The sequence below is a fragment of the Microchirus variegatus genome (assembly GCF_963457635.1).
Source record: "Microchirus variegatus genome assembly, chromosome: 6".
NCBI lineage: Eukaryota > Metazoa > Chordata > Actinopteri > Pleuronectiformes > Soleidae > Microchirus > Microchirus variegatus.
The window spans coordinates 16666002-16810180 of NC_139807.1; the positions used below are offsets into that span (position 1 = coordinate 16666002).

Sequence of the window (144179 nt, forward strand, 5' to 3'; positions counted from 1 at the left end):
GTCCATCTATCAACTTTGGCCCTCGAGACAGATTCTCCATATTCAATTTGTATTTGTTCCATCAGGTTTCCATTTGGAAACTGATTGACTCACTGCCTCCCCGTCCACCATAATCACCAAATAATTTACCTTGTTATCTAGAGGCTGATAATGGAAATGAAAATAAATCTCAATCTCAACTTTGTTAGGCCAGACCATTACAATCCATTGTTTGTGTTTCTTTTGTATGGAACAAGAAAGGAAAAAGGAAGGAAAATAGCCTTTTGTGGGATTTGTTTATGTCATTGCTTTTGTATTTTCCGCAGTCTTTATCTCCAACTGGCTTCACACACCAAAGGCCAGTCATTTATTTAAAATAACCCAGAGCATTATTGTAAATGGCATAGATGAGACCGGTTATGATGTCCTAGATGATCACAGTCCATTGCCTGCATACTTCAGGTGGAATACATAGTACGCGATTGACATTAACTCACCGCTACTCCAAATGGACCGAGGTAAACACATATACGTGATTGCAGCACAAAAGCCTTGCGTCACAACATGATGGATGTTATGCCATCAAAGCTCTTTCTGATGACAGATTTGCTCCAACAGTTTCGTCTAACAGTGCTACAGGTTTGACAGTGTTGAGATGCAGGCACGATAGCAGTAGTAATAAAAAAAAAGTGAGCATCAGAATCGCACTATGAGCAGTCAAGCTTCAGTGAACACGTTTTAGGAAACGTTAGATCTGCCACTGACATGCTTCCTCTCAAACGTAGTGTCTCCGACTGTACATGCTGTGGAATTTCATTTTCAGCCATGAAAAGTTTCACTGGTATGTAATACTTTTTTTGATTGGATGGAGAAATCCACACCATCGCTGTGGATTTATTACAATTTCCTGTATTAGAAGTGCAGTTTCATCACATTTTTAGCATATTCATATGCCAGACAGTTACACATTCATGTGAGACATGCATGGACATGATGGATGCCATTATAAAACATTGCTACAGATCATTAATTTCTCTCCCCTCTTCAATAGAAAATGTTCTATTTCCATACAAATATGTTCTCCAGCTGTCGTCCTTACTCTGTGACCTGTTTTGTTTGAATCCAGCAGTAAACACATGTTGGTTTAACACCTTTAACGAACAAGTGTTGTTGTTGTCCTCACCTCTCTACTGTAAACATCTTGTGCAGAGAAGAATCCTGTTAAAGAACAATCGGGGTCAGTTATCTCTTCAGCTCCTTTAAGCTCATCTGTCTCTGTACAAACAAAATGCTACTTGGAAATAATATAAACAGCAAGTGTATGTTTTTGAAAGCGTTCCACTTTACAATGTATTTATAATGTTCTGAGGCTTATTACAAGGCTGGCTGTTTATTACCTGAGTTTACTCATTCATTTAAACATGCATTTTTAATTACGCCTTGTTTCAAGCAACACTGCAAGTTAATAGCACTGCGCCATAATTAATACATGATGAGTTTGTAGACAACCACACACATACACGCAGGCGCTTCATTTCTCCTCATGCTTTACTCTCATTTGCACTAAAAGACATATATAAATTTGAATCAGCAGAAACACAGAGAATTGGAAAACAGAAAGGGCAAAATCAATTCCAATCAGCAGGACCCTGACCTAATGCTAACTATCAGGTACTGAGTCACTTGCAGTAAGTGAGGCCGAAACACATTACAGTGGAAATAAACAACATTTTCAATTTGGCTTTAAAGAGGTCTATGGAGTTTTCTTCCACGGTCTCAGCAAAAAACTAATGGAAAAGAATACAGTCAGAATATAGTCCGCGTAAGTCCCGCTATACCTGATGACATTCAGTTTTAACACATTGTATATCCCACAACAACATCCGATATACAGGAGGAGGAGGAGGTTAGCCCAAATATTAGGTCTTATCTCGTAATAGCTGTACACTGAGGTCGCCTCGGAGGAAAGATTAAACATAAGCAGCGTGAGCAGCTCTTTGGACTGCGGGAGCAGCGGCATAATGAGAATTCCAACGCAAACACTGACGAGACATTAGAACCCTGCGCAGACAGAATGAGGAACAAATAAACCATCAGGTTAGGGAAATGTTTGCTATCGTCAATGTTTGCTTCAGTGTTTGATGGAGAGTGAAGAGAAGCACATTTACAGACATCTGCCATTCCAATCCACTGAGTTAATTTGTAAAGACGATATTCTATGAAAGGTTTCATCAACAAAGCATTACCATATATATAGTATGTGTACTCTGGAAACACACCATACAAATGATGTTTGGATAAAACTATTTTGCAATAAGTAATTATTATGAAAACGCTGTTAAGTGAACTTTCAATTGATGGCTAACGTATTAGTGACAATCTACAGAGACAGCCTTTTGTTTCCTTCCAACCCTTTGCAGTATACAGTATTATTTGCCTGCATCATTATTGAACATGTTTTATTGTAACTCCGGCACTCAGTACTTTGTTGTGTTGGAGAAAGTTCATGATCTTGTTTTAATCAGACGTGTTTAACAAAAAAAAAGAAAAACATGATCTTTAATCTAAAAAGCTTTTGTTGCCTAGAGACGGGAGTGTGAATGTGAAGCCGGGCCTCATCCACAGGCTTTGACAAAAACTTGTCAGATGTGCATTAAAAGCAGGAGGATGGTGATCAAAATATAAATATCCTGCCTCACTGAGTGTGTGTATGTGTGTATGTGTGTATGTGTGTGTGTGTGTGTGTGTGTGCACTAAAACCAGAGGGCGACAGTCAAATAAAACGAAGCACTGATTCTTTGTAAAATGGTACACTGACTGGTCAACAATAAAAGTTCATAGCAACAGCGGAGGAGCATCAGCGTGCACTCGCTAACACTTCCGAGCGATACATAAAACTTCTTATTTGCAGTTGTTGGAGCAGCTCGAGCGCTTCAACGTCATGTTTCAAACTTTGCAGAAGGACAAAAACAATTAAATAACAGTGGAATCTGTCAAGAGAATTAACTGTCCTCCCACTTTTTGCATTAAGAGATTAGGAAGTGGCTCGTCTTCCTTGCATGGAATGGCATCTGCTGCTGAGTGAAGGGCACTTATTATGAAAAATGTGTTGTCTTCATCTACCAGTTCATGAGACGCCCACACACACATCCATTTGTGTTCTTCAGTGTTGTTATTGAGGCTGATTATCTTTTGTTTTAAGACAAAGCGAGGATGTGTCTATATCTGTGTGCACGTACGCCATGAAATGTGATAGCGTGCGACACAGAGAATTAACTTAAAAGGACTCTGGTGCTACAATTTTATGAATTAATCTAAGATGTGTTAATCCTGTCATCTGACCAACAGGGGGCAGAAAACTTAAATTTACAATAGTCTCAACATTATTATGACTTCATGCACATCAGGCAGACATGGACAACAATAGCATTTATCTGAAGATGAAGAAAACTTAAATTTGTAGTTCTTGATTGGGCATGACACTAAAACAGTGATCCAAAAGGCCTTTGTTAAGCTGAAGTGTTGAGAATTGAGTTGTTTAAACCTTCATATCATGTATTTTATTGAATGTACAATGAATATCAGCAATGTTAATTTGGTCATAAAATTAAACAATAACCACTGCACCTACAGTGGCGAATGTACACTTAATTCCAAAGCCACTGAAAGTCTTCAGCTGTATTAAAGGTTCCAATGGGCTTGACTCGTAGGTACTGTTTTAATTCATCAATCACGAAGGCAAGAGAAAGTCGTATGAAGGGTTTGCACATTTATTTCCACTTGCCGTACATCCAGGTTACATTCCTGTTCACATGTATCCAAGCCTGTCTCGGATCACCGATGCATTGAAATATTCCTTTGATGTTCCAGGTTGTGAATGACGATCAATAGGTTCAAACAGTAAAACACCAAACTTAGTACAGCTAAAATGGACACATGCCCTAACCTGCTAGATATTCTCTGTACATATCTCCCGATGCCCCTTTGTATCATAGCCGGCAAAGATGTCAAAGTGTCCATGGTACCTTTTATCTAAAGAACAAAATTAACAACAAAGGGCTGCAAGGCCACGCATATTTAATCAGGCTTAAGGCTAACAGTTGACATTAACTAGCTGTTTACAAATCACACCATAACAAGTAATCCTGCACCAACCACCTGAACCAACCACAAACTAAACCTAACCCCACATTGGCTCCTACAGTACCATAATGAAAAAGGCAAGTACGATACAAGTGATTGCACGTAGACGGTGCAGTGAATATACTGTAGATATCTCTCTAAACAATTCTCTGCTGCTGACGTGGCTACGAGTCCTACGTGGCAGGAGAGAGACATCTGTCCAGATACATTTTTCATGAAGAAGCACTCCTTGTGGACATATTAACCCCCTCCTATAATGTGTGAAACACTGAAGGCAATCAGTGAAACGAAGCTTAACCATCAGTGAGAAATGAGGTGAGGGTGCAGACTGTGGTCCTGCACGTTTCAGACGCTCTGTGCCTGCAGTTGCTGCTGCAACATCCAGACTGTGTGCATGATTTCATACGTATCCCCGTGTCCTTTGATCACTGCCTCTTTTTAACTAGGTCCATTCCTAACAAAGTGTTTTACTTTATCTCCCCCCCCCCAACCCCAGTGTGTAAAAGCACAGCTGGGTCTTTCCATTTGTTATTCTCATCTTTTCATGCTTCACACTTAATGGTTTCATTACACTTAAGTGAAGACACAATTTTTTGGGAAAGGCTGCGTTATATTTCCTCACAGGCCACTTTTATTTTTGTTCAGGCTCGACTTCTGTTACTAAATAACCTTGTTATGTTAAATGGAGCAACAGTCGTTCTATCCCGGATGAAACTGCAATGTGACAGTGTCTTATATTGTCACTCGGTCTTTGTCTTTGTCTTCAAAGACATGTCAGCACTGTATCCAACTGTGGTTTAACCCTGAGATTTGTTTTTGCTGCCATGTAAACTGACAGGTGATGTTTTTTTTTTCTTCTTTTTACTGACATAAATCCTTGTCTTTTTAGATTTTATGTCGTTTTTACACATCTAAGTGTAATTGAGGATCTTTCAGTGTAAGGCCAAAAGTCCCTTTTCCACTACATTGTACCGCCTTGGCTCGACTCTGCATGGTCTGGTTGGTTTTCCATTACAATATAGTACGTGGGCGGGGTCATCATCACAGCACAGAAAAACAGAAATGACTTCGTTATATAAGAGACACACACAAACGAGTGACTAGTGACCTTTAAAGTAGTTGTTTTCGATGTGCTGAATCAGTTAATTAGAAGATTTGTTAGTACTTCCTCTATCCGCCTGACACAGTCACTGAACTGAAATACAGCGGCAGGGTTTGTAGTGAGGCTCGCGTCTAATGATCACAGGCTTTCAGCAGTGCTGTCGCTAAGTGCATTCCTCTGTTAAATGATGAGATTTTAGACTTTTCCTTGCTAAATGTTGGAGATTAACCCACATTTTCAGGATTGTTAAGTCTTTTGTTCGCTTTGATTCTTGTGCCTCTTCCTGCGATGGCGCTCTGACAAAATCGGTGGCCGGCAGTCTGGCGATGTCACGCATAGTATCAGCTCAGCTTGCTTAGAACATTGCCTGAGCAGATACTAAAAAAGGTACTATCGCTAATGAAAAAGTAGCACGAGTGGAAACATGCCATTAGAGTACTACAGAAAAAAATCAAACTCTGGGGTTTGTCACCTGCCTTAAAAAAAAAGTGAAATAGTATTACATTTGTTACTAATTTTCATCAGTCCTGTAACACATGTTGTGCCACAGGTTCTCATCCACATCAAAATGAACTCTGGGGAAAAAGCTTGGGGCATGTTGAATCCAGGCCTCTCAGTAATGAATTGGTGTCAGTGGATCTCATTATCCTGAAACTTAAACGATGTGAACCTGGGATATCGTTCCTCAGTTTCCATAGAACTATAAGTGGAAAACCACAGTTGAGATAACTGTCACACATTGAACAGACACTACAATGTGCAAGTTGTATTTTTAAAATGTCACTACATTCATCTTTCTGTGAGGTTTTACCCCCAAGCTTCTCTTGGGGGTAAAACAAAAACAGACAAGCTTTAACATTTGCACTGCTGGTTAGACTTTTCAAGACATCACAATAGTCTCTGAGGACGTTTGATCAAGTAAAATTCTTTCTGCATTTGAAGTGTTCAACTAACTCCTACAGTTCCTGTGTGTGGCCGGGTGAGGCTGGTGTTTAAAATCACTGAAGTGAAAATGCCCATTCTAAGAGATCTGTCCATTGATTTTATGCTCCATAAAACATTTATCACTCTTATGAAATATCCTGAAATTTTGGTAATAGACATTAGGGGTTCCTTGTTATTGGCAACACTGATGTGTCAGAATAGAAATCCATAAACCTCTCTTGACAGCACATTAAAGTGGACACGTCCCCATGACTGATTAGACATCCGGCTGACAGATACCCAGTGATTGTTTACTGTGGCGGACCCTGGCAACGACTTGGTGTTTATTGCTGTCTGGTCCAGCAGTATTTCAACATTGTATCTTACTCCTTGGAGATGTCAACAAGCAGGTTTGCAGCAATCACACAGCAACACGTCGGCCGCGCTAGTTTGTGGCTTAACTGCAGCAGCTCTGCCGCGTCTGTCACGTCTTTGAAGTGATGACTTCACTTGCAGTTATGTTGCATTTGACAAAGAAAATAATGAACGTCAGTCTGCTAACTATTAGGAGTAATTATCCATCACACGTTGATGACAAACGTTCTCACTAAATTCCCTTCAGGTTTGTTCGCACTCTTGGAGGAATAGAAACTGTTGTTTACCATGTTGATATTGCAGAAGGGGAAGGCATATAAAACATTCACTTGAGTAACATTTGTACTTTGTGTATTTTTTATTTCATACAAGATCTTTGCATATCAGTGGATCAGCTCCTTTTTTTAAAGTCCCGTATTCATTATTCAACAGACAGCTATTTTTGCTCCTTGAATTTTAAAGTCCTTAACAGGGAAGATGCCTTTTGCCTCAGGTGCAGCTTCAGTCTTTGCTCTCTCTCATTTCTGCACCTCATTATTCATTCAAATCACAGCAGCACAACAGGTGAGTTACTGACAATAGCTCAAGAAGGAAACCACAAATAAACAGCGACGCTGGTGACATCCTCTCCACCAGGACTCCTTATATCGGAAAGAATTACTGTCAAACCCACCGCGCTTTGCTTTCCCCTCGCTGCATTTTTTCTGTGATGTGCGAGAATTTTATGCTTTCAATGACCCATGATTTACACTATATCAAAAACAAGGTTGGGCTCAGCACACAGAAAGAACAACATTACTTCCACCTTTTCTACTGTTTCACTGGCCGAAGATGACTTAAATGGTTCTGCGATGACAGTTGCATTTGTTATATTTGGAGAAATTTTGATGCGACAGTGCAGTGTGTGTGTGTGTGTGTGTGTGTGTGTGTGTGTGTGTGTGTGTGTGTGTGTGTGTGTGTGTGTGTGTGTGTGTGTGTGTGTGTGTGTGTGTGTGTGTGTGTGTGTGTGTCACTTCTACTTGAGCTGGAGATAATAAAAAAAGAGAAAAATCTAACAGCAATTCAGCAAGGCATCATCTGACTTGTGCATAGATAGGGAGAATGTACTCGTTTTGAGTGTGGTGCTTGGGTTTGATCCATTTTTCTGAGAGCGTATATGGCATAAAGGTTGGCTGTGGGTGAGCTGGGTTGTCTTGGACAGTCTCGTGTCTCTTCATTTTCTATAACTCGCATGGACCCAATCAGGTCCTGATGATGTCATGTCTCTGCATCATTAATACTGAAAGGTCATTTTCCCTACTTGCGGTCATGTCCATCACATGGTGGGTTCAATTTTCAATTTACCACAAGACTGCCTGGCCAGTCTCTCTCATTTATGTGGGGGGAGAGAGACTACCTAAGAGTGCTGTAAAATTCTTCTGGAAATGAGCTTCTTTTATTGTTTCCTGCAGAGCCCCTTGAATGAAGGAGCAGCATAATGTACCATCCGCTGCCCACTTCAGTCGCATGTCATTTTCAGTTAATATAGCTTTTGTTTCAGGCTTGCAACACAGCAATTCTGGATGGATTCTATTGTTATATTTTTACATTTCTTGCACCACATTTCATGCCCCACCACATACATCAGCACTGCAGAAGATCCAGGCTTCAATAACGATTTAGTCACCAGTGTATTGTTTTAATTCCCATATATAGGTTTGCCCTAGGCTGTCTCATGAGTTCTAAAACCTCAAAAAGATGTCTTACTCTTTACCTGCCCAAACCCCTCAATGCATTTTTCCATTTCCATGAAACTTTCACTTAAAATAAAACGGGTCCTTGCTTTACGACATTTTATTCAGCACATGCCGGAGATGTCCCCAGAACCCGCTTTTAAATCAATAAAGCGATCCATAATGTACAGAGTGATAAGCTTTCTTCAGCTATTTCAGCAGCGGTGATATTTCAGCGGTAGTTTGCCATGCCATATTTTTTGAAACACATATCTGTATTATGTTTGGTATAAACGCTCTGAAAGGTGTCTGAACCTGTGACTCATTACTGCTATAAAATGCTTCATGTTTGATTTCGTGGCTTCCTTCACATTCTTCATTCTGTCCTTTCAGCCTGAATCCCACACGGTTCTAGGAATTAGGCCACTAGCTCCTGGGGGAATTTTGCTATAAAACAAGGTTTCTGGACTAGCTCTGAGACTGGTACTGGGACTGACAAGTGTGTATTGCGCGTTGGTCTGCTGGTAATTGCTTTTCAGTCAGTAATCATTGAATGTGTAATAATGGTCATGAACACACTATTGTCTCCCCATCTGTGAAACACATGCAGATTGAAACAGAGGTAATATGGGCACAAAAAGAGCTGCCAGGAGAGCACAAACAGACAAGCATATGCACATGGTGTAAAGTTGTCAGCAGCATTGTCCTTCCAAAATGTTAACATCACCTCACTGAGTGGAAATCTTGCTCTGTGACATTACATGCTTGACTTTGAAGACTCCTCTCGGAATAAACACAAAGCTTGAGATTATAGATAGGTCTTCAATCGCAGGTTATTCAGTGGTTGTATAAAACCATGGATGTATAATATGAACTGGATAGAGCACCACCCCCTCTGCCTTGAAGACAATTTTTACATGGTGGCCACTGTGGGTACTGCAACAGGAAACCCCATAAAAGCACAAAAGCACAAAAAGCAATTTTCCCATTGACCGCAATAGTAAAAGAGACGCCTGTAAAAGTGTCCACAGGACACCTCGAGACATGGACACAGGCTTTTATAGATCTTTATATGGTAGTGACACTACTGCGCATGCTCTATGGGCCCCATAACCCGGAAATAAACGAAGTCAAAAAACTTTTTGGCATATGCGCTGGGTGAGCAGCTTCATAGGAATGAACGGAAGCAAGGGGCGGTGCTCTATCCAGTTCATATAATACATCCATGTATAAAACAAGCAGAAGCAGTAGCTCAGCTACTTCCTGCCCATTCTGAAGCCAAAGAGCTACCACACAGACGGTTCTACGGCAGAACAGAAGGCACTAGTCTGACGCTATAATCTAGACCAGTAGGTGGAGCCCAGCAGACTGCCAACAAGAGAATTATCTCCAACTATCTTCTCAATGGTTCAATCAGATGGCATGACTGCCCTCTGGAACTGTCACATGACTGCCCAAACACCTCACCGTAAACACATTTTGCTATGTCCTCCCAAGGGAATGTTTGTCCATTCACCGTGTTTCTTTTCATCTCAGCAACAAAGTCAGTGAATGATAATCATTAGTGTTGCTATTCTGTTGCTCCTCCACCCCTCGGGTGTTACCGTGGAAGAGTGGTGCCTGCATTGCACCACGCTCCATACGACTTGGGGAAGGTACAACGTCTTGCTCGGGAAGGGAGAGCCTGTAGATGACATCACACAGCTCCATGGACAGCTGTCAGGATGACTCAGGTGAAGTTGCTGTGTTCCTTATGTCAGGGAACAAAATCCTCCTGCAGTGAGGCAGCTTCCAGTTCAGTCAACATCAAAGTATGAGTAACTCATATTACAGGAAGCTACAAGGTAAACAACAGATGATGAAATGAAAAAACAAAGCTCACCTGTGGCTGTGATCGCAGGTGTTTCTGTTATCGGCAGAGTGGACATTGTGTTTCCAGAACCACAAAGAAGAAAGCTCAGAAAAAAAAACCATACAATGTTAAATGTATACTCATATCTGGTGTTATCTGGACAAAATGTGCTGTATTTTGATTGTGGAGCAACAACATTCTGCAAAATATGTATTCACCGTCGTTTTCTTTCTGGTACCACACACGAGAGATTTGCATTTGCTCAATTATATATTCAGTGTGCGACAAACATGTGCACTTTCTGCTAATGAGATGGAATTATTTATAGCATGCTGTGCTCTTATCATTTGTTGGGCCCAACAGGTACACAAAGATGAAGTTCAAGGACACCCAAACTTGTCCTCCCAGCAAGCTGTTTCGCGGCTAAACATTCATCATTCAAGCACAAAATTGCACCACATCGAATCATTCACTCTGTCACAGAGCATTAATTGGATAAACAAATCTTTGCTGCACTGTGTATGTGGCAGGCACCTCTGCTCTCGATGTAAATGACATTACACACAAGATAGTTCAGTTGCATTTCTCTTTTTGCAGGAATTTGATATCCTGGCACAACCCTCCGTTTTTGCCATGGTCAAAACTCTAAGGAGAAAACAATTACTTTGTAAATTAATTATTGCACAAAATATATTCAGGAGCATCTTTCAGAGGATAATTATATTATGATGCCTTCATTAAAGACCTCAATAAGTACATAGTGCATTTGTGAGCTCATTCTCATCAGGACTGTAATTCATGCTGCTCTGGCAGTGCTTCATCTACTCCAGCCAACTGTGTGTAAGCCGTGCTCTTGCAGAACAAAACACCAATGTTGTTTGTAACGTTCTCTATGGAAACAAGTGTGAATTGCAAATGACTCTTCTGTGCACAAAGCACTTTCCTTTCTCTGTATGAATATTACCCATCTGATTTGCACGCTGTTGTGATATTTGATGATGTTTTCTGTTAATTCTGTCATAACATGAGACCGCTGTTTAAAGTGTGTCTGTTGTGTGTGTGTTTTTGTATAAGGAGGAAAAAAAGGGGGGGGGGGCTGGCCTCTTCACCTGGCCTCTTCAGATATAATCTATTTATGGCTTTCACACGTCATTATGCCCAAATCAAAATAACAGCCTCTTGTGTTTATCAAATGTCAGAGTGTTATCAGTTACAGCTGGAACAAGCCATATGTGGCACTTATAAATACATATATATATATATACATACAGTGGATTTCCTCGACCTTGAAAGTATTTGTGACATTGCTCACCCTCTCTAGCCATCTCAATAACGTTTCATTTCAAACACCAATGCAGCTGCAGAGGGATGTTTATTATGTATCAATAAAATATGAGAAGCCAACTTAGCAGCAAAGCCTGCTCGCTGTGTGTTTGCCTGCTGTGTCAGCTGACTGTGGAGCACTGGCTTTCTCTGTTACATCGATGTGTTAATCCAATGTTTGGACTCATAAAACACATGGTCTTATAGTCCAGATACATACGTTGAATGCAGCCATAAATATTTACAGCTATTTCATTTTGAAAGGGAAGTAATTGGGCCATACTAAAGCAACAAAGCCAACAGACCAGGTCATTTTAAAAATGTGGAGAAAGTGGGACAACACCTGACACTCTGACATCGACATAAATTTGGTTTCAGTTCAAAAAAGGCTTTGAAAAAAAAAGCTATCTATCTTTTACAAAGCATGTCACGTCCTGTCAGGCTGCGTTAAGAAAAATAAAATTACAGTCACATATGATTAGAACCCTGACTATAAATCAAATAATGGATAAAAACGTAAGATGTATATTAAATCCATTCTTGGTGGCCGAAAAAATATGTTGTATAATGAGCTGCAAGGATTGACGATTGTGTTTTTGTCATTAAAATGTTTATTGCGTGAGATGTTCGACACACAAGCAATAAAGACGAGTCAGAAGGGACGTTATAGATGGCCTACATTGGAATTGTGCCAAGTCAAAATTCTGTTGTAGGTATGTCAAAATGGTATAGTATGTAGTGTATGTCATTAATTGTAGTTTTTATGTTAAAGATATCATCAAATGTATTTTGATTATAGATATATTGATATTTTATTCTGCCTTATCAAAATATAATAACAAACATGGGTAACATTGTGTCATTGAGACAAGTCCAAATGAAGTCACAATTCTAATTCATAATTTGTATTTTATAATGTTGCGTCCAGATAGTAAAAATTGTCATAAATATCAAAACGGCTTGCCATAAAACTCCCTCTGTTTGGCCTTCTCCCACAATGATTTGAAAGCAGTGGAAGCAGTAATTAATCCATATATGGACACACAGTGTGAGCCACGCCCTAAACGCCTCCTGGTTTTGCGGGGCCTGCTGTGTCCTGTGGTCGCCCTGCCCCGCTGCCAGGAAGTTCAGGAACTCGGTCACCGCCCCAGCCCCAGCCCCCCTCCAGCCCTCCGCTTCACCCATTGTTGGGCAACAGCCTGCGACATCGAAACAATCTTGACCGAAACTTCACAGGTAACACAAAGCTAGACGTCGATTAAGACACTGGAGTATTCAAATTTAGCTGTAGTTGTCAACACACAGGAAGTGTTTTGTACGTCCGGGAGTTAGGAGCACAACTTCACTGAATCAGTGAGGGGGAGGAAGAGGGAGGAAAACTTTTGAAGCAAGGAATTCCGTAATTCTCATTCCTCCATTTTGAACTTTTAAACTCCAGTTTCTCTAGTGGACTGTTGTCGGTAAGTTTGTTACGGTTCATGTTGACTACACTTTAGATAGAAAATATCAGCCGCTACTCCGCGTAAGAGACGGTTCTTTATCGATAAGTCAAAGTTTTTCGGAGCATCGGCGCAGGCTAACAGCGCTAACGTTGCTGTTTGTTGTGGCGGTTAGCATTAGCGTTAGCAAGGTGCAGTGTACGGGACACGGAGCGTTAGCAGGTAACGTAGCGTTCGTTAAGCTAAGTTGGCTCATCTGTTGATTGCCTTTTGAAAGAAATAAACTGGCCAAATCATTTGAATTGTGAACACCGGGTGCTAAACTCTACATATCCGTACCAGCTTGTTGTTACCGGCTGAATTAATGTTGCTTCAGCTGTGTAAATATATACTAACTCAGGTAAAGTTAGCTTCAACAGGTGAAACGCCCCACAAACGTTGCTTGTTAGCAGCTAGCCGAGGTGTTGGACCCACCCTATCTCACAAGTATTAATGGCAACACAAGTCCTTGATATTTTATCAGTTTTCGACTTGGGTTATCATAATACAGTCTGTTTCGCTGATCCCTCTTGGACCAATTATTCAAGTCTGCTTCGATGGAATCTGAAATGTCAATTTAATCCAGTTTACACGCACGTATCTATCACCTGTAGTCCTCAACTATACAGCAGGTAGCTTTGGTTTCATTTGCCATTGCAGAGAGTTGTTTCTGCTTTTGAAACTTTGTAGCCACACCCAGAGTGAGGAAGTAAACGTGATTTCACCCAGCGATGACGCAGATATTTGGGTTAATCCACAGACTGTAGCTGTATTTATGATTGTTTTAGGTACACGTCTTCTCAGCTAGCATGGGTTAGCACAGGATAATGTGATTATCTCTCCGTGAAGAGCCCCTGACTTCAAATGTAGACGTCCAGACCTCAGCCAGTTGCAGTGTTTGGTATTATATCACAGATGTCTCATATTTGATGGCCTTCCTCATATCTTGACATTTTAGTATTCCTGTGTGTCAAATTATGTTATGTATTGTTGTATATAGGTATAGAAATTTTTTTTTTTACAGAAATGCTAGTATATATTGCAATATAGTTTTCTTCATGTTAGTATAATAGATATATAATATATTATTTATTGATGGTAATGTTTATGTAGTGTGAGACACGACACACAATTGCTTTGGCTCAGATTTGTTAAACGTTTCTCTGCTTAGCAAACCTTATTTTCTTGAACCCAAATAAGTTTTATATCACAATTAATTGGTTTCTTCAACTTTAACATATGATCAGAATTTTATATTAAATTGTTTGGCATTTTATCATGACCATGATGATGCTGACTGATTTGAACTTGTGTTTTTGGCCATACAGCTGAACCCTAGTTATAACTATCTAACTCCAGTATTTCATTTTTTAAATTAAAAAGTAAAATGTGTCATAGATTATAAACAGTATTGCATATCCTCCCAGTAAAGTTGTATATACGGTAGCCATTGTAGTCATGCTTTAAGGCTGTTTTGTTTTCCCCCTCCGTTTCAGCCTTTTTGACAACAGTCAAGGCCAAAAGCTAGCTTAAGTATTGTTCTCATAATACAAATGACCAGCTTTTCCGTTTTAGGCCCTGAGCCCTCTGGGCTTGCTGATTATCCCTGCCCCTCCATGTTTGATAGCTAATCAATGGAGCTGCAGTCACTGACTGAAGAGACAAATCGAAATTGGGCCTCAGTGTTAGTGTGATCTGGATTTGGCAGACATTCTCTGAGAGTTGAAGCATTGTGGACTGTAATATTTGGACTGTTGCACAAACCTTTGGTGGCTAGTCTGAAAATCACAACAGAAGATTGATTGAAGCAATTTTTTACAGTCTGTATCTTCTGCAGTAGATTTTCTTTTTGGCATTGCAGAAAGCAATCCTTTTATAACATACAACCACAATCATCTCATTTGGCAACAGACATCCAGCTTGTTTTGGTATTTTTTTATTTGATGCAGAATTAATGGTGTGTTATCATTGCATTTGAAAGTATGAGTCATCTGTCATCTGCCAATTATGTATGTTTAACTTTTTGTTCCTTCACTTTGTGAACTTTTTGCCTCTAGAATTCCAGACACCATGACAACCATCAATACACCCAACATCAACTTTAAATGGGACCCAAAGAGTCTAGAGATCCGTACTCTGGCTGTGGAAAGGCTGCTGGAGCCCCTTGTCACCCAGGTAATAGAAATGCAGATGGGCACAAATCCTTTGATAAGAAATTGTCTTTAAGCCTACTGCGGTCATATATTCATGAAAGTGCTATATTCTTGTGTTGGTTAATTATATTCACATTTTGCTTACTACATGTATGATCCTTAAGCAGCCGTTACTGGCCACATTGAGTAATTTTATATCCCTGCCATGCATAGGTTACTACTTTGGTGAACTCCAGCAACAAAGGACCATCAAACAAGAAAAAGGGACGCTCCAAGAAGGCTCATGTTTTGGCTGCATCAGTAGAGACCGCTACGGAGAACTTCCTGGAGAAAGGAGAAAAGATTGCAAAGGAAAGCCAGTTCCTCAAGGATGAGCTGACTGCTGCTGTGGAAGATGTCCGTAAGCAAGGTATACTGAACATACTTATTGCAGCATTGCTTGGTTTCTGTCTTGAACACAGTCATTCCTAAGATAGGATAGATGATAAATAAATTATAGGCCACGTGTACATATCATCTGCTCCAGTGGCAGACTTGGAATACGAATATGCTTTGAGCCTTATAGTTTTCCTTTTGCAATTGGTTTTCAGGGACATCATTAATAGACTTTTAATTTCAAGTATTTTAAGCCGTTCACGTTCACTCCAGTTTGTACAATGTCATCACCTTGGCCTCTGAGAGCATTTCAAACATGCTCTCCTTCAAAAATGCAGGCGTTCTTGTATCTCAGTTTTGGGTTGCACATAAGGTATGTGGACTGAATGACTATAAACCGTGCTCTTTTTTTCTAACCCTCAATCTCTTCTAAGTTTTTTTGTCTGGTGCAGATCAGATCACAATGAGGCTTCATAAGACCAATACATATCAAATGCAGGGAATAAGAAAGAAAGCCAATGATGAGTCTGCCTGAAATAAAGCCTCAAGGAACACACGGCTGAGTCCACTGCCGATTCTGATATGTCTGTGAAAGGCTTGTATGAGCCAATTTATCAGCTAACCAATAATTAGGTTGTGCTCTATTATTAATGAAATGTAGGTCAAGCTGAACGCAATGAATATTTCAGCAACAAACTTGTGGTAATGATGGCATGATGAATCTTTAGGTTCCATGTAATGTTTGTTATTTGCAGTGAGGTTGGCCTTTTCAGCCCCGGAAAACATCCATCTGTTTGGCTGCCTGCCCATCTATCTATCTTGTGCTCTCCTATATATAGAGAGACATGTACTTACAATATGAAAATACAATACAAAAGACAATAGTCGGATGTCATCTTTGTTATGTTTGTTCTAAGGACAAAATCAGCTAATGTACAAAGATTAAATTGTTCTGACCCATGTGAGTAATTAAATGTAATTTTTGGTCAGTTTTGATAGTTTAACACATTTCGATTGACATTTCTCAGCTGTAAAGACCAGTCTCACTATGATTTACATGTTTTTTTGCTCTACTTAGAATGTACAATTTTGTGGATCTCTGTGCCACACTGTCGAGCATATTAGTTTGAAGCTTCTGATGTTGCTGATGACAAAATCACAAGTGAATCATCAAACACCTGGAGGCTTGTCTTGTCTTTGTACGGAGTATGATGATAGTAGAGATGGCATTCTGTTTAAAAGGTTATCTGCTTGGCTGCTTAGTGGATTACCGGCTTATTGCGTATCAAAATTATCTATCATACGTATACGTTTTTGTTTCCTTTTGTTATTAAGCTGCTTCAAATTCTTGTTGTTTCCATGGAGATCAGAATAGGAATGTGAAGTGTATCATGAAAGTATAAAGAGGAAACAAGGTGCAAAGATGTCACAGATGATGTCAAATGTATTTAAATGGCTATATCCACCTGCCTTCAGGGACTCAACCCACACACAGTCCATTTCCAATTCAATTTCATGCCTCCTGCAAGTTTCAAACAGTAATCCACCATCAAATCATTGGCCAATGAAATTACCATTTGTCTTGTGTGATAACAGGTTCCATCATCTAACAGCCACACTTGCAAGTCTCAATTATTCCCCTCTGCTCTGGATATCTGACTCTCTTTTGACACAGTAGCACACCATTGAGACCAGGGAGCTATGACTTGAGAGTGGCTGTTATCACCTTGTGAAGCAACATCTGTGTCACTGTGTCTCTTCTCCCCAGATGCCCAGCGAGTTATACTATGTCCCTTGCTCGATTACTGTTCTGAGTAGTTGGGAGGTAGATGACATGTCACTAGATAGCTTGTGCAGTGCTCAGTGCCCAGGAATGTTACTGTCGTTGTGGCTGTCACTGGGCTGGAATTCAGTGACTGTTGTTAGCTGGTGCCTAGGTCTGGCTGTCGGCTATGCCATGCTGCTCAGTGGAGCGTGCCTAGACTGATAATATGGCCATTGAGAAGAGTAACACCCTCCCTTCCCCGTTGGATTTGAGAAAACATTTTCTAACCAGCTGTGGCTTACCAACCACTTAAACAAGGAGATAATTTACTAACAAGGATGATTATGTATACAGGGCATAATAGAATATGCTAGTGGACCACTTCCTATATTTTATTTGAAATGTAATTTTAATTGGGTCTTTTTAGTTTTAATTCTAGTTTTTGCTGCAATTAGTTTAGTCATTAGTCAAAACATTTTTCACATAATATACATCACATGGATAGATGTGTCCTACCCTTCCAAAGACTTTACTTACACAGACATTACTATTTGCTTTGTCCTTGTGCTCTCCTTTTTACCCTTCCCCCTGTAACGTGTCTGCTGTTCAGTTATTTTGAAGGCTTATTGTGTGTGATACATTTAATCATTTCATCTTGCACTTGGTGGGCTGCAGGTAAGTATTAGATGGATGGAGGTTTATTAAAGGAGCACTGATCACTATCTGCCCCTGAAAATGGCCTTATCGATTTTGTTTGAAGGGGGAATTACACCTCAAAAGTGTGGACTGTGTCTGAGGTCTGTGTTGTCAATCATTTCCAACAACAACCTTAGATCTCTGTTTGATGCAACATGGTCATAGTCTCAGTGAGATCTTTGTTATAAAGATTTTTTCAACCAAACACTGTGACATTGATTGTTCACTCTTCAGTCAGTCAATTCTTCATTTAATTTCCCTGTGAACAATTGTAATATAGTATATTCCTTTTGTATGATTTTGATTTTGTTGTTTTATGCTTTGTATACTTTTGTCTTACTTGATGCCCTGTTTTGTTTTACAGCTGAAACTATGACTCCACATAAACAAAGATAACATTACTGATATTTGAGATGATCAGTGACTGCTGCCCTAAACACCAAGTTCTAAATAGTGATTAACAATATGGGTTATTGATACAATACAAAATAATATTTGCCATATCTGAAATGATGGCAAAATAGGTGAGATAGTTTTTTCATGTTGATCAAAATTTATCATGATATATATATTTTGGTGATACTGCATTTTAAAAGAGCATCCTGACTAAAGCCCGAAGAAACCACGATATGTAGCTACAGGGGTTTTGGGCTTCAACGATATTCTTTTGTTGACAAAAATTCATAACTTGTTCTCCTGGGTCCCCTGGATCAACACCAACACCTGTTAAATTCTTAATTCAACAACTGTTACAACTCAGCTTCTCAAACCTTGGAGAAGTTGAAATAGGTAAAACTGCGAGTTTCCAAATGTGAAAAAATAACTAAGTTATGTTCACACAAACTAAACAATTTCCAACAATTTATAGCCTCATCTTCTTGCATTAAAATGTTTTAGCTGTATGAAAACTTTATTTTGAGTTGCATAAAACATTAAGTGATAAGGGCAGAAATGAAATGATGGGAATCAAAATCCCAGACTGAAATGAATCTGAGGTGTCACAGATATAGTTTTCTCTTGTTCAGTCTGTTTTAGGAACTCAAAGCGTAGCCAGAAAACAGTGCACTGGCTTATTTCCACTGGCCTGCACCACAGTAGAGCATGCATTATCTTAAACCACTTTCTACTGGTCCAAAAACCACCAACACCCACTAACATCTGACTTTTGCCTGAAAGAGTAATGATAAAATTGTCAATAACTCCCGGGTAAAATAACTCTGGAACAGAAACGGAACTACTACAGCTCCAAGTGTGATTATTGGCGATGGAAACATATTGTTCAGTTGAAAAGTTCAAAAGTCAAATTTAACTATTATAGCATTGATACTGGTCTCCATGTTGCTTACTTCTGTTGAATTAGTTTCAGATGTATTATTGACATCTTGCATCACTTAACGGTTGAAAAAAAGACAAATTCCTGTTGGCAATGTGAAATGCATCATCACCTTTTACATAGTGGCTTTACTTGCGTTTTAAACATTGTATATGCATTTCACATTGCCAACAGGAATATGTCTTTTTTTCAACCATTAAGTGATGCAAGATGTCAAAAATACATCGGAAACTAATTCCACCTTTTGCATAGTGGCTTTACTTGCGTTTTAAACATTGTTCAAAAGAATTATTGGCGCTAGAGTACACAAATGCTTTGACCTCATTTTAGATAAATGGATCGAGCTCACCATACACTCCGCAGCTGATGGAATTAAAGTGTTTGCAACAGCAACATGGTTAAAACAAGAATAACAAAGGTCACAAGACCATGTGTAATGTGTGAACATGACTAAAATTACATTTAGTTGTTAATGGCGTTTAGTTGTGAATTAAGTGTTTTGGTGACTCTGGTGTTATGAAGCCCAATTTATACTCCTGCGTAAAGTGCTCTGCGTAGGTTACGCAGAGCCCTCTCCAATTGCACACAATATTTAAAAAGTGTCCGTCACTCCGTCAAGGGACAACGGAGACGGCAAGAGCTGTGATTGGTCCTCAGGACAGGCTGAGCGAAGCTGCTCTGTGCAGGCTCACAGTGCGCACAGAGCGTCCACAGACGTGGGCTGATCACCACCGACAACGTCGCTGCCAAACTATAAATACATCATATCTGAATACACATGGCACATGTTTAGACTCTAAATGGCTAATTTCTCGCCTCAAATTATCTTAGAACTGCGTTCCGTGACACAGAAAAGTGAGAAACGGCCACTGTTTCAACAACAACAGTCTTCTCTCTCGGACGCCATTGCTCACTGTAGCCAGAAGCACAACAACCTTGCGCAGCGACCCCTGCTGATCGTCCGGGAAATTGCAGCGCGTATCCGCCACCACGACGCAGAAGTATGAAGGCTCTCGAGGGGTCTCTGTGGTTACGCAGTCGAAGAAGTATTATGTGGCCTTTAGTCCACAGGCATTTCAGTGTGTAAGAGTTGGTTTGCTTGACAATGCGTTATCCAGTGTTGGCCTCTACATCTCTGAATTTGTTCCTGATAATCAGAACAGGATACCATGTTTAGGGTCAAGGAGTCTGGAGTCAGTCCCAGCACACATGAGAGTCAAACAGGCAGCACACCTGCTTTCTAAGCAGTTCTTTTTAGGCAGTGCAGCAAAATGAAGGAGCTTTGCTCTATACATGATTATCATAAAAAAGACAGTACTAAGCACAATGGTAAAAACTGGCTTAGAATGAATGAGTGGTACATTAATTCTAAGTTTTTTTTCCCGACGCACACCATTTTTATAGAAGTAAATTGCTCCTTTTGGTGCTGGTCATCTTTTATTTTTTCCTGTCTGCATCTTCTATGGAACTGTACTCATTTTTTTGGGGTTTGTAACCGTGCTGATGAGGCATTCATTTCCATCTCATCCAATTGTTGGATTTTGATTGTGCTTCCACTGAAATAAACTGGTGACCGAATTAATGTCTTGTTCATAATGTCAGCCTACAAAGTCCATTTGTGTGCCCAGTCAACTGTGCAGGAGCAGCTAATGTAGGACAAAGCATGGTGCTGGACAAAACCAGACAGTGAGCCTTTTGTTATGGCCTTGACCTCTTTTTTTCTGTTAGAGCACTGTGTGTGTGTCTCTGCTGCTCTGTTTTCTAGCAGAAATGATCACTGGACACTGAAGAGGTGTGGGTGTCTGTGTGTGTCTCTGCTGCTCTGTGTGACATGTTTTGACTCATGCCACAAAAGCTAGGCTGGGAAAATGTGGCTAACTGTCACACCTCTCCCGAATACTCCTCCTCATTTCAAGTGAAGACTTGTAATGTTATAAACTTGTCGTCATGAATGGGTTGACTCCTCTCAGAAATCTGCTCTTGGCCTCAGTAACCCACTGCTACTACGACATATAACTGCTGCATCTACTGTAGATCCTTTTTACACTTCGAATACTAAAATGTTATCGTTTCTAGTGCTGGGCGGTATGAACAAAAAATAATTTCACGATAAACACCGCTTTCATGCATTAGTGAGTCATCAGTGACAGAGGGGCAGGTGAATGTGCGTGTGTGCTCGTATTGAGTGAGTGTTCGCGCAAGAGAGAGGGCGTGGCGGAGTTGTGTGCGTGTGAGTCGGTTAACGTATATACATGCATTCTTGGCGCTCTAATATGTGTTTTCTGTTAAGGTGGCGTTGTAAATAGCTCATTGCTGCAATTGCTACCACAGTTACTTATTCAGCTATGCCCTTAGCGTGTGTGGTGCAACAGTGAAAAGGGTCCCCGTCAAACAGTGTTTTGCTGCACCGTGTTCTGTTTTTAATCTTGTGATACACAAAAAATTCTCATCATAAAACAATCTATACCAGGCGGTTTTCGTTATGAACTTGTATATTTCCCAGCACTACTAGTAACTGTCATTCAACACATTCATTTTCCTGTTGGGGAGGCATGTGTTTAGGTAATTATACACAAAGGTTCAATAATAAGAAAGAAAATGTCTCCGTTTGAGATTTTTAAATGGATTAGATTTTGTTTTGAAATTTTGAGTGACATTTCATTGGAAGTTTCAATTTTAACCTTTGAGTTTTTTTTCTTCTTACTTAGGTGACTCAATGCGCCAAGCTTCTGGAGAATTTGCAGAAGACCCTTGCTCTTCTGTGAAGAGGGGCAATATGGTTCGTGCTGCTAGAGCCCTTCTGTCAGCAGTCACACATCTGTTGGTGCTGGCAGACATGTCTGATGTCTACAAACTTCTACTGCAACTGAAATTGGTGAGATAATTGGATTTTATGCATTTTTATGCATATTGTGTATAACAGCATTACTTCGGCGACCTTGAGTGTCTTGAAAGGTGCCTTTATTGCATTATTATTATTATTATTATTATTATTATTATTATTTATAAGCAATTATAACAGAAATTGTTTTTTTCTTCTAATTTAAAAAACCCCACAAATATGTCTTTTATATTGGAGGGAAAACTCAGACAAAATTATACTATAGATAAATGAGTTGTCAAATGCTCAGAAAGATTAAGGTAATACAAGTTTTGCAAACGAGTAACCTTTTAACCACATTATCTTTTTTTTTTGTCTCAAGAACAAAATGATTTTTCAACCGATTAAGTAGTACTTACATTTTCCATCTGCCTTGTTTAGGTGGAGGACAGTCTGGTGAAAGTGCGTAATGCAGGAACAGAGCAGGACCTGGGAATCCAATACAAGGCCTTGAAACCAGAAGTGGACAAGCTGAATATGATGGCTGCTAAGAGACAGCAGGTAAGGAGCAGTTTCACTAAAGCGACCTGATATTTGACTGTTGAAGCAGAGGAGTCTCTCAGTGCCTTTTCATGCACGATAAAGTTGAGCTATGGTTGAGCTCCATTCAGTTGAACTACTGCCCTTGTTCGAGTATACAAGCACTAGTGGGGAGTTGATGTATTGTCTGCCACCTCTCTGTGGATTGTTAGTATTCGGCAGATTTGAGTTTAGCATGGTGAGTCTTCCTACCGTTCTTAACTTAAAAATACCAATTTTTTCTAAGCTTCTAGTACATAAGGGTTGCCACCTTTCAGAAATAAAAATAAGGGACGGCCCACCGCGGCTCCTCTGGGCCATGACCACCACGGACCCGACTAATCTAGGACATCTAGGTGCGTGTGTTGTAAGGGTGTCAGGGTTTTTTTCTAGGAAAATTTCACTATGGATATTAAATGGCGAGGTAACCTGTGGCAACCCTATAGTCCATAAAGTCTTCTCACCAGTCCAAGAAATGTACCAGTTTAAACCCACAAATGTTTAGTTACTAATTTTATACACTACTGTAACAAGCTATGTACCCGTAGATTATAAACTAAATAAAATTTTGACATTTAGCATGCACAGTGTCTAAACGATCAATAAAACACAATTACAACGTTGTAAATAAATGAAAATTAATAGGTTCTGCTGACCCGAGCTTCTACCCTAGCTAGGGTTTTATGTCCTTACATATGTACAGTTGCTACAATACATCTTTGTGGTATAAATTAATCAGACCACTGCTCGCCAGTGTTTATTTATATGCAACACCAGTGACCTTGACCTAAGTATGAACTGAAGGTCACAGTGACAGTACAATATACATTATCTGAAGAATGCACATTGCGATTTTAATGAAATGCACTTAATAAGCATTTGTATGTTTCAATTCCTTATGTCGTCACCACATACATTTTGAGTCACGACAGACAAGGATGTAAAAACTGCAGCTTGACTGGTTGGCAAATGCACGTTCCCACCTGAAGTCAAATTATATCAAGAAAGTTTTACAATGACAAGAAATTTTGAATTCAGTGAGTACAAGGTGAATACATGAACAGCTTTTAAATAACACTAGTCTAGACAATTCTTGTTCCCTTCTTTGGAAAACTTGCCAAATTGATCTCTGATTTTCTTTTAGCAAATGACTTGTAATTGCTTTTTTATGGATGGAAAAGTGTGTTTAACCCAAAGTGAATGCTGGAGGTAATGGGGCTTAAAGACATTTTTCTTTGTGCACATCTCAATCAGTTATGGAGTACTGGGTCTATTCCATTTGGAGGAGAGGTTTAATTTTTTTGTATCCAACATTAATTGAAAATGCCAATGATCACCAGCTCTTTTTGTCCCTTATATGAAGATGTAATTGCAATATATTGCAGAGGTCCGAATAGAAACAGACTTATTTGCAAAGGCATATTATAATGACCTTATCATGACTATTGTGTTACCACAGGGGCAGAATTATATCTGATTCATCCAGAACAAACTATTTCACACTTGGTGTCTCCACAAGGGCACGACAGGCCCATTTTGTAATTAAAATACATTTTGACTGCTCCCCCTGTAGGTTATCCGTTTCACCCTTTTCTTCTCTTTTAATCTCATTCTGTTAGGAACTAAAAGATGTCCACCACAAGGACCAAATGGCGGCTGCTCGCGGAGTGCTACAGAGGAACATCCCAATGCTGTACACAGCATCCCGTGCCTGCCTCCAGCACCCTGATGTGGCTGCCTACAAGGCTAACCGTGACCTGATCTACAAGCAGCTGCAGCATGCAGTTTCAGGAATCTCCAATGCTGCCCAGGCCACTGCCACTGAGGACTCAGCACTCAGTCAGCCAGCTGGAGGTGGAGAGCTGGCCTACGCGCTCAACAATTTTGATGTAAGTCAAAGGAGTATTTCACAAGTGGCTGTGAATTCAGTTATATGCCAATATTGACATGAAATGACATCAGGATAAAAGCAGGATTTAACATTAAGGTAATAACCTTGTGCTGCCTGCAGTGAAGAATGCAAATCCTTTTTTTCCCCCTCCACTGCCATTCGCTTCATTCAGACTTTTCAGCACTTCTTTTATTTCATAAAATTCTTCATATTAGGCTGAGTTTGTATTGATTAGATATTAAGCAATTAGCTGTGTGTGTATGTACTGATGCAGTGCTTGAAACTCACAGCAGTGTTTTCCATTAACTACCTATAGACCGTGGCGGCCTGCCAGTTTAATTTGTCCTGCTGTTTTTCAGTATGAGCAGAAAACGTTCAACACTTCTCAAAATGAAAATGTTTTTGCTTCAATTTATAGCTGAGCCCAACTCTCTCTTTCCACTTGCATTAATACATTAATTGTAACTGGATATGGCATCGTTAGTCTGGCCATTGGGAGCACAGGAGAAATTGTACCATGTGTGTTAACATGAGAACAATCAAAAAAGATCCATTCATTGCAGCTAGATGCAAGTTGCAGGAACACAGATTTCCACTATAACTGTGTGCATTTTGCAGTGAGCAGGCACTTCTCAGTTGATAAGCAGATCCCCACATAAAGTATGTGTGACCCCTTAAGCCCAATTTATACTCCTGCGTAAAGTGCTCTACGTAGGTCACGCAGAGTCCTCTGCATCAACGGAGAGCCTGTCAGAGAGCATCTGCGTCTTCGACTACACAAAATATTTTTTAAGTGTCCGTCACTCCGTCAAGGGACAACGGAGGCGGCAAGGGCTGCGATTGGTCCTCAGGACAGGCCGAGCTAACGCTGCTCTGTGCTGGCCACTCACAGTGCGCACCAATCGTCCACAGAGGCGGAGCTGATCACCACCGACATCATCGCTGCCAAACTATAAATATGACGTATTTGAATACACACAGCACATGTTTAGACTCTAAATTTTTCACCTCAAATTATCTTAAAACTGTGTTCCGTGACACAGAAAAGTGAGAAACGGCCACTGTTTCAACAACAACAGTCTTTCTCTCTCTGTAGCCAGAAGCACAACAACCTTGCTCAGCGACCCCTACTGATCGTCCGCCACACTCCCACAGTTGCTGATAAGAGCAGACATTTTTGTCAGATGTAAAGTGTTGGATGTCGTTGGAGACATAGTAACCCGCACATACATATGAGCTTTTTTACTATTTGTGTAACATGTTTATGCCATGTTCCACTGTGTTTTGTGACCAATCTTTTCCATTTCTTCTATGATTTTTAGTAGCAAATGAGATATTTTACATAATGTACTCGTCAGTTGGTGAGCATTTATTTTCAAGAAGTCCTGCCTGTTTTGGAGAATAGTTGTATGTGAAAGAGAAGAAACTCTGTGCTTAAACATTGCTCACTTCTTATGTCTGGTGTTGACATTTTTGTATTCCAAAAGGAACTTCTGCTTGACTGCCACTCCACTAGAGAAATGCAAATCCATGCTTAAGCTATAGAAGTATTGTTCCCTTGTGGCAAATGTGGATGCAACAAGTGCAACAGTGCTGTCTCTCAGATCTGTTGCATCACTTTTATTTCAAAGTTAGCCACACAGAAAGTTAATCCTCAAAAAAACCTGGATGCAGACCTTTTGCAGACTAGCTCCTTCAAGAGGAAAGCAAGATTAGCATGACTCACCCCCTCTCTGTATCATCCTTCATGTCTCTCTTGTGTGCCTGTTGCCATGGCAATATTACACGCAAGCAGAGGAGGTCAGATGAGACAGAATGGAGGGGGCTGAAGGTGGATGTGATGAAAACCTCAGTTTTAACTGCTGAATTGTTGATTTTTTTTTTTGCAATAAGTCATCCGCAGAAGTGCAGATGTCAACGGAGAAGTTGTCTTTCTTGTGCTACTACAAGCGTCATGGTAATATCTTAACCCTCTGCTGTACCTCTCCAGCATTTCAACTAGTTGCCTCTCAGCAGGCTTGCCTCTGTGAAATCAGAAATTTAAGGGTTCTCTCTCATCCTGTAGATGTAAGAGAGAGCAGAGTCAGTTACTATAACACCTCTGTGAATGGTGAAAGGTAGTGAATAAAATTGTTTCACAAAGGTATTATTATTATATATTTACATGTATAATTACATATTCATAGACTCGTCTGTTTTATATATGTGTATGATATTGTATACATTGCAGTCATACGCTAGGGTGATTGGTGTCCTTTTTAACTTGTCGATTAGAAGTCATCAGACAAGACAAACCCCTCTCCATTCTTCATAAATTACACTTTTTAAGTTATTTTGACCAACCACAGCCCCAAAAATGTCTTTTCTTAAGCAGCAAAACCAACAATAGCTTAACCATTTCATTTTTTTCTTATAATCCTTTGTTTACATTTAAATTTTTCTGAATTGTGTTAAAATGTTCTACTTATTTACAACATAGTAAGTAATTAAGAAACATATTTATGCAACACAACGTTGCACTGTTTTATCATGGGCTTCAAGTCTGAAATAATTAACTTCAGACAAAATATTTAGATCTTGATTAGATAAGATCTAGATTGGATTAAGAGTTTCAGGCATTTTATGGTCTTCAACACAATGTACTTTGGATCAAGGATTTCTTAATCCTGGTCCTGGGAAACCACTGCCCTTCATGTTTTAGATATTATTCATGGCATAATAAAAAATTCTTAGTAATGACCAATAATCAATTACAGCTTAGTTAAGAGATAAGTACATTTTAGGATTTTATTTTTTACAAGCATTGCACTTGGTTACAGAAAAGTCTAATAATATATTGATGTTGTTTCTCTAATTTTAGAGTTCATTTATTTTTTCTAATCAAACATTGTTTTTGTTAGTTATGACCATGATTGACATCTATCTCGACTTTTCTTTTCCTTTTTCCTTTATAATTTTATTGAAAATGTGACCACTATGATACTGTTATTTGAAACTGTACACTTAAGTTATTGCCTTACAGCTATCAGGGCCGCACACCATATTCTTCCCTTAAGGTTTTCCAGCCAGCCTGTCATTCTGTCAATTCTGCCCTCTACTTGCTCGCCAGATTTCTCTCTTTGGGCTCAGATGGGGTGGCGTCAGTGTGTCATGATGACTTTTGGCATTTTTTTTCTCCCTGTGTAATTTTCCCTTCTCTCCCCTTTGCCCCTTTTTCTTACAGAAACAAATCATTGTGGACCCTCTGGCGTTTACTGAGGAGCGTTTCCGTCCCTCCCTGGAGGAGCGCCTTGAGAGCATTATCAGTGGCGCTGCCCTCATGGCCGACTCTTCCTGCACACGTGATGACCGCAGGGAGCGCATCGTGGCTGAATGCAATTCTGTTCGCCAGGCTCTTCAGGACCTCCTGTCTGAGTATATGGGCAATGTAAGTGTCACCTTTATATTTTTTTGATTCTTGCTATACCATCACACTCTGTCTGTATCCACAACTCATCAACTCTTTCTAGGTTTTTTGGCCTACATTGCATTGGAAGTTTTTTGTTACAGTGGTAAATTAATTTATTTGATTCAATTAATCTAGAATTGTTTACAGGAACAGCTGTGGACAAAACATTGTTGTTCGTGTTTTGTTTTTACTTGGCTGCCTGGAGTCAGTTTGAAAGGCTGTACATGCATATGGTGCCCTGATAATGAAACTATGGAAACCCATGCTGCTTTAAAACATTCTTACCTTGTTATCATGGTTTACCAGGGTGACCACTTGCTTCATGGTCACCCGTCTTGACTTGTCCCCTATCCACTGCTTGCCTTTTTTGGCATGTCAGGCATCTCTTGGTCCTGGTTGTTCCAAACTTCTTCCATATATAAAATATGGAGACTAGTGTTCCTGGGATCTTAAATGCAGCAGAAATTGTTGTGAAGCAGTCTACAGATATTTTCTGGCATCTGCAGGGAGCACTTGCAACCTCATGGCTCTGTTTTTGTTCTGATATTTATTGTAGCTGTGAGTTTTTTGTAGAGTCAAACTGAGGGGCACACTAGGGTTTGTTCTCCGGACATGGGATTCCCGGGACATCCAATCAGGACTATTTCCTGATTTAGCAATCTAAAAATTAAATTTGTATCGTCAATGACCTTTATGTAGATGAACGACTGAAACCCTTTTCTGGGCTGTGGTAATTTGTTTGCACCTGGGGTTATTTGTTCTCCAACAATTAGATGCATTTAATCCTGAGATTTTAGAAAAAAAATGACATTTCAGTTGTTACTTTAACATTGTGGTTTTACGCAGTTGAGAAAAATAAGGGAAATTGTATCTTTTCCTTTTGGCATGAGGCTGGAACAAATGTGACACGATTAAAGTGGTCTGACTACTTTCCAAATGCAACATGTAAACAAATGTTATTATGTGGACATATTATTTTTGTTTTTAGAATATTTGAATCATGACCGTTTTAATTTTCACCCTTTGCTGGTGCAATGTTGTGATGGCAGTATGCTTTTTATAGCAGCTGTCCCCACATTTAAATGACCTGCTATAAATGCCAATTCTGGTGTTAAAGTTTTTCATACAGCACAAGTCCTAGAACACAAATAATATTACAATTACCTTTTGTATGGAATACTTGCTCTAGTCTGAACAGGTGGCTGCCAATTTTAGCATGTCTGGCTAATTAGCTTACTACCCATGGTATTGTCCGTTCTAAGCCGAGAGATAAACTAATTTAAATATAGTTTTACATTCTAAATGGGTCAATTTCAGACTTGCAGACCCACTGCATAACTGCCCAGCCAGGATATTTACTTTAGCTACAAACTGGGCAATAGCCTGTCTGCTTGCTTAACAAGGTGAGCAAATTGGTGTTCTTTCTACACCTAAATGTAGTCTGTATCTTCTTGGCCTTTGGCCTAATGCTCCATGCAGTGTCGCTTAAATCTGTTAAGTAGGTTTTGACAGATTCTGCAAAGTAACATTTTGGCAGCGATGTCACTGCACATCAGGGTGCCATTTGATGAATTGCATGTACTTGGAGTTTTGGGGGGAATTAGTTTTATTTTAATATTGCAAAGTACTACAGTGATGCAAATAAAGTGCATAATTGTCTACCTTATGGTCCAGTATAAAGTCAAAAGAACTGTGGTTGCATATAGTTGACACTTTATGACTTGGTGTTATAAACTGACATTACACACTGGACATATGCAGTGTGTTAAAGGCCCTGTTAGTGATCTGCTGCATCTTGTGGACCTTTGGTGTTAACACAGGGAGCATGTGTGTTGCGTGTCGGCTGCATGCTTGCTGTGGTGCTGATGGTATGTTTTACATAGGGGTTGCCTTTGAAAATTGCCATAAATAATTTACTTTTACATATGCCTCAGTCAGTACTCAACTAAATTCCAGGATTCTTCATTTTTTTTCTATTTTGAAATGTTTGTGACATTCGACGGATATAGACAATAAAACTGCTCTGAAAGATCAATTTCACCGTCTACTTCACTTTCTGTGCGGCTTGTGGAAAAATAGACAAGCACTCAATTGTCAGAAGAGCACTGGGGCTGGAAAAAATATTGGATGAATGTTATCTTTTACAAATTTTACAAGTAACAATATTGAATGCAAATTCAAAAGTAAATCTGTGCTAAGTAACAAACTACCATCAGCTTTTATTCATGTCTTAGACTTATTAGTCTACTACATTGATTTTCTGTATCATAAATTGTAACAGAGTAAATTATTATGTACCCAGTCTTTGTGATTCATATGATCTAATTCTTACCCCATCAGAACTTATAGTTGACTGAATGAAAATTGTTCCATCCCCAAAAACAAAAATTATGCTTCTGCAGTCAAGCTGCAGCTTCTAGCAACAGAAAAATCAACAAGCAATATTATATGTATGCATGCGTTGATTTGAGATTCTGACAGTGACATACCCTTTAGAAAATGAATAATATCATTCAAATATCATGATTTTAATCTTTGCAAAAGAGGGGGAGGTGACATACAGGGGATTACTGTGATCAGATCTGATCTTGATGTGGAGACCGGAGAGGCATGTTAATACCAGGTGTAAATGCATGTGGTAAAGCACTATCAGATCACAGAAGATGCAGTCTAATATCAGGTGTAAAGGGGACCTGAGAGAACAGGGCAGATCAAAGTAGAGAAAAAAAAAACCCTGCAACTTTGGGCTGAGTGGGAGAGATGTAACTCTTTGACATACTGTATGATCTTCACATGTTGAAGAAGCGCTTTTCCATGGTGATTACAGTTTGTGCAGTGAATACACTTTCTGGAATGAGCTTCCAAAAGGATGTTAAGAACCATTTTTTTGACATGCAAGACATTTGCTCATTATGTTTTTGCAAGAACATTTTTATTGATGTATTTCATTTTGTTATGTATAGTTGTTTTATTAGCCTTACTGCAACTTGTTTTATTAGCTGTACTACAAACCTAGTAGTGTCGAATCGATAATTCATCAAGGAATAAGTAGTTTACTGTCATGTCAAAACAGAGCATTAAATTTATAAATTGTTAAATCTACCCTGAAATAAATGTCTCCACAATTTCACACAGACCAGGGACTAGACTATTAAAATCTGAAACAAAAAGATCAATTTTATGAAACAGACTGCGGAACTGTCTTCAGTTTTATTTCAGAGCGGAGTTTTTTTCTTTTTCTTATTTTCATAAAAGTTTCATGGAATTCATTGACATGAATGAGCTCCTACATTGAGTTCGACATCAGAGATGGCGAACATTGAGATTAGGGAAACAGCTGTGTGTCAGAATATCGGAAACACAAATTTGTTGCATTATCATACTTTTCCACTATACAGTTCTAGCATGACCCGGCTGGGTACGGCTGGACTCAACTCGGTTCACTTTCTTAATACATGCTCTGGCAAGGTTCCAAGCAAGTTCAGCCAATACTGATTGGCGCAGATAGTCCGTCACTGGAAGAGTCATGAGGAACGGGAATCAAACCAAACAATGCTGAACTGTAAATCAGTTTAAAAGACTCAAAAAAATGGTGAAAACATGCATTGCTCTCCAACATTTAGCAAGGACATTTCTGAAATCTCAATATTTATCAGAGGAGTCTGGTGTATTTAGCGACAGCACTTCCGACAACCATGAGCCGAATCACAACTCCTCCCGCAGTTCAGTGACAGTGTCAGACAAAGTCTGCGCTCTGGTCATGCAGGAAGTACTGAACTAATCTTTTTCATTAAAGGTGCATTATGTAATAAATCTAAAGCAACTGGCCATAAAATCCTCCTAATATGTCACAGAGACTCAGGAATAATGTTCATATAACAAACTGAACTCACCAACAACAACACTACAGCCAAAATATTTGCATTAAAAACAATATTTTGCAGACTGCAAATCTTGTTTATGTTTTGAAATCGTGTTTTGGCATGTGGCGCCACCTACCGCCGTCTACCAATCATTGCAGTCACTAGAGTCTCAGCTGCCGAGCAACCACGGGTTGCCAGTTACGTCTGAAAATGAAACCTAAAAGACCTTGGTATTTTGAATTTGAATGTAGTAACTGTTTTTGGCCACATTCTTACATATGGCACCTTTAACTGATTCTCATGATTCAGTACACCAGATAAACAGCTTTGCTCATCACTAGTTTGTGTGTTTCGTATATAAAATAACACCGTGGTAGTTTCGTGCAGCTGTGGCACTATAGGGACGGAGAACCATGTGCCTGGTACCCAAAACTTGTAGAGCCATGCCGAGTAGTGCTAGAACTGTATAGTGGAATAGCACCTTTAGTGTTTTACCCCTTAAATTCAGGAGTTGAAATTGACATTTGCATAGTGTTGTGATTATCCCTTAACAAGACGGGAGCTTGTGCACCCAGCCATTGAAGGGGAAAACTGGGTGGGGTAATGTTGCCCCAGCACTGCCACATAGTATGACCTCAATTACTCGATATTGTCAAGCCAGTTTGGCATGGTGTGTGTTGAACGTAACTGTTTCTGCCACTTTTTATTAATAATGCATCTCTTGTTCCCGGCCTCTGTCAGGGTCTTATTTCAAATTATAGAGTGATGCTAGGTTACTTTGACATATTAGGCTACTGACATTTAAATTCCTTCAAGTTGAAGTGATACATTATCATTTGGACCTGCATGAAAACGACATGCCCGTCTACAGCAGTGGGACCCCCGTCTTTACATTTGCTTGCCTTTTTGTATCTCAATACGATTTCCCATTTTCAACTCCCGAGTGTCTCTGTTAGACTTTGCTTTTTTTCTTGCTGAATTCTTCCCCATTTTTGCAGTCTTTCTCTTCCTGAGTGTGCCCCCTTTTTCTCTAGCTCATTTCCCCCCAACTCTTGCTGTCTTTTTGCCTCTGGCATCTATGGTGAGTGACATAATTTCCCTACTGTTTCTCTGTGCCTAGATAGTTACATCTCATTGTAAACTAGATACATTTTGGATTAATTGTGAATTATCTACCCCGCCTACTGGATTATTACTTACCATTTTACAAGTTTATTATATGATATGGTTTGATGTATTGCTTCCTGGAAATAATCGTATGTAACTGGCGGGCAATGATCTGCAATGCCCCCCTAGTGAGGCTATTTTTGTCCCCCTATGCCTTTTTAAGAAAAGTGAAGCATTGTTCAAAGATACCAGATCTAATGCTCAGCCATCGTAAGAGTAGTTCAATTTATCCAGCTGTAATCGCATCTTAATGCATGATTAAAACAAATTACAGTCCACACAATGTAACAGGGACAATATTTAGTGTCCCCCTCAGCCTTTTTGTATATTTACAGCCTTCATAAAACACTAGTCTGTCAGTAACAGGCTGTCAGGCAACATTTGCAGACCTGGTTCTTGATCTCTGGCTGGTGAATTCAAGGCTTTTTTCACCGGCTTTGCTGCCAGGTAGTCGAGTACACCTTTTTTCTCACCATTGCTAAACATGTCGAGTAAGGCATTTATGCAACTTATGCAATGCTACAATTATTTCTGTCCAGAATTGATATCGTTTTTACATTTAAGCTTCTACAGCATATTTCTCAGTTTGGTTAAGTTCTGAACATTGGTGGTCCTGAACATTGGTGGTCCTGTCCATGTAGAAAATATTCCCATACTATCAGTATCAGGGAAGAAAACACCTTCTTTGCAGTAACTTTACTATTTTTATGTAGTCGGGTGACCTCATTGTGGTGACCTCATTGTTTACATTCCTGAACCTAGACCTGACCAATTGAAGCATCCTCAGATCAGATTTAAGATTCCCTATTTAAAGTGTAACTAAACCAATTTTTTCAGGTGAAAAGCAGCGTCCGTTTGTTGATCCAGGTGCAAATCTTCAGTTTAGTTTAAAGTACTGAAATTATACATGTGATTATCTCTCTCACTGGTCAAACACCATCTACTGTATTCAAATTGTGCTGTTGGAAAGAATAAGGGTTTTAGTTATGCTTTAAGATTGATGGTTCTCCACTATCTTTCCAGGTTTTAGTAATGTGTTTGACAGATCTTGACCCAGTGTGAATGCTTTAAGCAGCCTCTTTAGTTGCTTTTTTTGCTTGACACAGTCCAATAAGTTGACTCTCTTGAAATAGAGGAACAACTTTTTCATGGTCATGGAATATGTCCTACAACATGGTTGAAATGAGATGACGCTCACTGCATCTGTTTGGGTTGAATAACTTGTTGCTGACTCAAAACATAGTTATTACATCTGTAGATATTCAATGGAAGGCTCTTACCTGTTTGCTTGATTAAATCCAGGTTGATGACATATTTTGACCAGGCAGTGTGTATCCTTCCTGGAAGTTGGTTAAACAATGTGTGTATTTTGCTTTTGTTAAGTCATCCCTAAGAGGGCTAACGTTAACTAACAGCTATCTGGAGATAACACTGCTGATATTTTCTCAATGCAAGAAATAGAAACTTTGAAAGTTCACGTTACGTTTTTGCCCGATCTGTGCATAAAGTGTCCATTAAAGTGGGTATTTTGTGCTCAGTTAATTCATCTGATATGGGCTGTCCATGCATATCATACTAGACATTCATTTTATAAGATAGTATTTATGTCCTTGTAAGTGGTGCAGGCCCATTAATATTACATAACCCTTACACTATTGTAGCATTTACTAAATAAAATCAATCCCTTATCTACATTTTTATAACTGTTTAATGTGTTTACAAGTCTCTATTGTCTATATTTAATGAGATGGTATTGTTCACTAATAGAATTTAGAGAACATTTTGAGTTTGCTGGATAGATACAGATGTGCACTTCATGCAACAATGATTTTTATTGTTTATTATTTAAGATGTTCATAAATCAAATTTTGCTGAAAAGACTATGGTGTTTGGAAATGTTATTTCTGTTGATCTTTGGTCTTACCAATATCTGCATTATGGTCTGAAGTGGTTATTATGACACATTTGATTACTTCTATATGGGGGTGGTAATGATTAACTGATTAATTTCACTTTAAACTGTCAATTGTCTTTCCTTTTGTCTCTTTGTCATCTATCTGGACATTACATAATGTGTAGTTGGAAAGTTTACCAGGAGCATGAAACCAAATGTGAAGTTTGATAATGCAGCTTCTTAGCTGCACGTTTTCCAGGGTTTAGCACTGCAACAGACAGAGGACAGTGCGTTAAAGCCAAGGTGCTTCTCCTTATGGACCACTAAGTGTTCTGAAGCGTTTTCCACTTTTATTGGAGGCCTCCTAATGAATACCTGAAGCATACATAAGCTCTGAGTCCTTGAAACCTCCAGACTACTTAGGCCCCACAGTCAGACTCATCACTTTAATGTCTTCACTGCCTGTGTAGACTCTGTAGGTTAATTATATGCTTTATGTAGCCCTCATCAAAAAAGAACAGGTAAATCTGAAGTCATTCTATAAATGTTGCAGTGATTGTTAACGCCCAAGACTAGCAGTGGGAATCTTTTGTGTGCGACAACTTCATAACCTTCACATCCAGTAAATGTTGTTTACTAGATAATTGGCTATATAATTATAAAATAGACTGATCCCTTGTCCATTGTACCATTGTCTTTAAAAAAAGACCCACAGAATCGTTATATCATCTCGTCCTTTGCATAGTTATTTGGTCGATTAGTCAGTGCACATCAGAGGTCATAGCAATAGGGCTGTCACTTAGCCCCAAAAAATTAAGTTCCAACAAATTTACAAACGTCATGGTTTTCTTAAGTTTATGAACAATTTTAATAATTGTTACAGTATTAACAGTGCTTCTATTAATGACGTACAGCAGTCGGTAGAGTGGGAAGAAAATATCACTCTGATTTTCTGTATGTGCAGTAATGTTACATCCAGTAGCCATTTGTCAATGCAGACGGCTTAATTTCTCAATATCTAACAGAAATGCAAGTCTGTCAACTTGATTAGGATTGAGTGTGACTTTCTTTTACATTATTACCCGTGGATGAAAACACAGCGCAGATGAGCGCCTGGTGCTGTGTGTTTGTACACAGGTGTTCATGAGACAGTTCACCGTGAGATGCGATTACTTGTCTCTCCGTGGAAGTGGTGGACTCTATATATCTGCAGATAGAGAGAGGATGAGAGTCTCCCTCATATACAGTAGGCTTGCATGTTTTCCTCACTACTGTGAGCTGCAGTCATTTGATACAGCGGAAAACATGTATGTGCCCTGCATATATCTCGTTCGAACATGTAATAACACTCCGAAACATGAAATTTTAATCCCACGTTCAAAATTCAAATTTCAAATTTCCATAGGCTGTAATCTTTGGCTCGAAGTCATCTTTCAAGATAAATCATTTTATCATTACTTAAGACTGTGATGTTATCTCTTCCAGTATATAAGAAGAGGAAATCTCAAACTCTGTGTCTCAAAGGGGTGGGCATGTCATTGTCATCACCGGTGTGGTATTTTTTTGCTGTATTAGTCACTTCCTTTGTGTGAGGTGCATGGTTAAAAGGATCATGTGTTTAAGTCTGCATCATGTTTTCATGTTGAAAAAGAGTTTATATTTATATGTAGAAAGTCTGGGAGGTTCGGCTCAGTAACCACTCCCTTGGGCCTGATTTGCGCTGCAAGTGTCCGTGCCAGAAGCAGGGCAGTTCAAGATTCTTTGTGGAGCATGAAGCCAATTTCTGTCTGTCTAACCACAGACTGTTGTCCACACAGACTTTGACTCAACTGTTGCAAATCAGATTTCATCACCAGTACATGTTAAATATAAACAAATCCTAGTTTAAAATATATTCTCTTACTTTGGCTATTTTAATCCCACCTACCCACACACATACAAAAAGCAAAAGAAAAAACAGCAGGAAATGATCTTGCAACCCAAGTTTAGGAAACACTGACTCAAAAGCCAGTTTCATTGTCAATTTATCTAAATGTATGTCTTTATCACTGTTTATTTTCATTACATATTCCCGTGTGTGTGAAACAGTCATTGTGCTGCCAACTTGCCATACTGCAAGACAAAACTAAAAATGGAGTTCATTTGAGCAGTTACTGGCAACTGGCTACCAAATTGATCACCCTATGTTTTATCTGAGGGTTGTCTGATGCACCTTTTTGAAATATGATTTTGTCATTGAATGACAAACTTGACCTCAGAGGATGTGCTGCAATATAGAGACTACTTCATCAAGTGTAAAATGTGAAAAGAATGTGCTGCTTTTATCACCTAAAGGACAGGAGTTACTATATTTCTTTGTTTTAATGTCTGGGCAGCTGGAGCCAATCCCAGCGGACATAGGGTGAAAGGCGGGGCACAGCCTGTACATGTTGCCAGTCCATCGCAGGGCCAACACAGGGACGAACAACAATTCACACTCACGCCTACAGTCAATTTAGAGTGCCCACTTAACCTTGCCTGTTTTTGGTCTGTGGGAGGAAAATCCACACACATACGGGGAGAAAATGCTATTATACAAATTAAGGTGTTTTACTTTTAATTCTGGCCACGACTTGAAAAGGTTTACATGTTCAAATTATCAGAAAATGTTTTAGTTTATCCAAACTGATATTGCTTCAGCGTTTGTTCCCATCCTCTCAGAGGGATGTGTGGTACGCTGACAACTGCTCATTATTTTGAAATTGGCATAATTTCGTATAATTTTCAGTTAAAAATGGGCCGATAGTTGATTAAATATACCAACTACATGTTACTATAACAACAGATAGGTAAGCCAAGGCTAGCAGTTGAGCTACAGTTTACCAACTACTAAGACATAATTGTGATTGAGCCGTCTATGAAGCAGTCCTCTGTGTGGAGTATTGTGAATAAGGGGGTTGTATTTTTGAGGAGTACTGTTAAAATACATATTTGAATCACTGACAATTTGTTGCCGTTATTTGGCAGTGATTAAAGATAGACCATGCCTTGCATTTAACAAACACAGCATCTCCTCGACATAATTATACCACTACCCAAACTCTTCTGAGCTGGCCTTTGAGAGAGAGAAAGAGGAAGAGAGCTCTCTGTCCTTTGCACTTTTTAACATGTCCGACCTTTCACATACACAAAAAACTATATAAGGCACTAGATAAAAATAAAATACTGAAAAAGCACAATTTGTCCCCTTTAATTGAATGAATGACCAAACCATGTTGTGAGCTCCCATCATTTAGCAAACACTCTGTAAATGATAACCATTTTATTTAAAAAATATATGTTTTGAGAGGATTTTTTTTTTCTTTTTTCAGTTTGGCACATCTTTTCCACTATACAGATATGAAATTTTACATATTACAATACAAAAGGAGAATGGGAAGAGAAAAGCATTCATTTTTGCACAAAGAGGTTGGGTAAGAGAAAGAGGGGGATTGGGTCACTTGTTTTTTCTTTTTTTTATTATTTTTAGGCAGGATGGGGACCAGGGTTTGTAGGTTGACAAGAGGAAACAAAACAGTTTACAAAGAGCCAGAGTGCAAAGGGATGCATATTTCTACAAATTATGTGGCTTTTCACTCACTCAGTACAACTGTAGTCTTAAACAGTGAAATTTTAAATGATTGACAAAACTTTTATTGGAATTCCACATACATCCCCATTCTTGGTGTTGTCAAAAAAAATGAGGTGTCGCTATAATGTTTGCTGAATGACACTAAGAAATTCTCAACTCAAATTTTGACTTCTTTTTTTTTACATGCAAGAGAGATTTGAAGGGCAATATCAAAAGCAGTGCTGGAAGAAAATAAAATAGGAAACAAAGTGGAGATGCTAGGCTGAAGAAATTAATATGACTAGTTTATGCTGTGGTTTTAATTTGAATGTGAAGTGTAACACATTTTTGTTTACATTTTCTTAAAAGTTGTATGCATCATATAAGCATGTGCAGAGAAACATTGACACAAACAATGATTTTGAAATTTGAAGCCAAATATGGCATGTTCCCTAGAAGGGCAAAGCCACAAATGCTACTGTTGGCTACTTCTCAGGGTACTAGCCAAAACTGTGTCAGATTTGCTCAAAACCCTTTTATAATTGCTGAAAGATGCCACATACTAGTGGTAACTATTTTGCTTTTAATGTTTTTACTATTAATCACCATACAAACACCCGACAGCTCATTACCAGTACTGAAACTGCAGCTGCTGTGTTGTCAGTGTGAATTTCAACCTCAAAGTGTTGTTAGTTGGCCTCAATATTTCCAATTTTACTTGGCCAGAAGGTGCTCATTGGTTTTGATTAACTTTGACATTACCTTATAGTTACCCCTCTCTATAGTCCCATCAATTCCTCTTAATTCCTCTCTTTCACCCTGCCCCCACTACCAAACTGAACACAAAGAAGTGCGGAGCTGCGGCAGCAGCTTTAGTGTGATGCTAATGCACATCCTCTCCCTGCTGCATACAAATGTGTCCTGACCCAGGCTTGCTGTTTGCTTATCACTGGATCTCCCTTTGCTTTCACGGTATTAACCATAGTTTAACTTGACACTTCTTCACACGCTGCTTCAATATTTGTTATTCACCAAAGCCGCCTTTTCAAATCTCACTATCCCTACCAAAAAATATGCTTTAAAAAAGCCTCTGTGACTTTTGTGTTTTGTGGAGGATGATTCTGCGAGAACTATTTCTGAGTGACTGACCAAGCTAAATGATGCTGGATCACTGGTGTGGGTGACAGAATATTAAACTCTTTTTGCCTTGCCTTAATTGGTTCAGTCTTGGGCCCTTCAGTTCGGATAAGAGTGTGAGAGTTTAAAAGTGTGGGCTACTGGGAAAGGTTTTATTTTGGGGGTGAAATGCTCTCCTATCTTTTATCTGCGCTATTCATCATCCCTTCACTTATTTCACATCTTGAAATGTATATCGATCCTGGTTTATAAGGACAAATCTTATAAATCCAACTACACTTAGATAAAGCTGTTGGAATGATTATGGTTATAATGTGTATGGCATTTGGGTGCTACCGAATCCATGTACAATTTATGGCACATGCAAAGGTCTAATATTTGAGTATTAATTAATATTAATTGGTATAAATGCTTTGTTGGTGATTGATGTCCAAGGTCGGGAAGGCATCCATGTGCTTTGGTAAGCAGTGTAGCATTTTGGGGATTAATCACAGACAAGCTTAGTGTTTCCCACAGGTTACAAATTTATTTGTGGCAGTTGGCCCTTGTGGGAGGGAGCTCTAATATCCAACAACTTGAGGGCTGGCTGCGAAACAGCTTTGCATTCATAAGGTAACATCTGATAAAATAGGTAATTCTTCCAATCTATATAACTGAACACAAATTTACCTTCTGGCAGTGTTTTCAGTGTTTTTCAATCAGTACACACTTGGATGCATTTGCAAACAGAAACAATTTAGGAAGGAACCCACCCACCCACCACCAAAAAAGAAACAAAAAATGTAATTTTTATGGGCTGGCTACCCAAGTAAATTCTGTAAACAGGACGTACAGAGGACTTTTTGGTTTGATGGAAGGTTATATACTTCAATGACTCCTTTCTGATTTGGCAAAAGTAATATGACTAGGGTACATATTGGAATCTCGAATCAAGATAGGAATTGTTTTATTTGGAATTGCATTTTTTTATTCAGTTTGAGTTTGGTCTTAGCAGCCTTTAATGTATCATGTTTCTCAAAAAAACAATGAGACTGTAAAACAAAAACATTTGACACCAATTAATTTTCCCCAATGTTAAGTGATTGGCTTACAGTGCCTGTGGTGCATTTAGAAACATGGTTTCAAATATTAACTGTGTTAAAAAAAAAAAGAGAGAGAGAGAGACATAAATCACATTTCTCATTCTAATGTATTCTGTAAGCAGTGGGCCATTTGGCTATGTATTCTCTCTGTGCTGCAGAATATAGAGACAATGTGGAGGAGACATATCTCACAGTTTATAATTTTTTTTGTTTAAAATGATTGCCCCCTGCCTGATATGAATAACTTTGCATTCTTAGAAAAATAAATTTGTGACTATCCCTACGTCATCCCTAAACTGTCACGTTCAACCTCTGTCATTGTAGCATTCAATATTTCTCATGTATTCTCAAATATCACTTGTAAAAATTATGCTTTTTACATAAACTGGAAAAAAAATCAAAAAAGCAAACCCTGTATCATTTGAAATGGTCAAATGGAAAACCATATGCTCTAGGAATAAATAAGAGTTCATACTTCACACTCTTTGTAAGGCAGTTGCTGACACTTGCACTGCCCATAGCCATTGATGATCACAAGTGCCCCCTCTTCATGGCTGGGCTCATATTCATTATAGGGTACCTGTGTTGCTAGATCTGCCATAGGCTGCCTCTGCTGGGTCCTCATCTGTCTGCGATTCTGTATAGCTGAGCAGTGGCGGATCCGGTGCAGTGTGGGGGGGCAGCACTTCCGTGAGATATACACAACAAAAATGATGAAAAAGAATGAAAATAGAAGGGCCATAGTTCCAATTATAACCCTATGAGTCATAACAGTGTTGTCCATTGCTGAGAAGTCTTCTGTTACAGCTGCCTCTTCCATTGCAGAAGTAGTTGCTTCAGCAGTGCGTGATGTTTGTGTTGTGGTTGTGGTGGTAGTGACTGTGGTAAAGCTCCCAAAATCCTCTGCATAGTCCTGCGTGGGGGTTGGCTGCATAATTCCAGACAAGGAGCTTGTGATATCTGTAGCTGTGGAAGCGTCTGTGGTTGTACTAGTGGTCTGAACAACTGGCGCTGAAAAATTCTGACAAAGCTGGAATCCATAAACGGCATCAAGTATCTCCTCCCCTTGAGCATATTCTGGACTGTGGCAGAGAATGGAATGCTCCCACCTTCCCTTAAAGGTGCTTAGCCAAGTGGCCAGAGAGCAAATCCTTTTGGTACATTCCCAGAGGTTGCTTGACAGCCCAATGGTGCCCAGAGACTGCCACATATCCAGAACTTGGGGATCCAGACTGCTAATTTTGTTGTTATCCAACAGCAAAATCTTTAAATTTGGCAGCGTTTGAAACACATCAGGAGTGAGTACACGGATTTCATTTCCTGTGAGGTCTAGCTTCTCTAAAGTGGTCCAGGTCCACTCCATACCACATGTTAAGTTGCTGATTTTATTCCATTGCAGATATAGAAACTGCAGGGCGACAAGGCGAGGGAAATGGGCCAAGTTGATCTTGCTCAGCTGATTGTGCTCCAAGTGGAGCTCTTTAAGCTTTATGAGCCCAGCAAAGCCATTCCGAGCCAGACTCCGTAGACGGTTGCTGCTCAGGCCCAGATATTCCAGGCTGCGGCAGTCCCAGAATGCTCTAACTGGTGTGGTGCGAAGGAGATTGGAGCGAAGGTGGAGTATCTGGAGCTTCCTAAGTCCATGAAACAGTTCTGGTTCCAATGCAGTCATCTGATTGAAGGACAGGTCCAGGATCTGGAGGTTGATGAGGTGGATGAAGGTTGTGTTGGGCAACTTGGTGATACGATTGGAGCTCAGGTTGAGGTCCTTTAGCTTGTAGAGCCCTTGAAAGGCATCCTCTTGTACTGTGGTAATCTGGTTGTGGTCTAGATGTAGCCAGGTGAGCTGGCCGAATCCATAGAACTGATCAGGGCTGAGTTCGGTGATGCTATTGTGACGTAGAGACAATCCCAGAGCACCCTTGTCCACACCTTCTGGGGGTGCCTGAAGCCCCTGGGTGTCGCAGTAGAACTGCAGGTCCTCACAGCGGCATTTTTGAGGGCAGGTTGTGCATGATGCAGGAGACAGCAGGCACACTAGAAGCATGCTGATCACACACAGATACTGAGCCGCTGGTGCAGGTCCCACCAATGGCCACCTTGAATGGAAACCTGGGTGGGTTTAAAGATAAGAAAATGAACTGTGGGTTGGGAAAGCTAATCTCTGCAGAACACTTATTATTAATTCATGGCGGCGATTGTGCTGTTTTTGTGTGCTCTTCTGTACACATGCACCAGTTTCAGTATTTTATAGCGACAACTTTCACAGCATAGTTAAATAGGAATTCTTTGAGCTTAGATTTGGATAAGGATAAGGATATCATTAAATCTAATTATTGTTATTAAATACATACGTACATTTCCACACATTTATTTTTTTAAATTTATTTTGTACTTTGTAATGAGGCTTATGCAGGAAAAATCCAAAATCTCTGCTGCTTAATGTCATTTTTTGATCAATTTTGCCATGTTTTTATTCTTATTTTTAAAGCAGCTCAAATATGCTGTCATCATTTTAATGCTTAGCTTTTTTTATGTTTTAATCAGTTGATTAGTTTTTTCATCACTCAATTGGGTCTCTGAAATACTGATATTTAAAAAGTACATATTCACAAGTCGTGCGTCAGTAAAGAAGGAAAAATGAAGGACAACTGCACTAGACAAGGCTGAAGAGCTTTTAGTCCTCAGTCTCCCTCGCTCTTACTTGTATTCCCTATTCATGTCCTGACCTGCCGTATAAAGGGGCTAACTTACCCATTCTTTTGTGCACATCGGAGGCTGCATTCAACTGTCCTTTTCCGCAGACTCTTGGAGCAACCAGATGGAAAAAAAATCCAAAGGGAAAAAACCCTTTTGAGTGAGCACAAAAAGAATCAGCCTCTTTGGAAATAAAGCAATTCTCAGCCCACCCATATGAAACAAAATATTAAATTCCATGTCCCAAGATGATTCTTTAAATTAGTCCTTTAAAATCCAAGCTTCAGAGGGTTGAGTCTTTTTCTTCATTCCACAAATTCTTGAAATGTGTATATATAATGTATTTTTTAAGTTGATCAGTTGCATCCAGTGACTCCAGTGAATAGGACCCCCCCTTTCTCCTTTTTTTTTTTCTCTTTTTTTTAACCTTTAGCGTCCCTTCCACCGCACTGATGTCTGCTCAAATGGTTAATTGAAGATCAAGTGTTCCTCTTTCATTGCTCTCGTCCTCCAAACCAAACTTGTTGATGGTAGCCAGAGATCCTGCTTCAGACGCTGGCTCAGTCTCAGCACAGCCTCTGCAGAGCTGTGAGCGGAGTCCTTGTCTGCTCGTCGAGACGCAGGGAGAGAGAAAACACCAGAGCAGAGAGTCAGGGATGTTATTCTGTGCTCTTTGTTGCAGCCACTCACTGCTACAGAGTGGTGGCAGCCTGGCGTCGATCATCACTACTGTTTCTCTCTCTCTCTTTCCCTCCCACACACACAAACACCCTCTCGCTCTCTTGCTCACTCACTTGCTCTCTGCCTCATACACACTGCTTGTGCACCTCAGTCTTACCCACCCCCTCCCCCACTTACTCGTCACCATCAGAATATTGATATCTTGAAGGTGTTGCAGCAGCTTGCTGTTGAAATTAACCACAGCTGTAAATCACAGTGACGCCTGCCATTGCTGTACATGAACTAAGTATGAATGTATACACAAGACATAAAGAAAATAGCATAACAAAGCACAGTTTAGTACATAAAATGTGGCTCTTGTCAACATTAACATGAACAAGAGTAAAAAAAAAAGTGCTTGCCATAGGAGTATGCTAAAGAAGTAGTAAGGTAGGGTCCCTCGCCTATATTCATAATTTACACATTCAGAGTGCAGTGCTTTAATTTTTGAGCACTGGCATGTGATGTATGACCAGCTGCTCTAAAGTTGAATTAGGCTAGCTTTTAACATGTGACAGATGATGTCAAATGCTTGTTTTGAAGGCGTGATTCATAAGGTGAGATCAACTAACTAAAATGCAGTTAAAAAGATTTATTTCCATTGATTTTGGAGCAAATGGATTTGATTTATGGTTTTGTTAAAATTCTATTTTATCTCCATTGAAAGCACCATGTTGAATGTATTATGTTGTGTTATGGAAACGCAGATTTTAACTTGATTAATTATTGAAGGTGGATAAACACGTGAAGGTAATTGCAATGAGCTCGATTCAAAGTACCCGGAAATAGATATGAGAAAACATCCAACAGTCGTTCATTCATTGACTCTGGCTTTATCCTCCACATGAGGGTCACTGGGGCCCCGGCTGACGCAGGGCGAAAGGCGAGGTACACCCGGTACAGGTTGCCAGTCCATTGTAAGGCCAACACGTAGAGATGAACAACCATTCACTCACACATCCACACCTATGGGCAATTTGGAGTGTTCACTTAACCTCTGCATGTTTTTGGACTGTGGGATGAAACCATATTACCTGGAGAAAACCCACTCACACACGGGGAGAACAGGCCAACCCTTATTCAGACCGGGTCATGAACCTGCGTGTTTTTGCTGCATGGCAACAGTGAAGCGTTGCAGAACAGATCTGTTACTAGGTCAATAATGAGTGCCAGATTGTTTAAGAACTCCGCTTCAGCTTGGTTTTAATGTCAATGTTAGTAACTTTTTGTTTTGAGAAACATTTAACACACAGTTTGTCCGAGTAACTTCTTTCCACCTCATCTGCTCTGTGTGTGTGGCGTGTGTGTGCTCCCACCGTCATGCATCATAGCTGGAATTGAGGAGAGGAAGAGGGAGAAAGGACAGAGAAATGTGCTACAAACATACACTGACCTGGAATAAAATAAATGTCACTCCAAATGAATAGTAGAGGAAACTCTGAGCCCCTTTTAAATAAACTATGGTGTTAAATCTATCTCAATGTTTAATGGTAGGAACACGTGGTATGGTGCTCTCAGCTGGGGTGTGAGATTATAATACCCAGTGCTTATTGGTTCGTGTTTTTGCTTGAATTCCCTATGTGGTAGTAGATGATTTTTGAGAGACCGCGACACATTTTTTTATAGTTGAAATTAAAATAACTCCTCATTAAATTGCGTCACAGACGCATAACTCTGTGGAGTGACTTAACATTAATATTGAAGAATTTGTCTGTCCCTTGTCACATAAATCTCAGTTCTTAAGACATAAACATCTGCCTGTTAACTTTCGAGGTTAGACTGGCATACTAAATAGTAATTTGCCATGTTTGTTGTGGTAAATGCATCTAAAATTTCAGCTGTCTTGTTCAATATTAAAAAAAACATTCTATTCTAGTCTGCCTGTGAGAGTGGGAAAACATGGGGGAAAATTCTTAAATCTCAAGGTAGGGAGTTGGGTAAATTATCCTTTTCTTTAATGGGGACAAGCTTTCTGTTTGGAAGTCAAGCTGTTTAAAAAGCATACAGGAAACAAAAGAGTACAAAAATGCACATCCTATTAAGAAAACTTATAAAAAAGCAATGTCACTGGGATCTTTGATCATTTGGCACTTGAGCATTCTTGTCTTTCCATAATCAGGTGGAATTGTAGTTTAGTAGAACGGGGATGTTCCTAAATGTGCCCTAACGGAGATGGAGACTCACATGAGTGTCATAAAAGATGCTGCAGAGAAACTGCCTCTATAATGAGCACCTGAAGAACAAGTGCTTTTGGACCTTCTGGTGTGGAATTAAAATATAGTCTAGCCATGTATGAAATCGGATTGGGACAGTAGGGCTACAGCAGATTAAAACCCTACCACAGCACTGCATCTAGCCTTTAAAAAAATAATGGGATTAGTGCTGAGGAGGAGCCCCTCAGCCCCTAGCTATGTACACATCCTCTCAATGAACAAAGTGCAATGGGGGTGGGCTAGGTCAATGCCACCACCATCTTTGTGTTATGCTGCACTTGATTAAAGCATTATTAGATGGAGGAACTGCCCAACTGGTTATTTGCCTTTTCTCGTTTGCCCTTTCCTATTCATCTCATTTATCTTTTATTTATTTTGTCCAGTATCTGTCTTTCTTTATAGCTTGCTTCATCTATTCTTCCTGAAAGTTAGAGATGTTCAGTTTTTTCTTGAGTAGTTTGCAGTATGTGACAGCATGAATCTGCTTTCAGTGGGGAGCTGTGGATAGGACTAGGGATACGCGATATTATTGGCACAGTATCGGTGTTCTATTATTGGCTTTAAAATCTGTTATTGGTTATTGGCAAACACACCAAGATCCCTAGTGAGAATAGGACTAGTGAGTAAAACAGTAGACCGAGTAGGCTGCTAGCTCCTTGACTTCTATGCTTGCACCCACTCCTTATTGAGATGAGAAAAAAAAATACAAATGTATAGGGGTGTCACGATTCTCCAAATCCTTGATTTGATTAGAATTTCTATTTTAAAGTCACAATTTGATTCAATTCTCAATCTTTTTGTTCTCTGTTCAAGCACAGATGGGTCTGCCATTTTTAGACTTGTCTAGTTCTTTCTAGGATCATTGGTTTTATGTTATAACTCATCAAATTTGTGGTGTCATGAGTGATAGAATGTCCATTATTTTATTTCACTGTACCACACACTATGGCCTTATTGTCAAATGCACATACTGTATTAACAATATGAATGTAACAATAACCTGTCAATTGAAAACTAACTGTAATAAGAAGAGGAGTCACAGAGAGTCATGTAGCTCTGTGTTTCTCTGAAGGTCCAGCAATCTGTTAAGGTCATTAAATCTGCACTGACCTCCAATAACATTATCATACATGAAAGGCAACACCTTTGTAGTAAGGTGCGACCTGCTTGGCATTTCGTAGTTTGGTTCAAGTACGCTAATTAAATGTTAAAATCTAGGGTTTTCCACCACCCCACCAGTTTCACCACCATTTCAGAGAAGCGGGAGGGGGTTCAAGTTCGGTCGATGTGTCACCCAAATCAGCAGTTGCCATGGTTATTGTTAGTTGGCAGCAGTTTCAGGTTATGTGTAGTCTTGCTACTTATGGCTACAACCACAACATTGTGCTTTTTCCCCTCTGCCACTCATGACACATGACATCGCACTGGGGGCGTGATTAAATCCTCAATTCCACCTATGCTTTCAAAGGTTGAGTGTGTGTGACAGAAGATTATGATATTCAGTGTTTCGACAGATATTCTGTGTGTAAATTAGTTTGCAATAGAAAACCATGTCCAAACTCATGCGGCCAATACTTTTTTTCCACCTTTTTTTTTTTTTGCTTCTGGGTATGTATTCTCAAACGGCATCAAAGCTGCTGTGTTTCCTATCCCACAAGTGGAGATGAGTGAAAGCAATGATGTCGGATTGAATAGTTGATAGGGAGAACAGAGGCATTTGACAGCACTGCAGAACACTGTGTATTTATACAGACAGAAATGGTGAAAAAGGGAGCAAGAAAGAGAACAAATGCAAGTGGGCTAAAACATTCCTGTGACCTGTAAATACTAGCTGCAGTATTTTCTGTGGATCTGTTCCTTTTTTCTCTGAAATCACTGGAGTCCATACAGTGTCATATCTTTTCAGATCATGACATAGTTGGATTAAATTCAGTCTGATCCTTGTTCTCATCCAAATAAATGTTTATATAAACCTTCACAACAAATATGTTGGAAAAAGTTGTTGCCATGAAAAATGTGTCCTAATTACTCTCCTATGTTCATGCTTCAGGCTGGAAGGAAGGACAGGAGTGATGCCCTGAACACAGCCATCGACAGGATGACCAAGAAAACCAGAGATCTTCGCAGACAGGTTGGTTTTTTCAAAACATAATTATTGAGATTGATTTTATATATTGAAATAGTTGCTTTTCTAAACTGAAATTAGGAAAATTAGAAAGTTGTTTCTCTTATGATGTCATTATTGTGTGTACAAACAAATGTCAAGAGGATATATTGTATTCACAATGTTTTTTTTATTTCTTGTTTCACAGCTGCGTAAAGCTGTCATGGATCATGTCTCTGACTCTTTCCTGGAGACCAACGTTCCCCTCTTAGTCCTGATTGAAGCGGCCAAGAATGGCAATGAGAAAGAAGTCAAAGAATATGCACAGGTCTTCCGTGAGCATGCCAACAAGCTGATTGAGGTAATGTTGAACATTCACTTTCTTTAGTACCTGATATGACCCAAATACATTTTTGATTACTGTCCCACTACTTATGCACATTTTAACTTGGCTTATAGTAAATATCAGTCATCATCCAGCTTTTGTGCTTTGTCTTTGTGGCTCTGTTTTGTTGAGATTCCCTGGTGATGCAACTTTAGGATTACAAGACCTCCAATAACAGCAATCTGGATTTTTTTCCCCTGATGAAAACAAAGGGATAAACATGGAAATTGTTTTCGTCGTTGTCTTTCTCCCTCAATTGTTGTGTGTGGAGTATGTCTCTCACACAGAAAATGCATTCTAGCTGCATTTTGTAAATCAAAGGCAGTGCTGACTCTAATCTAATGCTGTGATGCTATAGTCAGCAGACAAAAAAGCATTGCTACAACAACAAATCAAATATTTAAGCAGAATTGAAGAAGTGAAAAAATAATGCTACCTCTGGGAATCTGTTGTCTTAACTGCAACAGCTTGATTTATGACGTCTTACTGACCAAACCACATGTGCTGTATTAATATTTCAAGGCACTACTTGAAATATTGCCTGGACATCACATCCTCATTTGAGTTCTTTCCTTCAATTTCAAGAATGCCATTGTCAAAGCATCATGTGCTGACATTTGACTTTTCTCCCATGGGCAAACGACTATGATTGTAGCTGGATCAGTTTGTCCAGCATGAGTTAGGAAGCATAAGCATCACCGGGATAGCTGCTGAAACATCAGAGAGAAAAGGGGACAGCACTGGGGAGCAGACCTTTATATAGATCCTGAAGGCTAGTGTTAGAAGTGATATCAGATTTTATCGTCCATTGCAAACTTTTACTGCACAAACATCCCTTTTGCAAATGAAATGAACATGGCCAATCCTGTTCTCCAATGCACCGATTAAATGACAATGAAGCTGAAGAGTGTATGACCATACTTTTTGTACCTTTTGAGACAAGTGTTTTAGCACAAGCACCAAAATCCTTGTTATATATCTAAGAAACAACTTTAAATAGAATGTAGTTATAATTGCTGTGTCATTAGAATTGGCCAAATCTGAAATGTCTGAATATGACGCACACACTGAGGATGCATAGGTTTGGTTGTAAGTAAAGGAAGAAAAAATATTTGATCTCATAAGGTCTCAAAAGACCATTGCAGACGTTGAGAGTGAACATGGACTAAAAGAAAATAGGCAATTCAAGATATCTGAGCACATTATGGCACAGGGCTACTGTATAAAATGAGAGGTTATAGAAAATTGTAGGTTGTAAAAAAAAAAAAAAAAAAAAATTCATCCATTACATTCAATAGGACCCTAATTTATGTGTAATTACAGTTGTAACTAATGAAGCTCCTACTTATCTTTTATTACACCCTGCAACTGCAGTAACACACATACTAAAACGTGTACAACAAATAGTGTAAACCCTCCAGGAATCTGCAATGTTTTTCCTCATATGAAAGCATATATTCCCTCCTTAGATGAAAAATTCTTTGTAGCACAGTCACGTCACATAAAAGCACCACTTAAATGTATGAGAATCATAAACATATCAAAACATTTTAATATTATGTGCACAAGAAATGACGTGCATGAGGAATAATTCTTGAAGTATGTTCAGATGCTAAATAATTCTGGAGGGTGAATGATTGCATCCAGAGGCGTTTTAGAGGCAGGAGCAGATGCAGCCAAGCGCTGATTCATTCTTGCCATCATAAATTGAGTCATGTGTCTGCATACGTTCAGTGTAGTAAGGATGTTACCAGGGAATTGTCAGACATAGGCCCTTGTTTTGTTCCCAATTGCATATATTGCACACATTTACAGTTAAATAATAGATATGTTTGATCAATCAGTCAATCAATTTAACAAAGTGCCTCATGCCGTTTCCAAGTTGTTTGTTGAAATCTAAAAGAATAGATGTTAATTAACTGTGTTGTATTGTCTAGAATTGGATGCAACACAATGTTTGTTACTTATCAAATAAACTGGTTATTATGTTGTAAAAGTGACACTAACTTGGCATTATGACATCACACTGCCGTAGGTTGCCCAGGGGCAAATGGTCCATTAGCTCACACACATTTGTGCAAGAGATATTATGACCCACATTTATTTTATAGGCCCCTTTAAATAGCTTTTCTCCCCTTGTTTGTCGGAACATTATTCTGTTGAAACCTCGTATTGATGTCATTAAATAAGGCTGATCATTTGTAATGGTAAAAAGTTAAAAATTCTGTTCATCCAGAACTAACTGCAGTTCTTTGTCATTCTGGGAAAAAAAAAGGCACACCTATCTCCTTAAAGGTTCCAGGGTTTCCGCTGCAGTGCAATACTTTAAACTAGAAAGACGGTTGAATATGCCACAGTCTGCAATGTCCTCATCAGATACTGTAAATCCATTTCAATTCTCTCTTTATGACAAAAATAAGTATCTTGTTCATCCTAATGAAAAGATGAAATGGAATGATTAACGAGGCAGAATGGTGGGAATAAAGAAATCAAATTAGTTTGACATCCACTCAACTTGAGGCTCACAGCCACGCAAATGCATTGTAATAATAGGTTAGTCTTTATTATTGAGGTAAGTTAATGTTTTTATTAAGTTTTGTAGTTGCAATACAGCACATCAAAAAAAAAATATAGTTACTTCTGTGAGGTTTTGCTCGTGACCCAATAACGTAATTTAATCTGTTAAAAGCCAGAATTCACTGGCTTATACTCATTTACTCAACAATCTGATGTTTAAAATGAATGCTGCCCTCCTTCTATAAAATAACTCGTAGCTGATTTCTCATCAGTTTTAGGCGTGGCTGACCTAGTATTATGAAGTCTCCAACCATTTAACTGAGAGCTCCTAAAAATAAATTCTGATTCTATTTAGAACTATGATGATATTGCATATTTCCTCCACTCCTCCTATACATTTTCTCTCCTGGCAGCCAAAGGGAAATATTTATGGTCCGTTATCTACCCCTGTCTGCCTGGACTTGGCTTTTCTGTCTGCATTCTTCCAGAATTTTAAAGTAATTTTTATTTTATAAAAAGATCAAAACAATCTGTAATCGATATAATACACATGTTGTTACTCAGCATTTTTACTAAACCAATGTGTAAAGGAGGAACATAGTTAAATGAATGGCACCGCTAAACAGTACGCTATGATAAGGCCGTCAGCATAATGTTTATAGTGTTGTCCTTCATGTATCTGCGTACAGAGCATAATTTAATAGCTGATCCTAATGCATTTAAATGATTTCACATATTCATTGTCACTGCAGGAAATGTATATCGTTTGTCTGATAAAGATGACGTTGTTTTTGTTTTTGTAATAGGAAAATAATTTGGTTGTAAATGTTTGCAGAGACATTTCAACTTGTTTTTTTAAGCAGGAAAAGCTCTGGGTTTCGTGATAACATTTACAATGGCTCAGTTCAGCGAAGCAGCATACAACCTGAAACTGAGCTAGCCAAATGCAGCTTGCCCATCGTTAACTTGATTATTTACACCTGTGCTTTCCCCCGCTGTGACCTGTCAAAATGTCTGCCATGATAAAGGCCCATACAGTGCCTCTCATGATGCTTAAAAGCATGGCAAGTAAGAGTGTGAGTTGACATGACTTTTTCCAATTTCCTTGTTTGGCTACAATCACAGTCCCTTTATGAAAAAAAAAAATGGCTGCTGTCCCAGTGGTATCATGGTGGGAATAAAAGCTGGGCCACATGAAAGATCATCTAAGTAATTTAATTTGAGTCTCAGTAAAGTGCCAGCAGTGCCAGTCTTTGTAAAACCCCTCTCGCACCTCTCCTCTGGGGTTATTTAATAATCTCTTCACTTTTTTGCCTAGTGATGTAGGATATGTTTATATCGATGTTTCTGTGCTTCACCAGCATACAGAAATCAGTGCTTCCCATCATAAAAAATGCTAAGGAATTGTGAGGTGGAATTGTTAAACAGGAGGGAGTAAGGAGAAGAGGAGGTTTTCATACTCGGCATGCTTCTATTTCCTGCTGGTGATGCATTCCACCATCTGCATTTTAATTAATTATTATCATCATTATTATATTATTATTTTACAATGAGACTGTCAGTGATTTGCCACTCTTTTTTATTTCTTTTGCAGCTGAAATCCATTTGCTATTTAGTAGATTTCATTTGAACAACCATAAGCGTTGAAAGTTAAGGCTATAAAGAACATTTAGAATTATTTAAAAAATACATCATACTGTTGTCAAATGCAGGGTATGATCATAACAATTGTGTATGTTTAAAGTTAAACCAGGCTTTTGTTCACACCTCATGTGAGATTCTCTACGCTCACGTGGCTGCGTGACCCAGATGTCAGAATTAAATTGGTAAGATCAAATGAAATCTTACTTCTACTACGAAAATAAGACTCAGGTAGTTGTGCTGCAATTGGCAAGTGTGATTTTTTGTCTTTGTAATTTATTATGTTTTAGAACATTTTGGGTCTATTGAATAATCCTACAGAGTTCCTCACATCCCAGGCCTCCTGTGGTACAATTCTTGCCAGCTCTTCCCAACCAACCAATGGGATTCTTTAAAGTCTCTGACCTAAATTTTAGAGCAGAAGTAGAGTAGAAGTAGTAGAAGCAGTGGAGTAGAAGAATAGAGGCAGAAGCATTCTCTGGAAGATTTAGGAATTTAAAAAAAAAAAAAAAAAACTATTGTGGGAGAGTTTGATTTGTTGGTTGGTTCATGAAAGCAAACTCGCAAACCATAAACGTTGGCAGCCCAAAGCCAAGACTTGCTTACTTCAGCACCCTGGCTCTCACCCGGCTCCCTAGTTTTTGAAAGTGTCAGGACTATTTGCCTCTCTGATTCCAGGAATGTAATGGCAATCTGGCAGCCTTGTCATTTAGTTGCTGAGAACAATCCTCTATTTCACTTGTGAGCTACAATGTATATTTGCATTTTGAGAAGTGTACTATTTTTAGGAAAGGCTATACCAAACTTATATTCAATACAGTTATTCTGTAGCTTTGCTTTTGTTCTCCTTCCGGTTTCTCTCTTCCCCCTCTGTGGCATTATGTTGTATAATTTTAGCATCTTTATAGATTAATCCTCAGCATTGTGTTTGTATTCCATAGGGATTGTGTTGCCGAGCTGCTTCTTCATTCCTGATAGAGAATAATCTTTAAACCAGGCTACCATAATGAACTCATCAGTTTAATTTTTGTATTGCCCATTTCTTTTTCTCAAAACACATCTGTGTCAGTCCTTGTCTGTGGTAGTTAAAAATGTGGATTTGTGTGTTTTGACTCTGTCTAGGTGGCAAACCTTGCATGCTCCATCTCCAACAATGAGGAAGGAGTAAAGCTGGTCCGTATGGCAGCATCTCAACTGGAAACTCTCTGCCCACAGGTATGTAGCAGGTTGGCCAAAACTTCTACCCAATTCATTAATTATAAAACCCATTGAGAGACTCCTACATTTACTCGTGCTTGCATTAAATCTGTTTAAATTTAACAGCAGTAATATAGCAGCACTGAATTTTTTTTATTCCATTCCCTTCTCCAAATCATAATTTTTTTAAGTAAAGCTGTAGATCATTCTGGCCTACATGCATGCAGTTAAGCATTTTATAATCTGACAAGTAAAAAAATGATTCTTTCCATGCACTCATCCTAATTGAATTATTAAATTAAAGTCAAAAGGAAAACTACCATAATAAATTAACGCACTTATATTACCTGTAAATCTTTGGTAGGAAAATATATTGGTGTGATTTTTCAGAAAATGTAGTGGGTATAGTCTTTCTTTCAAAGATGTGTTAATTTTAACAATGGTGGAATCGAACATCGAAACCTACAACATGCAACGCAAATACTCAATATACACCAATCATTAAGATATGTTTTATATCCAGATTACATGTACGAACTGACAGAATGAGATCCTGCATTGATTTTCCCACTGAATTCCTAGTGTTTGTGTCACCGATTTTAGAAATGTGCAACATCAACACCTGAAGTTGTGTCATCACTGAGCGTATTCTTCAAACCTCTTACCTAGCTAACTACCTGCTGTCACTCATCTGTACCCCTGAGCTGTGCCAGCTCCCTCTCTCACCATGCTGCCACTGCTCTTTTTAATCTCATCTAATGACTCCCATTCATCCTAAGCTTTGATACTCACAGATGTTTCCTCCCCCAAAACAAGCTGCTGTTAGTTTTATTTTCAATCAATCCTTCAAAACACCCGGTGTCTATAATCACTAGCAGGAATGAATTGACATCATGCTGTAGTCCCAACATTGAGGCGGGAGAATGGGGGCTTCATGCTATCACCCTATGCAAATGTTGTGCCTCGAGGCTATGCTGTAATGGAGCTTTAATGGCTGTAATTGGGTGATTACAGGTGATTAATGCAGCGTTAGCCCTCGCTGCCAAGCCCAACAGTAAGGTGGCCCAGGACAATATGGATTTGTTCAAAGAGCAGTGGGAGAAGCAGGTCCGTGTCCTCACTGATGCTGTTGATGACATCACATCCATTGACGACTTCCTTTCTGTGTCTGGTAAGTTATATTTTTTTTGCATGCCACTGCCATGCATGGACAAATAAAATGTGTGGTACTATTGAGATGATGAGGATGTGTGAAAGCCTTGCACTGTTTGTCAGGAGACAGCACATTTGGTCTGAAATAAGACAGATTTGCGCAAAAGCCTTTAAGACCATTCTTAAGAGGAGGTAAAACTGTTGTAAAGGATCCGGTTATTAGTCTTTTCTGATGAGAACCATAGATACCAAATGTGACTGGTCTCTACAGTGGAAAGCAGTGAAGCATCAGCAGAACCACATCTGAAATTGACATCCTGTCGTGTGTGTTAAAGCACACAAATGGTTTGTCAGGCATACCCTTAAAGAGTTCTCATTAAGCATACTGACTCCTCTCACCTCCAGCCAAGGACAGACTGTAATTTACACAGTGGACATTTGCATTTTACAGGCTCACCACTAATGGGGAGTCTGAGAATTTGTTTTTGAACCCCCACCCTATACTTGAGCTTCCCAGCGGCCCCCTTCATTTCCGCAGTTTGCAAACAGAATGAAAGATGAGAATTTCCTCACTTTGCAATTTCTCATTATTGACATTTCATTTTTGATTTATGCTTGCTTTGGTTGAAAAGAAAATTGTTAAGACAGACTGATGACATGTTTGGAGCAAAGTGAGCAAACTAATAAGAAGTGTACATGACTAACTGTGTCATTGTTTTTGTCCTCAGAGAACCACATACTGGAGGATGTGAATAAGTGTGTCATCGCTCTGCAGGAGAAGGATGTTGATGGTTTGGATCGCACTGCTGGGGCTATTCGAGGCAGAGCTGCCAGAGTCGTCCATGTGGTCACTTGTGAAATGGACAATTATGAACCTGGGGTGTACACAGAGAAGGTCTTGGAGGCTACCAAGCTCCTCACAAACACAGGTACCATAGAATCAGGAAAACTTGAATCTGTTTCTGCCCAACAGAAATCATTTGACTTTAAACAGAATGTTCAGTTTGTTAACGTTGTCATAAGTTAGACTTGGGCTTACCAGGTTTCATGAGAAAGAGGAAAGAACATTCCTTCCCTATTCTTACTTCCTGGAATTTATCAGTATCTTGAACATGCACAACTCTCCTGAATCTTTTTCTACTGTTTCCTCATTGTGGGTTGAACATGTATTAAATGATCTAAACCCATCCATCTTGGCATGGGTGTCTTTTGAGTTTTACTCTAATGTAAAGTTTGAACGTTATATTCTGAAGTTGTGAGTTGCTGTAATTCCAACAGAAATGTGACACACTTTGCAAATGTTCACATCGTGAAAGCAATCACTATGTTAATCTATTGTCCATGGGGAAGAGTTTGTGTGGAAAAATGAAAACTTGATTTACACCACAAAAGAACTCAAACAATGTAATGAATAGTGATAATCCAATATCTTTAGGAATTGACTATGACATACCACTGGCTCTGAGGAAAAGGCGACCAAAAGGGAACCAGGGAAATGAAAGTTGTCTGTTGCCTTTTTAAATATTCACTCATTTATATCTGACTGAGGAGACATTGAGAAGATCCAGCTGTATCTATTCAACTCATATTAATAATCGGCACTACAGGCCTTATTGTAGTAGTGGTAGTTTTTCAACATGCTGAGAGAGGGACAATCTATGGAAGCGAAGCACAGAGACCTATTGTCAGATCCCTTCACACCCCGTCAACAACAAAGTAATGTGATTCACCTTAAAACTGGGCAAAGTCAAGTATGCTTTCTGCTGTGACATGCACTCCTACCTGGGAGACAAATGTGCACCAAGCACCACATACAGGCATAAATTATTAATGTATTAAACCAAAATCAATTTGAATTCCATTTTAGAAGCGGATTTTTAAAAGGGTTTATATTTAATCACTTCTTGTTGTACCTATTTATATATTATACTTATATTTTCTTCTTTCCTTTGCCATTGTATAAGCAAAGATACTGATGTTGTGCAGGCAAATGCAGTTTGTAACACAAACCATGCCTCATTCAAAGTATTATGTCGTGTCGTCTACTTGGCGCTGTCTTTACTCTACTCTACTACTTTTTTGAATTTCATGATTGTTTTTTTGTTGTTTATATTTTTCCATTCTTCCTTTAACCCTTTATCTCACTTTCTTTCAGTCATGCCACGGTTCACAGAGCAAGTGGAGTCTGCAGTGGAGGCCTTGAGTGCAAATCCCTCACAACCTATGGATGAGAACGAGTTCATTGATGCATCCCGTCTGGTATACGATGGCATCCGTGACATTCGCAAGGCTGTCCTCATGATCAGGGTAAGTTGCACCATTTCAGTACATAGGGAAGCTGTGTCGTCCAAGTAGAAATACAAACCTTGTATGAAAATTAAAATTAATTAACCATGGACAGTATTGATTTAACATTTAATTTTAATTATACAACAGTTTGTTCCATCCACTTGCGATGAAGTAATTTGTTTGCCATTCCATGAGCATTTGGGTGGAGCCATATCACTCATTAAATACATTTTAAAAATCCACATATCTTCAAATTTTAAATGATTAATAGCATTTTTAGAACTGTTGTATAACAACATCATGCTGTTGTACTGAATTCTGATATTCAGGACAACAGCACTCCCTCTTGTGTGATATTAGTTAAATATAATCAGAAATCACAGCAGGGTAATACCAGTACTTACTTGATTATAGTAATGTAGTGCATGTTTGTACATATATAAAACGGTTTAATATGCCGATTGGTATGTGCACCAGATGCCGTTTTTAATGGTACGTGAGAAATTGCATGTTCGTGCAGTTCTTGAAGCCGATGATTAACTTGTCTCAGGCAAGAGTCGACCTAATTGACTAGGCTTGCAATCTAGTCCAACAACAGTCCTAGTTGTCTCTGGGTTAATGGCTTTTGCTTGAGTAGAAGTATAACTGAGACAGATGGTGGATAGGCGCTACCGAAGCGTTATGCAAGTGACTGACAATGAGCAGACAATAAAACGTTCTCGCGCTGTAAAGAGAAAAAGAGGGTTCTTAAGACTTAATCGTGTAACTAGTAAGTGAGTTGAGGTGCTTCTCATGTGTAACTGCACCTAATTATATATTTACTGCTTTGTGCTACAGTGTCCTGGTTGGGTGTATTATTCTATCCTCCATTATTTCCCTCACTTTAATCTTTTGTATTGGAATCATTAGTCTTGACAGCACATTGTGTGTTGACAGTAGTGCTCCAAAACTGTGCCCGGGCTCTCATTAATAATTCTGCACAGACATAGACAAAAACCAAAGGAGAGAGAGCGAGAGGGGGCATTATGCAGAATTTACATTATAATAAGAAATTGATTTAAGATGGAGGTTTTAATTAGCATTCTTTAGTTAAACTGTGAGCCAGAGAAGTACATTCAGTTTCCATCTGCCCCAGCTCCACTCTTGTTATCCAGAATGATTAAGCTGTTAACACTGGACCCGTGGGATAGACTGAACAATACTTGGTGGGTGGGTGCGTGTAGGTGTGTGGATATGTTTTAAAAAAATACCTGAGGATTTATGACAAATCTTGCTTATCTATAATTAATCCATCAGATTGAGTTTTGCATTTTTGGAGATTCGTAGATGGCAATGAGACTTAACACAGACTTCATTTATTATGTAAAGAGAAAAATTATCCTCTTCCCCTGAGTTTGTTCGTATTTCTGATCAGGTGGGAGACATAATCATTGCAGGTTTTGAGGTGATTACTCTTTTGGTTATTCAACTGGAAATAGTTATTGAATTTCCAGCAGCTTCATCACAGTGGTTCCCTCATTCTCACTGTTAATTGCTGTTTTTAATGGAATGTGACAAATGTATTAAATGCATTCAATTCTAGTGAGAAGAACATCTCGGGGTTCAGTCCTTCACTTAGTTTACATGTGACAGTAAACTATGTTAGCTATTCTGAGAACAGACAAGTATATGTTTGGGGCAGCTTATGATACAGTAGTCTTTAACCTTTGTAAATGGTAGTCAACTGTATGTTGGACATCCCTGTCATATTTGATTTGTGAACGGAACCTTCTCATTACCTATTGCCACATCAGAGAATGTACCTCTCTACATCAAACTGTCTCAAGGTTCAGGGACCTACAGGAGACATTGGTCTCTACCTTGTAATTTCTACAGTTCATCACAACACTAGAGGTTTCTCCTGGCTCCCCAAAACAATTTCTCTTTTCACAGAGGAAATGGGCGGTGTGTCACAAAAAAATAACTGTGTGGTGTTTTCTCTGGACTGCACTGTCGCTATGTTCAGAAAATACTAGACAAAAGACTAAGGTCTAGTTTTCTAATCCTTTAACATGATAGTGATCCTAAGTTTGTCTTTGTCGTCTCTCTTTGCATTTTAATGATCGTACACGTCCTGGATTTACTGAACAGTAAACAATTTAATATTGTATATTAATGTATTTTGCCACAGCATGAAAACATTTAAATAGTATTCACATTTGTATTTAATAGTCTGTTTGCTAATTTGCTCCTGTGTGCACACCATGAACTATTATTTCTGACCCTCCCACATTCAGTTTATCTGTTGCACAGGCTAAAGCAGGTGATATATCTGCCCCACTGAACACCATTGTCTGGGTTGAAAGAGATGCCTCTGAGTCACTACAGCTTTGTATCTGAAACTGTACCCCTATTCCCCTGAGAACAAGAGCAATGCAACATTCCATAAAGCAGTGTAAGGTTGTTCAGAGACCTTCAGCTATTTTTAGATGCAAGGGCTCCAAATCCATTACACAAGAGAGGTATTGAGACAGCTGGATAAGCACAAGTAGCGGCAGAGGTGTGATAATGCACCTTTATCTGTCCACATCATCTCCCCTGTGCCTGGATCACCAAAAAATACATTTCCCTGTCAGTCAGTGTCTTTTTTTAATGTAAGCATTACCTGTTGAGACAGAAGTTCTTTTTAATATTTATAGAAAATTAGTTGCTGGTGGCTTGTTTTCACATTCAGTGCTGGAGAAGAGGTAAAAAAAAAAAACCCAGAGAAGATGTGGCACCACTCCAGAAGAGTACATCTCATGCCTCACTCGCCTTTCTACAACTAGCAGAGACAGATGGAACTCTATAGAATATGTTTGATACCGTACCTTCATTTTCCCCTCTCAAAATGCACAGGCAGCACATTGCACTTGATTTACAAATTCATTTAGCCTTTACAGTTTCTTGTACCAAGCTATAGGAAGAAGACATTTATTTGATGCTGCTATGGCTTGCAGCTCTAAGGTATTTTTTTTTATAGATAATAAGCCGGCTGGATATTAAGTAGTGCTTACAAGACTGTTGTATGCCAATATGATTATATTTCTCATTCACAGCTAGCCTTTTTTCTTATCTCATTCTCCCTCTCCCTCCTCTGACCTCTGTTTGCTTCTCTCTCTCCCCTTCCTCTCTCTTTCTCTTTCTCTCTCTCTCTGTTCTGCCACCACAGACTCCAGAGGAGTTGGACGACTCTGATTTTGAGACTGAAGACTTTGATGTTCGCAGCAGGACCAGTGTGCAGACAGAGGATGACCAACTTATTGCTGGCCAGAGTGCACGGGTATGCTTTTAATTACCTGGTAGTATTAACACATATTTTAACTCTGATCTCTTGCCCAAAAAACATTAATTATTCAAATGACATAAATAATACCTTGTAAGAAATAGGACATATGCACTTAAGAATAAAGTACATATAGTAACGGTACACACATATTATATTAATTTTGGAGATGGCTTTGGCTGCTACCCCACTGAATAAAGGCGCACTGGAAGATTAGTTAAATATTGACATGATGAATATTGCTTTCCAGTTTAATTCAATTGATGTAGCTTTTTTGACAGTGTGTTAGAGATAAAATGTAATAACTTACACACATGGTTGCAGCCGTAAAAAAGTATTGGCAAACATTTAATTGTTTGATGTTAGAATGTACACTCTTGTTAATGTACCAGCCTCTGTGCTTCACTCTTCTGTGGTACTCTGACACAGTCGGGATAATTAATGGGAAACACTGCAGGAGTATACTTGAACCTCCAGTACTATATCAGACTGGTGATCTTTTCATCATGTCTTCTTTTCTTGTGTCTAATCCATGCTGTGAAAGACAGTGAAATACGATTTTGCACATTATATCCTCAAGCATTTTAGAATTATTTCAATTATCATCATTATCATTTCTTTATTAAGATAATAAATGCTCTTCTGACCCTGTGAGTTTATGGTTGCGTTGAACACTCGGTAGGCCGTCCAGGAGATGACTTTTGATCAGTCTTTTTTTTTTTTTACCCCGTTTTTTGAGGTGAGTACTTATTTGAGAGATACATAAAACTCTGTCCAGACTTATACAAAACTAATCCCTCAATCACTACTCATGACCTACAGGTTATATTGCTGTTTCAGTCTCTCTGCTGCTTTACCTGTATCATAGATGGTCCACTTCACTCTTCCAAGCTCGTTCAATGCCTTGTTTTTACTTTTTCAAACTGCCCTTTAACTATTCAGCCCAAGGATGGACAGAAATAGTGCTAAATACTGGGATATATAAGGCATAACGCCTTTCAGCCCAAACGTACCATGATATAATGATGATGAGAGAGTAAAGCTACCATTTAGAGACGTGTGAAGCTATAATGGTTGAATGAGAGACTTTAAACTAAACTAGGTACATATTGGTTCATGCTCTTGCCTGGAAGAAAAAAAATCTTGTGCATCCATGGGAACCATTTGGGACAATGTAAACAAATGCCTGGGAGACACTGAAATAGCATCACTGACAGTATGTTGAGGTGTGGTGTGCTAACTCTCTATTTTCCATAATTCCTCCTTCAGGCTATCATGGCCCAGTTGCCCCAGGAGCAGAAGGCGAAGATTGCAGAACAGGTGGCCAGCTTCCAAGAGGAGAAGAGCAAGTTGGATGCTGAGGTATCCAAGTGGGACGACAGCGGCAATGACATCATTGTTTTGGCTAAGCAGATGTGCATGATCATGATGGAGATGACAGACTTCACCAGGTGAGTTCAGACTAATAGCTTGGCTCCCCCCAGAGCTATTTGTTATTTTTATGGCTTTGTAATGCATCTGAGCAATTTTCTTTTTTTAGTGTGGGTGCACAATTGGTTGTAGTTTGTATATTTGGAATTTTAGAGCTTTTTTAGTGCTTTCTTTATTTTCAAGACCAGAATGAATAAGCCCTCCTCCCATTAATGCCTTCAACACAGAAAACCTGTTTAAGTCAAACCTGTGTGAAATACACATAAAGCTTACATTTGTTTTCAAGAATTTTAATGTACCATTCATGCATCAATGCTCCTTAAGCATCACTGTAGGTAGGACTTTGTTCTTTCCCCTTCTTCCATTTTAATATGAAAACCATAAGCGGTGCCTCCCTCTTTCTTTGTCATGAATAAATCTGTGTTCACACTGCTGTAAATCGTAGATGCATAGTTGCTGCACGATATCCCAGATTTGCCATTGTCAGTAGTTTGTTGAGACAATAAAAATTGTAGAGAAATGGTTGGGAAAACATCCCCAACACAATGTGTCCTATATAAAATATAATGGTAATAATAACATATTATAAAAACACATTTGCCGTAAATATGGCTTAAAATTCTACTTCTGCCAACAGTGTGCGTCTGAAATATTCTGTGGTTACAAGCTGTGGATATTTACAGAGAACTCTAAAACTCAGTTCATATTTCAAGTGAAGTATTGATTTCTGCAGAAAAGCTGTTATTTCCAGTGTAACCAACTACTTGAAAAAGATGAACATTTTATTGAATTTAATTAACATCACACGGGCTACATTGCAAGAAAAATACGTTATTGAAATGCAAACAGAAAGGTAACACCACCCCAAAAATAAAAATAAAACTCAGTAAATTATGTAGGCTGATGTTGTAAAACATTCATTTTCCTAAGCACAAATATAAGTAATACAACACAGAACAGACATACAGTAAATACAAAAAATACTTTAACGCTTTTCTTTCTTTTCTTTTTTCAACAAATTGGTACTGTAATATATCTTGTGTTAATAGGCAAGTTTAATGAACTCCTGGTGCTTTTAGCCTTGCACAATACTTAGACTTAAATTCTCACAGTCTATTGCACATCTAAGAAAATATAGGCTACAGAAGATGAATCACATCGGTGTAGGAAATCCATTTTGTAAATAATGACAGTCAGCTGCATTCACTGCCCGACTAAACTACCAATAGGGATTGCAAAGTGTTCTAAAACGTACTTACCACCTTCACTTTGTCATTTATACCTGAAATGAAATCCCTCGTTTGTAATATTTTCTTTAACCAGAATAGATAATCTACTTACTGTTTACAGTTTCATGTGCAGTGAGTGTATGTGAATATTTATTTCCAGGTGTGGGTGTGTAAATATGGTCATATACATATGCTATACAGACAAAAATCTTATCTGGACAGAGATTTTGTGGAATTGGTGTGGATGTAGCCCAATATTTCCTATTCTATTGCAGTGAGTTAGACCCCCTCATTATGCTGCCTTTGCTTTTTCACACTGAACCAAACAAGTAGACATATTGCCACCTTAGTATGTGATTTTTACAGTGTGCTTGTATTGCGGAATAACAGGAGTAACGTTTAGCAAAATCAATGTTGGCATCCTGCCCTGCTGTTTCCCTGTCCTGTTCTGTAACCACCTCCACTGCTCATATTTTGGCAAAAACAACAGTGGCTCCCATTCTGTGTTTGCACCATTTATACAATTCTGGGACATTGAATTAAGATGGAACATTCCTTTACAGAAGCTTTGTCAAAGGCACTTTGATGAGAATGGATGTTCCAGTTTGACATACGGTGTTTATGGAGTCTTTCACAACGACCTCACTGGTCAAAATGTGTAATCAAAAGTGTGATCTTTTAGATGTAGAGAAACAGATGCTGTCTGGGCCATGCAAAAAGTACTACAGTTTCATAATGAACCTATCTTTTTTTTACACTTCAGCCTTTCCCATATTTATTTTTGGCCATTGCTACAATATTGGCTTTGACTCTCGCATATTGATACTTTGTTTTACAAATAGGTAAAATGTTATTACATTGTACAGCAGTGCGTAGTGCATTGATTCACTCAGCCTCTCTCTCTCTTTCCCGATCTCTCTTTCAGGTCTGTCTGTTATTGTCAAACTGGATAAAAACACTGCGTTGGGTTTTTGGGAATGATGTGCGTGTATTTGCATGTATTATGGAGATGAGACCTGATCACAAGTTGTCACTTAAAATTTGTTTTACATAATATAGTTCATATATTTTGAGTATTTTGAGAGAATTGATTAATTCTGTGGTTAGCAATAGCGACATCAAATGTGCGTTGCCTTTTATGTTGAACGTTGCTCAGTGGATTGGAGTGATTGTTGTGGCCGTGGATCGATCTCGTGGCTATATACATCAGTCCTTCCTCCTGCTCCCTTGTGATTTTCTGCCTGAAGGTACCACTGGTAGAGGGGGGAGTTACTGGTCTGTCTCAGATAGTAGCAAAGTGGCAAATTAAGACAATCCACTCCAGACACTTTTCATTCCAGCTTCTCTGTTAATTTCAGGTTGAGCTTAAATGGCACAATGTGATTGTGTAGAACATGACACATGACGGTGTCTAAAAGTGTAGAAAGATAGAGTTTTTTTCCGAAAGGTTATTTTGAACAGGTGGCCTGAAAAGTTAATTTTTTTTGTCTTTGTTTGTTCTTACCCTTTATTGCATTTTTACAGTAACAAGCACTTGTTGTCAACTCAGGATTTCTTCACCTCACTAGTTTCACTTTGTCAGCCTCTCTTTTTGCTTGCTGTGTGTGTTTGTAGAAATGCATTGCAGTCCTGCTTCAGGGCAAACAAGGCTCCCTGTTAAAATATGTTCAATTATACTTATCAAACCCGGGGAATTAGCACTCAAGTCCTTTCTCTAACACAAGCCTGTCTCAAATAAATGCTTGAAACCGCAGTCACTGTTTGAGGAAACACTGTAATGAATTAGCTAGATGGTTTTAAATGAGTAGTCAGCTGTTTGGTGGCCTGTGCGCAGATTCTAATGCTGGGGTTGAACTGATGGACTTACAGTTTCCAATTGGGATTTGATCAGTCTGTAAACATGTTAACGCCAGTCTCAAATAAAGCAAATAAATCAAGGTGTTGCTGGGCATGAAGTGCACAGGGATGCTGTGTCTTCAAGAAAATCAAGCAAGTCCGGGTCCTGTACAGCTGTGAACTGAATAATTTAACATCTTTACTGAAAACCCTGCCATATATTTAGTGTATGTCGGTATGCATTCATGCATGTGCATGATATTGAAACTTGGCAAGATACAGTAATATTGGCACTTAGTAATATTGGCACAGCATTTTTTTCTGTGGAGTATTTTGGGTTACAGCTCAAATGGCTGACTATACACTTGTTCCTGACTGTATTTGTATGAATGATCAAGTGAATTACAGGACATTTTGTGCCCGACTTAGAGTCACATCCGCAATGATGATGAAATGCTGCCTTTCTGCCTCCATCCTCTGAATGGGTCAAAGATCCCATCTTCTTGGCCAAAGACATACAATCCTGTAGAGCTGGTGCAGAGTGACTGAGGCTGCACAGAACTCTGCATCTTTTTAATTTGCTTCTTATTCATCCAAAGAACTAAGAAATGATTGCTGCCATTGGCTTTACTTAGACAGAGATGTAAAGAAAACATTAAAGATGAAATATGATGCTTCTATTTCAGTTATACCAGATGGCAAGTGTTGTGTGTGTGTGTGTGCTGGTCGTAAAACTTGTATGTATATCAATATTCTTTTGCACATCTACCGTATGCATATTTATGTGTACGCATGCACATGTGTGTTTAAATACATACGTTCGTACCCTCTGCACCAATGGCACATGCGTGCACACACATTCAGTCATTCACCTATACACGCACTTATGTTATATAACATGTAAATAACAACAACCGATCAGTGTTTTTACAGAATAAGTAGGTAAACACTGTGGTATCAAATCACCTGTTTAACAAACCTGATGAGAATCAATACTTTTACAATTTCAAATACAAACACCATGCTGCAGCTACAGGCGACTGTTATCTAGACAAATATAAGTATTGCATCAGGACTTGGTATCAACAGATACTCCACAACAAAAAGATGAGATCAGGATCGGGTGCCAAAAAATCTGATTGGGACATCCATAGTTACCCTGAGAGTTTGCTAATTTATGGTCTTATACCACAACTTACTTTTATGTGGCACACTCAGGCTTTGGATTGCACCCCATATATCCTGCTGTGTCTGAGGGCTGAATATATATCTTCATATTATGCCGTCACCCTTGCATGAGGTAGTAGCACATGGAAGGTCAGTAGGTGGCTAATTCTGTCTACACCCCCAAATTATTGCCCCCTCAACCTTGAGCTGGCACAGAGCCCTGCCAAGGTTAATGTTGTATGAAGTAATTGATCTGAACGTCTCTCCTGACAAAGCTTCAGAGAGTGAGGCAGATTTTTGTTGACTCCTGCAGGGCCTATGGCTGTGTGGTGGCTTCATGAATAAGGCATGTGTGGCTTTGAAACATGCAACATATTTGGGAGCCACCTGTCTTCGAGCATTCTTGTGCTATGCTGTTCTCAGTCTGATGTGCCTTACACCAATCTGGAGGCCTGCAGCTGTCACCAGACCTGAAGTCTTCTTCTACATACATTAAACTATCAGAAAAGTATTGCAAGAGTGTCCTCTGATTTGGAGTATTCCTCCATGGCCTCTTTTAGCTTTTCCCAATCGTCTCTTGGAGATGGAGCTGAAAATGACCAGGAAATTCTAGCTAAGCCAAGCTGTATTTTCAATGCAGGAAGAAATGAGTGGCTGCTCTATATAATCATTGTGACGTGATGGGTTTGACATTGAGGCAATCTGTGGCATTACAGTAGCAACAATCAATTAAAAATGCTCCGTGCTGTCTTTTTTTCCCAGAATACATTACGTGCCTCCAGCTCTGTCCCCAGGGGCTGACTTGTCCCCAGAGCACTTCCAGTATGTGATTTGATGTGTGGCCTAGGACCCTGATTTGTTTTACAGCAGAGCAGTAGAGGCAAAGCTAGAGAGGGGAATGGTTTGGAGATGCGATGCGAGGGGAGTGAAGAGGAAGCAAGAGCAAAGAACACAAAATTCCATCTGTTCTGGGTTGGATAGCTCATTTTTTAGCCTGGAGAGGAGCAGCTTTGAATCCAATTTGTGCCTCTTACCAACTGTGTCCCAGAGTCTCTTGTGGGGTTAGAAAAAAACAGAAAATAGTTGACAAGCTTTACAGTGGGTCAGGTCAGGTCTGGACTAGACTGACCCATGTTTGGACCAGCTTTGCTTGGCTGTGGAAGGGTCATCAAGTGATGTTTTCTCTCATTAATTTCACACCTGGATTAAGACGACTATGACAAAAACATCTGAGTACTACATTTCTGAGGTAAAACCAATGTTTTTCTAACTGAAGACATGGAACCAGTTCACATAGCCTCTCAGCCTTCAAATAAACCTTGCAAAGCTGCTTGAATAAATGTGACAAAATATATTGAGCTGGGAATCCTGTTGTGATATCAAAGTATATGGCAGTAGTGACCTGTGGAGTCGGGGACTCCTAATTCTTAACTTTTTCGCTGCCAGCCATTTTCAGAGTCCCATACCGCCAAGCATTTTGACCCATCTTTCGAGACCCACAGAACCTGCATATTGTGTCCTATGACTATGTAAACAATGAAACTACCAAAGGAAAGAATAGACTTTCTTCTAGAAAATAGGCTGATTTCACCAAAAACACGGTTTTTGACCAAAAAAACTGAGAAAACAAGCTTTTTGTGAAAAGAAGCATTTCAAGCAGATCAGTGACTTTGGGGCTTTTTTTTGCTTTTATGACACCTCAAACATCTGAACAGTGTTTTCCTTCTATAAAACAACAACTACAACACTCATAAAGGGCTTTTGATGGCAAAACAATAATTTATTTATAAATGTACTTTATATCAACAATTTTTATATCTGGCAACCTTTTTAGTATGTTTGCATGTTCGTGTGTGTGTGTGTTCTCAACACTCAGAGAGAGTTTTTGATGGCAAAACAATAACTTATTTACAAGAGTCGTCAGTTGAGCTGGCCGTTTGTTACACGCAATGCAAGAAATACAGCTTCTCACTGCTTCGCCCCGGTTCGTACGGCTCCATAAACTCCCTCCTTTCATGTTCGCCATGATCTCCCTCTTCACCGCTCACATTCGCGACACTTTCTTCACCAAACTTCCACAAAACATGCTCTGTTGGAGTGTGAGCTGCCTAAGCTTTTCCCTCTTTTCTTTCGCCATTTCTCCCTCCTCAGTCCTCGTCTTCTTCTAATGATGTATACTGATCGCTCATCCAAAAAGAGCAGTGCTGCCACCTACATGGTGGTCAATTTCGGCTTTACACTTAGTTTATAGGTTTGATATTGAGGGACAAGTGTCTCACTAAAAGTTAAGTAAAATTGTGCTGCCATTTTCTTAAAAGCACATTATTAATATATTTTGTCCTTTATTATGCCAAACTCCTTAACATGGGGTTGAAACTGTTCTTGGTTTCAGGGTGGTGATGATACTACAAATGACTGTGACAGTGAACTGCCACAGTCCCACACCGATCCCAAATCTAACGATGAAGACTGCCTCTGCACAGTTTTATAATGGGTTGTAAAACGTTCTCTCTGGCTACACAATATGGTGCCGGAGTGTGTTAATGTTTTGTTTGTGGAATCATCTGTGCATAAGAGTACACTTGTTTTTCCTGTTTCGTTTCCCTCAACTATTCTCATAAGTTGTGCCACTCTATCCATACTTACCTGTAACCTAAAAACAACAGAGGCTTCATAAGTGAGATACTATTCCTGCATATTGAATGAGGCTGCGGTAGATCAGAAACTTTGACTGATCCATCCATTTCTTTTTTCTCTCCTCAGGGGTAAAGGCCCTCTGAAGAATACATCTGATGTCATCAGTGCTGCCAAAAAAATTGCAGAGGCAGGATCAAGAATGGACAAACTGGGCCGCACCATTGCTGACAATGTAAGTTACTTAACTTCCATTTCTGAGGGTTTCATCTTTGCGATCACAACGTATAATTGCAATTGCGATGATGTGCTACATAGACTGTCAGAACATGATAATTCAAAACAAGCGCACCAAGGGCAAATAAGGCAAAGGACAAAAGTTACAAAAAGGACAACAAATTAAGTGCACAAACTTTATAGTATAAGTCACTTCCATGTTTTTGTCTGGGGCACTACATGAAAGATGTCGTTAAAGCTTCAAAATTAGTTATCAATGCCAAATTAACTTGGGGGACATGGGGGGACACTTCAATAATGACATTTCCGCCCATACAACATTCAATAATGTTCCAACGATGGGTGCAGGTCATCAGTGTGGTGTCATTAAGTTATATCAAACATGTAATTGAATATCTACTCAAGTCATGGAAGACCACATATTCAGTATTCAAATGCTCAACTTATTTTCAGCTCTTGTTTTGCAGAAGGTAGTGACTGACATTGCAGTGTGCGGTAGTGCTCAGCAAAGCTTTCATACTGATTGCAATTTGACAGCCCCTCCTTTAGTTTTAAATGTTGTCCTTAAATAACACGGCATGTAAATCAGATTTTAAAAAAAATACTTAAATAGTGGGCCCAAGTTAGCTATTGATTATTTTCCTTTTACGTAAATCTGTTTTATCTCATCTATTGTCATTTGTACATTTAAGAGCAAATCCAAGTCGGCTCACATGGCAAAGCGCTTCAGTTGTTAACAACTGCTTTGATTTGTGTTATTCATGAGACACGCCTTACCAGTCTTTACCAATTTCTTTCAAACACTCCTTCCCACTCTCTTATCCTTCCATCTCCCAATTCCCTATTCCATCATCTCCCCACATACAGTATATCCCTTTCCCCAGAGAATATGGTCTTTGACATAGGGAAACACACATTCAATTATCCATGGCCTCATATTTCACTTAAATACTTGCACTGTACCACTCCTCAGGGAAACACTGTATATGATTTATCCCCCAACTTATTCATGTGCCATCTCTTGAGGCAGAGACTTATTGCTTCTATGTCTAATATATGTATATGTTTTGTTGTTAAATCGTGGAGGAGTTTAGCTGTGATGATTCTAACAAGACATGGTTTCTCCTGAAATAAATGGTTTGGGTTTTCTTCCAGTTCTGACTTTAGATGTTTGTTGTGAGATTTCAAATTCAATAACTTTTATCACTTATAGGCATATGTTGAGAGGCTTCAGTTTGTTTTATGCCGGTCCAGGGCTGCAGTGATTTTTATCCACGTTTGAGAACATCACCACTTTGAGGATGGCATTTTTCAACATTTTCTGACATATTGTGGACCAAACAAACATCTCATTGCTTAATCGAGTATCTAATCGACAGATTCATTGATGATTATAATATAGTTGTTAGTTGTCGCCCAACACTGGTCTTGTTGGAAGTATTTCTCAATATTCCATTATTGAAATATTGTAACATCTTAAAAAGTGTTTGTTAAAATCATGGTTTCATTCAAGCTGAATGTACCAGGCTTCATTTCAACACATGGACCTGAATCCCTTGCATCCACCTCCATCAAACCTTTAAGGATCTTTATTGCACCATAATTTGAATATTTGTCCTCAAACAGTGTTTCCCTCACAAGGCACTGGTTAATAATTCATTTAAGGATCATATAATTTTACATCACAGCTTTTTTTTCCCACTGGGTGTTGGTGTGCCGAGGCGCATACCCAGTGAGTTATATTTCACATGTGCTGATGCTGGTGAGAAAACTCATGCTTATAAAACACTTCTCTATGAATTGTGCTCATATTCAAATAGGGCACGAGAGGTATATCAATTACCTTTGTATGATATTCGGCACAACCAGGGGTTTCAATTATACCACCACATGCTTGAGACATCTGCGACTAGCTTTCAGCACAGCTCTCTTCCTTATAGTTTTGACATAATGAGCTGCTGTTGGCCTCCAAGGGTCCTGCATGTATGATATTATAATGTAATATCATTTAAGTTGAGCTCAGATCCTTAATAGTTTAGGCCCATGTCTATCACAAAATCATCTTACCTGTTCTGACCCAATTGCATCTGAATCATCTAAACGGGGAATAAGCTGTTCTGGAAAGTGACTTTTATATGCCTCACTGCCACTTTTGAAGATGCTTATTCAGTTTAATTAAAACAGTGTAATCCCCCATAGAAAACAGATGGCAGATACATCTGTGTAGGTGTGTGAGCATGCGTGCGTGTGTGCTTCTTACATATGGACACGGCATTTGACTGACCCGTGTCTCTGCAGGCACATGTGGATGGATGTTACATTTGGATGACTGTTTTATTCATCCATCCTTAACTATTTGTTGTCATTTTATTTTCTTTCTTTTCTCATGTGTACATTTCTGTGCGCGCACTATTTGGGGATTTGGGGGTTTGAAGCACTCAAAGTATGAATAAATGACAAGCTTTGGCTGTTGGAGAGCCGTCTTTGCCAGGAGTGAGGATCCCTCCTGCCTCCGAACCCCTCCAGCTGTCCCCCATTGCTTTTCCATTTCAGATGAGACCAAAACACTAACAGACCAGTCAACACTAACCTCTAACACATCAGCCCGAGAACTCCCAGGGATGGACGCGGAGTAGAGGAAAGCAAAGTGATGGAATGATAGGAGAGGTAGAAAGAGGGGGCAGTGCATTTACGTGGAGAGAGGAACATCCCTCTTGAGAGATGAATCCATTAAGAGTACTTTGCCTTTTAATTAGCAGTGTAATTGCCAGGTGGCATTTTTTCTAATGTATTTATTTACACAAGCGGTTTATATTTAGGGCCATGTCTTGAATAAAGCAGAAGATGCCACAGGCCCACTTTTAGCATAGGCATCGCATGTTGGAATAGTCTTTACACTCCAGCAGCAGTTGTTAAGTGAGTCACCACCAAGATGCACACATACTGGTAAAGTCAGAGCAGCAAAGGCAATGCTGGGGCTACTCATTAACCTAGGCATACTAATTACTTGCATTTTGTGCCTTTGGCCTAGGGGGGCTATGGGGGTGTATTCCTCATATAAAACACATTGGCCGAGGTCCCAGACTGATGGCATAGCATCTTATATCTGCATTTTCCTTCAAAAGCCTGTGTCAAGGGTTTTTTGTACTTCTGTATTGTGTCCAACAGAAATATCTTGCTGGACATGGTCTAGTTTGGGGTTTCTGAAAAACGGTTAAATATGTGTAATAGAACCTTATTAATGTTTAAAGAAATGAGTGTAGTGCAGAGATGAGCTGCATGATTCAGGTCAGTGCCATACAAAGGTCTGCACTGCAGTTTATTAAGAATTTATGACCCTCCACTGCAGGGCACCTTATGAGAATTCCACCTAAGTGGGCTGGTAAACAAATAATGCTATGTAATTGAGATTTATAATGCAAATGTGTTAGCCAGTATGTAGCCCATAAATTTCTGCTCCTTGCCTGCTCCACTACCTTGAACACTTGTATGTACACATACAAACAAGTGTTCATAAAATAAGGCCAGCATATTTAGAGAATGCGGACGTGCTTGCTGTGAGTGTTTGTTGTGCCAGCTTTATTCTCATGATGTATACTGACACACAGTGTACTTTTCCAATTTGCATTCAATAAGTGGAAATTTATGGTGATCCATGGGCTGTGTTGCCGGTCACTGTCTAATCCCGGCTCTGGCCCTAGATGCTTTACACTAGACAGGCTTGTAAATTGCCCTCTGTAGTGGAGAGACCAAACAACCCGAAGAAACCACAGATTGTCAGCTCAGCAGTTCAAGGGTCAGCCATCATCAGTCAAACCACAGTTCAGCCCAGCCAAATGAAGCTCACCGCTTTTGAAAAAACATTTACCCTTCATTGTTCTTTATTTCTTTTCTCTTTTTTTTTGGTCCTTCATTAAGTTTGGACTTGAAAGAGCCACCTTTTGTAAACAAAGAGCTCATAAATTTTAAGGATTCACCAGACTTAATAGCGTTAAGCCATTGAATATATTTTTACTTAATGGTTTTTCTTCCAACCTGCAAATGCAAATCTGAGGTGTTGGCACACTCGGGTAGGAAATATGACAAAAAGCTATTGGGGTCAAATGAGATTCAGTGTATGACTTTCAAAGTTTAGAGTATGAATGATTTATCATAGGTGTTTGTACTTATCTATTCTGTAGATGCAATGTTGTCAGTTAACTACAGTGAAGTGTCTGACTGACAGGTGCTGCATGAACATTAAAAATTGAAGAGGGCTGTTTAATTGGTCCCTGTTGTTACTTCTGAAGTCGCTCTTTTTGGCTTGCCCCCAGCTTGATTTCCTCCTGTCATACTCAAACTCTTTGTCTGCTTCAGATGTCACATTTTCATTCCCAAGTTCCAGTGTGATTGAATCAGTCCCACGCAAATATGTCTTTTTAGCAGATGTGGTGAGCAGAGGAGAACTGGCTATCGTCAGCTGGTTTGAAATGGATCTTGATTGATACTGGTTGCCCATGGCGGATATATATTTGGCCACCAACAGTAATGTAATCAACACCAGATGGTTGAAATCCAATAGCACATTTAAGCAACACAATGTAGGATTTTAACCTTCTAATAATAATTCCAAGATTATTTTGATGATACATCAACTTACAACAGGGTGATTTGCAGCCCTGTCAAAGCCTGAGCAGGTCTGCATCTCCTGCTAGGTTATAATAGTTTTGAATTTTTCATTAGTTATAGTTTTTATTTAGTTGTGATCTTTTGTTTTAAAATGTTAGTTTTAATTCATTTTTAGAGCAGGTTTGCGAGTGTTTATTAGTTTAAAAGGTCGTAAGTAATAATAAATGACCCTCATGAGACGCAATGTGAGTCTCAGGGAGTTCAATCTGAGGAAAAACATAAACAAATAAACCAATAAATCCCTCAACTTGAGGTTTGATTCGATTGAGATGAACCAACTCAACCCAATTAACTACATAACAAGTCTTATTTTTAACTTGCATAGCCTTATGTCCAACATTGTAAACAAAAACTAACGATTAAAAACATTTTATGAATGAATGAGAAGGCTGTCTCCAATGAAACCTTTCAAAATTGCTGGTAAAAAACCCTAAACACTTTATATGAACCCAAAAGTATATGTATGAAAAAAAATAGTTTTCGCTACAATTTTAGTTAGTTTTATAAACACACTATTCAGTTTCAGTAGTTTTAGCAAACGCTAACATACATACACACATTTTGTATTCATTTTACTCACAAACTATGAAGTCTTCATTCCTGTTTTCAGTCATTCTTACCATTTTATCCACTACCACTGTCGTCACGTTTTGAAGTGCATTTAATATATTAAACATTTTCATGCGACGGTGTATTAATCTTGAACTGTCTACGCACTATAGCTTGGAGTCAATCATTTCCAGTCCCTGCCATGCCTTATCTCCTACTTCAGTTCCTGCCTAAAGGAACAGAATGGTCTTTCCAATGCTTTGTTCCCTGTATCTCCATAAACGGTGGCATGGATCTAAGTCACAATATTTACCCACAGAACACTTAAATATATCCATATCCCTTCCACCCTCATGGCATTTTTAGGTATAATAGTAGATAAAGGTGCCCTGTGGCTTATTGTCCTGCAGGGTCTCTCCCAGGTTAGGCACAGTTAATTATCCACAACCCCTCTGCAACACGTGCAGACGTACAAATGTCTCTTTTCCCCCTCCCTCCCCTGTTAGATGTTTGATATGTCAGAGCAGTGAAGCTGCATAATGCTCCTTGGTCTAAGGTTTTAGATTAGTTCTTCTCCCTTGGAGCTTCATAGGAAAATCCAGCCAACACCACACACTCTAATTTTTCTGAATGAAGGTTTTGTTTGAGCTTGTCTTTTACCAGGTCCAGCAGAACAATTTAATCAAAGGGATTTGTGGCGTTGAGGCATGGTTGTGTTACATTACCTTAGACATTACATCATACTTTGTGTTGTACATTACCTTTGGTAATAAAGCTATTTGGTATTGTTTATAATTTTAATTATCGATTTTCAGCTTAATTAAGAAAAGCAGTGAAGTAGCAAAACAAAAAACTGTTGAATCCATTTTTTTTTTTTACATTACAGTGATTTACATTCTCTGGTACTCTGTTTACCAAGGAAGGAAAAAAAGAGAGCTAAAAACATTCAAAGCAAAAATACTCAAAACCTCCTCACTTTGATCTAAGAATATACATTTAATAAAAAACACACTTAGTGTTCGCTGCCTATGAAGCTACCCAACAGGTTGCTGGCACATTAGAATGCTGCCATGTCAGTAAATATTGGAAATTGGCATATACTCTGGGTGATACGTCGTGAAAGGTCAGTGCCGGGCGTCAGAAGCTCAGTGGCTCTGCCTCTGGTCTGTTTAATGGAATTCAGTGGAACTGTGTGGCATTTCCAATGATGGGACCTGACCTTCCTGATCATCATTTATATCACTGACATTCGCCAATATGTATCACAGTGAGATCCCTTTGTTCAGCACCCTGTTGTGGAATTCTTGTAGCCTTATTTTGCCTCTTATATGGTTTGTTTTTTTGTCTCTTGTCAGTAATGTATCTGTATCCTCAATAGTTCATCATTGTCGATGTCGAGGAACGACAATAAAAAACACTTCTGTTTGCTGAAAACTTGGTAAAACATAACTGAGGGTATATGAATACTATATGAACAAAAATAGGTGGTATCTGTGGCTCAAAAATAAATAAGACAAGAAGGGGAGAAATGATGCTGAATGAAAAGATAAATGTTTTGTAGACTCTTGAATTCATTTGAAAACCTGCATAATAGGAAATGTCCTTAAAATGTTCTCTACACTGGATCAAGGACATTTGGTTTAATTGTTTGGGAGAAACATATATAGTTATGTGGTTCGCATAGCTTTGCATTCCAACATGAAAATATAAAAAATGGTGAAGTAGGGAGGAGGTGGATTCAAGAGTTGGAGCCGGTGCTGCCACAAGGTCCGGACAGCTCAACATAATCTAGGGGGAAAATAAATAACTGAGTTTATCCAGGTATTTTCTAGGATATTGTCAGGGTGGCTGTCTGCCAGCTGAAGCTCTGCAGAAGCTATTGCAGGAGAATGGCTGTTACCATTGAAGTAAACACAATACACAAGGAAAATCCATCTTTTGGAATGTCCCAGACAGACTCCAGACCAGAACCAAGTGGAATGAGCTTAGGGTTGTTCACACCAGATCCTAAGGCAACGTTGAGCATGTTACCTGCTAATATCAAACATGCAAAGAGAAATGTAGAAGCTAAGTGAATCAAAAAAAATTAAAAAATGAAGTATGGCACTATGTAGGAGATGAGGAAAATTAGCAAATGAAACTATTGATCAGCCACTATTTGTCACAGGTCACGTTCCTTTATTTTTCTGGAAAGGGACTTGAAGCCAGCAATGGAGGGACAAAAACAACTACACAGAAATCACTGACATTTCTACCTCTACCTATAGCTCCTTTTGAAAGTCAGTGACTCACCAATTCCATTAGTTTGCCTTGAAAAGGTATCCAGAGTTGTGTGATGAAGTCTCTAGTGCTCCTTCTTCTCTTTTGCCATCTTTCAGTCGGAGCTGACCAAGCAAGGTTAACAGTCCCAATTCATAACTGGCCACACAGCATGTGAGAAAAGGCTGCATCATCAGGCTTGAGGGACATTTAACAGCAGCACTCAAACAAAAAAAAAATTACAGTGATTGACTCTTAATGGTTAAAGTCACTATTAGAAGAATGAATCTCTCAGTGGGAACAAGAATGATGGCCCTGTTGTTTTCACATGAGCAAACTTAGTCCTGTGAAATGTAAATGACTTGTCTAAATAGTGACACTACACGCTAGATGTGATCAGCATAACTTGGTTTTGATGTTTGTCCAGTGGAGAATATATTAATATAAAGCCGAGCGAATTCCAACATTACCTGCCCCATTCAATAATTGCAGAGCTATTCATTATTCATATCTTATATGGTATAAACAGCAGGGACCTTTTAGTTTACTGACTAATACATGTGGTTTCAGGAAGCTTTGAGGTAATTTAGCCTGTGTAACAACGATCATCATATTGTTGATACCCATTGTTTCGGTCTTGGGGCTTTTGTTTGTGTAATCAACACAATCCAAGGTGTTCTTATCTCTTCTCGTGTGCAACTTATGTATTCAGGTGTCACAGTCAGCGCGGCCTTACAGAGTTTCCTGAGTGCTAAGTGAAGCCAGCAGCTGAGCTGAGGTTGAGCACAAGTGATGCTTTCACAGTGCCCTGCTCTCAGCCGTCTGAATACTTCCCAAAGCCCTCATTAGCATGGCTGCTGCATTCAGCCTCATCCCAGGTCTTTGCTATTGCATGTGTGCATCTACACACACATACACACACACACCCGAATACAGTTGTATCCTCCTGTCTGCATCCCTTTCCCCAGTTGGATTTCTCCCCCTTATTTACTCCCGCATACTGTTCTCCCTCTGGCTTTCTCTTCATCCTCATCTTTTTCTCCCCCCCAAGTACTTATTTTTCCGTGGTTCTTTCTTTTATTTCCCACCCCTACCCTCTTTCATTTTCTCCAGTCCCTCATCCGTGCCGTGTATTAATTCTCTGCTGTATGATGAGCATCCCCTCCAGCTCCCTTTCCCTTCATCATCTCTTGCATACTTTTCTTCAACTTAAAGCCAAGATCATTTTTATTAATATCACTGGAGTGACTAAACCAATCAGTGAAGAGAAACAGTTGTAATTGGTCCACTTTGTTTTTGTTTGTGTTGCTTTTTTTAATTTGATGGCATGTGTAAGGATGTGATACTAATAAAAGTCTTTGCGTTATTATTAGGCTATAGTCACGTTGTTCTGCTGAACGATATATAGGAGTAAGCAGAGCTCTGCTGGCTGAGATGGTGTGTAAATGCATGCATGCATGGCTTGTTTGTCTGGAAGCGAGTGTGCTATATTCAGATGAGCGCTCCACACTCCCACCAGAGATACTGACACACTCAGCAGGATTAGACGCATCATAAGTCCTAGTCTGTTTGAAGTGTCCAAAAATTACTATCTCAAAGATGTTTTCTTGTCCTCTGTTTGCAAAGTGAAAGAAAACAAGGATTCCCTCACCATTTGTGTATTAGTGCATGTTAATTATTGCAATGGCTGTTATTGACAAACGAGGGAGGGACATAATTGACACCCACTCCACATATTCAGACAAAATGCCTCTTCTCTTCATTAGGACACGTTCAAACAGACTGCACACTTGAGATCCACAGTATTGACTCTGTCAAAAACTTTTTGTCGAGATTCCATCAAGTAAATATTGGCGGCTATTACCTCCCATTCACCTTTTCCCTGCGCTCAGAATTAACAGCTGCCAAATGACGACTTCGTCAGACAGCCAAGCACCTGCCAGTGCCGGTGTCTTTTCTCCTGCTCACTCACTGACTTGGTCACTGTGGTGCTTTTTGCAGGTATGGAAAGTTAAGTGATGTGAAACCCTGCCAGTCTCTGATTATCTATAACGGACTCTGCCTGATCATTGCTGACATACCGTTTGTGTGTGGCAGTTCATTTGGATCATCTTAAAATGCCTTGTCCCTGTCAGGGTGTTTACGTCCTCACTTGAAGAGCAGTTAAGGACACTATTGTGGCCTAATTACTCTGGAGACAGGGGACTTGTTTAGCAAACTAGGAGAGGGATAGGAAATTGTGTTCCAAAGTAGAGCCCAGTCTAATTATAATGAGATGAAATAATTCAAAAAGATTGCCAAATCGAAATGAGATGCATTCCTGGGGCTCTTCACACATTGCCACTTTCAAGTTGGCTGAATAAGAATTTGTTGGACTTTAGAAGTTGATGGTTTTTTTATGGCTCAATCTATTTTGTTTTGTCTTCCTCACTGACCTTTGGCAGTATTCTTATTCGTCATTAGAAAAATGAATTGGAGGCCTTTTTTAGTTTGTACTCGACTTCCTGCTAGAACATTTCTCGCCACACGTTTTAATTTTACGCTCATGACTTCACAAATCCGACATCAGTGACAGTCGGGGGTGATGATTTTGATAATGTTAATGTTAATTGTTTCAGTGCCATTTCAGGATTTGTTTCCTAAAAGATGCCACAACATGTATTTTCCTCCTAACAGAATGTATTTAACCCTGTGAAGATGAGTTATCAATCCACCAGGGTGTAGTCCTACATTTGTCATGTTTGCTCTGAGCACGTCCCTTATGTTGGTGTCTGCCTGTCACACTGGTACGAACTCACTGTGATAAAGTGAGTCTGTAGAATCACACGGATATTCAGATCGAGTAGTGCCACCAAATGAATAAGTGACACAGATGAATGTGTTGCACCGCCCACAAGCAGGTAGAATAATAATAAACCATCTTCTTAGTGCCTGTATGCTTACTGATGTTAACCTCTTTCTCGCAGTGTCCCGACTCCACCTGTAAGCAGGACCTGCATGCTTACCTGCAGCGTATCGCCCTGTATTGTCACCAGCTCAACATCTGCAGCAAAGTCAAGGCTGAGGTTCAGAACCTGGGAGGAGAGCTGGTTGTCTCGGGGGTAAGTTCAAGTCGCACATTTTCCCATATACAATCTTCATTATGCTAAAGCTTCACAGTAGCTAAAGAGTGTTGGAGCATTTTGAATAGGGTAATAAATCAAAGGAGTTTAACTTTAAAATGGTCTCGGTGGCAACGATGTCGTTTTAAATGTACCAATGTGCCGATAAAAGAGAGCAAGAGCACTTAATATACACTGGAGGTTTAAAACATTCACATGTGTGGTAAACACATTGGTCTTCACTGAAGCCATAATGAGACCAATCTTGCATTATGGTGAAAAATGATGAACTTTGTCCTCACATTTTGTCTTTCATTTCTCGCCAGAAATAATGCAGCGACTACTTAGTCTCATTATCTGGTGGTGTTCAAATAAAAAGACAACACTGAAGACTAAATGGTGTTTGCTGTTGTCTGTGATGACTTAATGATTCATTCTCTGCACTGTAATTTGAAGCTTATGTTTTATCGAAGAATCAGATAAGAGAAATAATGGATTTCTCTGCTAAAGTTCAGTTGTTTTCCTAACCTTAAGATAACATTTTAACCGGTCAGTGTTTGCAAACCATTTAAGCATTATTTAACCACATGCTCGCCAGTCAAATTAATGAAAATATATTCCCATAGTGTGCGAGTAATTCCTCCGTCCTCTCTGTAGGGCAGAGAATGCTTCCAAAATATTCAGTCAAGTGTCACCAATGTCTCTGAGGCTATTAAACAGTGAGGATTAAATTAGTGTGACCTTTTTCTGTATTCTGCGGTTTCTCACATCTGTATGTATGCCAGATAAACTCGGAAAGGTCGTTAATTCTTCAGTACAACACTTAAGTTTTGGTTTTCCCTTGGAAAACTTTCACTACAGACCTGGGTGACATTAGAAGGACACTTGACGACAAGGAAATTCAAAAAGGATTAAGAGTGAAAAGCAGAATTAAAAACATTGCACAAGACTAATTGGTTCTCTGCTCTTTTGTCACGTCTCCTCCATGTCAACAGTTGGACAGCGCCATGTCACTCATTCAGGCCGCTAAGAACCTGATGAACGCCGTCGTGTCCACCGTCAAGGCCTCGTACGTGGCGTCTACCAAGTACCAGAAGAGCAAAGGCATGGAGGCCCTCAACATGCCCGCTGTGTCATGGAGGATGAGAGCTCCGGAGAAGAAGCCTCTGGTGAAGAGAGAGAAGCACGACGATGGCCAAACCAACAGAGTCAAAAGATCCTCGCACAAGAAACACATCAACCCCGTGCAGGCTCTGAGCGAGTTTAAAGCCATGGATAGCATCTAGAGTCGCACGTTTCTGATGAAAGAGTAGAGAAAATATGGATCAGTGAGTTTCAATATAGAACGAGCTTGTCGGTCTTTCAGAGATAAAGGTTTTTAGCATTTGCTCTATCTTTGCATAGACGGCTTATTTGTTTTGACCAATTATATTCCTAATTTTTTATTCCACAAGTTCAGATGTGCTTGTGTCTATACTGATAGCCGTCTCTTATCTGGAAAATACAGTTAGAGGGAAATCAACTGGACAGAGGCATTTTATATATTTTTTGTCTGTCATGTTTGTGGGAGGAAGAGGAGTTAATTTCATAGATGATATAAGAAGTAATTCCAAGAGGCTTTTCATCATACTGTGTTCTAACCAGTTTTATAGTAATACTAAGGGGTCTGTGGTTATTTACACTAAAAATGTTTGATTATGGCAAAGTACTGTCTGTTCTGCTAGTGTCAACTATGCAACATCTTATTTTAACTCGAGCATTAATCATAGTTCATTTGGCTGTGCAGGGCTAACCGCTAAGATGTAATTGTGTTGGTTCAACCTTTAAAGAACCAAAGACAATATATTTCAGTGTGTGTGCTCACGTTTTTCTATCTTTATGTATTTTTATGCCTCAGTCAAAAAAAGAATTATACCAACTTTAAACCCTATTTTCAGACTGCTAAATGTAATTTCTTTATAATTTAATCATCTGACATGATTATTATATTATTATTATTATGTTTTATTTTGTACATGTTCACATGAGTGCAGCAAACCAAAGGTGACCGTAATCTTCCCAGCCTTCTGTTTTGTTACATGCCTGGAACATGTGCTTAATCGTAAACCTAAGGCACACAATTCTACCTAGTCGAGCTTTGTGTAGTCTGGGAAAAACCACTGGGCTAAAAAACAAAACCCGACTTGGACCCAGTGTTTTCTCCAGCTCTTCAATGCAGAAAGCTTCATTAAATATCAATAAGACCAAACACTTCCACTGTCTAAGGATGTGTCCAAATCAAGGGATCAATTTGTTTTCACCACTCAGCTCTGTGCTAGATGAGGGGAGGAGGGGATTTCACTGAAATTTTGTTTTGTCATCTTAAAAACAACAACAACAAACAAACAAACCCAGAAACAAGTTGCCAGGTGCTGGAGCTTTAAAGTGAAACAGGAAAAGTTTTATTTTCTTTTGACTTCAGGTAATGACTGTGGGATGGTCACTCCCTGCAGCTGGTCCAGTCAGCATTCTGCTGCATTGTGGTGCATTGGTGTACAGCGAGGCTTTGAAATCCTGCTGCTTTCAACTCGGGGCTGAATCTTCGACTCATTTGACATCTGTGAACTACAGCAGGGAGGATTCGTGTGGTTATTTGATGGATGGATATTTTTTATTACTGTAGAACTGAGCGTTTTGAGAGTATTATCAGTATGTTTTTTTTTTCCTCACAGTTTGTCTTTTGCTGTACTAGTTTGAATTTGAATCTGGTGTGATATCAAACTACTTTGCTGTGGATTTTTGTTTTTGTTCTTGAGAGCTGACTTATTAGCGCACACGTTTCTTATACTCATGTGCCTGCTTTATATCTTAATAAACATTTGAAACTAAAGGGCTTTTTTTTCTTTTCTTTATGTCTACTGTAAACCAAACTCTTGTTTTTTTCCCCCTGACTTGAACAGTTGTATAATCAGGTTTAGTACTCGCACAGTGAAAGCCCTTAAGAGTCATTTTGTATGTAAAATAGGTTTTTCAACCCCAGATATGCTGCTGTGCATTATTAAATGCAGTATATTATGTATACATGCTTCCCTTTTAGTCTGTATTACTAACTCCAGTTGCTCTCCTGTTGTAGATTGGTTTTTTTTAGCCTGACAAAAGGTGCAGCATTCAACCTTAAACGCTTCCTTCTGGTGTTTTTTCTTCAACAATAACCTGTGAAGAAATGTAGAGCTAAGATTTTTAAGTGCACTGTGGGAAGATAAATGCATCTGAAAGCAACATATTTTAGAACGAAGGGTCTATTTTTCCCCAAAGTACTTCAGTAATCTCACATCGGGGTCTGAGTCATCACTGTGAACACCGAGAAGACAAATTCACCTCTTCATATTTTTTTTACACAAATCAGTTTAGGTACCACCCTTTTGCAGTGATGATTTTGATTTATTCTGTTTGTTAGGGTAGAGCGACCTTAGCTACATGTACTTAAGAATAACTTTGAACCAGCAGGAAGTGAGTGTGAAACACATGAGGTGAACTCTCAGAGGCTGCACCATTTTGCGATGTACTCGAGAGATTTTTACATGGAGGGTATCATTTTTATTTATGCACAACATGTTTACTAGAGCAATGTTACAATATCCCTTGGTCATGGACAACCAACCTACCATGACATAACTCAATTGGTCTATCTCATAACTACAGATTCACATTGACACATACACATTTTTCAGGGCCGATACGTTACCCATTATTAGTAATCAAGGAGGCCGATAATCGATATCTGGAGCCGATATTCATTTTCAGTTAAAGGGAAAATATTGCCATCAAGATTTTGAATAATACAAACACCACCAAGGTGCATTATGTAATAAATCTGAAGCAACTGGCCATAAAATCCTCCTAATATGTTACAGAGACTCAGGAATAATGTTCATATAACAAACTGAACTCGCCAACGACAGTACAGACAGAATATTTGCATTAAAAATGTATATTTTGCAGACTGCAACTGATGTTTCTGTTTTGAAATCACGTTTTGGCATGTGGCGCCACCTACCGCCGTCTACCAATCATTGCAGTCAGTAGAGTCTCAGCTGCCGAGCAACCATGGGTTGCCAGTTCGGTCAGAAAACGAAACCTAAAAGACCTCTGTATTTTGAATTTGACTGTAGTAACCGTTTTTGGCCACATTCTTACATATGGCACCTTTAACTTTGTTTAAATGCTTTTAAGCATATGTTTATTAAACAGCTTTTCAGATTTGCAACTAGTTAAAGTGTTTTTTTATTATCTTAGACAATAGAAATCTTTGTTTTAAAATTCTAACAAAAAGTGCAGGAAGTTCCCAGGCTCAGCAAAGTCAATTAAGTTTTCCAAAATCTCAATATAACTGAAATGTTATTTTATCTTTCACTTTCACAAAGGCCGATGCCGAATTGGCTCAAAATGCCAAATATCGGCGCCGATACTCAGTCTATCCATATATATAGCTATTGTCTATGTTGTCAAATATGAGCATTTAGCTTTGATATTCACAGATAAATGAGCTTTATAATACTCCAACCTTCAGGTGGGTTTTTGATAGAAATATAATGTACTACACATAATTGTGTTTGTGTATAAACGCATAGTTGCTTTAACCTTTAGCCTTAAAATTGCCCTTTTATATGTACTTAAGGAAAGTCTGCCGTCTCGCTCCTCCTTCTTCAGCAGCACAAATGGACGTGGATGTGGGTTTTGTAGCAGACGCTCTGCACATCATAAATACCATAATGTATGGTATATTATGTATATTATATATTATGTATATTATATATAAACCAATGAAGGAGGAGAAGGAAATGACAAGAGAGTGGGAGCGTCGTGTTCGGATGTAAACATTATTTCTGGTATGTGAAGCTCTCTGGCACACACACAGCGAGTGGAGGAGTTCTCAGTCTCACACACTGGCCCACATATATATTTCAATTTAGACATTTCCATATAGACAGTATCCTTATTATAGATCAGTTGTTTTGTGCTTTCACATATTATTGGTTATTGCAGAAAAGAGCAGTTGGAGCCATTCATAAAGTTGCATTTGGAGAACATGCCAACAGATTATTTACAGAGTCAGGGTTATTGAAAGTTGAAGAGATACTAGAACGTAATAGACGTTATTAACGTTCAAAGGCGAAAACAAAGTGTTGCCAGAGAACATGAAAAAAGCTGCTTGTGTTTACCTCAGAAGATGGAACTCACAGAGAATGTGTGTTTCTGTCGTCGCTGGAAAAACTTTGGAATTCTCCTGAGAATGATTTAAAGGGTTGTACAAATATTTTTCAGAAAGAGGAAGAAATGAGAAAGGATGTACTTGAAACTTGTTTATTTTTTATTTGTTTTGTTTTGAGTTTGTTAAAAAACAACTTTGTAAATTTGTACTTTTATGGGTTGTTTTAGTTTTATGTTGTCGTCATCAAGGGTGTAGCTGATGGTGTGGCTAAGTGGAAATGACAAACCGTTAAGATTCCTTCCCTGTGTTCAGGTAAGGGGCCGGTAAATAATAAGAGTGAAATAATAGGAATCATCTGAATTTATGTATCCATTTCACACTCATTAAAAGGAACAGAGAAATAAAGAATGCTGTTTATATTTATCAGTTTATCAGTATCAAAGTGTTGATCAAAAATTACTCTGATTTGTATGTTGTTGTCATCAAGACAACATAAAATGTTATTATATGAGTATTTGTATGAGGCATCCTTCATCTGAATACTATCAGACCTGACTAAGGGAGCATTTATGTGTATACAGCGTCAACTCAGGGTCATTTATCCTGTCTAACTGCAGAACATTTTTTTTTTGTTTACAGCATTTGACAAAACCATATATTTGAATCAGGTGTGTTGGAGCAAGGCAACGTCTAAAACAGGGGTCTCAAACTCAAATGACCTGGAGGCCAATGTGCATCTATTGTGGTCAAGAGGGGGCCTAGAGAACTAAAAGTGGGGGAAAAAATCAATTGTTCACAATATTGCATCATGAAATCACACGCATACTTAATAATACTACTTATGATGCAAACTTAATGTTTTAATATCAAAAACAGACATTTATTTTAAATGACATAAATAATAGTGTGAACAACTGTTATTAAAATTCGTACCAGGAGCCGTTTCGGCCACTGCCATTGGTGGCTCGGCCCTAACAAGCGTATTTATACTGTAAATGTAATTGAATGTCGTATATAATACATTTAATAATGGGATAATTATGACCAAATGTCTTATTATTATTGTTATAAAAAACATTATATTCTATCGCTGGCAGCTGTGCCTCAGTTACACACTGTGTTTAATAGATGGTGAGGTCGTGGGCCATGTTTTCATTATAACATGATATTAAGTGGGGGGGCCACGTGTTATCGATTGGGGGGCCGCATGTGGCCCCCTGGCCGACAGTTTGAGACCCCTGGTCTAAAACATGCAGGGCAGTGGCTCCCCAGGACCAGGATTGAGGAACCCCTGCATTAAATGACCCATTAAATGCCATGTCATTGGCTGAGCACGTATAATAATACCACTACATCCCTGAGGCTGACTCAGCTAAATGGAATCCGGCCATCATTAACGTAATCACCTACACCTGCGCTGCTCCTGTCCGAGTGTCCACGCGCAATTGCGCGTGCGGCGAAGTAGCCGTCCAAACAAAAAGTGTTAACGGTGACTCCGTTAAAAATAGACTTTATTGTCAGTGACCCAGAAGTGTGTGAGGAGGAAGCGTGGACTTTAGCTGCGGTGTCAGGCAGCAGAGGACACGGCGGAGGAGGCACAAGTGCAGCAGTGTCAGGGGAAAGTAACACCTCCGCGCCGGAAACAGCTGCTCAGGAGGAGCCGGCGGCCTCTGTGTGTGTGTGTGTGTGTGTACTGCTGTCACAGCAAACCACACACACACACACACAGGTGAAGTGCACTCTCAGGTATGAGAGACCGGCCAGGAATTAAGTCATGGCGTCCCACGCCGCGTCTGTGGACCCAACAGACGGTGGACTGCTCCAAAAACCTACGTGTTTTTTTGGATTTTTTTTTTTAACATTAAGCAACATCAACACTCCTGCTTCACACACTGACTGGAGGCCTCACCACCACCTGCCTGTGAGCCTGTTCTGTGGACGTGGATCAAACACCTACATCCACACTCGCTGCTCTCAGCCGTTGCAATGGTAAGTGAGTTTATTTCCTGGCTGTTATTTGCATTAATGTGTTCATCTCGTCCTGGGGATTATTTGCTCAGAGCAAACACGCACACACACACGCACACACAAACTCGCTGCTGTCTCTGAGTCAACTCTCATGGCGCTGGGTGTTGATGGATGTCAGGGTGTTGCTGTCAATAGTGTTGTGAGATACTGCGAAATAACTGAAATGGTAAGTTAATACATGTCAGTACAGATCCTGACACAAGTGGTGTTTTGATACTGAAAAAAAATAGGTATCATACTATCTCATACTAAGTCGAGGCATGGCCACAATTGATACCAACACTGATCCTTCCTTGGATTTTGTGTTTTTTTATTATTATTATTATTTTCCACTGTCAGTCAATGATGTGCATGTGAAAACCCAGGATGGATTCAGAGAGCACGAGTAATGCATTTTATTCCTGGTGCACACATTTCAACGCTATAGTGCATAACATTTAAATATAAGCAAATGTAAACAAAACCATTTTCAGTATCAGAAGTGGATTCTCCTGCTTTAAAAAAAACAAAAACAAACAAAAAACAAACATCCTGGACGTCCAGTCGGACGTGATTATCATATTTAAATCACAATCACGACTCTGGCTGATATTGAAAGTGTGTGCTCTGCTGCCTGACTGCCAATCACAGCTGCTGCACTTTTGTTTGCCACCACAGCTCCAATTAAGTTTTTTTGGATGAAGTCTGGACAAGAAACTTTAACTGGGAAAATGACTGTTGCCACAGTAGTGAATGGTCTTCCTACTATTTTTGCAATTCTACCATTTAGGCCCTGTTTAGACTGCAGCCCAAATCTGATTTTGAAGCATGTCCACATTGTATCCAGCTTGATTTTTTTTCTTTATCTGGACAACTAAAAAAACATGCGCTCCAATTATTCCAGAGCTGATTCAAACCATATACGGCGGTGATTCTGATCAGATTTTTACAGATCTGTTTCAATCTGAACATCTCGGTTGCACAGATCTGATTTCAAAGTGTCTGCTGTGTCACTCGCAGCACAACTTGAATGACAACGACAACAATGACCTGGATCTGTAGAGATGGAAGTTAATTGGAGGCATGTTAAACGAAGGACGCAGTGGAAGACAATAGTTTAAAAATCAGAATAAAGTTTGCACCATGGCTCCACATAACTATATGGGACTGATTACTGTCCATTTTGTTTTTCCAGGCTTGGCTCCTGAGGTTGCTTTCACACCTATAGTTCGATTGCTTTGGTCTGCACCAGTCAGAATAATGTTACAATGTAGCACACAGACATGGGTACGGTTTGCTTTCACATATGCATCGTTCTAAATTATTGGTGTCAAACTCATTTTCACTGAGGGCCACATCAGCATAATGGTTACCCTAAAAAGGGCCAGATGCAACTGTCATGCATAAATGTAACTAAATGTCACCAAATATACTGTAAAATAAATGTAACTACTTACTACGTAATATATTTATAAATAACTTTCTGTATTTATTACTTCTTTCACTCGGTGCCGTCATTTGCGGGTAAAGCATTCGCCATGCATCGTGGGAAATGTAGTTTATGGTCAACGCACGCCTTAAAACAGCATGGACCTGATTTAGCATAGATTTATAAGACCAATTAATCACTCGCAGGCCACATAAAATGACGTGGTCTTCGTGGTCTATTTTGGTTTGTTTAGAACACGTGTCAAACTCATGACACGTGTTCTTAACGAACCAAAATAGACCACGAAGACCATTGGCACCGGAACTGGATTAATTCCCAATTTCCACCGGAGCTGATCGGTGCCACTCTAATCAATGTGAGCATTTCCACCTCATATGCATTAAACTAGACCGTTTCGTCCCATTTGGTTGCTTTCACACCAGAGGAACTGTACCAAATTAGGGCGGATAAAGCTTGATTTGGTGCGCGACAGAGATTACATTCACACCTACGCAAACGAACAAAACCACATCATTTGGTGCGCACCAAATGCTGTAGGTGTGAAAGCAGCCTAACTATAGAAAATCAACTTCGAAGACTAGACTAGACCAGGGTTTCTCACTCCTGGTCCCGGGGACCCACTGCCCTGTATGTTTTAGATGTTTCCCTGCTCCAACACACCTGATTCAGGTCAGCTCATCATCAAGCTCTGCAGAAGCCTGATAACGAGCCATTTATTGGAATCAGGTGTGTTAGAGCTAGGGCACTTCTAAAACGATGTCAATATGGACTCGCACAGATTAGATCTGATCACTTGCAATATAATGTGAAGCTCCTCTTTCTCTCACTCACTGCAGTCAACATAATGTCTGTTATGGCACTTTTCCATCATACAGTTCAGCACTACTCGGCTCATGATGTCACGGCTGCGCTTAACTGCTGTGACGTTTTCTACGCAACACAAAGTAGTGACGAGGGGAATCAGTTCATTGTCGAGATTTGTTCACCTAATCGTTCCAGTACTTCCTGCATGAGGTTGTGATTTGGCTCACGGTCGCTGGCTTTCAGCTAAATACTCCTGTTACAGATTGAGATTTTAGAAATTTCACCTCTAGTGATTTCTTTGTTACATGAAGCAAAGAAATGAAGAAAATATTCACATTTAAGAAGCTGAAGCGATCAGAAAGCTTCAAACCGATTAATAATAATCGATTAGTCGACTAATTGTTTCAGCTCTACTTCCAGTGAGGACACACCCTGCCAATCGGTCTGTTAATGTCACATTTTAGTATCGGCTCAGCTCACTTGGATCCTCGCCAGAGCAGGTATCCAAATAAGCCAGGACTGTTGAGTCGGTCTGCTGAGTCATGTGATGGCACAACACCACAGCAGAGCAGAGGAGGGGGAGTAGGTGCACATGCAAGATGTGAAATAAGCTGTTTGCACAGAGTAGAGAGGTCTGTGATACTCAGCAGAACTGGCAAAGGGCAGTTGCTTTTTTTTTTTTTAAAGGTAGATGGAAGGTAGGTTGTTTAGAGTCTGAGTTGGCACAGTTCTTCAGCCATGTCTTCTGTCATTCAGTGTAATTGCTGAATGATTTTGTGATGGTTTTGTCTCTGAAGATGGATTTTTACATTCCTGGCTGTATGTTTTAGGCTCATTGTCCTGCTGCAGAATGCATTTCTGACCAGACGGATGCCTCCCTGATGGTAGTTTTTGGCCTCTGGCTTCTGAATGACGTCTGTTTTCATCTGCTTTGAAGGCGAGACAAAATCCAAAAATCCCTCTAGATTGCTGTTGTTTTTACTGATAGTTTTAAGGAGTTGAGAACTGCTGTACTACTTCGTGTGGACTACCACACTAAGTTTGAACTCACTCAAGAAAATGTCACTGACATGAGGTTGTGACATCTTCAAGGACCTACTGGTCTAGTCCACATGAGCTGCCCATTTCTCAGTGGTATTTTGGCTTGCACACATTTTTAAAAATGTGGATTCTCTTGGATACTGTGGATACTTTTATACGAATAGCTGATGGAACATTCCATTCACTTTTGCTTTTTCCATAACTACAGTAGGACATAAGATGTGCACCATGTGACTAAAATCATCCCTCCCACTGAACTGCAGCTGCTGTTTTTCTCTTTTTTTTAGGACCATTCTCTGTAAATAAAAACAGCACAGTATTTATGATCTTTCTCCAAGTACCACCAGTGGAAGCTCACGTACCACAGTTTGAGAACCATGGATCCATTACAGTATATTTAAGTATACCATGCACAAAGTCACTTAAATCACCTCTATTCCTTGTTCTGATCCTAATTTTAGTCATATGTCAGTCTTGGAAGAGGGAAAGAATCAGTGATGATCCTGGTTTGTCAAAAGCTGAAAATGCTTAAATTACACAACTGCACAGGCAACAAATCTCATAGAACAATTAACGTTGCAGTGACAAACTGCGGCGTGTGCTCATAACATTGCAGACTAAAATAAACAAACCGAAAAATGTAATCAGTTTCTGTCACTCTTGAAAACACTGCTCCATCATTGCCTGTCGTTACCCACAGCACATCTCTCCATAAAGTTTAGTTTTCAGCTCAGAGTTCAGACGGTGCCACAGTGGAATTAATGTCTTTACTTTGCTTGTGTTACTGTTTGCACCCACCCACAACACTCTGCACCACTGTCCATGTTTTATGGAGTCCCTCAAGGGCCATAGTAGGAGATTGTAAAAATAACTTTTTCCTTTTTGTTATACTCTATCTCTGCAAAAAGCACTGTATATTCTTATGCAAAGATATTTTCTCCAGCGCTGTCTGATGCTGCCAACTTCCTTATCACTACAAGCCCAAATCCCCATGGTCCAATCACGACTCTCATATTTGTAGTAATATTGGATCACACTCTGTAGATCATTTCAGACATAAACGTGCTGTGTTCCGTCTCATGATGTTAATGTAACTTTGCATTACATTTACTGGTTTTATTACAGTGGATGATGGCCAGTTTGTTGTTTTAGTAAATGGTGTTTATATTGTGCTTTCATCGTGTTGTCGACCACTCAAAGTGCTTTACGTTACTGTAGAAGCCGTTCACCCATTCGCATACACACAGTGCATCTATACATGTTTTTCTGTCACTCACTGATTATACCCATTCACTCACAGCTGGTACGGCCATCAGGGACAATTTGAGTCTTGCTGGGGATCAAACCTTGACCTTCCATTTGTAAGATGCCAGAGGGGGGACTTTGTGCATACATAAAGCTCACGGTTTTATTCTGTTAATACTGTGATGCAATTATCCCTCATTTCTGGGTGCATCAGGACATTGTGTATAATGTTACAAACCAATAAGAACTGCTGTTTTTTGGGAGTACTATATATATATATATATATATATATATATGTGTGTGTGTATCTTTTTGGTGAGATGACTGTGAGGCTTGCTCGTTTCCATAAAATTGGCTAGACAGACAGACATGATAAACATACTGTTGGACATCAGTGGAGTAATCCTGACTGCAGCTGTAGCCAGCAGATGTTTGCATGTGAAGTGGAGTGTTCACAAACAAAGACACTCGAATATCTGCAACGTTACTGATGCCACTGAACAGTCGCTAAACCCTATCACAGTGCGCGTCCCGTGGGACTTGAAATCTATAATGGTGCTGAAAAAGATAACATTTCAGGGTGTTTCTCAAAAATGTTTAAGCCCTCGGGGCTCTAATCACTGCTCTGCTTATACAAAGCGCAATTAGTGTTAAACCTGCCAAAGCATATACATGTATGTATTCATGATGTGGGCACGTTTACGCTGCGTTGCTGTCACCCCACGTCGTGTTTAAAAATGGAACTTCCTACACCCACATTTGTCCTCAGACGTGTGCACCACATTTGAGACTCGACACATAAGAGGAGGACAGTTTCCAACTAAGCTGTGGAACAGGAGGCCTTAATCTACCAGGACTTTGAAGAGTAAAGGATTAGTGTGGTTGTGTAAGGCATCTCCATGCAGATCTGATGCTCGGGTGATGGCACACAACAGCCCCTTATGTTAAACCCACCCCAACTGCAAGTTGCCTCCCATTTGTGTTCTGCTATGTCACTCAAACTGATGTCGTCACATGACATGTTTGAATAAAGTTTTATCAATCACAGAGGCAAAGTGTGACAGTTTAATCAATATAGTAAGTTTCCCTCTAGATTTCCATTATTTTAAAATTTAAAGGACCTGAACTGTGGGAGGCAGCGCGGGGGAGAGGCAGTGGGTGGAGGGGGGGAGCGCAGGTTGTTAGGGAGGGGGTGTGCTCATGGCTGTCAAACCAGGCTGTACATAAGCACAGGAATAGAGGAGTTTTGGAAGTATTAGCCCTGAGAATTGGCAATAAACACAGGCTGCTCGACTGACAGACTGTCAGTGCTGAGGTGGACGTCTCAGATATGTAGACTTGGCGCTCTTGGAGTGTAAATGTTAAATATGGCTGCATGAAAGAACCAGTGAATCACACCGTACAGATGCCAGAGTGCAATCATGCCAAATAAAACAGTCCTTACTAAAATGTCAATAGCTTTACACGGGGTCCAAGAGTCCAGCGAGACAGTCAGACTGTCATTTTTTTTTAATGTTTAATACTTGCTCTTTGTTCTGTCATTTGACAGGGAAAGGTTTCAAACGCACAAACCAAACAGGATATTAGATCACTGACTGTTTATTCACACAAGTTACTCACCAGTCACAGCACGGACAAGTCAACGTCCTAGAAGCAAAATGTGATGTATTTTTCCCCCTTTTTAGGTCTTCCATCAGTTCCCATGACAAAACCCTCATAAATAATGAGATTTTCACATTAATAGTAATTTTTTGCCAGGAGGTGTCTGGAGAAAAAAAAAAGGATCTAGAAATCCCCTAAAGCCACAGCTCCAGGCAGAGGGCTGGGAATTTGGGAGAACATTAATTACCTGAGGGCCGGCAAAAGCAATGGTGACTATTGTTAGGTAATAAATTGTATATTGCCCTCCGCGCGGGTCAGGTTTATGGTGGCATAGTAGCCCACTTATCGTGTTTAATGGAAATATTGTCCTTTTGGGGATTTAATTTTGCTTTTCTTGGTAGAAGTGTAATTAGTGATGTGGTATGGGGTTTTCAATCTGCATAGAGTTCATCCCATAAAGTGTGAAATTCCTCCCCTGTTGGCCAATCAGTGATTTTTATTGTGACTGCTGAGTCTTATGGCCGGTCTTTTTATAGGCACAGATCTGCCAACGCTGAGTCGGGTTCGCCACAGATGAGTTCACAGGCTGTCACGACTAGTTATGGTGGCAAACCTGTGACTGACCACTGCAGTATGTAATTAAAATGAGAGGTTTTTATTAATGGTGTGTTTGTGGTGGTTTTCCTTTTAAAGGGGACATATTATGCTAAATCAACTTTTTAATTAATTTAATACTTATATTTGTGACTCTGGAGGCCCTATGAGTTGGCAAAATGTGAAAAAAGATGACTCACTCATGTTTTTGTGGTCCTCCTCAGTCTAAGTACAGGAGAGAAAACATGCAATGTTGACTTCCGCAAGGTATCTGACATCGGACTGATAAATTCCTGGAATTGTCTCGCGGCGCTCCGCTTTGTCTCTAAAAAAAACGCAAGAGTGCAGGTGAGGGCAATAGTATCCAGAAGAGCGTAAGTCTGTGATGTGTTCTATTCTTGGCTTCACAGTGCAGCACAGAGTTCTACACAAATGTTCACAAATGTCTTTTTCTAAATGCTAAATGCTGTGACACCGACGTAGTTTCCTGTGTCTCATTTGCATTTAAAGAGACAGGCACAGCACAGGGCTGTTTTGGCAGGTTGATTGAACTGCTGTGGTGCTTCATCCTTATGGTATTTTGACCAAAGCATGTCACAGACATGTTCATTAGGACACCAGGGAACTAGGGTAACGTGTAGAAATAGGGTATAATATGAGACCTTTAAATATTGGTGTGGTTGAAGGTATTGACTGCAGGTTGAGTATTGCAGGTAGTGAATACAGGTGGTAATACCTCATCTTTGCTGGAAGGTCCATTATTCCCCCCCCTATAAAAAATCACAACCCACCCACATATGAAGTTGCCTCACTAAACGGTTTCCTACCTTCACCTTTTCATGACATGGCTTCTGAGAGCAGTTTCCTAAAATCTATATCCTAAAACTGCCTCTCTCTAATGTGAGTGCACATCCCGAGTGCTTATCCCTGGGGTTGAGAGTCTGAAAACGGACTACAGCAGAGCTGAATACTGTGTAATCCAGTGAAACGCTGCCAGAACAGGGTTTTTTTTTCTTTTTATAGACACTTTTTATAATCAGCTCCAGAGGAATCACAAAAAATGCAGTAAAATGTAATACAATCAGTGGTGGCGTAGATGTACAATAGATAATTATGTAAAAATCTCCTTTCACAGAACATGCTTGGAAGAAACGGCCTAATACTGTAAGCCCTGCAGTGAGGGCTGCTGTCACTGTATTGCAAATAAATGGCTGTGGAGAGTATGTGTGTGTTTGTGCATGCTGTCTGGAACGATTTGTGTGATGTAATTAGATGTAAAATGCTTTTTAGCTGGCTCTTTAATTGACTTTTGGCGAGAGTGATTTGTGGCGATCAGGTTTTCCCTCATGGCACGGTGTTGTCTTCAGTCAAGGCTGGTGGATTATTTGCAAACACCTAAATCCAGTTTGTTGAGCCGGACTTGTTCGATCAGTTCTTCAGTGCTCTCTTGTGTGCAATGATTTCTTTAACCCCAAGGAAGAATTGCTTTGAATATATTCCTCCAGTCTAGGTGTTAAGATTCCCCCAGTGATTCGCTCAGGCCCTTTACTCGAAACACATTCTGACAGCTATTTAAACAGACCTAAATATTAAACATTCAGCTGAACACCTTTGCATAAGGTAATCCACCAGTGTCATACAGCATTGCTGACTACCAATCATCTCATATGTATTCCAGATACCCCACTTGAGCCAGCACTGTATTTTAATGGCTGACATCCCAGGGCTGCAATTCAGGTGTGATTTATATCTTCTCAAGTCATCAGTTACAATCAGATCCAAGGATCTGACTCTGCGCTTACTGGACAAGTGTTGCTGAAAGACTGGGCTAGAATAAAAAAGGAACTGTGTCACAATTTTTGGTGAGAATTTGAATCCTAGGCACTGCAGTAAGGGGGGGGAGAGCTGTAGATGGAGAAAGCAGGAGAGGGGTGACAGGGCTCTACATTTGTACGCAAGCATGTGTCTCCTTAAACCAATTTCCTTCCTCAATACTCTGGGGAGTGGTCTGATTTGCACCATTTCCTTTCCAGAGTAGGAGTTTATCCTGCTTTTACAATTAGATCGCTCTCCCAGCTGCAGCATTCATCAAATGGTCAGCCATATTCTCTGCATTTGGAGATGGAGCGAATGTGTCCTGTGTGTGTGTCTGTGGTAACGGGCTGTGAAACTGTTTATTTGTTCACTGAGTGTCTCACTCATACTTTACACTATGGTAGACTGATACATGGTTGTGACCTACTGATTTTATTAATGTACATAATGATAAAGTATAGAAATTGTACACATTATGAAAGTGTTACAATTGTATTTATTTATTATCTTGCCCTTTAGAGTTTTTTTTTTTTAAAGGGGGCAAAGTATACCTTGAATCTAAATTGTTTTTGTGAAGCAAAGCGCTCAGCACAACATAATGGCATAATTTTGCAGAGAAACTAGTGCTGGGCGGTATAACAGCATACCCAAAACTGGTATTTGTTCTTTTTATGATCTTGAATTTCAACTATATTGCATAGGAAAAACACTAGGGCTGTCAAGGTATCGCATTAATCGTTACGATTAATGGAGCCGAGATTAGCACAATAAAATAATTTAACGCAAGTTTGTTTGCTTCTGGTGTGCGATGACCTCAGACATGAAAGTCGTGAATTATCTGCGCGAAACAGTCACTCGCCTGCAGTCAGTCAGATATGAGAGACAGAGATAGCAGTTGAAGATGGAGAGAGGTGAGGGATTGTTGGGCGGAGGTTTCATTTTAAGGAACCACTGATAAAACTAAAGTTACCTGGGTGTCACGGCACATTTTATTGACAATAACTACTAACAACTATTTGCTGAGACCTGCGCAGAGGAATTCCTAAAGTAAATGCCAAACTAACCACTCTAGGCACAGACAGTGTCCGTAATATATTGGCAGCTGCCCGGAGACTTCCATTTGGACACCTATTTCTCTCCATCTCTCACTTTATGATGATGAATGTGAATGTGTGAGTTTCTAAGGACATTCTCAGGTGGATTATTTGTGACATTAACACATGTTCTTGTTGCATACAGGATGGCAGTCATCCATGTTGGCCCTCATTCTAAGAGGACCTGGTTGGCACTTGATAGCACTGTCTCTTTGAAATCACATAGTTCTATATGTAGTTCTGTGTTTTAAAGCTCACATAGAGTGGTCCTGTTGCACATATATGTCAGTTATGTCTACTTGCATACATTAACTTCTTTTTATGGTCAAAAACCTTCTAGTTGCTGTAAACGAGCCGATAGAAATCTCACACCCAGAAGACGGGTGTGTTGTGATTGGCCAGCCAGCTTAGAGCCAACCCAACTGTCTTGTGATTGGCCAGTACCCGGAAGTGACATAATCAGCACATCCGCTCTCAGAAGCACAGCTCCCTCCTCTGGAATGGTGGATGCACTGCTACCAAAACATTGTTTTAACAATGCTTAAAAATAGCTTCGTCACGACTCCCCGCCGCAGTCCCTTTTATGACTTTGACCCGGAGTCAGACCCAGAGTCAGAAGACACTGTCGCTCGTGAAAACACCTCCACAACTGACGCTATTCTTCTTCTGCGTTCAATGTACGCAACCGGATGTGCCCGGAGCAGGACAATCTGCTGTTCTGGAGAACCGCTATTTATGTAACCAGACCCGGTTTTTCAGAGATCTCGCTGAGCCTGAGATCACAATAAAACCGAGCCTTCTCAACAATGGCTGAACTGTTTGTTTCGAAACTTCAGGGCTTCGTAAACAAGGTAATGACGCAGATACATACTAAAAAACAACGTTAATTGGAACTTCCGGTCTAGGTCTGTTTTAAAAAGAAAGATAAAATCAACCAATGGTGTCTGAAATGCACACGGGGTGATTGCTCATAATAGATTAATCATAATTGGAAGAAAAGCAAACTTTTAATCAAGATTAATCTAGATTATCAAATTTCAAAATGTGAGATTAACTAATAAATTTTTCTATTGACACTCTTTTACGCCGCTCCATCTCTCTCAACTGTGTCTTTTGCTGGAGCCCTCGATCATGCTTATGCATAAAAAAATACATTTGAAATGTTTAAAACTATTGTTATATAAATTGTTCGTCATACTGCCCAGCTCTGTCAAGGGCACAATATTGTGTGTGTGCGTGGGCACATTCTCTTCATATCATGATGTAAATAGAAAACCACTACAATCACTTAATGTATTCCTGCTGCCCCACTCTACCTATGGGCTGTAAATGCTTTAATCGAAGACCTGCTCATTTTTATTGGTGTTCTTTATAGGTAAGGGTAGTGATGATTTTCAAATGCACTCAGTGATTTGTGGCTAATTAGGGCGAGAGTTGGTTTGACCACAAAAACTGTTTGTCTGCTCGGGGGCAGTAAGTCGTGAAACAAAGGCCACAAAGCAGAGTGGGACTGAATATCTTTGTCTAGAAGACCGGGAGCGAAGGCTATCTAATGTGATACAGAGTGCAGATGAAAAGAACCCAGCATGTGGTGTAGTTATTACTAAACCTGAAGCAAGTGCAGTGTTGGGCATCTCTCAGAAAGAGATCTGGCTTACTGATTGGGCAGTTGCCTATGTTGTCGCCATGGTTACCTGAAAAAGTTGTGACATTCAGCAAGGAACATGCATAATCAATTTATTAGTCTGGACTTATTCTTGATAGGGCCTGAATTAGAACTGATGGTAATGGCACGGTGAAGATATAATTCACTAATTGGTCTGTTTCTCTGCCCGTGAAGCTGCTGGTGTTGATAATTATCATAAGTCAGACCTGCAACAGCAGCAAAGCAGTCAGCTTATTTTATAATTATTAATCCTCCCACTCTGCTCAGATTTATCTGCTCTGAAACCTGTCCCTCTACTCCATTGGAATTGTTTATTCTGTATTTTCTCCTCCAACAGTGCTTTCTCTGCCAGCCATATTAACTGCTATTTTGCTGTGTTGGCCTGAATGATGTGCATTCAAATGCAAGTGGCTAATACAGCCCTCGGGTGGGGAGTTAACACTTTATGTCTATTTCAGTATTTAATGAGCTTAATGCAGGTACTTCCTAAAGAGTCTCGTAAAATTCTGTGGAATGTTCACAAACTCTGTGATGCAAATGAGCTCCTGTGGAATTATATGAAGATAATGTTTCAACATCACAAACTGGATTTGGATGGCAACATAAAGTGGAAAAGCTATTGTGGACATTTTGAAGTATAAGTTAGTGGTCATTGCTGAAGAGACAGTTTGATTTGTGCCTTCAAACTTTTTAACTTTTTTGATTGTTTTATCTTGTTGTATCAGGGTGGGTCAATGTGGATACATGTTATATACGAGGGCAATGTGCCTGCTAGAGCCTGCAAATTATAACTTTTCCAAATGCCTACTTTTAGTTAGTAGCCTCTGTGGATGATGTCATTTCCTGTCCCTTAAGTTTCGTTTTACTTTTTTTAAGGTGGACCTAAAGAGATACTACTAAACAGAATGTTCTGAACAGGGCTGTTTTGGCAGGGTGACTGAACAGCTGTGGTGCTTCATCCTTATGGTATTTTGACCAAAGCATGTCACAGACATGTTCATTAGGACACTAGGGAACTAGGTTGACTTGGAGAAATAGGGTATAATGTCCCCTTTAAGAGATGCTCCATCCATGTTCAATACATAGACTTTATCCACTTTTGTTCTCTATGTTGTGAATAATTAGAGAAATCCTGCACTTTTAACATGTTAATCTTTTGTTTTCAGTTAGACAGATATACTGATGTATCGTCATATGATTGTCTTGCAATATACTGATTATCACTGAATGATATTGTGATATTATCGGTATCATGGACTGTGTATCACAGTGGTGGAGCTGTCATCAAATCCCAAAATGTCATCTTAGATACTCTAAATCAGTGGATCAGATATCAGAAAAAAATATCAAAGTACATTCCCAAATAACCTAAATTAAATGCTTCACTACTACATTGTGTAAGAATGTGGGTTGTTTATTTTAGTCGAGTGGGACATTTGTTACACAGTTGAAGCATCATGTCTTTGGAATGGTTGGTTAAGGATCAGTGGTAGAAGAACAAACCGACCGTAGCTTGAAGGATGTAAAATAAGAGTGTGATGGTAGATAACTCAAGGTTGTGATGTCACCATCTGTGTCAGAAAAGAAATCATGGCATCCCTCGTCTCTATACTTTTTCACTTGCCTGACCTGTGGTCCAAGCTTTCTGTTAAATCATTTCAAACCACTCGATGATGTGTGTTCAAGCAAACATTTAAAAAAAAAAAAAACAGAAGTGTGTACTGCATTAGTGTTGGTGCACTGGTGAGCCTTTATGGCAGCAGGACTGTGAATGTGGAATTGACTCAGAAAACAGCACTCATGTTCATCAGCATGAAGCAACATGTCACTTCAGGGCAACAGCGCAGCTCATTAGTGTGATCGAGCCAGCGCTCTGTGGTACAGAGAGAACTGCTTTATTAGGTTTTAACTACACGGGCAACTGTCTTTTATAGTATCAACTCACTGGCCTTTATCAACTATTAAGTCAAATATACAGTATCGCACAGCACAAGTACATTAAAGGTATTGGCTAAACAGATCTTGGTTCACAGTATTTAGCAGTTCTGTGAACTGTGTATTTATAAGACTATTCTGTACTTGGCTCTGATTCAGTTCTGGAATTATACTTTTTTCTTTTCTTTTTTTTTAAACTGTGGAATTAATTTCAATTTGATGTGATTTAGATTTGACGTGATATAATTCATTTTCATCATTACAAATTAGAATTGGTCAAAAAAGTATCACTGCATACTTTTTTTTTCTTCTTCATTTTATGATGTATATATATAAAAAAAAGGGAGACAATGATTTCATTGAATTTATTACCAAGACCCAGACAGAACATTACAGTCACAGTCCATCACAGAGCCACATAGAGACAAACAACCATCCACTCTCACACTTATGGTTAATTTAGAATGTCCAAGTTACCAGACTGTGCAAGGAAAGCGTAGAACCTGGAGAAAACAGGAAACACACCTCCAAACTCCATGCCTTTTTCCGACCAGGTCACAAACCTGGCTCTTCTCTTTCTTCTTTCTGTGAATGCAAACCTTTATGTGGTTGGTACTCCAACCAAAAACATTTTTAATATAGTAAAAAAGTCTACTTATGCCCTGGAGCCTCACTTTGGCAGCTTCTTAGCCCAATATTGCAATGTATTAGCTTCGTTAATCATCTGTAACACTGAGAACAACAAGGATATTTCAAATACACGGCCAGAAATGATCCAAAGCAAAAAGAACATGGAAAAAATACTAAATATACAATTTGAATACGCTTTGTGTTCCGTCTGTGAAGGTTCTCAGTCATCCAGGTCACTGACAGGAGTTAGCTGTAAGCAACTGGACTTGCTATAGTTAAGTTGAAGACATTTCTCATCTCATCCAAGAGGCTTATTCACTTCTGACTAACTGAAAAACAGCCTATAGGAATTTACCCTCTGCAGGCTGGAAGGAGGGTTGTTGGGGTCACCTGAGAGACACAGCCTGCTATTGCAGCTCCTTTAACAAAGAGGGAGTGGTGGAGTTGAGTATCTGTGAAGCATGAGAAGCTGTCAACCGGCACAGAAATGGTGTGTGTTTCCATTTGCATCGGAAATCAGAACTGGGAGTGATGCCACCTTCGAGTTGAGGGCTAACTTTGGGTTAACACCCTTACTGCCCAAAGAAGCTACAACTTTGGCTCTGGAGAAATGACCACCCTTAAAACCTGTGGAAGTCGCTATCAACTTTTTTTGGAGACACAGTGAGGAAGGAACAGGAGCTTCATCAAATCGATTAATAACATTTCAAAGATGAGACTTTGATCGATTCACAGGGAATTTATATCAATAAATTACTTTTATCCATTTGCCATTGCCATTGTTTTTTAGGGGATTTGAATAAGGTTCCATTTAATATTTAGTTAGTTAGAACAATCCAAACTGGGAATTTTTACTGAGGTTGTGTAGCTGTGGAGCAAGTTCTTCACTGTTTTATATCCATAACCACAACAGTCTTGTGTAAAACTTATCTTCCAGTGTCAAACTTAATTTTAATGCTGTGACGGGTATGTTTAACCTTCAGGATGCCTAAGCTGCCATGACTATCTATTTAAAGTCTTTACTGAAGACTAATGTGTCACAAAAAGTGACTCTATTCAGTAACTATGTGCACTTCAGTAAACAGGACACTGAACACTTGTGTAAATGCCACTGGACTGAGTTTGAAATACATGAACGAATCAACCTTCGTGTGTCATGACTGATCTCATTAGTGGGATTGTTTAAAAAAAATGATGTTGTGTCCAGTAACTAGTTCCACATACTTCAACATTGAAATTTGAAAGGCAAATATTGTTTGTATTAATATTTGTATATTTTTTGAAAATATTTTCCCTTTAAAAGCACACACTGTCTGTCTTTTACTAGTACCACATACTTTAATGTGTGAACTGTTCAGCTCAATTAGTTATTATTCAGTACATTTCGAAATTTCTCATTCATATGAATTGAAAGACCTTCAGAAACACTAATATTTATGTACCGGGACATTGCAGTGGTCATTGTTTCTTAAAGAACCAGTAATATGAGGTGATTTCCTATGCCGTTGTGCTGTATCTTGTGTTCCTCTTCAATAGTCTTGTTCATACTGTAGTATTTAATGTTCTATATTACCGTGACCACCCTAATGGATGTGTTCAGATAAATTGGATACATTTCCTACTTTCAATCTCTCATTTTGCTCCAATTTTCCACTTCTTTCTAAACATTCAGACATTGGTTTAGAAACTTGAACTAATCATTTCTCCTTCTCATTATACCAATTCAATGCAGCATGCCAGATTGGCTTCAGCTCAGGCAGAAAGCAGCAACCCACCGCAATTTCTTCAGAAACTGCCTTCTCTAGTGTAAAGTGATGTTATATACAGTCATTTCCCTGCGTCGATGGTGCCGTATACTCGGCTCAGCCTCCCACTGCGACCTGGTACTCTTTTCCACGCCTGATTTCAGTCATCATGCACACTCGAGAAGATCTATTTATCAGTGAGAGTTTATCTCTCATTACAAAACCACCCCTACCATTCAATTTGGATACCCCACCTCCTCACCCGTAACCCTTTGCAGGGTGAGTGAATGGTGAATCAGTGATTGTGAGTCTGATTAAACGCGTCGACGCTGCTTTGGAACAGTGCCTTGGGAGCGTCTGCTGCCTTGCCTTGATTGCACTGTGTTCCTCGAAGGCTTTGTAATACGGACGACACGTTAAATATGAAAGTGGAGGGAGACGGGACTATTAAATTTGTCTCGGGGTTGAGTGAACTTGTCCTGGCATTCCAAACACACACAGAGAGAAGGTTCTATCCTGTTTTTCCTGGAGAGTGATTTTGATACACCGAAATAGGCTTATGTTGTATTCATATACTGCATTTCAACATGACTCAGTGTCATTAGAACTACTTTGCTTTAGGATGATGCTGTGGACTTATCTTCCATTTAAGAAAAAAAAAAAAGTCCATTAGGATTTTTGAAAGCATAATAGAAAAGACATCATAATGCATTGACTGTCATGCAAGAGAAGTGGTAAATAAATGTAGCAGCATCTCAGTCCTGGGCCTTTTTTTTTACCCATCAACTGAATAGAAAACATTTTAAAATCAAATGATTTAAGTACCATGTCAAAAGAAAAAAAAAAGTATTTAACTATAAGTTGTCGTGGGTGAATCATTAAAATTTTAACAAGTAACCCTTAATAAGCACTGGCTTGATTTAAAATGTAATTATTGTCGGAAGTGTGTAATTTAATATTCTTTATCTTGTCATATCCCCAGTCAGCCCGTTCTCAAAGAGACCCCAGCCCCCATCAGCGAGCAGGAGAGCAAAGCGCTGACAATGCAGCCGCCGTCACACTGCTTTTATAATGGCATACATCAAGCCCTAAACGCTTCGCAGAAACACTCAAACATCTGCGTGTGGGTAATTTTTGTTGCTCTATAGATTCTACCCAGACGGACAGAGAGTAAAGTAATAGGTGTGCAGCAAAATGAAGAGTGTGCACTCTTTCAAGTGGCAGCAGTGATTTTTGGACCTTGATAATCAGCGAGTCGGTGGCATCTGCAGAGGCCTCCTGCATCGACTTGCCTCAGGCAGTGCAACTAAGTTTAAGTGCTCCAGTATGTAGACTCTGAATGTAAATACTTCATAGCATGCGGAGTGGCCTTATGAATAAGGGCACATCCACCAATTCAAATTAAACATTACACAATCCATTTGCATAAATGTGTACTTTATAGACACAGAGATACGCCTTTATGTCAGAATGTGAATAACAGCAAATGGTCGCTTGGCTTTATCCTTCAAGGCATTCGCTCCTATGCCATCTGGTTTTTATCTATTTTAAATGACCTTTTTAGTGAGGTGTGATTGTGCTGTTGGTAAAATGTAATGTTTTGTAGCAGTCAGGCAGAGCGAGCCTGTGGCCACCCGTACTGTACTGGTGTTTAGTGCGACAGCGGCACTGGCAGCAGCAACTGCATCCTAACTGATGTTGTGCTGAAGTCAGTGGCCATGACTGCAAAAATCACTGGTTAATTGACCTGCAGTAACTGCGGTCAGTGGCCCATCTTTGCCTCCCTGCTTGGTTAGACAAATCCAAATTTGCTCCACGAGGCTGCCATTGTAGACATTTATATAAAGTCTTGGTGCTGATTTTGTTTTTTTGGTCATTTTTCTCCAGTTTCAGGCAGAATACCTTGAAGCGGACCTAGACTGGAAGTTCCAATTAACGCTGTTTTTTAATGTGTATCTGCCTCCTTACCTTGTTTAAGGAGCCCTGGTGGTTTCTAAACAAACATTTCAGCCACTGCTGAGAACGCTGTGTTTTATTGTAATCTCGGGCTCAGCGAGATCTTTGAAAAAACCCGGCCCGGTTACGTAAACACCGGTTCTCCGGAGCAGCAGATCATCCCACTCCGGAGTCTGGGCACATCCGGTTGAGTACATTGAACCGCAGAAGAAGAATAACCTCCGTTGTGGAGGTGTTTCACAGTGTCTTCTGACTCTGGGTCTGACTCCGGGTCAAAGTCATAAAAGGGACTGCGGTGGGGAGTCGTGACGAAACTATTTTTAAACATTGTTTAAACAATGTTTTGATAATGAGTAGCAGTGCATCCACCGTTCCAGAGGGGGGAGCTGCGCTTCTGAGAGCGGGTGTGCTTAATATACTGGCCAATCACAAGACTCTGTCTTCTAGGTGAGAGAGTTGAGTCTCAAGTCTCGCTGCTGGGAAACACCGTCAGAAAAGAGGATTTCTATCGGCTCGTTTACAGCAACTAGGAGGTTTTTGACCATAAAAACAAATTAATGTATGTAAGAAGACCTCCATAACTAACATATATGTGCAACAGGACCACTCTAGGTCCGCTTTAAATTAGCCCGTTAATGGGCAACATTCATGTACTTCATCCCTGAAGCTAATTAGTTTGTCATTCAATATGTGTGCCCCATTCAAGTGAAATAGATTAGTTCCTTTGAATTCTGTCAGTTGACATGACAACCATGCCCTGAAATAATGACACCTCTGTACAATTGGACCAGAGCTTCTGGTTAGAATGTCTTGTTAGGCTTATTTGGATGCTTTATCTCTGAAACCAAACCAGAGCATCTGAGGAATTGACTGATTTAAAAAAATTTCGGCCTGGTCACTCCAAATGTAATTTGTTGTTTTTGGAACACAAACCTGAACCGTTTGCTCTCAGGGCACCAGATTAAGTTTGTGTGCTGCAGTATAGGAAAACCTCCACCGGTGTTTCACAGATAATGTTTGTTGTGGACACATTTTTGACAGTTGCATCTGCATATGATGCGATAAAACAAACACCAATTGTTCAGGGAGTTAAATCTTAAAAGGACTACACTTAAAACATGCGACTGTCCAATTATCTTTTCCAGCAGGTTGTAAGGCTCTATGATGCGGAAAACACTGAGGCAATCAGGGAATTAAGGAATAAGATTAGAAGAGACCGTTAAACGTGGGATCTTGGCGAATTTGCCGTGAATATCTGGAATATCTGAGAGGTCGGAACCTTCACAATGTTCCAGGGGGGACGTTGTGCAACTTGGGACCAGCTAAGCAGCAATCTGAAACAAACATGCCATCTAAAAAGTTATGAATTCAGAGCAGAGAGTCGGGTGTGAGTACATGGTCAACTGGACCTGTAAAAACTTGGCTTCAATTCAAAGGCTCATAAGAAGAACAAGGAAAAAGAGGAGCCTCTACAAACACAATTACAGCTACAAGCACATGGGCAGATCCAAAGCTAGAATCTAAAAACCAGGACTTTGTTGCTGTGTGCACCGAGTCAGACTACAACCATCTCACTAGTGCAGCCGAAACATTAGTAACCTCCAGCAAACTCACCGTACATTGTGTTGCAGAACACCATAATATGCTTAAAAGCACCCGACGTTAATTACAAATTCTGAAATAAAATGAAGTTTCGCATTTCAGACTTTAAGCACATGATTAAAATGTTACATAAGCATATTTGTATTACTTATCACTGTTTGGCATTTAATTCAATCATGTTTTGAGACGCCTTTTGTCTTTTAATATTTCACACTTCTCTCACAAGCAGAGATCACAAAAAAGTATTAAAGAAAATTTTTTTAATGGAATTTGGAAAAAAAAAAAAGTATTTCATAGAGCTCTGAGGTTGTAATCCCAGGCTTTGCAGCACACAGTTTTCACTCATCCTGCTCAGTGTTTATGAAGTCCAGTCCATCACCTCATGTGACCAGTTCCTGGCTATGCTTCTTTTTGACTTACACGGTTGTTATTGTTTGCAGAATTAAATGGATAAATGCAAATAAATGTGCTGCTCCTGAATCCTTGGAGTCAGTGTCTCTCTTATTGATTGGGTCATGCACTGATAGATATTCATTTACCTCCTCTAAAGTACATGATACTTTTCCTCAGGATGACCCTGAGTATTTACAGAAATGGGGGGGGGGAACTATCTCAATCATCAAAGATGATGTAATTTATATTTGACAGGAGCACAGAAGAAAGGTAAAACAGCCTGCAATGTGTTTCTGTACAGGTGGAACTGGATCTGGAAATGTTATTTATCTGAAGAGTGGCAGCCTGCCATCTTCTCCTCTGTCCTGCCATGGCTTTACAATTCACATTTTTGGTTCACACTTCTCACAGTAACTTAAACATTTGTCTTACATCAGGATTGTTTGTGATCATGCTGTGGCTTTTGCCCTCCACACAGACAACCATAGTTTCACTTCATTCTACTTCTCCTTCACTCAGTAGTTTCTGTACCTGTCACTTAGGCTCTGTTGCACATTAGAGTGAATTGTGTGCACATGCAGCTGGGGCTACTGCCACAGATGAAATCACTTCTGTGGAGACACTGCTGGATGTTTTCATACAGTTTTAACATAGTTTGGAATCAAATGATGGAAACTGCATTAAAATGCCACATCTCAGCCTTCATTTTATTTGGTTTGCATCAGATCAGATTGCCCTTTTTTAACCCATTAAGGCCTGAAGCGCCTGGATAAAATGTCTCTAAAACCTGAGCTTCAATGCCTACTAAATGACTGATTTCTCAGCCTCTGTAGCAGATATAGGAACACAATTCAAAAAGTATTTGAGAGCTTACACCTGTGGCTTTCCTGTGAAATTTTGTTTATTTAGATACAAAAATGCAAAATTAAAGTATTTAGTATATATAGTAAATATATTAGTGTATATAGTAGTAAACTATTTCAATTAAAAAATAGTAAGAAAATAAAGTAATATCAACTTGTACCAGTGCCTTGATTTAGCCCTGATGGAGTGTGAAGAACAAGAACAGCATGTAATGACTGTAACAGTCTGCTTCACATGTGACGGTGATAGTGCTTACAGCGGTGTTGCATCTGCAGGTAAATCCACTGTCACCCCAGGTGCGCGGTTGTAAACACTCTGTCGATTACGGTGGTATTTATCGTCATTATCGCCGACCTCGTTGTCTTCAAACATAATTATGTCTTAACCATAAATCCCGGTTGATTTGTTCAGCGCGTTTGAAGTTATCAGCGATGACGTCATCGAAGACAAAACTCCTCAAACTCACTGCCTTCAGAAATCTCTCCGATGTCAAAGTCCTCCATGTTTGCGCGAATTCATTTCAAAACAATGTCGCGAGGAACCCTTATACCCCCCGAAAATTGATGCATCTGCTTTACCGCCGTCTATGGTAGAATAAAACGTGGAGCCGCTCTCCCGACGTCAATGGTAGAAATGCGGCAACGCTTTCCCGGCGTCAATGGGTTAAAAGAGACATTTTAAACCCTATTTTGACAAGTCTGTGACATGCTTTGGTCATAATACCTTAAGGATGAAGCACCAGAGTAGTTCAATCACCCTGCCAAAACAGCCCTCTACAGAACGGTTTTGAGTGCCTGTCTCCTTAAATGCAAATGAGACACAAGAAATACGGCAGCTAACAGCAGTTAGAATTTGGAAAAGCGATCATTTGCCGACTCTAGCAGGCACATTGCCGTCATATATAAAATGTATCCACTGGACACGTAAATCCTCTGAGGCTGGAAGTATGTGTAGAACTCTGTGCTGCACTGTGGAGCCAAGAATAGAACACTTCACGGACCTCCGCTCTTCCGGTTACTATTGCCCTCGCCTGCAGTCTCACATTTTTTAGGTACAAAGCTGAGCTCTGCGAGACAGCAATTCCAGGAATGTCTCATTGTGACGTAGCAATGAGTGCGGAAGTCAACATTGCATGTTTTATCTCTTGTACTTAGACCACAAAAGAGTCATCTTTTTTTCACACTTTGCCGACTGATGGGGCCTCCAGAGTCCCAAATATGAGAATTAAAATGATTAAAAAGTTGATTTTGCATAATATATCTCCTTTAACAACATATCTAAATTTTAGGTTCAACAAGTTTCAGAAGTTAACACAAAACAAAATGGTACAGCTTATCACTGTCCTGATAAATAATAAAATCTGTTGTAAAGTGTTTGGCTGAATCTGACCATACGATGCCCCTGCATGTTAACAGTCATCCTGTTCAAATCTGTGAAATCATCAATAAGTGATGGCTGTGCTGAATACATTTGGAGCTATAGCAGCGTGCATGAACCATTACAGAAATGACACCTTGACAAATGAAGTCATGAACCTTTTCTTTTGTCAGAGGTTGAGTTTCGTTGCATCAATCCAGAAGACTTTCCATGAGGTTTCTTTGTGTGAACCAAATCCCAGTGTTTATCCTTTGTTGTTTTTTAAGGGTTGCACCTTGTGTTGAATCCTCTGAGGTTATGCCCATGGACTTTTCTCTTTATCATTGAGGAAACCTCTGTACATCGACTTAAATTAAAGCTAATATTTGGCACTTCAGCGGCTCCCTAGATTCATGAGAACGTGCTGAAGCGCGGAGGCAAAAGAACAAGAAAAATTGTAACTGTCCAGGTCCTTCCAGTCTTCCCTATATTTTCCCATGCATGTTTAGATTTATGGCTCTTGTGCCGGGGTGTCGGACGACTACAGAGAGACTACTGCAGGACTCGTGTGACACTGCACAATGTCAAGTTGCTTTTATTGCAGTTTTCTGCCAAGACCCTGTAGTGTTAAAACTAGCTCATAGCAGAGAAGCGAATGATGGATGTTTAGAGTTGCTTTTTCACTATGTGGTTATTACACAGCTCTAGTGTGAAAAATCCTTAGGCACATAAATTCTCACATACTATTAAGTGAAAAGTAGCCTAATGTTAGAGGGTATTCATCCTAAAATGAAAAGGGGGGGAAACTACAGAGGATCTAGCTTTGAAAATGAAGGTCTGGCTTCATCCAAATGACATGTATTATGAGTCTGTAGTGCTAATGCATGGAGTAGAAAGGGAGAGGGAAAGAGGCAAAAAAGAGAGGAGAAGCTTGTCATAGGGAAGTGCAGAATGAGTTATCCTTTAATGTTACCTGCCACTCTGTATAATTGACTTGTCTCCTTGTAGAAGAATTGCACACAAAAGAGAAAGTGCATCTTTCACTTATTCGTGTAGCTGTTTCATCACATGGCTCTTTAATCTCTGCCAAATATACCAACATTGTGAACAGATCACTGCATTTCCCCAGCTCGAGGCACAAAACCTCTGCGTCTTATCTGGAGGGTGTGTTCACTTTTTCACAGATTTAAGAACCGCGGACTCGTCTGCATTTATAGAAGCAACCGTAAAAGCTGGTTTCTGCTCTTTTTTTTGCTTCCCTTTTCTTGGACAGTCTTGGAGAACAGGAATAGAATTGAGATGCTGGCATTGGCTACTTACTTGATGGAGGCAGCAGCTGCATAAACAATGCTTTATTTCACATCCTCTTAATGTTTATTCACTGGCTCCCATTCGTACACTGATAGTGCTGAGTCACACCCTCATGTGCACACTCTCTAATTATTCTGTACCATAGCAACCGTAGCTTAGCAATTGCAAGATGTCCTCCATTTGAGAAATGTAAAAACATTTTATTTCTTTCCATCCTTCCAAACTCAGCAAAGTATGAAGTGAAACCAGCAGTTGCTGCTTTTGATTTGAATTTCAATCTATCTTCATGATCTCAAACCCACTCTTTCACGTTGTACTGATTTTAAGGTGGTTACCGATTAACTTAAGTAATTAAAATTGACTTGACCGCCTTGTAAATGACTTGTCACGTCATGTAAAATACGAAAAGTACTTGGTTTCATTAAGGTGTAGGCCATTAAAACATGGTAAGTGACTTACAGTACACGTGATGTCCTTTTATTCACAGCCAGGCAGCTCTGTGTGGAGAAAAGCCACTATGATTTTTGGGCTTTCTGACAACTACTGACATTCTCTGTGAGCTGCTGTGTCTTATAGCACTTCAGGCACACACAACTGGGAGTCACACAGGGCAATGGGCGATCATTTGTTTTAATCAGTCACACCAAAGTGAAGGTGTTTGATAATGAGCTGCTGTTTAATACAAGCTCCTGTTCTGTAACTGTTCATACACTTTCCACAGCAGAACAGTTATTACACAGTGCATTGTAAAATTCCCACTAATGTTTTGATGAAAAAAAAGGATGGTCCCAGTTTGGATTACAGTAAACACTATGGTAGTAATATGGCAAATGTATGGTTATAATGTAATATTATGGTAGTGCAATCTAATGTCTATTGTAATCATCAAATAATACCTTGTTTAGTAATACTGGCACATGAAAAGGGTTAACAATTCTTGTTGCCAAAGCATTACCTGGATATAACTTTGGAAATAGCATGGTATTACTGCAATACACATTAGTGCTATTGCTTTACTTTTAATACATTTTTCACGTTGGTATGATTATATTCCCATAATATTATCTCCTCATTAGGAAATTCTCACATACTATTTGCCATCATATTGTTTGTGTACTGCGATGTATAATGCGACTGGTTTGGTTCTTGCACTTATTATTTGAACAGCTCAGCACAGTAGATGCTGTGGACAATTTTCTTTATGATGTCTCTATCTATTGTTTTTTTATCTTTTTTTTCAAAACTTCATATGCAGGTAAATCTCTCTGACTGAAGCATCTGCATTTGTTGTGCGTTTATTGATGTTTGCAGCCCGAACAGAGACCACACAGGTGTAGCTCCCGTTTGGTATTTTATTGCAGCTATTTTCTAAAGAAGAATAAGCACAAACACCTGCTCAGTTTCACTGAAGTATTGAGCTCGCACAGATAATGGCGCCCCAGCTGCCATAGCTCAGGTTATTGATGGGCTGTCGCTTCCACTGCTCAAGCCAATCATTGCTAACCTGGACACAGCTCATTTACAAAAGTCTTTGTGATTTCTTTTATATTGCAGTTCTGACATTTTTAAACCCTCAAACGATATAGATATATGCTGGAATGTTTTTATTTTATTTTATTTAAACTGTGCCTTGACAGGTGAAGGTCAACATGTGGTCATCCTAAAACGTTTCCTGCAAGGGTAAATAATGGATTAATGTGACTTTATGTTGGTTCCTCATTGCTGTTAGTCTGTCCAGGTGCTTTTCATTGGACTAGCACATTATATTTTTACAGCTTTACACAAGGACTGCTCCTTGAAATGACTGAAATAAAGTCTACGTCGTCTGTGTTCATGTTGTTCAGTTTTCCCAGGGTTTCTGTGCAGGTGGATTAATTAAGAGTTTATACAGACTCATGACACACAAGACAGATTATCAGGCAAACCGAGCACAGTTATTTGGTTCCCACCAATTAATGTCATTGTTGACAACTGGCATAACCACCACTTAAAATGAACTAACTCTCAGGGCTGGGTGAGATGGCCTAAAAATAAAATCTCTGATTTGTTTACACCAAATGAGATTCATAATTTTTCTTCTTAAAAAAGGGTTTATTGTTGTTGCTATTATTATAATCCCATTTAAACAGTGGGTAGTGATTTGCTTATTGTGTGACGCTGCAAAAACCAACCAGTTTTCCATGCCACTGAGCCTTTTTTTTTGGAAGAAACTCTTTAGTGCTTGCTGCCATCTTGTTAGTCTCTGAGGAAATGCTGGGGGTTGAGAAAGGCTGCAGTACTGCACCAATATGAACTATGGAAGCCCATGGGAAGCAGAGGTGGAAGTTAAAGAGAAATCGATTTTCATTAAAAAACAAATAGTCTTAAACCATTAATTTGAATTAATTCATTAAATCGATTAATTTCCCAGCCCCACAAACTCTCCATAACTGCAAAGTGCTCAGTGTGAATAAGCTCATTGCTAACGCATCAGTTTGTCCATCTCAAGAGCTTCCTCTTTTTGAAATTTCCCTTAAAATGTCCTCTCTCTTCCTTCACTGACTGTCTTATCTTGTTTGTTACTGCCCAGTCTGAAAGCTGGGCTGTGCCAGATATATTCCACACACACACACACACAGGCACGATAACGTTATCATAGGTCATCTTTGGGGACTTTGAATAGACTTTAATTTCCTGGAGACTTACCCCAGCCATAGCCATTATTTGTCCAGCTCCAGCTCTAACCCTAATCTTAACCACTGACCCAAAAATCTGCTCTTTTTCCAAGTGGGAACACAGCTTTTTCTTTCTCTCTCACACACACACACACACTGTTCTGTCTCTGTGAGGACCCCGATTTACATAATGAATTCTCTAGCCTTTTACCCAACCATCACAATTAAATACTGAACCCTAATCTCACCTCTGACCTCATTCTAACATGGACCTTACAACCTCGTCTTAACCCTTTCAAGTCCTGAGGAGCTTTATGGACTAGCTGAAATGACCCATAAGTCAAACTGGAACCCACAAAGATAGAAGTGCACACGCACACGCACACACACACAATCCTTTTTGCCCTCGCCTAAGGGTTTGGTTTGATTCATACCCTTTGTCAGAGTTTGAGTGGATCTCAAAGAAAAATAATGGTGCGACTTCTCTGGGAGTGTGGCGCCTTCCATAATTGGCGTCTTTTCTCGCATGTACATCACATTCGCCCCTGTTCACAAGGAAGCACACATCAAATGATCTAAAAAACTCATCTTCTGCAGTGTCAACTTGAAGTTCATACCACTGAGGTCCTGATGGGACCTATACATTAAACATTTTGTGGCGGGGGGAAATGAAAACATATTGAAAGCTATGTTATACTTGGAGTGCACAGCTGTAATTCGGTAATTCCTTTTGTGACATTTAACTCTGTCGTATTATAAAAATGTTCATGTGTAACAAATGGTGTTCTTGCAGGAGTCACACGTTTGCTTCAATGGGGCCTTACAAACCGTCGAGTTTACAACATACTAGGTCGTTAAACTGACAATGGAACAATGGGAGAAACCTCAGGAAGAAACTCCTCTGTCTGACTGCACATCCTGCACAGACTTGCAGTATAAAGCCCAATTTATACTTCTGCGTAAAGTGCTCTGCGTAGGCTACGTAGAGACTCTGCGTCGACGCAGAGACTGTCGAAGAGCCTCTGCGTAGTCTCCGTCTGCACGAAATATTTTTTAAGTGTCCGTCACTCCGTCAAGGGACTACTGAGACGGCAAGAGCTGCGATTGGTCCTCAGGACAGGCCGAGCTAAGCTGCTCTGTGCCGGCTCTCAGTGCGCTCCGGGCGTCCTGACAGAGGCGGAGCTGATCCCCGCCGATAACGCCGCTGCCGAACTATAAATACGTCATATCTTAACACACACAGCACATGTTTAGACTCTAAATGGCCAATTTCTCGCCTCAAATTATCTTAAAACTGCGTTCCGTGACACAGAAAAGTGAGAAACGGTCACTTTTTCAACAACAACAGTCTTTCTCTCTCTTTCTTTCTCGGACGCCATTGCTCACTGTAGCCAGAAGCACAACAACCTTGCGCAGCGACCCCTACTGATCGGGCGGGAAATTGCAGCGAGTGTCCGTCACCACGACGCAGAAGTATAAATGCTCGAGGCGTCTCCGTGGTGACGCAGACGGATAACGCATACGCAGTCGGAGAAGTATAATGTGGCCTTAAACAGATAGATTTTGCTGTATTCGTGTTTTACATTTATTTCACCAGGAAAATACGTTTTTAAAATGCGTTTGAAACAGAGCCAAAAAACATAAATCTAAAATGATTAATGCAACACGCACAACAAATGCACTATTTTATTACATGCTTTAAGTCTGAAATAAATACCTCCAGATAAATTATTTTATTTCAGTTTTTCCAGTAACATTAAGAGCTTTAAGCATTATTATGGTGTTCTTCAACACAACACACTTTAGACCAGGGTTTGTCAATCCTGGTCCTGTGAAGCCACTGCCCTGCATGTTTTAGACGTTCCCTCTGATGGTCAGCTCATCAGCAAGCACTGCAGAAGCCTGATAACGAGCCATTCATTTGAATCGGGTGTGAGGTGTAAAACAAGCAGGGCAGTGGCTCCCCATGTCCAGGATTACTTTAGATAAAGCTGTGCTGTGCTGTGCTCCTCTTTGTATGCAGGAACTTTTTAGATGCTGTGATTTTTCAGATGGTTGCTTGGACGTTGTTGTAAAGGGAAGATGTCCTTTCTGTCTCTACAAAACAGTCCGACCTCCCAGGAAATTTGTTTTTCAGACAAATCATGACTCAACTCATCATGCTTCTGCACTTTATATTGCTTGTTTTGCTCTTACTTGTTTTTACTGCTCTGATCAGTAGTGTACTGGTTTGTATTGTTACTGTCCATATTTTGAGATCATCTTGCAACATAAAATGTCCTAGATATGTATTATCTGCTGGTCTACATGTAGGACAACACACTTAACCCCACATTGCTCCGGACAGCTGTGCTGGCAGTGTTGGAATGGGTATGAAAGATGATAAAATGTGCTGCACAGATGCTCTGTATGTGAGTGAATGGAAAACTGTAGGGTAAAACGGCATCGAGTAGTTATTAAGACAAGAAAAGCACCATTAAAATACAGCTGATTCCATTTTATTGCTCAATTCCATGATTCTGACCAAAGTTTTCCCCATCGTGGAAATCATGTCCCTACAGTAATCATGTCACATGTTATATCAGGAAAAAAATAGTGGTAAATTGAGCTTGTCCATGTTAAGTGGGTCACAGTTTCTTTGTAAACAACATGGACTGCAAAAAAACAACAGATCACTTATTATTATTCCAATGTGAATTGACACATGCACTTTAATCTGGAAATGTTTCCCTGTGCGACTTAAAGCAAATGTGCTGTTCAGTGGACTGCATAGTGCGGCATTAAAGGTGAAACTGAAAAATGTTCTTGTTTCATTGACATAGAAAATAGGAGCTACAAAACACACTTGACTGTATTGGTTTTATATGGTTTGTGTTCTTATTTACAATCACTGTTGTATTCATTGACATTGACAATCAGAGCTATAGATACTAAAACATACCCTAGTATCACACTGAACGGTGTTATGTCTAAACACAGAGGAGGTTTGTAAAAAGACAATTTGACAACATATGAAGAAAAATTTTCATATTCAAACCCAGTCACAACAAAAAAAGCCACATCTTTTAAATGACTGCTGTATTTGACAATTTGCGTGAGTTAATACTCCTTGACTTGCAGGATATGAGCAGTCCATATCTCACATGGTGCAGTCAGTGGTCCAATACTGGCTACTTTGGTGATAACAAAAGATTTGTGGCAGTGTCCAGGAATGTGTCCAAACTTGGAATCATAGCAACAAACTGCTCTTATGGATAGCTGGCCATTCACTCGCTGGTTGTCTAAGGGGGGCAGGGAGCCTTTAAAACAGTCCTGCACTTGCCCATTCCACAGTGCTCACCTCTCACTCTGCTTTCCACTCAACTGTCCAGGCTGGAGTCGTTTGGTAGCTGGTCTCATCTGTGCATTGATCCATCTGTTTTGGATTCCCTTTCATCTATAAATAATCAGCAGTCATCTGCAGAGTGCACTCCCTCCTGAAATCCCCCCGTTACCATCACAGAGAAGGCAATGGGACCTGTCACTCCTGTCCATAGTAATTGTTTTATAGATGTCACTCTCTGCTCTGTGTTTGACTCTGTCCGTTATCTGGGACAGATAATTGCATGTTTCGGGGTAGGTATACTGTTATGGCCTTTTTCTCTCGGCTCTGTTCAGTGTGAAATCCCTTCACACCTACCTCATGGCACTGCATCAGAGAGTCAAAGCACAGTAACGGCCAACTACAAACAAGATAAAAAACACGAGTCGACTCTCTTGTCTCATATTTGTCTGCAAATATTGCCAAAGTCACTCAGCTCGTCTCTCTCCCCTCCTCTGTCTTTTTTTCTCTCTCTTTCTCTTTGTCCCTCATTATCAATGCTTGGTTGCGCGTCTTACCCAGTCTACTGTAAATGCTTTCACCAGCAATCTGGGAGAGATGAGTGTTGCGATTTCCATTCTGTTGCACATTTCTCTCTTCTGGTCTCCAGAGAGAGTCGGGGGGGGGGGGGGGGGGGGATTGCCGGGGCTCCCCTGAGGTTGGACACCAAGCCCCAGGCAGTGCGAACAGATTAAGTTCAAGATGGAAATTCACATTTCTCATCTTATTTCTTCAACTAGATAAAATCCATACTGTTGTTTGTGCCACGGGGCAAGATGGGTGTGTGATTTATCTTGCAGCACATTGTAAATAACTGTAAATGGAATCGCCGTCGTTCATGCAGCGCGATGTGAAGTTTTCTCTAGAAATGAGATCTTGTATAATGGTGGAATTCTCTTTACACTGGCACCACTTTGCATTAATGTGTGCAGATGATGCAGGAGTTACAGAGGTGACAAAACATCATTAAATGTGAGGCGAGCCTTTCCAAAGCACCCGGTAAATGTGACATATCACCCTGTTTTATTGCTTCACAGGGCCAATGTCTGATATTCCAGCTAAATGTAAGATTACTCGCAAGTCAAATAACTGTTTGAATATCACATCATAAAGCAGAATTTACCCTTCATTGCAGCATCTCTTGACAGACCAATTCCATTATGTGGTTTTATTTTTATGGGCAGGTTCGTTTCTAATAGAATGTGATATCTTAAATGAGAAAGGAAAAACAAGGAAATTAAGATTGACTCACGAGAATAGTTTGAACTTGCATGTTTTTTTCAATAAGTATGGTTTGATCAAGTTGTTTAACTAGTTTAGATGTTCAATTATATTTTCCTACAAACACTGTGTGACAGTAGGATAATATATGGCAAATCAAAATGGCTGCAACTACTGATTAATTACATTATCAATACATCTGGTATTTTCTTGATTTGTTGTTTCATACAACAAATACTAATGGTGAAAGATCGAGGATGTCAAGGTATAAAGATTTGCTTGGCTAAGTGGCTGCCAATAAACAAGACTCTGTGGCGCTAAATCACCCTTGCAATCATCCTGCTGTTGCCGCAGATCTTGTGGACAGGTACGCATCAGCGTCGCATTGGCTTCCCCGCAGAGCTGAATAGAAAAAGACTAGTGAGACGAAACAACTGTACACGCTAGAGCCGCCTTTAACAACCAAATCTTCGGCTGAAATGTGGCGCCCAGCGTTGAAATACATCAGCCTTACAATTGGCATCGTGCTGATTCTTTTCCTTTTTGTGTTTCTTCACTGAAACACCTGACACGTGTGGACTGGAAGCATGATGTGATAAATAATCCATGTCCAGTGGCTGATCACATTTTCTGATGCATCTGTTACACATTAGCTTCTGCTTTTGAGAGTTTTAAGACGTTCTATTTCAAAAACACTGTTTTATGCCCAGCTCCTAAACCTTTATTGGCTCATTTGCAGTATTTTGCTTTCCAAAATTATTTTGTTGAAAGGTCAGTTCAGTCCTGGTTATATCTGGTTCTTGCAGGTAATTACAGTATATAGTTTAGCTTTAAAGGCCCCATATGTAAGAATGTGGCCAAAAACAGTTACCACACTCAAATTCAAAATAATGAGGTCTTTTAGCTTTCGTTTTCTCTGCCATTGTAGCTCCGACCTAATTGGCAAGCTGAGACTTTACTGACTGCAATGATTGGTAGACGGTGGTAGGTGGCGCCACATGCCAAAACATGATTTCAAAACATAAACAGGATTTGCAGTCTACAAAATATTTTTTTTAATGCAAATATTTTCTCTGTACTATTGTTGTTGGTGAGTTCAGTTTGTTATATGAATATTATTCCTAAGTCTCTGTGACATATTAGGATGGTTTTACGGCCAGTTGCTTTAGATTTATTAAATAATGTACCTTTAATGCTGGGCATGTTAACCACTGTGAATGTTAATGCATGACACGCTAACCGCCATTAACGCTAATGCGTGACGCGTTTCCATGACGACTGACTGGAAAAAGACACAAGTGACGTCATGTTTATGTGACTCCCGTTTGTTAAAATTAGTCTCTAATGTAACGCTAAACTTTAAAAACAGAAGCACAGGTACGCTGGTTATTGGTAGCACTGCTCTTTTTGTTTAATAAACGGACCACTCCAGTTCGACTGTAGATGTGCGCTAATGCCACTAAAGGAGCTAACTGGTAAACAGTGCCTGGACAAACTGCGTTACTTTAGAGTCATTTTAAAAACCGGGAGTCACGTAAACATGTCGTCACGCACGTCTTTTTCCGGTCAGTCTTCATGGATATGTGTCATGCGTTAACATTGACTCCCTTAATGCCGGTAACGCCGTTAACGTGCTCAGCACTAATTTTCTTAATTATAAAAGTCTCAGAGCACCATCAGCTTTGTTATCTCGTACAACACGTGTGTGTGTAATGCTCAAGCATGTCTTCAGTGTACCTGGTGTAATGGACCTTTTTCACTGCAGATATTTGTCGACATGAAATATTAGGACAAACTCGAGTTTCACCAATAAAATGAATCATGGTTCCACTCCAGGTTTAATAGAGCCAGGGTCGTGCTATTGTTCTAGTGCAGCCAAGTCGTAAGAATCGCGACTACGCTCAACACACGAGAATAGGATCAATAATTCCATCTATATTGTTTTCATGTGAACATGGGACACAAAACTTCAGTGCAGATTAATAATCAGCCCACTTCACTTTATTTCTGAGCTCTTATATCTTTCACCACATGCAAAGGTCTGCTTTGTGACTGTGCAGAGGTGGCAGGTCATAACAGACGATAAATGACACTGGGTGGTATCTTGCCCTCCAACAATATAATAGTGCCGCAATCACAAGCTATTATATGGATGTTGATTTGTGTAAACAGCAGATACTTCAACTGATCACACTGTACCACAATTCATTCAAGAGGTTCTGGTCCGTTTGCATAATGAGCCTTTCAAGCAATGCAAATCTTTTTGAGAGGCAGAGCAGACGTCAGTAAATAAAAATAACTGCAGAAGGGAATTTGACCTTCATGCACTGTGGAAGACGATGTGAAAACAACTCGGTTTTCAGCAGCAATTCAGAGGCTTCAGTCCAGTGTTTTCAATTACATCTCATCCCAGTTTGCTGGACAGTAGGTGTGTGCCAATATCGGACTCAGGCCACTGTATCAGTGTGGTCTGAGATTGTTGGATGACCCTGTATTCAGACAGGGCTTCGTGCTTCACTGATCGCCACTACAATCTACTCCACTGGCGCACCCTCAGAATCAGTGGGTGGGTGGGAGCGACAGCGGCACAGATACATTTCATCTTTGCTCACAGTTTTGTCTTTGTCATGTACTCAAAAAAGCTCGGAATGTTCAGCAGAAAGATCCAGGAATCCTTGCAAAAGTATTAGGATTTTCTAGGTTGTTCTGTGGGGAGTAACAGTTATTCCATCACAAGGCACAGCCGTGTTGTGACTTGACGTGACCTTCTTCCAGATTATGAACACATCTGATGCCGATGATTGTTTCAATCTCTTGAAATGGATGTGCGCGCTGCTGCTAGTATGGCTTTGCTGCATCACCTTGCCTTTGTAATAAATGAGATTAACGTTGTACCTGGAAGCCCCCCAAATGGCCTTAAATGGCACTGGTTGAAATATAATGTCTGATGAAATGTCTTACCGTCGTAGAGCCATAAAGATGATGTGTGTTTGTCAAAAACAAAACAACTCCAACGACATTAAATCTACATGTTCTATCCCCAGAGGCTGCAGAGCTTGTTTCTTCCTGTGTTAACGCAGCGGGTGGGTAACATGGATCCAGCTTAAGATAAATCATATCAGTTTAAATTGAGCAATGATCTAATTTCTAAACTGCTGAGGGACGAGAGAGAAGGGTAAAACACTGATCCTACAAAATGCAATTTTATGACTCCTCCTGTCACATCTAGTTGCTTTGTCAATTTACCGCGATCACTGTTGCCTTGGGGCTTCTGCACAGAGATGGGATGTGTGGATGTATTAGCCCTGTTTGCGTCTACTGTTGGAACATGCACAGAGTCCACTGTGCATCTCTTAACGCTATACACTTAGTTCAAAAGGTCAGGCGCGCAGTTGAAGACGGTTCAGTGCATTTCTATAACTTTCTATACTATGTAGGCATGTGATTTTTTATTTTCCAACATTAAAATAACCTACAATCGGAAGGTCTTTTTTTTGCCAAAGCACCATGGCCAACTGCAGTCGCCTTGGGACATGTGGCTGACAGATTGTGATAATGCTGAGAATACTGTGTTTAGCAGCTGCCAGGCTGCGCTTTGCAGACTCAGCTGCTTCTCCCAGCAAAGTGGGGTCTTTGTGGAGTGGCATTTTATTACAGTGGTACTGGTACTGAAGCTGTTGCCATGTGAATTAGGAATTACAACCAACCACCAAGTGCCACTAATTGTATCAAGATGTTAATGCATCATGATCATCAAGATAAACCATGATGATGAGCTGTTATTGTAAATGATCATTACTGACATTTTATCTGGAATCAAAGTAAACATAACCTCTGCTGTAATGACCACCATAGAACTGGACCAGTCAGTAGATAGGGCTCAGTCAGTTAGTGTTGGAGCTCGGCTCAACATATCGATGTTGATCCTAATTTGAATGATCTGATGAGTCATAAAATCCTTATATTTCAATTATCCTCAAAAAAGTGTTGTTTCTTTGCCTTCTATGCTGTAGAACCAGAAATTCTTCCAAATGCTGCTTTTCAGATGCTTTGGTGTCACAATTGTCTGCTGAATAAAGGCAGTTTCTTCATTGTCACTGCAAAACAACATACTGTAACATCACTGTTGTCTCCTCTGATGAGCCGGAGGGCATAAATCTACTGACGTGTCTTCTCGGCTGCATATTTTCAAACTCAAACTGTTTTTTATTTGGTTTTGAATTATCGTCTTGGACTGGATTGTATTTTTGCACAGTGTGGTCATTAAATTAAAAAATATATGAATGTAACTAACTTTTGGGTCAATTTTCAATCTGTTTTTGATGATCCACCAAGTTGGAGAGATCCAAATTATGTACAGTTGGACAGCACTATTAGTTCTATGAAAATAGCTTTCATAACCAAGAATAAGTGGTATGCAAAGTGAATCGATAATGTGATAACTAATCAGAATTGAATCAAATCATACCCTCTGAATCGTAAACCAATTGATACAGGAAATCCGTAATGGTACCTGTAGTGTAATGCTTCAATTGTGTGTTCCATTAAAACATCTTGAGCTTTGTGATAGAATATGTCATACGATTTTTTTGTGTCCATGTCCTTTTCTATCTATGCTCCTCTTAGTATTCAGGAAAACAATGTGCTGGTCCTCATGGGCACCGCATATATACATGATGGAGATGGTTACAGGAACATAGTTAAGTCTAAACCTGGTGTGATATCCACTCGTGCCACGGTTTGCTTGAGTGCCAGGCTTGATGTCACAAAGGGCTTCCGCAGGACTCTGCAGTAGGCAATGAATATATTTCCATTTAATACCAACGGTGACATTGTAACCTCTGTGATGAATCTTCCTAGATTAAGGTTACTCGCTGTCTGTGTTGGAGAAGTGAAGAGGAAGACTTCAGTATAATGGAGAAATAACCTGCTTAGAAATGGCGGGTAAGAAACGTGTTCATTGTATCAGTGTTTTGTGGAGGTGTCTGTTGCCTTGACAATAACATTACATGCTCACCAGGCGATGTATATAACCCTACAGCTACCACCATATACGCCTCCCACAAATTCATGCACACACACCGGCACACACTCTATGTACCCTGCGATGCAAAGGCTTATCCTCACAAGTGTTATCTCTACTGAAGCCTTTACAGAATCTAATCATGGGAGCTCTGTGTGGAAACCGGAGTGCAGTTTATTCTGCCGAGCTGTACTCTTGGATTCCTCTCCACAAGCGCTGCTCCACAAACATGCCACACATGCCGTCATTAAATCCTCACTTCGAACTTATGACGCACGTCAAACTGAGAACACATTCCGCTGCTGCTGTAGTCGGATGTGTGCCAAATTTATTGTAACAGATTCAGTTCTCTTGTGACTCTGACTGTAAATGAGCTGCAAGTTGAATGCTGCCTCACAGAGCAAAGATTCTACAGCAGCAGCAGCAGGTGGGCTCTTGTTTCACACAGGGGGACAGAGTCTGCCCATGCCTTTTTCAAAAAAACAAAGCGGCCACATCTCTGAGACATTGTCTCAATTTTTTATCCTTATATTTGGGACTCTGGAGGTCCTACCAGTTGACAATGGGTGAAAAAATATGACTCACTCATGATTTTGTGGTCCTCCTCAGTCTAAGTACAGGAGATAAAACTTGTGAGGTTGACTCCGCTCTCACTTACGTGCACCAGTGAGAGCGGAGTCAACGTCACGGGCTAAATTCCTAGAAATGTTCTCTCGCAGCACTCCGCTCTGTCCGTTAAACATGCGAGAGTGCTGGCGAGGACAATGGTATCCGAAAACCGGAAGTCTGCGAAGTCAGCGAAAAGTTCTATTCTTGGCTCCACAGTGCAGCACAGAGTCCTACACAAACTTCCAGCCTCAGAGGATTTATCTGTCCAGTGGATACATGTTGTATATGACGGCAATGTGCCTGCTAGAGCCTGCAAATGATCACTTTTCCAAATGCTAACTGCTGTTAGCTCCCAGTAGCCTCCTTGGCTGATGTCATTTCTTGTCACTTAAGTTTCGTTTTACTTTTAATGATACTACTAAACAGCTGTTTTGGCAGGGTGATTGAACTGCTGTGGTGCTTCATCCTTATGGTGTTTTGACCATAGCATGTCACAGACATGTTCGTTAGGACACCAGGGAACTAGGTTAACTTGGAGAAATAGGGTATATAATGAGTCCTTTAATAATTTTTTTTGCAATTTCATTATTTTATTTTCTTTGCAAAAGAAATGAAAACATGTTGCAAACGACTGAATTCTTATCCTCGCAATACACACTAAGAAATCAAAGTACGAGACTGTACCTAAAAAGGTACAAATGCTTTGTCGCTCCAGTTAGACCCCATCAGGGTACAAGCACTGTGCCTTTAACATTTGTACCTCTAAATTTTTTAAGAATAGAAGAATAAATGTTTGGATGGCATCATGTGGTAATGCTCACATCTCACACAGTGAATATTGAACTTAATCCTAACTTGTATTAATACTAGTGAAGGCAATTTCTAGAGAAATTGGGGTTTGCCGCTTTCTGCCTGAGCTGAAACCACTGTGGCATGCTGCATCGAATTGTTATGAATGAGAAAGTTAAAATTATGAATTAAAGTTTCTAACTGAATGTCTGAATGTTTAGAAAGAACAGGGATTGAAAGCAGGAAATGTATCTAAAATCTAAATGCATCCATTCGGACTGTCATGGTATGAGCGAGAGTTTTGTAGATGAAGACGAGAGGACAACAGCACATGAACCCATCTCTGGTTCCAGCTGGAAAAATAGTCACCGCACCGGTGGATAAACGGGTGCTTTTCCTTTAAGTGCACCGGGGCATGGCGAGCTGACGTGCTGCGACAGTGTGTTGTCACTGTGTGCCTACTGCTGCTCTCTGTACCACAGCTTGACTGACTTTTGCTTTAACTACTATGAAAATCGATCCACTGGAAAAACACTTGTTTTTATTAATTCATCACTGCCTTTTAGCCACACTCTGGATAACTCGGCGTGTTACTCATATTCACATACAGTCCCTTATCTTAGTCTAGCAGTTAGTTTAGCAGCAATGGCGTCTCATTCTTATTATGTGAAGTCAAACACAACGAAGATGATGAGAAGATGGTAAAGAGCGAAGACGGGAGTAAAAAAAAAAAACAGCACAATCCACGTCCTAAATGAGCTAAATATTTGCTGTCACTGTGTCTGTGTTTACCTGTCTGCAGTCTAATCTGCTGATCTGAATCAGCTGTGTGTGGCACCTGCAGGTAGCGGTTGCTATAGCGATGGCACCGCCTGAGATGCAGGGCAGGTCTATTAAAATCACAGAAAGCACAACTGCCGCACCTTTAGGAACCACTCATTGTAAAGCAAGGACTGCAGTTCATGTTTTGTGCTAAAATGTCTTCACCGTGAGCGTCACAAGGCTTGGCTGGAGTCCCTGATGGAGGTTTTGTGAAGAGAATCAAAAATGGTGGAGAATTTGAAATTGGTTTTAAAATTGTAGTCTAAGAGGTCAGATTATATTGCACTCTGTGGAGAAGCTGGCTGATTCTCTCATTCAGAGAGTCGCAGTTCAGATTCGTATTAACATCTGATTCTACCTCTATTACAACATGAATACATTTTTCCTACATAAGGTGTTAATACGTGCTTAATATTTACTAATAAAGGGCTAGTATCAACTTCTAGACAATACACACCAATGTAAAATTGTAGAAGGCTGACAATTCCACAACTGAAAAATGTGAAAGTTGTCAATAAATTATAATGGAAAAATACTACAAAAAAATGTTATGGACAAATAATAAGAAAAAATGGCCACCACAGAACTACGTATAGTAGTAAAAATGCCATTTTCCCCAAATTATTCAGCCCTATCTTCTTCGTGGAAATGTTAAGTGCATTAATGTGACCAAAGACGAAATGTAGTCACACTGTAAAGATATTTGGTTGTATATGTGACCAAATTGGTTGCACTCTGGAGCCCTGGTATGGTATTCATTATGAATCTGATTACAGTCTAGTAATCGTGAACATGTTATCAGTGGCCAGTTGTGTCATCAGACATGTCATTTGGAAAGTTTAGTCTTTAATTTTCACTTTAAAGTCTGAAAATGCTACCTTTTTAAATTTAGTCATGGAGAGTTTCTTCTGCAAATGAAGTATTCTTTGCCTTTCAACCTGAAATTGCTCAAAAACTCAAAGCTTCCCATTCACTCTTACTCTCATCTCGTCCTCATTTCATCTGTTAAGTAAAGAAAACAAAGAGAGAAGTCTACACTTCAAGTGACCCTGTATTCAGAGAACTCTTTGTCTTCAGATGAATCGGTTATAAAAAGTGTGATTATACTTTAGGTTTATTAAAACATTATTATCATAGCTTTAATCTTGTTTTCATTTGGAGCCCTTTGCATCTGAAAGTATAGCTCTATTGAACAAGTCTGCTATCGAAAAGAGAAATCTTCATCCTCTCTGTCAGACAATAACTCTGACGAGAACTCGCCGCTGAAACATCTTCAATCACTGGCGTCCATCTGTTCAATTGGCCTGCATTGTAACATGTTCTCTATCGACCTTGTAATCGTTATTCGCTCTGAGAGCACATTCTGCGTCTGCACCTGCCTGACCCAGTGTTGCTGTCTGACCACAGGAAATCACTGCGCTGCACATCGTCACGCAGACCCCCGCTGGGACATGTTCACTTCTTTCAAATGCACAAGGTTTTTCCATTTTCAAAGGATGCTAAAATGGAATTTGAATTTCTCAGACATCTTTCACAGCGCTCAATTGGGAGCTTGCTTCCAATTATGTAGTTTGAAACATCTAGCCACAGAAAAGCTGCTTATTCAATGTCATCAGACACCATATTTTTAGTGAGAGGTGTGCAAGGTACATTCTTGCCAGTGAACTCCTCATCTACACAAGAGCTTTCCTCCTTGTGCCCATTATTAGCATTAGCTATAAAGCCCAATTTATACTCCTGCATAACCTACGTCCGTGAGAAACGGACACCGTTTCAACAACAACAGTCTTTCTCTCTCTTTCTCTTTCGGACGCCATTGTTCACTGTAGCCAGAAGCACAACAACCTTGCGCAGCGACCCCTACTGATCGGGCGGGAAATTGCAGCGCGTATCCGTCACCACGACGCAGAAGTATGAAGGCTCGAGGTGTCTCCGTGGTGACGCAGTCAGATAACGCATTACGCAGTCGGAGAAGTATAATGTGGCCTTTAGTCCTCGTTGATCCGTTCACGACCAGGTCTAAGCTCAGCTGTGATTGGTCTTGTTGTATCCTGAATGCATCCTTGGATCCAATCACAGAAACCACATTTGGGGGTTGTTTGAGGACAAATGCTGCATGAAAATAATCCGTCCTTCTAATTGTTAAAATGCATTTTATGTTTCAGCAGCATGAGAAGAGCTTTGATTCATTTGAGCTCCTTTCATCTCCTTTCTCCCCCTCCCTCTCCGTCTCTTGCTTCTGCCTGGATGTAATGCAAACCTTTTAATTAGCTGTAATCATAAATAAAGGCCAACAATCACTTGTGAGAGTGAGCGGCAGGCTTCTCTAAATGTCTCTGGTGTGTATCAGGTTTCCGTCGCGTTCGGTCAAGATCCTCTTTGCGTACATTCATGTGCCTTTTTCTATCCGAACCAAACCTCCTGACAGCAGACTCATCTGTACAGTCTTGCAAACGGTGGTAACTGGTCGTGATGTCACCCACAAGAATCTGAACTCTGAAGCCAGATGCAGTCTGAATGGAGCCAGTGCAGTTGAAGTAGAAGAGTGATTGATGCTGTGCATCATTTGTAAATGGATGTCTACTTTTTTTTTTTTTAGTGGCAGTGCTTTAAAAGGTGTCATGTATCATGCTTATAAAGATATCTCTATTAATCTTTTTTTATGTTCCTATTTAATGAATGGTTCATTTCAAAATCCAGCCACGATTGATGGAAAACAAATCAGATTAGGAGGTGCACAGTGCAGAGACAATGTGTGTACACAGCCAGCGATGTTGAAAGGTTCTCAATGTAGTGGTGATTTGTATGGGTCCCTCGGATAATAAAACTATTTCTTGAGAAATTGTACCATTAAAATACTGTTTGATGCTGGTATGGTTATAGTTAACTGATATATTCATGTAGTTTTACCTCTAGGATTGTTTTTTTTAGCAATGGGGGCCAGTACAAAAACATTTGTCTATAAATCCCCAAATATGGTGACTTCATATATTCCTATCTTAAACATTAATGAGTTTATAGTGACATTTGAAAGATAATCAGGAATTAGAAACTGATAAATAGAAATGGGCTTGGTTACATAAAGAGGAAGAGTGTTGTTGCTGTAGAGACGAGTGAGCATGGAGTATGGAGCAGTCCACACTGCAACAGTAGTACATGTGTGTGTGCAACAGTGCAGATGAAAATGAAGAATCGCAGTACAACGCCTGCTCTGACACCTCACCAGTTAGTCCACATTGTCCTGTGTTCAACTGGTGCAATGTATGTTCAGGAAACTCTGCACAACTAATTGTTGTTAAGGCAAAATGTGGTTTTAGATTTTAGTGCCTTTATGTGTACCTCACAACATCATGTCTTTAGAAAGTAGGAGGTGATAAATACATTAAAGAAGCCCCTCATTTAAACTGTGTTGTTAAAGGTGCCATATGTAAAAATGTGGCCAAAAATGGTTACTACATTCAAATTCAAAATACAGAGGTCTTTTTGGTTTCGTTTTCTGACGCAACTGGCAACCCGTGGTTGCTCGGCAGCTGAGACTCTACTGACTGCAATGATTGGTCGATGGCGGTAGGTGGCGCCAAATGCCAAAACATGATTTCAAAACATAAACATGATTTGCAGTCTGCAAAAGATTTTTTTTAATGTGAATATTTTGTCTGTACTGTTGTTGTTGGTGAGTTCAGTTGTTATATGAACATTATTCCTGAGTCTCTGTGACATATTAGGAGGATTTTATGGGCAGTTGCTTTAGATTTCATACATAATGCACCTTTAAATATGGAAGAAAATGAAACCTGATTTCCCGAGTACTTTGTCCCCAGAGAGCTTTGCCTGTTTCATATGATATTGTAGTGGATTGTACGGGTGTAAGCTAACATGAGTGAATTGTTATTCCCCTTCTTCTAGGACTGAGCTTGGTCACTACTGGTTTGCACCTTAATTTGCCTTTGGCGTCATTGGTCTGGGGTCATGAATTCATCGTGATCTACAATATGCATGCTTTATTTTCTACCTAATGACTGTTTAAACCCTCTAATGATGTGAATATTAGCTGGTCAGATTAATCCACTTTGGTCACACAGTGTTCATGTCACAGCGCTGCTGGCTGAAAGAGCCAAAAAAGCTGGGATTTTGATTTATTTTGGAAGAATGTAGGTATTATTTATTAGATCATTGTCATTTTGCTGTTTGCCTGACTTACATTTCAGTTTAACCATGGAACAGTTTAGTTGTGCAGCATTGGTATTATCCGCCTATGCCCTTTTCATTAATATATGAACTGATAGAGGGTGAAATTAGCATGAACACTTGCATGAGCCGAAAATTTATCCGATTCCTTGACTGTTCATTTGATACTAAATGGCTCATTGCAGTTTACAGCCCTAAATTTGAACGTAAACTATGCTGCTCTTACTGGGTACTTTAAGCTGAATCCTACAGGTGCAGGGACTCAGTTACAGCCTGGAAATAATAACTGAGATGGGACTTCATAGAGTTTAATTATGTATTATTACTTTATAAGCAATAAGATATCAGTAAGTTGGTTTTTAAAGCTCACTGGGGTCATGTAAACTGCAATGTGCCTTTTAAATTGCACTTCTAATGACACACTTTGTGTCGCGTTGAATGGTGATTTAGATGGGTCACGTGTTGTTGAGGGATATGAGCAAATAAGTATAAGCTGTTTCCTAGTTAAGTATGTTTATGGTTCAAATGTAAGCGTGATGTGCTCGGTCAGCTCATGCATAAAGAATAACATACAGGAACATAATGCGAAGGTAGGGTATGAAACCAGGTCACTTGTTAAGACTACTGCACTAAGAAGAACTCTTGTTTGAGGCATAAATGAATCACTGCATATCTTTATCATGTATTAAAAAGTAGGGTCTGAAGGTAACATCAACCTTTCATAAGGTTTAAACCACATTTTATAATTTCACACATAACCCACACTGCAGTGAACATGTGGTTTTCCACACACACACATCCCTCTGGTGCTTTTGTTTTTTTGTCACATGTCGCTTAAGAAAAGCACATGCGTGTCAACAGTAAGTAACTCATTTATTTATAAATAATGGCTGAATGAATTGTAGGTGTTTGAGTTGCTGTGCATTGTTATTGTGATAGTGTTGTATCATCTTGTTCATAGCTTCTTCTTATTATTTTTAAATAAATTACATAACTTTTTTCCGCACTGCCCGATTCACACGAGGCCTTGGATTATTCATGCAAACATTTAATTCCCTTGTAGACGAGCGTAACCTTTTTAGACAACTTCTCATGAGGTCCAATCCTTGGTAACCTGGTATCTTTATGGACATCAACATAGACCTGGATGATTGAGAACTCCAGAAAATGAGAATTGTTATATGAAAGGGATGTGGCACAGTTTAAATTACTAATCATCCACTGATTGGCACTAGTTTCATCAAAGGTATCTCATATATGTGACTGCCATTGACTGACTAATAACCTTGTAAACTTTATTAATGAACTGAGGTTATTTTAGGTTGCATTTAAGCTAAGGATTTCATTTCATTGCAAATCTTAAAGAACTCATTTGAATTTCTTCAATGGAAGTTATCACCAGAGAAGCCAATAATGCAAACGTGGATGTAACGGCTCCTTGAAATGTCTCTGTACGGCAACCTCCAAATGTCATCTTATACTATGATAACGGAAGACGCAATCAGTGTCTCAATTAGCAGAAAGGATTCATCAACTTGACCCCATTCCAGTGAGTTGTTTAAAGTCATCTTTCAGTGTCTCTCAGGAATCAGCCATTAAGAGCTATAAGAGCTGCTATAATAAAAGTAATGCTTGTAAAAAGTCTTATAAGCTATGTTTAAGCTGACACATTTGTATCTCATTAGGATAAACCTAGTGATGATGTTCTCAATTGTCGACAAACCACAATTATTAACTTAAAGGGACACTGTAGTATTTATGGGTTCATATAACCCAAAATCCACTTTTTTATACATATGTGCTCCTGCATTGTCTAGTCGCTGTATAATAGTTTTTGTTTCATTTTCGTAGTGTTTCAAAAAGTCATGTAAAATAAAATGGTCGCGGACCGCGGTTGCATAGCCACTGTTAGCAGCGAGATGCCATGTTTCTACCGGAGCCTGTAAGGACAAACGCGAGAGAACAAATCAAGCGTCGCTTTACTTGTAGCGGAAGTCCAGCCTCCACTGACGGAGCAGGAAGTCTGAGGTATAAACAGAGTGGAAAAGTACTGGTTAGCTGGAGAGGGCGCCAAGACGAGGCAGAGAGCTGATATTTTTATGCGTTTAGAATAGAGGACCACACGTATTTTACACACTTGTACATCTGAATAAATACTAGAACTTTGTCTGCTGACACGGAGAAAGACGACGAGGACGACATTTGACTGGCTGAGGATACCGTAGCGCTCAGGGAGGGGAGGGGGTGAGCAGAGGAGCAGTTCGTTGTTGTAAATTTCAGCCTCTCCTCTAGATGTCACTATAAACTACTTACTTCACCTTTAAATTTGTTATATGAAGCAAAAAAAACCACAAAAATATCCGTATTTAAAAAGCTTACAAATTCTGAGTTTGTTTTAATTATTTAAAAAAGCCACTCGATTAATCAATTATCAAAATGGTTAACATTTTATTTAGTAATGATTATAAATTGATTAATCGTTGCATTATTGAAGTGCTTTCGCATTAATATTTAAAACTTTTATTTAATTTTAAAGCAGCACTAAGTGATTGTTTGGTCACATGTGGCAGCACATGTGAACCCTACCTTTATTTTTGTAACGGTTACACTCGAGATTTACGATCAGAAAAGAGAGATAATTCAACTTTTTTTTTTCTTCTCTGTTGGTGTAGAGCAGCTTTTTGCAGGAGAACTTGAGTGAGTAGGGATCGCTGGCCTGATTTTATCAAAGAAACTTTTTATATTATATTAAATATTATATATCCTGACCTACAGTAGCTTAAGTTCTTTCGTTGCATCTTATTTTTTGGCTGAAGACAAATTAATACAAATGGGTTAGGCTGGTTATACAAATAATACCAGATTTATAATAGTACTTTTGTGTCTTTCTGTGTGTCATTAAGGGTTTGTTTACGCAGCAATCCTATGACACATAAGCTGTGTTTCCATCATGGTACAGTTCGGTTTGGAACGGTAAAGCCATTGGTCAGGGCTTTGAGTTTCGTCATGCTGTTCCAGATACGTAGCGTCACGTTACACCAGTGTGCCGACATCAAACGTGACACAAACGGACAACACTAGAGGACATCCAGCAGCTTGTTTTTTCTGCTCAGTTTGTGGCTGTTTGTCTCAACAAGATGTCGATCTTTGTATGAGAATAGACGATTTTCTGTCACCCAATCAGCAGACTGTCATGAGTCTAGCTCCACCTGTATGGTGCGGTTCCAATTACTCTGGTACCCCGATTGAAGGAAACCAAAAAATCTGTACCACTTGGTGGAAACATGCCAATAAAGTGTGTGTGTGTGTGTGTGTGTGTGTGTATGCACAGGTGTGTTTGAGAAAGAGTCCTCTAAATGCGGTAGAAGATCCATCATTCTGTATCAGTTCAGTTTGTCTTGTTAGAGAGAGAGAGAGAGTGCTATGGTTTTCAATATGTCACCATTACTAGAGCATCCAGGCTCCCATGGGACCTCAGTCTTTGGGTCTCTGATTATAGTTTGGCATAAATACAGCACTCTGTGGTTCATGAGAATGAAATGTTTTTGGCTCACATGGAATTTAATCTTTTTATTGAAGTAAAGGTTCTTACAAAAATATTTTTCTCTCTCTCCCACAATCTTGGTTTTGCACTCATGCCAGTGTCTCTAATAGTCATTATAAATTCCAGGCACTACCCATTCCCTAAAATCTGCAATCTGATAGATGTGGTGTGGAAACAGCTGAGAGACAAATTGATCATGTTTTGGCTTAGACCTTGATTGGGTACAAATTTACAAGTGGATCATACAGATGAGTTAGCAAGATGTAAGTACAAAGCCTTTTTTCCTCAATAAACTTGTATTTATTATTTATATTTATTGAAGACTTTGTAGTCCAGGAACTGCTTAGATTTAAAGGAAAGGAAGCAACGTAACACCAAATGGATTATGGTAAATGATTATTTGCAGGTAGGCAATAAATTGATGACGTTAAACAAAAGATGAGAAACGTGGCAGTTGGGTGCCGTTTATGACAAAAACCAAGCACAACTAAAAAGGAACTAATTTCACTTGCCTAAACAAAATAGAAAAGAAAACAACTCTAACTTGTTAACCAAAATACAAAAAAAAACTGCACCCTTGCTCCTACTGTAACTAAACATAAAAACACAAACTGTGGAGCTTGAGGCCATAACAAACGTGACATGAGTCTTGTTTGCTGCATGGTCAGAGTTGGAAATTAAATCCAGTGCATGCTTCCATTTGATACACAAATTAATGTAGAATTCCTGGTTATTGGCTCAAGTGCATCACATTTCACCAAAGCTACGTATTGTTGTGATACTCGATCAGAGTAGTTTTGTATTCCAGTGATCAGCACAGTCATTAAAATGTGTTCATATTGCAATCAATTTCTCCATGGCTCAGTAAAAAGACTGCCACTCAGTCACGGCTATTTGCAGCCAATATTACATGCCTCTGAAGTTTGAACAGCCCTCTCATTTTCAAACTGTTCTATGCAAGCTGTGGCGCATAATTCATTTCTGCTTGTTACTAGTTGAATGCTTAATAGTACAGTGAGTTTTGTAGCCTGTGTGAGTTTAATGACCAGTCCATTTAAATCCCCGTGTGCTTTGAGATATCACATAAAATCGAAAAGCTCTTGATGGATTTACATACGTAAACCAATAGATAAATCTAAAGGAGACGTGTATCTTGATAAATGTGGATTACATTAAGTGAAATGCATCTCAGATTCAATTTAGGTACTTTCTCAGGTTTGAATTATGAGAGACGATTTCTGTCCGTATGAGTTTGGATGCTCACACAGACAGAAATTAAGAAGGCTTTTTATCAGAACAGACAATGAATATAAGTCGCTCTCAGAAAATAGAATGTGATTAAGATGACCATTGGGGTGATGAGCGTTTAAGTGAGATGATGGTTTACTTTAAAGACTTAAAAAGCAATTGAGGTCAGCGTCGTGGGTTCTACATTTTCCTCAGCTGTGCAGCTGCACAACACTTGTAGCTGTTCTTCATTATCGATTATCTTGACACATCATGTGGTTTGTACAAAGTGCTACCAGGCTAACCGCTGAGTCAAAAGTAGAAAAAGAGACACTGACCCACCCCATAGTAGGATTTGCAAACAACAACAACACCCCATCCCCCTAACCCCCCCCCCCCCTCCTTTGATGCTCACTTCCTGTCTTGGCATGTTTCAGTGAAAAGAAAAGTATCCTCCCTTGGAATTGTCAACGCTAAGTGAATTGCATTGTATTATTCAAATTGCAGTTAAGTGCATAATACACGCTAATTACACGGTAGTGCACTCAATGTGTTTTGAATCCATGAATTTCTTTTTTTTTTTTTCAGGCTGACTAACACAGAATGAATCACATGAAATGAATAATGGAAGGAGGCTAATGTACAGATGTAAAACAGTTTTCAGTACTCTTGCGGGGGGTGGGGGTGGATACAGTAAATATTTGAGCATATGCATGCCTCCATACACCTCCATTCCTGTCTGTCCATGAGTCTGTGTGTGTTGTGTATACACAAGGGAAACTCTCTGTTTGTGTGTGAGGACCTCGTCAAGTAGTATTTTCAGATTAATGCTAAGTACTTACTTAAATACATAATCCTGATGGACATTGTTTGTCTATTGGGCCTTGAAGCAGGAACTTGATTTTCAATCATGTGCCTTTCAGTGCACTATAGTCCTAATTGCCTAAAAATGCAAATTCTCTCTCATTTGGTATGCTAAGCAGTTTAAAATAAATGGGTTATATTTGCGTTTGCATGTGTTGTGGAGGCAGCATCTCTATGATGCTGAAATGGCTACAGTGAATTAAATGTTTGCTGTCACACTGCGCACAATGACCTTACATACCTGCAAGTGATGTTCGTCTGATGCTCATGAGTCAGTTAGTAATTAATGCGCATGTGAACCGAAAATAGCCTGGAGGTAGAAAAGCACAAAGCACTGTGTGGTGGGGGAGTGGAAGGTTCTGTGAAATACAGACCACTGTTAGATTAATGTAATTTCAGGCTTCGCAGAAATAAAAAATAATAACAACTTTAAAAGGTTGTTAGAGCAACAATCATTGTATTTTGTATTAAAACTTTCAAATGGTAATCAGCAGGACTGTGCCAAAAATTGGAGGGAGGTCATGTTTTAGCCAGCATGAGTTTGTCTGTTTTAAGTGAAAGTAGATCATGGCTCAAGGAAGAATTGATTTATTTTTTTTGTGGTGATGTGAATCACCTTTTCAGTGTCTTGTAAATGTGGGACACTGCACTGTTCAGTATTCTGCATGATGAAAAGGTCTTTCATCTGTCAATACTGATAATTACTGCGATAAATGTCGGATAATTGAAGCTCCTCTATGAAAATTCTTCATGGACAGAAAATGGCAAACACACATTTGAGGCAAACATTCAGAGCAATTATGTGTTCTGTCTCTAAGAATGTTTGTCACGTGATATTGCAGAAAATGATACCACCAATCATACATTGTTGCTGATTGTTGTTGTGGTTTGAGAATGAAAAGTGTGACGTGAACAGAAAACTAAACGACCGGTCAAAAGTTTGGGGTCACCTAAACCATTTTTTTGTTTTCCATTAAAAGTCACACTTTTATTCATCAAAAGAGTTGCAAAATTAAAAGAAAGTATAGTCAAGACATTGACAAGATTAGAAATAATGAATTTTATTCCAAATAATAATTTTGCTTCAAACTTTGCTTTTGTCAAAGAACCAGCACAACTGTTTTCACCTGTGCTAACATCATTGCACAAGGGTTTTCAAGGGGTTTCTAATCATCCAATAGCCTAGCCTAGCCATCCAATAACACGATTAGCAAACACAATGTACCATTACAACACTGGAAATTGGCCTCTATACACCTATGTACATATTCCATTAAAAACCAGACATTTGCAGCTAGAGTAGTTGTTTACCACATTAACAATGTGTAGAGTGTATTTCTGATTCATTTAATGTTAGAATCATTGAAAAAAAAGTGTTTTTCCTTCAAAAATAAGGACATTTCTAAGTGACCCCAAACTTTTGAATGGTAGTCAGCAAATATACCCACAATTCCTTTCCCTACAATCATGTCAAACAGCAATTGGAGAATCTGTGGATGAAAGCACAGTTGGTTGCACAAAATAACCTCAGATGCTACAAGGGGCTTTTGCCTGGAACACACACCATATGTTCAAGAATCATGAAGACGGAGATATCAGCTGCTGTTGACATGACATGACCACACTTCACGTGGTCAACGGCAGGCAATGATGTGAAGTGTCATCAGGCACATATCGCATCACGATTAGTGATGTAAGGTTTTGGCTCAGCCCTAGTAAAAATGAGATAAAGCCATTCTCGTGACAAAGTTATCTGCAGGGAGGCTGAGCTTCCGTGTGAATAACTAATTAGTTGCTGCATCGCTAACGTTGGTCTGAACATGGCCATTTAGCCTTTGCTAAACCCTAAAGAACAGGAAGTGCCTTCTTATGTATTAAAAATAATTAATTAATTTATCTTCTACTGCTTTATCGTCCACATGAGGGTCACTGGTGCCAATCCCATCTGACATAGGGCGAAAGGCCAGTCCATCACAAGGCCACATAGAGACAAATAGCCATTCACACTCGCACCTACGGTCACCGATTTATCTAATCTCTAAATCTGTATCTTTATAGAATGTGGGAGGAAACTGGAGAACCCTGAGCAAACCCACCCACACACACACAGGGAGAACGTGCAAACACCACGCAGGCCCTTGTTCTGACTAGGTTGCAAACCTGGGTCTTCTTGCTGCAAAGGCAGTGTGTTATGTATCTACCGCTTTATCCTCCACATGAGGGTTGAGCAACCTCAGCTGACATGGGGCGAAAGGTGGGGTACACCATGGATAGATCATCAGTCCACAGTTTTAGAATTGTCTAGATATGACAAACGGTCTAGGAGTTACGGTTATGAGAAGTATGCATGTCAGATGATAACCCATCTGGTAACGGAAGAATGATCATCCTTCGCCTCACCCTTCACATTGAAGTGTGTTGGAGAACCTTCAGTTTGAATCACAACTCAAAAGATGTTTACTTTGTGCATTGAGCTACATAAAAACAGGATGGCAGCCTTGATACACCTGATTCAGCCTGATATAAAAGACTCATTTTGGGGTCGTTGAAAAGAACAATTTACACAATCAGGTCATTGTACGTAGTATGACTGTCAGAGGTGGAAAAAGTACTAAAATATTGTACTCGAGTAAAAGTACCAATACTTTGATGAAATATTACTCAAGTAGAAGTAAAAGTAGTCATCTGAAAATGTACTCAAGTAGAAGTAAAAAGTAGTTCATTTGAACTTTAAGTAAAAGTTACTTAGTTACTTTGCGTGGGGTGTGAGGGTAGTAGAAATATTACAAGGGGTCAGAAATCCAAAACTATTTTGGAGTTCATGCGCCCGGCGCGACACAGGATATTACGTCACGTTTGGCGCCCACCCTCTATGTTCACGCGCCAGTGCTGGTGCTAATCACATCATCATTAGTCTGGTTCTGGTGTATATTTTTATTTTTACTCAGTAACGGATAGGATTTATAAAGTAACTAAGTACAATACTTGAGTCAACATGTACTCAAGTAAAATACAAATTCCTGATTTTAAATTGTACTTAAAAAAACAAACAAAATACAAAAAAAAAGTAATCAATACAGTAACTTGACTAAATGTATGTCGTTACTTTCCACCTCTGATGACTGTATGTAGTATGATTGCTTTATTTTGATTTCTACCAAATGAACAATAATTTTAAATACTGGGCCTTTAAATTTAAGCTATTAATTGCATGTGACATAATTACAGCATTTAAGAATTATCTGTATAATGTTGTATAATATCTGAAACTGTAATAAAAAGTATACTGCAGAAAAAGGCAAGAACATCTAAAACTTCCCACAAAAAACCTAATATCACTCTACTTCACCATATTGTTTTTACCAAAAAGTATTGATGTTTCAAAAAGTTAAATGTCAGATCTCTCTGGTCCACAGAATTCTATTCAGTACAGAGCTTTTATTTGTTTCTCACTCAGCCAGAGTGGGAGTCATTATGGCATCTTTGTGCTCACATGAGGACACAGAGATTCAGTCAGACAAAACGGGTGTTCACAAGATTTGGAAAGGACACAGACTGCGACAGCACAAATACCAGCGTTAACTCTGTTTGCTGTACTGTTAACCAGCTTCCTACACTGTGTGATGAAGCCGTGACACAGTGACGTCAGGTAGAATCCCCCTTATGTTTTCCAGCTTTATCAGCCTCTCCAGTCTGTTCACACTCAAACCACCAACACAATTACTCCTCCAAACGCACATTTAGGGAAAATTGACCTTTTTTCAGAGCGTCAAACATTGTGTGTTCAAAGAAAAGTGCAGGTGCTTAAAATGGCTGTGTTTAATTTAAGTGTCTCAGTAACTCATGGCAGTGTGACAGTGAGCCAGGCAGGCACAATACCTAGACTGGGGCATGTTTTCCATAGTCTGGTTTAAATGTTGGCTGTGCATCAACCCTAATCAGCCACTGTCATCTTGCAACAGCATACGTGTGTATGGGTTATGTCCTCGGTTGCTTTGCATTACTCACATGGCTGCTTCAATTTCATTTGCATATAGAAATAATTCAACTCCCTTTGCTATAAACTACTTGCTACTGCACAGAATGACATGGTTCAAAAAGTTATACATCTCCGCTTAAAGCCCAGAAAGACACCTCTTTCCCCTGCACTCTAATATTGCCAAGTAAATTAGTCATTTGGAGTAATGGCTTCCTAGAACTCCTCCTGCATCAGCATGAGTATAAAGGAGGACGAGTGCCAAGCCACCAGGATGTTCCAGTTCTGTTTTCACACCTCGACAGGATTCAACACCTATTTGACGCGAGCGCAACCACATGCAAACATGGTCTCCAACTGTGGCTACAGAAACAAAAGAGATCATTACACACATTCACAGGATCTTTGAGTGATTGCACGCACACACACACACACACACACACACACACACACACACACACACACACACACACACCAACTCTTCATTATCACGGATGTTCTACTCATCAATTATTAAGCATACTCCAGGCACTGCTAATGATATTTTTGGAGAAGAAGCATTATCTATTGTAAGAAGGTAGGTGTCTGCTTTGGAAATCAGTGAAATAATTCATCGTGGGCCACAGGCAGTCTAAATGCTGTCTGTTTCTAAATCAACTGCAGTGTCTCAGGAGGATTAGGTGATTTTGTTTGACCCCTAGTTTCGTATCTATTCAGGTTGCTGATACTTGATGAGCAAGATGGACGTTATTGTAACACTGCTGTGCAGACGCTTATCTGCACTGTGTGTTGCACATTGATTTCATCAGCGCTTTTGTCATTATTATTTTTTTTTTCCCAAAGGGAAACGGAGATATTCTTCATCACGTGTTGTGTATATTACATATAATGCAGCCTTGCAATTACGGCTGCACAACTATAATAACGGCACTTTGGACTGTAAATCATTGCGCATCAATATCATAGTTTTGTGACGGGGCTTGAAGTTCACCTCCTCAGCTTTTAAAACAATCGCTTTCAATTTGGGACAATCCAAGCATCACCAAAGTGAGACATTGTGCCGGGTGAAGTAGGGATACTGTATTTCAGCGGGAGATGGAGAGACAGCGAAAGGCTTTGGTGGTGAAATCAGCAGTGTTGCTCGTCAGCTCCTCCGTAATGGAAAATGTATTTAAAATGGGGTCTACTGGATCTCATTTTACGAATCATTAATAATAAATTGCTGCCATCAATCCTAATAATGACGGGTCCCTATTATCAGGCCAGCATTTGGGAAACTTCTGTTGGCTTGGATGAATTAATTCCCCCTTTCCCCTTACATAAAACATCTGTTTGTTTTCTCGATAAACAGTATTATATAAAATAAAGGACTTTTGGGGGTCTGCGTCCCCCGCTGGCTGGAGTGGTGACCCATTCAACCTCTGCTTGCTGTGGGCATTGACTGCTGATACAGATGAGGTGGCGAGCGGAGAATGCTAAGCTCAAGGCGGTGTCCACACATTGTGTAGTATACTGTACTACCCCCACCCCCATGTAGGGACGGGGGTTACACCCACAATAGCCGAGTTAAAGATCCATGACTGTACACGCTCCAGCCATATACCACACTAATAGAAGAGATTATTTGGAGCACCGAGGGCATTACGGTCAGATGATCATGCGTATGTCCTTGAACAACATCCATCAGTCATATTTTTTTCCTTCGCTTTATGCCGTATTTATGGGCATGCGTGATACGCAGTCAGGGCAAGGATTTACTTCCACATGCATAGACATTCAGGTAGGTCAGTGCACATCTATGGCACAAGTCACCGCAGAGCAGAGGACAATTTATTAAGTGTAAACAATTTTCCAAGCAGCATTATCTTAATTTGTCGTGATAAACGGGGGCCGCGTTACAAAGCTGAAAAAGATATTTGCCCAGCAGGATAGTTCATAGGAGGAATGCTTACTGGCTTTTGTGGGAGTAATGATATATTACCAAGCTCTAACTCTGAAAAGAAAGCAAGTGAAAGAGTGTTGACTTAATTACATTAATGCTGTGATTAAATAGCAACTCTGTTCACAGCCAAAACATTCTGGGTGTGCTGAAAGCTTGTTCAACATTAGGATTAGACGGAGGAATACAAATGATGTTAAGTGGAATCTTGATATCTATTTGTTTAATCAACGGCAGATGTGTAAATTTAATTTCTTGTTACTAATGATGAATGCCAAAAGAACTGGTGGAATTTGTTGAACAAGTAGAACTACACTGGTTGACTTTAGATTTGTGCTAAAAGGAGTTTGCATTAGAGGAGGCAGAAAAACAGACTCATGTCCGCCGTTCATCACTTGAATCAACGCAGCAGTTCCCCTGAAAGTGTCTGTGGCCATGTAACATGGAACATGGTGCAAGAGTGTTGCCTCTGATGTTAGAATTTCCAGCAGCAGCACTCAACTGGAGGTGATTCGTGCTATTATTGGCAGCTACTTCTAAAACACCCTGACCATGATCTCCCCCCCTGTCTGAGGCAACAACTGTTACTGTTATTGTTGAAAATACACCATAAAGATGGCACTGCCCCCATAATACACTCAGTCATAAGTGTTTGATTAAACATTTATTTTCCTGGTGAAAAAGTTAAGCGTGCTGCAGCACTGCTGCGTCTGCTTCTGTACTATTTCTGCTTCAGTACTTCAAAAAAAATAAAAGTCCTGCAGTGTATTATTGGTGTCTAAATTGATGACTCACCCACAGAGCAGCAAAAACACTTGTAAAAATGTATGATCCTATTATCGAAATTAATTTGCAATATCAACTGGAATGAATCATAGCAAATCCTCTTTGGGTTTCTCACATAGCTCACATAGAGTGGTCCTGTTGCACATGTTAGTTATGGAGGTCTACTTACATACATTAACTTGTTTTTATGGTCAAAAACCTCCTAGTTGCTGTAAACAAGCTGATAGAAATCCTCTTTTCTGACGGTGTTTCCCAGACGCGATATTTGAGACTCAAATCTCTCAACCCGGAAGTGACATATCAGCACACCTGCTCTCAGAAGCGCAGCTCCCCCTCTGGAACGGTGGATGCACTGCTACTCATTATCAAAACATTGTTTTAACAATGTTTAAAAATAGCTTCTTCACGACTCCCCGCCGCAGTCCCTTTTATGACTTTGACCTGGAGTCAGACCCAGAGTCAGAAGACACTGTCGCTCGTGAAACACCTCCACAACGGACGTTATTCTTCTTCTGCGGTTCAATGTACGCAACCGGATGTGCCCGGACTAGTGCCCGGAGCAGGACGATCGGATGTTCCGGAAAACCGGTGTTTAGGTAACCATAACGGGATTTTCAGAGATCTCGCTGAGCACGAGATTATAATAAAACACAGCGTTCTCAGCCATGGCTGAAATGTTTGTTTCTAAACTTCAGGGCTTCTTAAACAAGGTAATGACGCAGATACACATTAAAAAACAGCGTTAATTGGAACTTCCGGTCTAGGTCTGCTTTAAGTGAATAAAATGGACATTTTTGCTGACCAATCGAATGCAAAGAAGTTTTTTTTTTTTTTTTTTTTAAATGTACATTTATAGATTTTCTGCTAATTTTAATACACTAATTTATCTTATTCAAGTATTCTGACTCTGATCACATCTACTGCAGAGAGGTTCTTTTTGCGGTGATTGGAGCTTTGTCATCTTATAAATCTCTCCAAGCTTTGATTAGACAGACAGATGGCCTGGGCTCAGACTCTAGAGTCACTGACTAAAACCCTTCTTCCCCAGTTAATCAGTTTAGTGCAACTCTGGTAGGATTCCTCAAAGCTTTGGGAATATTTATACCTTTGACCTGATCTGTCCCTCACCACAGTTTTATAGCACAGGTCTACAAAGAGGTCCTTGGGCTTCACGGCTAATCTTGACATGCAGTGTGATTTGTTTTGCGATGCCACTGTTGGGCAATGTTTCAGTACGTTTTACGACTTACAGTATTTAAAACTTGCATTATACAGTATGATTTCATACATGTCATCATGGATCATTGAATGCAGGCCTAAAGGGGGAAAAAAACTGTCGCCTCAGGGAACTGATATGACAACGGGTTGAATGTACCAGAGATTTGCTGTTTAAAAGTTGCACAGTACAGTTTTACAGTCTATAGTATATGGACCACATGTGCGATAGGTCAGTGATTACCATATAGAAGCCACGGTGTGCCAACCTCCAACACAACACATGCACACGGTCTGTTTGATAAAAAGTCAAAGAGAACAATTCTTCCAAGGCACACTCTTCACCTTCTGTGTGAACAAATATTCCTGATGCAGCTCAAATAGTCAGATAAGGGAAGTTTAGCTCATATTTCATTTCAGTCTGCACACTAATCTTTAAAATCGCATAAGTCTCACCATTATTCATCTTATCTTGATAAATATCATTACCTGCTGCAGCTTCTTTCTGCATCTGACCCTCCTGCTTATTTGGGAAAGCTTTTCTCTGTTGTTGACTTAGCAAAGAGGTTCATATGTATTTACATCCATCTCTGAATCATGTATACTGTAAATTCATATGTTGCTATGCCAGTGAATCAGTTCTTAGTGAACCCTCTCTTAGGTTTTTTCGTGATAATATGATGACATGGCAGATTAAAAAAATATCCCTCATTTAGTGAACTGTTTACACCGAAATGCAAAGTAAGTATCTCAGAATTTCGAGTGTTGTTGCTGCTCAGGCAAGTACCCTACACGTAAGTGGTGGTGGAATAGTCGGCCCAGATACACCGTATGTCAGGCATCAAACTCTGGAGCACACAACATGCCTTACATTATTCATGGTAAGACAGTTTGCATCTGTATAAACCTGCAGGCCTCCAGCAACTTGGTCAAACTACTGTAGAAAGTTTTCAGTCCCACACATATGATTATTATGGGAAGCAAGGTTTAGTCCACTGTGGTGCAGCAATGTGGGAATATTGAACCGTTACTGCAGTGTCCTCTATGCCTCCCACTTATTAAAATGTTTATGTTGCTGTTCGCTTATCTGTTAACGTGATTGCTTCATTGTCAATCAGCATTATACCCTAAGGAAAGTCTAGGTCACAGTCTTGGGATGATGTGATTGGTTATGCATAAAATAGTGTAATTATGCCTCCGTGCTTGTACACACAAGTGGCCAGGTGCATTACAGTGATGTTAGGAACTTGAAAGGTATAGCATTAGACTCACTACTCCCAGGGACTCACCTCGTTTTCTTTTCCCCGCTCTACGTACATTTCACTGTGGTTAAATCAGATCAGTGTATATGACTAAGTGGCATAAAAATTGTATCGTAAGTCTACAGATTTGGGCTTTTATGGCCAAGATTTTCCAGTACTGCGGCCACTGCTGAAGAAACACAATTAAATAGACATTGTATTGGGAACCCATTGAATTTTCCAGGTACCTGTCCACATCATCACATGTTGGTCTCGGTCACATCACTGACATTGTTTTTTTTTTTTTATTATTATTATTTTGTCTCAAAGAGAAGCCACTCTGAGTAACTCGGAGTATGTGTTCTCCCTCTTTCACTCATTGTGAACAGAAGAAATGAGAAGAAAAAT

General features: G+C 39.6%; 2 protein-coding genes across 3 annotated transcripts; one reads left to right on the forward strand and one right to left on the reverse strand.

The window, feature by feature from the left end:
* The first annotated feature begins 12593 nt into the window (after window positions 1–12593).
* Window positions 12594–82880, forward strand: ctnna1 (catenin (cadherin-associated protein), alpha 1). Of its 2 annotated transcripts, none has more exons than XM_083891213.1 (18): window positions 12594–12646; window positions 14946–15063; window positions 15255–15450; window positions 21919–22085; window positions 22473–22592; window positions 24230–24499; window positions 27725–27928; window positions 48362–48442; window positions 48624–48776; window positions 54081–54173; window positions 55170–55326; window positions 56036–56236; window positions 57463–57614; window positions 60787–60897; window positions 62170–62351; window positions 69327–69432; window positions 79877–80011; window positions 81007–82880. In XM_083891213.1, the coding sequence occupies exons 2-18, from the start codon at window positions 14959–14961 to the stop codon at window positions 81295–81297; spliced, it is 2724 nt and encodes a 907-aa protein (XP_083747339.1). In that variant the 5' UTR covers window positions 12594–12646; window positions 14946–14958; the 3' UTR covers window positions 81298–82880. The 2 variants fall into 2 exon arrangements, with proteins under 2 accessions (XP_083747339.1, XP_083747338.1); XM_083891212.1 differs by having other exon boundaries at window positions 12609–12870.
* On the reverse strand, window positions 41151–43486 carry lrrtm2 (leucine rich repeat transmembrane neuronal 2; the record flags this gene model as incomplete). The annotated part of the gene is made up of 2 exons (XM_083891214.1): window positions 43436–43486; window positions 41151–42793 (listed from the first exon to the last, which is right to left on the reverse strand). Exons 1-2 carry the CDS (start codon window positions 43437–43439, stop codon window positions 41151–41153), a joined length of 1647 nt encoding a protein of 548 aa, XP_083747340.1. The 5' UTR covers window positions 43440–43486.
* Window positions 82881–144179: the final 61299 nt, after the last annotated feature.

Bases quoted from the DNA above. Each gene is read 5' to 3' on its own strand.
- ctnna1 (XM_083891213.1), top strand. From the start codon at position 14,959: ATGACAACCATCAATACACCCAACATCAACTTTAAATGGGACCCAAAG. The intron at 54,174-55,169 runs GTATGTAGCAGG...GGGTGATTACAG, and splicing joins TGGAAACTCTCTGCCCACAG to GTGATTAATGCAGCGTTAGC. The intron at 80,012-81,006 runs GTAAGTTCAAGT...CCATGTCAACAG, and splicing joins GAGAGCTGGTTGTCTCGGGG to TTGGACAGCGCCATGTCACT.